General features: G+C 45.9%; 3 protein-coding genes, 1 long non-coding RNA gene and 1 pseudogene across 5 annotated transcripts; 1 reads left to right on the top strand and 4 right to left on the bottom strand.

The window, feature by feature from the left end:
- Nucleotides 1-9,230: 9,230 nt before the first annotated feature.
- Nucleotides 9,231-51,064, bottom strand: LOC149450935 (nicotinamide N-methyltransferase-like). Its single transcript, XM_089691260.1, has 4 exons — nt 50,925-51,064; nt 15,958-16,183; nt 14,011-14,218; nt 9,231-10,344 (listed from the first exon to the last, which is right to left on the bottom strand). The coding sequence occupies exons 2-4, from the start codon at nt 16,106-16,108 to the stop codon at nt 9,873-9,875; spliced, it is 831 nt and encodes a 276-aa protein (XP_089547386.1). The 5' UTR covers nt 16,109-16,183; nt 50,925-51,064; the 3' UTR covers nt 9,231-9,872.
- On the bottom strand, nt 46,102-54,868 carry LOC149450933 (nicotinamide N-methyltransferase-like; annotated as a pseudogene). The gene is made up of 3 exons (XR_016315183.1): nt 54,679-54,868; nt 50,925-51,131; nt 46,102-47,582 (listed from the first exon to the last, which is right to left on the bottom strand). The product of XR_016315183.1 is annotated as a nicotinamide N-methyltransferase-like (transcript).
- LOC149450934 (uncharacterized) lies at nt 52,300-54,543 on the top strand. Its single transcript, XR_016315184.1, has 2 exons — nt 52,300-52,467; nt 54,210-54,543. It is a non-coding gene; the product is annotated as an uncharacterized LOC149450934 (long non-coding RNA).
- A 3,924-nt stretch (nt 54,869-58,792) lies between the features above and the next one.
- LOC149450932 (nicotinamide N-methyltransferase-like) lies at nt 58,793-66,341 on the bottom strand. Its single transcript, XM_089691259.1, has 3 exons — nt 66,144-66,341; nt 63,421-63,628; nt 58,793-60,273 (listed from the first exon to the last, which is right to left on the bottom strand). Exons 1-3 carry the CDS (start codon nt 66,292-66,294, stop codon nt 59,853-59,855), a joined length of 780 nt encoding a protein of 259 aa, XP_089547385.1. The 5' UTR covers nt 66,295-66,341; the 3' UTR covers nt 58,793-59,852.
- Nucleotides 66,342-73,104: 6,763 nt separating this feature from the next.
- On the bottom strand, nt 73,105-83,453 carry LOC149450931 (nicotinamide N-methyltransferase-like). Its single transcript, XM_089691258.1, has 3 exons — nt 83,233-83,453; nt 78,320-78,527; nt 73,105-74,801 (listed from the first exon to the last, which is right to left on the bottom strand). Exons 1-3 carry the CDS (start codon nt 83,381-83,383, stop codon nt 74,360-74,362), a joined length of 801 nt encoding a protein of 266 aa, XP_089547384.1. The 5' UTR covers nt 83,384-83,453; the 3' UTR covers nt 73,105-74,359.
- Nucleotides 83,454-121,896: the final 38,443 nt, after the last annotated feature.

The raw sequence follows: 121,896 nt of genomic DNA, 5'->3' as shown, positions 1-121,896 counted from the left end.
GAGGAGATCAAGCCTGAGACCTGAAGGCATAGACACCATGGCAGCACAGCATAGACCACAGAGATCGCATCTGCACCGTTGCTGCAGGGAGCATCCTCTCACCCTCTACTTCTCACCTGTCACATACCTGATGGGTGACTGAAATGACGAGGTCGGCCTCACATGTGTCACTAGTCCTGACCCCGCTGGAGTAGGAACAGAGGGAGTCTAGGACCCAGGGGAACAAGAGTGCCAGTAGTTGTTTGCAGCTCTTGCTGATGAAAACCTTGGAAGGCTGATGATCCTCTGATCTTGGCACAGTAGTAGGCAGAGCAGGTTTTGCAGATTGCCAGGCGTGCACCAGAGCAAGGCAGGTAGTGAGAACAAGAGACAGGAGCAATGTCATAGAATAGCCAGGGTCATCAACACTCGGGCAGCACGGTACAGAATCAGAAGGAAAAGCCAAGGTCAGGAGCAGAGTCGAAGTCAGGAACCAGTTTCAGGAGAGCAATCAGAGTCAGGTGAGGAACAAACCGGGTCAGCAACAAAGGAATCATACAGGAACAAGCAGGACACGGGGGAGCTGAAAACCAGTCAGCACTGAACATGAGCAGAGACACTCCTGAAATAGGCCGTCTGGTGCCAATCTTCACCGTGCGTGTGCGCGATCGCACATTTCCAGGCACGATTCATCTTGCTGGAAATCCCTTACATTGCCCCCTCCTTAGGGGCAGCCTCCGGATGCCCACTAGGGCTCGTTTTTCAGGGTGACGACAGAGATAGGCTTGAACTATCCGTGGGGCATGGATATTAGTGGATGGTTCCCAGGAGTTATCCTCTGGTCCATAACCTTTCCATTTGATGAGGAACTGGGTCTGTCCGCCCCTCTTCCTACAATTCAAGATAGCCTCAACCTCATACTCTTCATTTCCCTCAACCAGCAGTGGAGCAGGCGCCTCCGAATTCTGGTTGGGAAACCCACTTGAGATATATGGTTTTAACAGGGAGCAATGGAATACCGGGTGAATCTTCATGTTAGCAGGTAGTTCCAATTCAAAGGCCACAGGGTTCACCTTTCTTTTGATAGTAAATGGTCCCAGGTATTGTGGACCAGCTTTCTTAACGGACAACTTAATTTTAGATTATGGATCTGGATAACCAGACTTTATCCCCTTGTTTCAGTTTCAAGTTGCCCCTTCTCTTTCTGTCAAAAAATGTTTTGTTACTTGCCTGAGCTTCAGAAATCGTCTTCTGTAATACTTCGCTGTTCCTCCTGAGGAACTGCATCATTTCTTGTACTGCCGGAACAGCGGCCTCCACTGGTATTTCCGGAAGAAAGGAGGTATGGTATCCGTAGTTAGAGTAAAAGGGAGATTGCTTGGTGGCGGAATGAAAGGAATTATTGTATGCAAATTCCGCTAATGGAAGGAACGATGCCCAGTCCTCCTGTGAATATGAGGAGAAGAATCAGAGGTATTGCTACAGAGTTTGGTTTGTCCTTTCCGTTTGTCCATTCATTTGTGGGTGATAAGCAGAGGAAAAGCGTAACTCGATCTCTAATGCCTCACACAGAGCTTTCCAAAATTTGGATGTAAATTGCACTCCTTGATCAGACACAATATTTAGCGGAACGCCATGTAGTCTTACGATCTCCTTGATGAAAGCGGAGGCAGTTTCCATGGCAGAAGGAGTCCCTTTCAAGGGAATGAAGTGAGCCATCTTGGACAGGCGATCAATTACTACAAAGATAGTGGTGAATCCCTCTGATGGGGGAAGTTCAACAATAAAGTCCATGGAGATCATACTCCAAGGTTTTTCCGGTACGGGCAAGGATTCCAACAGGCCCCAAGTCTTGGCTTTATCAGACTTGTTCCTCAGACAGACTGTGCAAGATTTCACATAGTCCTGGCAATCCTTTCTTGCGTTTGGCCACCAGAAAGAGCGAGAGACCAAATCTGAAGTCTTATGAATTTCAAAGTGACCTGCTAAGGGATGGTCGTGACATCTCTTGAGAATAAGAGTCCTGAGTTCTTCGGACACAAGGATTTGTTCCTTGTGGAAGTACAGACCATTCTTTAATTGCAGATGCATATTTATGGGAGGTGGATGATTATCCACGACTTCTCTTATTTGCGTTACAAGGTCTGTCTGGAGAAGTAAGAAATTCTTGGCTGGCAAAATCGTGTTGGGTTCAGACTGCACAATTAGGTTGGGAAACATATGGGAGAGTGCATCAGGTTTACCATTTTTTAATCCAGGACGGTATGTCAGATGGAAGACAAAGTGGGAGAAAAATAATGCCCATCTTGCTTGTCGTGGCCTTAGGCGTTTTGCCGTTTTCTGGTACTCTAGGTTTTTATGATCAGTGAAGATGAGAATAGGGTGGGATGCTCCCTCCAGTAAGTAGTGCCATTCTTCCAAAACTGCCTTGATGGCTAGTAACTCTCTGTCTCCCACATCATAATTTCTTTCAGAGACACTTAATTTCCTGGAGAAAAATGCAACGGGATGCAGAAGGGCTTTAAGTCCTTGTCTTTGTGACAATATGGCTCCTACCGCGTTCTCCGAAGCATCCACTTCAAGGACAAAGGCTAGAGAAGGGTCTGGATGCTTCAGGATAGGTGCGGAGGTGAACATGATTTTTAATTGCTCAAAGGCTGCTTGGGCCTCAGGAGTCCACTTGAAGGGAATATGTTGCCTCTCAAATTTGCATTTCTCGTCCTTTGCGTAGAGGCGATGCTGGCGTAATCTATCCAGAGTTTTCTTTACGTGATCCCGATGACTTTCTATAGAACTGGAGAAAACCAGGATGTCATCCAGATAAACGATGAGGAATAGATCCATATAGTCCTGAAATACATCATTTACTAGGTGTTGGAAGCTTGCTGGGGCATTACAGAGACCAAAAGGCATTACCAGATATTCAAAATGCCCAAATCGGGTTCAAAAGGCCATCTTCAATTTGTCCTCTTCAAAATTCTCACTAGGTTGTAAGCGCCCCTCAGATCCAATTTTGAGAAGAAACATACTCCTCGCAGCCTTTGAAATAATTCGGGGATTTGAGGAAGAGGATAACGATTCTTGGCCGTTATCTTGTTTAGGTCACGGTAGTCTACACAAGGTCTAAGAGTGTGATCCTTCTTCTCAACAAAGAAGATGCCGGCTCCTGCTGGTGATGTAGAAGGCCGAATATACCCTTTTTCCAAACTTTCGTCTATATACCCCCGGAGAACTTCTAATTCGACTTCGGATAAGGGATAAATTCGACCGAAAGGAATTTCGGCGCTGGGCTGGAGCTCAATTGGGCAGTCATAGGAGCGATGAGGAGAAAGGGTATTGGCACTCTTTTATTGAAAACGTCCAGATACTCGTGATACACCACAGGAACGAGTTTCATGGTCACGGGATCAGAGTGAATACTGAGAAGAGGAGTTGCTACACTTGTTTCTTTAGGAGTGCAGTGAGTCAGACAATATTCTGAAGGGAAGAAGATTTCTCCAGACAACCAATTGATGGTTGGGTTGTGCGCTCTTAGCCAAGGCATGCTGAGAATAACTGGAAACATCAGGGAGGTAATAATATCCAGATATAGAAATCTGTGGTCTCCTGAAGGAGAGTAGCAGAATATTGGCATGGTTTCTTGTGTTACAGGCCGGAACTGATACTAGACCCGTCTGCCAGATGAACTGCAAGTCTTTGTGCTTTGGTACGGAGTGGAATCTTATTCTGGGTAGCGAAGTGCACATCCATAAAACAACTGCAAGCGCCCGAGTCTATGATGGCCGGGACCGTGATTGTCCTTTCAGCCAGTTGTAGTTGCAGATGAAAGGATAGGTGCGTTCGGCTTGTCCCTTGGGGGTGCATCATGTGAAAACAGTTGGGAGAGGACTTATGAGGTTTTATCTGGCAGGTCGCCACAAAATGACTTGCATCACCACAGTAGAGGCAGAGGTTGGATTTCTGCCATCGAAGGTGTTCTGCGGAAAACTGTGGTCTCCAAAAGCTTCTCCTAGCTGGATTGGTGGGCGATTTTGATGGAACAACATTCGTGGAGGGCACGGAGGGCACAATTTCTGAGCATATCAGAATCTTCCCGTTAGTCCTCTCATCCTGTCTTTCCCAAATCCGACGGTAAATATGGATCATCAGGTCTATCAGACTCTCCAATCTGGTTGGTGCCCCCACTCAGGCCAGCTCATCCTTCAGGGTATCAGAAAGACCAAGACGAAACTGATAGCAGAGAGCAGACTCGTTCCACTGAGTATCAGAACTCCAGATGCAGAAATCAGTGACATATTCCTCCACAGGCCTCTGGCCTTGCTGTAGCTTACTGAGCATTGATTCGGCGGTTTGTCGCCGGAAAGGATCAGCATAGATTTGTGCCATTGCTGTAAAAAATGAGTCCACTGACGTTAGGGCCGGATCATGTTGTTCACAGAGGTGGTATGCCCAGGACTGAGGTTCATTCCTAAGAAGCGTGATGATAAATCCCACCTTAGTATTTGGTGAAGAGAAGGTCCTGGGGAGCAGGGAAAAATATAACTCACAGGAATTACGAAAAGTCCTGAACTTCCGGCGGTCTCCTGTAAAGAACTCAGGCGTAGGCACCCGGAGTTCCGGTAGGGCAGGGGTTTCAAATATCATATTTGAGTGGCTGCATCAAAGGCTGCCATTAGATTTGTGTCTGTGAGGACATAAGAGTCGGTTAGCAGTTTACTCTCCAGATGCTCAAAGTTTTTCTGCAGGTCTTGTCTCACGTTAAACAAGGTAGTTACTGATTGGCGAATGTCCCCCAGTTGCGAGGCCTCCCTTTCAGACTCCATCATTGGCTGACTGGTACTGTCACGTACCTGATGGGAGACTGAAATGACGAGGTCGGCCTCACTTATGTCACTAGTCCTGACCCTGCTGGAGTAGGAACAGAGGGAGTCTAGGACCCAGAGGAATGAGAGTGCCAGTAGCTGTTGTTTGCATCTCTTGCTGATGAAAACCTTGGAATGCTGATGATCCTCTGATCTTGGCACAGTAGTAGTAGGCAGAGCAGGTTTTGCAGATTGCCAGGCGTGCACCAGAGCAAGGCAGGTAGTGAGGACAAGAGACAGGAGCAATGTCATGGAATAGCCAGGGTCATCAACAGTTGGGCAGCACGATACAGAATCAGAAGGAAAAGCCAAAGTCAGGAGCAGAGCCAAAGTCGGGACCCAGTATCAGGAGAGCAATCAGAGTCAGGTGAGGAACAAGCCGGGTCAGCAACAAAGGAATCATAAAGGAACAAGCAGGACACGGGGGAGCTGTCCAGGGAGGACTCTGAGCCAACCTCGGTCATACCTCCAGATCAGATCCTGGCTGCCATTCGTACCAGCCTGACTTCTCCCCTTGGGGAGCAGATTTTGGCAGCTCAAACTGATGCTCCCTCTGAGAGACCGGCTGGTAGATGTTTCGTACCTGAGGGATTGTGCACCCGCTTGCTGCGTACCTACCATAATTCCAAGACTGCCAGTCATCCAGGGAGGTACCAGTTGTCCTCGGTCATTTCTCGTTTATTCTGGTGACCATCTCTCCGTTCCAACATCGCCTCATATGTAGCGGCATGTTCTGTCTGTGCCCAGAATAAATCTCCTCGGCATCTTCCATTGGGCCTTCTGCAACCCATTCCCAATGGGGAGCGTCCCTGGTCACACCTGGTCATGGATTTTATTGTAGACCTCCCTGCGTCTCAAGGCCATATGGTCATTCTTATGGTCATTGATCGTTTCTCCAAGATGTGCTATTGTGTTCCGTTCAAGAAATTGCTGACTGCACAAGAACTGGCTCCGGTTTTCGCCAGGGAGATCTTTCGCTTGCATGGGTTATCTAAGGTGATTGTCTCGGACCGTGGGAGCCAGTTTGTGTCCAGGTTCTGGCGCGCCTTCTGCTCCCAATTGGGTATCAAGCTCTCCTTCTCTTTGGCCTACCACCCGCAGTCCAATGGGGCTGCGGAATGTTCCAACCAGGCCCTGGAACAATTCCTTCGCTGCTATATCTCAGACCATCAAGACAATTGGGTCAATCTCCTGCCATGGGCAGAGTTTGCGAGGAACTCGGCTGTCAACTCCTCCTCCGGGATGTCTCCCTTCATGGCCAACTATGAGTTCCAACCCGCTGTATTGCCTGAGTTGTTCTCGCCACAGGACATTCCGGATGTGGATAACCATCTTGCTGCCCTGCGTTCCTCGTGGGGGCAGATCCAGAGGTCCTTGAGGGACTCAGCTCAGCGCCAGAAGCTCCAGGCGGATCGTAGACGGTTGCCCGCTCCTTTATACCACGTCGGAGATCGGGTGTGGTTGTCCACTTGTAACCTCAATCTTCGGGTGCCCGCACCGAAACTGGCTCCTGGTCCTTTCCGCATCCTTCGCAGGGTGAACCTGGTTGCCTATGCCCTTGCTCTTTCTCCTGGGATGCGTATCTCCAATGTCTTCCACGTATCCCTGTTGAAGCCTCTGGTCTGTAATCGCTTTACTGCCTCTCCGCCTCGGCCTCGTCCTATCCGGGTTGACGGTCATGAGGAGTATGAGGTGAGCCACATCCTGGACTCTCGGTTGGTCTGCGGTCGGGTGCAGTTCCTGGTCCATTGGCGTGGTTATAGTCCCAAGGAGTGTTCCTGGGTTCCTTCCACGGATGTTCATGCTCCTGCCCTCCTCCGTGCTTTTCACGCCCGCTTTCCCCAGAAGCCTAATGTTGAGCCGCGAAGGGGGAGGGGTCCTTGAGGAGGAGGTACTGTCAAGGTCCTACCTTTCCTCAGGGCTTGTGCTGCTCCATGTTCTGGCATCCATCTTAGGTGTCTGCAAAGCATTGTGGGATCCTTTATGCTTTCAGCCCTCTGCGGCACCTCCCCCAGGAGGTGGTGGCTTATCACATATAAGTCTGCTGTTTGTAGCTGTCCATTGCATTCGTGTCCTGTCTCTTGCACAGCAACAAGCTCCTGTTTAGCTACTCATTGCTTTCCTGGATAACGACTCGGCTTTGGCTAAGACTCCTCCTGGCTTCTGACCCCGGCTCTGACGACCATTCTTCCTGGCTCCTGATCCCGCCTCTGGTGATGATTCTTCCTGGCTCCTGATCCCGGCTCTGGCGACGATTCTTCCTGGCTCTTGATCCCAGCTTTGGCTACGATTTCCGCTGTTGGACTTGCATAGACTCTTGTCTTATATTTATATTCATAAACCTACCTTTAATTGCACCTCCTTGTGTGTCTGGCTCCTCGCTCCCTGACAGCAGCCTTCCGCTGTCCTTAGCCAATGGGAATACAATGTGCACTTTACCTTAGGGCACCTAGATGGTGGGGTTGGTAAAATGTTTCTTCAGAGCCAATTAACAGTCCCAAGGAAGAGTCCCATCTAAAGGGATGCCGGGGCTGCTCTCCACTTCAATGAGAGCAGAAACGGCAGAAGTGAAGATCACCAGAGGGGTATGGTAGTAGGTGGAGAAAACTAGTTTCCCAGGAATCAGCCTCTCATCTACAGCTTGGTGCTGGCTGGAGCTCCATGAAGACCAGAGGAAAGCAGACCTTGTATGTATGAGCCGCTGAGTTGCAGGAGACTACACTCCCTCCCCCTGCTGGTTGTCACTTGCTGATGCCTATCCACCACCTTGGGGTAAGTGTGAGCTGGCGGTCCTCTCTGATCTGTGTACATGTCTGAGTTCTGAGCCCAGTGCCATCTAACTGTAACTTTGGGTATTGGGAGTTACCACTGTGTAATAAAGTGTAATAATGAGGGTCACCCCAGTGTAAGCTCTGATTGTGTTCACACACCTATGTACTGTGTACCACATGATCATACGTGGGGGTCCCCTCTGATCTCTTTGTAGATAGAGTGGATTCACTACAAGTCATCCCTGATCAGGTTTGTATGCTTTCCTGTCCTTTGCTAAATCTGGGGTTCCTAATTTGTTATATGAGACTCCGTTCTCATAGATGTAGTCCTGCGTTGCACTTTTTGTTCTGCACTTTGCCAGAAGGGCAACCTGTGCATCTCAATAAGGAGCCCTATGCATGGCAGAAGCTCATGTACCCTTCATTGAGGGCTTGCACACACTATGAAGTGTGTCAAAGAGCATGTGCCTTTTTGGCCATTCTCACATGTTGCATTTTAGGGAAGCCCTTTACACCTGGTTCACATTTGAATGGACTCCCGTGCCCCGGGACACGAAAGGGAAGGTGTCCCTGCACTTCTTTGGAAACCACAGTCCGCACGGGAACCAAGTTTCCCAGTACAGTTGCGATTTTCAGAGTGGGCGGCGTGCCATTAGAATTAATGGCCCCCCGTCTGTGGGTTCCGTATTGCTCTGTGCGGGTGGTGCGGTTTCAGGTATTTTTGTGCGGGTCCCCTTCTTCTGCATTAGGCACTGCATGTTCTCCTCTTTTTTACTCTTTACACAAGATCGTTTCCTACAATTTTACCATTTTCCTCAGTTCTTCTCATAAGCTCTTACCTGATCACCTCCAGCTATTTCCTCCGCTAACAGAGTACTTTTCCTATTAGCAATTGTTCCCATCTAAGGATCAAAGGTGGATAAATGTCCCATGCCACAAGATTTCAAGTCCAAACTGTTTTATTTTAAAGCCAATGTGTTTTTCAGGGGGTCAGTCTATGCCCCCATTGCTGAAAAAGCCAAAACCTTTCTAGTTGACATAATCTGAAAAAAACTGATTGTAAACCAGTGCTGGGGCAAATTACTTCAGCTTCAAATTGTTTAAAGGACTTTCATCATTTCAACATAGTCAAGATGAGTCAATCACTACTTTCTTTACACCTCTCCTTCCCTCCATGGTACATATATTTGCAGCTTTGTACCCTTTAATGTGCCATTAAAGCTTCATTTTTAAAAAATGAAAATAACAGTGGACCCCAGAATAGGAGGATCGGGGCTGCTCTGTGCAGCGGTTTTGCACAAAGCAGCCCCAATCCTCCTATTCTGGGGTCCACTGCCGACACCCATGGCCCCTCCTATTTTTTAAAATTTTGTTAATTACCTAATTATTTAGGTATTTGGGCGAGGTAAAACTACAAAAATGACTTAGCAAAATGTACAAAAATAAAATGGTTATATATGAATAGTAAGAAGAAAATCAATTTTGAAAATAGAGAAGCCAAGAAGGGAAGAAGGGCATAATGAAAATGAATCAGGGTTACTGAGTGTTAATAAATTGTTAAATAATGGGTAAGTAAAGGTAAAGAAACACCACAAATAAAAGTTCTGGAATCAGAAAATTTAGATTTTTATTCTTTTATTAGCTTACAAATCAATCAAAGATACTAAGACATTATCTTTGACAGTCTGCATAGCTAAATGGCCACAGCTTGTTTATGTCAGTGTGAAATGTTTGGTGTTCAGGTTTAGGAAGCAGATTTGTGGTTGGCGATCTCTATGTGCAGAGAACTGTCCCAACATTTGAGGTATTTAACCAGTACATAGGTGACATTCTGAAATATGTTTCTAAGTTCTGTTTCCTACCTAAGGACCCATTAATGCAATCTTTTTATATGCCCTACAACTCAGGATCACAGCGTAATAAAAGCAGATGAAAACTAGTTGACGTAATAATCTATGAAGTTGTTGACATCAATGTGCTGCGTTAAAGAGAAGTGCATTTTGATTTTGACAAATTCTTTTGGTAGAAATGTGTATTACCTTATGGTCAATAGCAACACATGGAAACAGTGAAAAAGCACTGAAAACACAAAATGCATTTAAATTAGTGATTTTTTTGAAAAACAAAAGTCACATGGTACATTTCCCAGGAAGAAAATTCATGGAAAACTTACTCAAAACTCACACAACCTGCTGTTTGCCTTGCATTACATTTTAATGTTACACATTATAATTGTACTAAAACATCTTATGTTCTTTCATTAAAACAGCTGTGAACTTTCTAACACAATGGGGTGAATGGGGTTTAAAACTTCTGTTTTATAAGCTGTAAAGAACACAACTGAATCAAAATCAGCCAGATCAGTCTCAGCCTTCCTTTGGGAAACCTCCAAATGGGTGATAACAAATCCTTGGTCACTGAGCATACTTCTCAAGACGCTTTCATTACACTTTACCATATGGAACGTCTCACCCCCAACTATATAGAATGTGCCATTTAGAAATCCATAATAAATCAAATGCCCTCCAGGTTTTAGAAGCTTTGAGAATCTCCTGAAATTCCTTGCAAAATCTTCAAGGTCTTTGCTGATGGCTTCCAGAATACTAAAGAACACCAGGCAGTCACCTTGTGGTAGTCCAACTGGGTCTGTGAGATTTTCTTTGTTGAGATCGAATTTTACAACATGTGTAATTGCCGTCCTGAGTCCCATTTCCTTGTCCTCACATTGGTCACTGGAAGGAAAAGGCACATCCCTTGTCATGTAAAGCATTCAACTGATATTGTGTGATCATTGAGTATATTAAGTCTGAGATGGTGAATGCCGCTAACATTTCTGAGCTGTGGAAGAGCCTTCCAGGTATCAGTGGGAGAGGAGTGTCAACTCCATCCATTTACCATAGAGATGAAGTGCTTACAGTTATCCACTAACCACCAATGCTGAGTGGAAGACGGAAATATTCCAGCCAGCTATTAGTCACCAATGCTGGGAAGGGAGGGGATGCTTCTAGTTCCAGCCAGCCACTGACTGCTAATGCTGAAAGGGGTTTGCTCCAGCCAAACACAAACCACCAATGTTGGGGGGGGGGGGGGGTTATTATTCCAGCCAGCCACTAACCATCAATGGGGGAGGTGTTTTTAGAGCCAGTTCCTGACCTCCAATGTGTGTGTGTGTGTGTGTGTGTGTGTGAGGTGTGGGGGGGGGGTTATTGTTCCAACCAGACATTAGCCACCAAGGTTGGGGGGTATTTTTACAGCCAGCCACTGACCACCAATACCTCTAACCAGAATATTTTTGTTTTAACTGTTGCTTGTTGCTAAGTAGCCACTGACTATTTTATGAAGTTCTTCTTTAACCATTTGACTGCTGGAAGATTATATCGTCTTCATGACCAAGCCATTTTTTGCTATTCAGAACTGTACTACTTTAAATGACAATTGCGCAGTCATGCAATACTGTATACAAATGACATTTATATAATTTTTTTAACACAAATAGAGCTTTCTTTTGGAGGTATTTGATTACTATTGGGATTTATTATTTATTAATATATAATTGAAAAATGACCAAAGATTTTGAAAATATAAAATATTTTTTACATTTTGATATAAAACATATCCAATACAAAAAAATAACATTTCTCTATGAATTTAGGCCAAAATGTATTCTGCTACAAAATGTCTTTGGTAAAAAAAATCTGAATAAGTGTATATTAATTGGTTTGCGTTAAAGTTATAGTGTCTACAAATGACGGTATATATACTAGAGGTTTTATTTATTTATTTATTGTTATACTAGTAATGGTGGCAATCAACAACTTATAGTGGGGCTGTGATCGTGTGGTAGGCAATCTGACACTAGCTGACACTGAGTGGGAACTGACTAACTGCCACTGACATCACCAGTGACACTAATACAGTGATCAGTGCTAATAAATATGCACTGTCACTGTACTAATAACACTGGGTAGGAAAGGGTTAACATCTGGGCCAATCAAAGGGTTAACTGTGTGCCTAGCAAGTGTTCATGAGTTTACTGTGTCTCGATTTTACTAAGGGATGTGACAGTGTTTATTCCCTGGCATAAAACATCCCTGCTGTCAGTAGAGAGATCTGTGTTGTTTACCAACACAGATCTCTCTCCTGTCATCTGCTCCACCAATCGGTGGGTCCTGGCCAATGATCCATGGCTGGGACCCGCCTGTGCTGATCAGCATGTACTGGTCGGCCAGCAAACGTGCGTGCACCCCCTACACATAAATAAACAATTACATACTATATACTGTGTGTATGTATATATATATATATATATATATATATATATATATATATATATATATATACAGTGTGTGTGTATGCGTGTGTGATTTTGCACAGCCTGACCGCACTGTAGCAGTAAACAATGCACAGTCTGCAAGCGGTTTGGTAGACTAAAAAGAATATGTAATGGACGAGCTTCATTTAAAAAAAAATATTATACTGAGTATTGTATGTGTTAGACTCAGGTTTTATTTAGCCATGCCCTTTAATTCCTTGCTGCTAGTAATAGAGCAACTACACCCACAATTTGGCATGGTGCTCTGTGCCTACTGAATTGTGAAACAGAATGTTTTTTTTTTAATGTACATGTGTAGGTGGGTGGAGTGTGGCATGATTCTCCCTTATTCTGGACTCACGGGGGTCCAGGTGATGATCTTGTACAGGAGCCCATTGCATTCAGAAATCACCCCTACGCCCCCCTCTTCCCCTACACTTTTTTCTCCTCTCCTTTCAGTTCTCTTCTCCTCTCTTTCTCTCCTGTCCTCACCCATTCCACTCCACTTCTTTCCCATTTTCTCCCTTTCCCTCTCCTCTCCTCCACCTCTTTTGCTGGGTATCACATGCTGCATACCTAATAAGATCCCTCTATCATTATTACTGTAGGGAACTGTTATTTTATACACTAGTTGTGGTTTGTTTACATCCATATACAGCCACTACCATAGAGGTCCCATTACAGACAAGTCCCTAGGTGTGCTTCCTGCCCCTACAAGGAGGTCAAGAAACCCCAGGATGTTATATAGTTGTTTTCCAGGAAGTATCAGGCAGAGGGTACCAGCCTGCCATGTGCTGTGTATCTGGGGAGAACTGTATGGGGATTCTGTGAGTAATGATCCAGATTAACAAGGCTGCTATCTATGTAGTTGTTACTGAAGCAGATTAGGTCTGCCTCTGTTATATTTCAACTTCTGTATAGGAACCCTAATATCTCTGTAAGAGAGAGATTTGTGGTTCATTTTCATTTTTCTATTTACACACTGCAGAATCCTTATAGTTGTCTATATATATATATATATATATATATATATATATATATATATATATAGATCAGTGTTTTCACCTGCATAAGACTGTCAGGGGAACTTTCTGTTAATTGCAGTGTATCTTTGCAGCCTCTTTGCTTGAAGAGCCTTATTGGTCTGGATCTCTCTTTAGCTAGGATTAGCATAGGGAGCGTTGGATAGATTAGGCTAGAGGTAGGTTAGGCATCCGACGGCCACTTAGACAGATAGAGGCCCGGTTGCAGTGACAGCCCAGTTTAGGGATAGGGACTAAGAGTGAGGATAGATAGAGCATTTTATCCTTTTAGGTGATGCATCGCTGATCTTCAGACAAGCAGTGCAATCATCCGCATGTTACTTGGACGCCATCACAGCATCTAAAGTGGAAGCGTGCATCTTATTGACTCTCACCTCTCCAGGGGCCCCTGCAACCGGACTGCGCTATAACCCATGGTTGGAGGTATTCTGTATACTACATGCACATATACCCGGGTATAATTGCAACCTCCCAATTTATGCTAAATTGTAATTCCTGAATGTTATTCTTATGCATCCTGTTTTATGTGGCTGCTTTATATAAACTTTGCATTAATCTCATACAGGTGTGGTGACATGTTTTCAATATAAGCTGGGTGCATTAATACTGCTATGTATAGTTACTTTAAGTTGTCCACCTGTTACATTCCTAGAAAGGGGTGAGTCTCCTCAATTGCAGGATCCCTATTCTAGGTGGAGGCACTGCCATTTGTATTATCACAACCCCCTCTTCCATATAGCGAAGGCTCAGGATTGCCTACTCATATACCGGTTAGTGCCATAGCTTGTTTGGTGTGGGCCATTTCACATAACCCCCCCCCAAAACAGGGCTACATTACATTTGAGGTTAGTGAAGTATTAGAGCATTATGAACATCATTTTTTCCCTCATATTATCACCTGATTTACAAGTCTTCTAACAAGCTGAAACTACTAAAATAATACAAATGTTTTAAAAATAATGTCTGGTCCTCCTCGCAATACTTCTAGATCATCACACCATGCATTCAGCCTGACTCAGACAAAAAGCTGACAGATACTTCACCTCTTTCCTTCTGTTTCTGTAGTAAGTGTAAAGGTGTGCGACCAATCAAACGCTCCGGTTCGGCTGTTCATCCATTTTTTCACTTCTATAATACAGTGGTCAGAAGGTTTGAGAAGGATGATATCTCTGAAGTATTTTTGTGCTGAACAGAGATGGTGAATGATGGGACCAGTGGTGATGTCAATCAACACGTCTCCTTTAAAGTTACCTACAGAAAAAGATTAAAAAAAACTTCAGAGAGCTGTGGTATGGATGGTTTCTCTGAAGTGCATTTGAATTCAGAACAGCTAAAGTACAATTGTGTTCCACCTAAATATCAATATACTGTAGGACATTCAAGCAATGGGCGTAATGGGCATATATCGGTTCATTCAAAACTGATGTTTCAGTTATTGGTCGGTGCCGGAACGTTAAACCCCCTATGGGTTACTTCTATATCTCCCAGCATTTTATTAATGAGATCTCTAAAATCCTGGCTCTTCACACCCTATGTATATTCTTTTACTCCAACACTAAGGGCCAGTTCACAGTACAAAAATGCACTCCGCATGCATTCTGGATACGTTTTTGCTTACAGTTCCCACTACACACAGTTGCGGTGCAGTTTTGATACAGTTTGCCATGTTCCAGTATGGTTCTGTGCAGAAAAAATGCAGCATGTTCTACTTTTTTTTTCTGCACTGGAACTGACTGCACTAGTGTGAACCAGGGCCATTGGAATACATGGAAAACACTTAAAATGTGTAGTGCAGCGCTATATGAAAAATTAAATAAAAAGACAATACAGATGCTTAAAGCTAAAATATGCAGTAAAAATTGCTGGTAATGCATAGAAAATGATAAAATTATAATAAATATATTATTATATAGCTGGAACCCAAGGTGACCGTCCCAGGGCCCAGAGGAGAGATATCTTTAACAGACCCCCATCGCAGCTGACTATTAAATGGGACCTCTAGAAATGATATTCCATCGCCCTTATCCACAGAAGAGGTTATCCACTCCAGGCTGCATCCTTTCCAGGACAGAGGGGAGCTTGGGCTTTATTGATTTAAATGCACATTTATATTGCGCCTCCGGTGAGTGTGCAATTTTACAATTTTTCCTGCATGTTACCGGATGACAGGTGTTACTAGGATTAGAGAAGTCACCCGTTCGGAATATTGTTACCAACATCACTTTCTGCACCTATTTGGACATTGATATATCCGTTTATTTATATATAGTGCATGGTTGTTGGGACGTTTATCACCTACTCCACATTTGACACGGACATTATTCATATGTCATATATTTATTATAATTTTATCATTTTCTATGCTTTACCAGCAATTTTTAATGCGTATTTTAGCTTTAAGCATCTGTATTATATTTTTATTTCATTTTTCATATAGCGCTGCACTACACGTTTTATGTTCATTTTTAGAAGGTTATATGGTTTCCTTTTTAGTGTTCTAGCCGCTTTTCATCCTTAAGCGCTCGCTGAACCCCACCTTTTACACGGAAAACACTGTGCATGCATTTTAGATGCACAAAAAAGTGCACTGAACTGCATCTAGTCTGAACTAGCCCGAAGTTAAACTATCCACAGGTTTTCCTAAAGTGGTTATTGGTAGGTGCCGGAAACGTAAACCCCCTATGGGTTACTTCTATATCTCCAGCATTTTATTATTGAGATCTCTAAAATCCTGGCTGTTCACCCCCTATGCATATTATTTTACTCCAACACTAAGTTAAAGTATCTACAGGTTTTCCTAAAGTGGATCCGAAGCAACTGTATTTTGTCTTTAGCTGGTTTGTGTAAATATGTGATTCTTTCATCTTCTGTTTTCTGTCATTTCTTCACTTGCACAAGACCATTCTGCAAATCAATAGTCCATGCTTCATATCTCCCAATATATACTTCCTGCACAAAGAATATATTATTCAAAAAAGAGCTTTACCCACCTGTGCAAAATGCATTGTGAAATTTCCTTGCAGGATAACTTAAAGCCTCATGAGCAAAGGGTGCTTCTGGTTTACTGGAACAGTATGTGTCTAGCAGAGTCCTGGAGTGGAAGCCGTGTACATGGTAGAGTTTATGAGAGTTGGGTTCCATCTTGTATTATTGTTGTCTCCACTACAGCAATCTTCCAGTGTTTCTTCTATCTTCGGATGCATGGGATGAATTCAACTTTTTAAAAATGAATATGACTTGATTAGCATGTCACCCAATATTAGTACATTGTGACTCAAGTCAGCATGCTTTGATAGTAAAGATTCAGGTGACGGCGTTGTGATCAGCCAACAAAGTAAACAATTTAAAGTATATGTAAAGCCAAAGTTTTCTTTATTACTTTTGGGAGTACAAAAGGGTTGATCCTCTCTTAGAAATTACTGCATTACAAGCGTAGCCGGGACATGTGGTGGGCAGGAGGTGCAGCCATCCCTGGTGCATCAGCGATGGCCCCTCATTGCAGGCACGCTCCAGATCAGTAATGTTACTATGGACAGTGCCCATCCTGTTGGTCCAGACCTAACATAGTCGCCAGTAATGCACTTTAGTAGTATAGTTCCTGTATTCAGTAAATCAGACTTTATTGCTGACTACCTCTGCAATTTAGGTGACATTTCTACTGTTTATGCTGATCTGGACACCAAGGGGAGAGTTTCTAAACCTGGAGTACTCAAAATCTGGTGCAGCTGTGCATGGTAGCCAATCAGCTTCTAACGTTTGCGTGTTCAGTTAAGCTTCGACAATAAAACCTGGAAACTGAATGGTTCCTATGCAGAGATGCACCAAATTCTGAGTTATGTGAGAACTTTAGGTACGATTGAGATGCCATACTTCAAAGTTTTAGCTTTTCGTCCCTATCTTTGACAGCTCTTTGATTTGTAGGTACCATTGAATTTTAGGTTTCAGGGTAGTCTGGAGGTACCATTTAACAGAGGGCACCCATAACTATTCATTTATTACCGGCAGAGGGCATTTGTATTTATTATTTATTAATGTTTTAGATATTTCTGACTTCTTATATTTTATATTTTCTTATTTGTTTTTTTTATATTTTCTCATTTATATTTTTATTATTGATTGAAGAAAAGTGGGTTAATGTTTGAGCCTATTTTTGTGTGGACTGAGTTGTTTTATTTACCAGTATTTATGGCCGGCTGCTTGGTCTTCAACAAAATGTTGTACGAACAGGATATGTAGTAATTAATGAGAGAAATCTTGATCTATACAGGCCTCTTATACTCACCAGGATCCTATCCCTGACGAAGTTACGTGGTGTGTGACACAACGCGTTGAACAGAATCGTGGTAACGTAATTTCCAGTACGGCGATGCCATCCGCCATCTTTGTTTAACTTTGTGTATATGCCTGAATGGGCTGTTTAGCTCTTTGTTCCATGTGAGTGTATTTTTATATCTACCATTAAATAGTCATTACTTTCTACACTATGAAGAGCCCCTGTGTTTCTGTTTGAGTTTATCGCCCACCTGTGGCTTACCGAAGTGGGCCTCTACTATTGTGATATATTGGAAGTGAGAGAGGATTTCAATTGAGCGCAATTTGACCTGGTTTCTAGGTCAAAATTGTGAGGTAAGCGCGCACCCCTGGTGGAGGTGGACACAGCAGTGTATTAAGGGGACACCTTGAAGAGTTTTCATGTATTGTGGATTGATCATCATTTATTTGGGACTTTATGATTTATCACTGAGCACCTGCACTGTATATTTTGATCATGTGTATTTTTTCTTCTACTGTAATTTATGTTACACGTTCAATATAATTTGAATCACGGTTTATCCTATATATGGTGTTTAATTTTCGCTAAGGAGAACAGCCTGCCGTTTATTAATATACCCTCTTTGTATATGCACTTTTTGTATTATCACTATTTCTTTGGGAATTTATATTTGATATATTTCAAATCATGATTTATTTCATATATGGTGGAATAATTATTTTTTTACTAAAGAGAGCAGCTGGGTGTTTATTAATATATGCACCCTTGGATCATCACTATATTTATATATTTCTTTGTGTTTCACAATTTTTTTGTGTTTGAGGTATGTTTTACTATTGGTTTATTTAGTGACTATCACTCTGCTATTGTTGTATGCAGGGCTTATTATTATTTATTTGTGAATTTTGGGGGGAATTGTTAGTGCAGCACCTTTTTTTATATATTTTTTTTTATTGTCATAATTTGGTGTGGGAACACTTTTTGGTGTGTGCAGCTTACACAGTAGAATTGTAGAGTGATCCATTCATCCTGTTCGGCAGCGCATAAAATTTTTTTTCTTAGTTCCTTTTAATCTCAAAGTAGTGTTTTGCTTGTAGTTCTTATTCCTTCACATCTACTTCTTCAACTTCACTTTCTGGATCATGCAAGCATTTGGTGTTTTTGTGTACACGTGAGCCATCTGTGGCCAGATATTCAGTGGTATGGTCACACTACAGCCCACACCTGACCTCAATGGATTACTTGGTTGAAATCTGGTTGAGAACACCGACAGGGCCTGACAATGTTGTCTCTTGCTATTTCTGTGATTACTCTGAACATCTTTTGTTTTCAGCTCAGTTTGTCTTCTCGTCACTTCATCTGACTGAGTGCAGTTTTTTATGACCCCAGAATGGCGGTGTTGTCTGCTTTTATTAAGGGGCTTGCATGCGTTCAATGCAGAGCCTTCCAGTGTATTATGAGTATGCATAATAAGGGTTCCTTTTTCTTACGGCTTAGGAAGAGTTAGGAAATATATTAAGTATGAAAGCACATCTAAGGCAAACATTTTTCATCTTTTTACATAGAGTGTGGAAGGGTTTGGGGACCCTGGTTTTATTTGCTGTATCCAACGTGGGGAGATCCCCTTCATTTCCTATCTCACAGACACAGAAATAAGAGAAAATCTCAAAGTGAGGCGGAAACCCATTTATGTAATTTACCCCTTAGGCAGTGCACATTCTCCTCTTTTACCTTGTTACACCTTGCACAGAATTGTTTTTTGTACTATTTTCTATTTTTTTCCATCAGCAATCATTCCCACCTAGGGATCAAAGGGTAAATAAATGCCCCATGCCACAAGATTTCAAAAGCAAATGGTATATTCTAACTAGAGATGAGCGAAGAAATGAAAAATTCGATTCGACTGATTCGGCGAATTCGTGGACAATATTCGATTCGAGTCGAATAAATTCGCTGTGAATTTAACTTAAAAAAGGGTGTTTCTAGGCTTCAGAGAGACTTAATATTAGTGCAGAACACTGTACCTTTAATTTAAATGCCCTTGGAGTCTGCTGGGGAAGAGAAATAATACTGTCAGTCAGTATGACATGCAGATGAGTGCCGTCGATCTTAGAATCACCGCACACTTCACTCATTTGGGCAGTCACGGGGCCAAAACCAGAGTGTGGAGCCACAGTGTGGCGGTGGAGGCAGCAGCAATGGGAGGCCATACAGCACCCTATGACAAAAATGGAAACCACCAGCAGTGTGAGGAGACCTGAAAGTGGCACATGGCAGAGTGTGGCGATAGAGACAGCAGCAATGGGAGGCCGTACAGGGACCCATGACACACTCTGGACCTGGCAGCAGCATGAGGAGGCGGTACAGGGGCCCATGACAGATTACGGGCCTGGCAGCAGCATGAGGAGTCGGTACAGGGGCCCATGGCAGATTACGGGCCTGGCAGCAGCAATGGGAGGCCGTACAGGGACCCATGACACACTCTGGACCTGGCAGCAGCATGGGGAGGCGGTACAGGGGCCCATGACAGATTACGGGCCTGGCAGCAGCATGAGGAGTCGGTACGGGGGCCCATGACACACTCTGGACCTGGCAGCAGCATGAGGAGGCGGTACAGGGGCGCATGACAGATTACGAGCCTGGCAGCAGCAACTTGGACAGGAGGACGTTCAGCTTCTGCACCGTCGGGTGCGTGCTCGCAAACTGTTGTCTCTTGGAAACGGATTCCAAGAAAGACTGCTGACGGAATCCGTGAAGAGGAGTAGCAGGAGAAGGAGCATCTGAACGAGCGGAATATGCCAACAAGCGACAACAGTGGCCCATGACAGATTACGGGCCTGGCAGCAGCATGAGGAGTCGGTACGGGGGCCCATGGCAGATTACGGGCCTGGCAGCAGCTATGGGAGGCCCGTAATCTGCCAGCACCCTATGACAAAAAATGGAACCCACCAGCAGTGTGAGGAGACCTGAAAGTGGCACATGGCAGAGTGTGGCGATGGAGACAGCAGCAATGGGAGGCCGTACAGGGACCCATGAGAGACTCTGGACCTGGCAGCAGCATGAGGAGGCGGTATAGGGGCCCATGGCAGATTAGGGGCCTGGCAGCAGCTATGGGAGGCCCGTAATCTGCCAGCACCCTATGACAAAAAATGGAACACACCAGCAGTGTGAGGAGACCTGAAAGTGGCACATGGCAGAGTGTGGCGATGGAGGCAGCAGCAATGGGAGGCCGTACAGGGACCCATGAGAGACTCTGGACTTGGCAGCAGCATGAGGAGGCGGTATAGGGGCCCATGGCAGATTAGGGGCCTGGCAGCAGCTATGGGAGGCCCGTAATCTGCCAGCACCCTATGACAAAAAATGGAACACACCAGCAGTGTGAGGAGACCTGAAAGTGGCACATGTTTGGGGCATGATTCATGGCGGATTTAGTCAGTTGTGTCAGGAACTGGTGGTTTGAAATCCAGACTAATCCACGCCTGATTCATTTTCACAAACGTGAGTCTCTCCACACTTTGGGTGGACAGTCGTGTCCTCCGCGGAGTTGCAATACCTCCTGCCGCACTAAACACGCGCTCCGATGCCACGCTACTGGCCGGGCATGACAGCCTTTCAAGGGCAAATTCAGCTAGTTGGGGCCAAAGGTCAAGTTTCGTTGCCCAGTAGTCAAGGGGATTGTCTACCTCGGTTGGCAGGGTGCTGTCCAAGTAGGCCTAAGCCTGTTGTTTGAGGTCCTGCTCCAGGTCCACCTGATGCTGCTGCTGCTGCTGCGGCTGGTTAGTAGTTTCCTCACTGCGCTGGTGAAGAAAGCTACTCATCATCGACTGCAGACTGAGGCAGCCGCTGCTGGTGGAGCTGCCACTGCTCCTACCACCCCACCCCTCCCCTGCTGCCATGGCAGCGGAACACGAGCGCACAGGGCCCACAGTGTCTGAGGATGGACGTTGGCGCAGACAGGCAGAGACCAGCTGACTACATAGGTGTTTTTTATAGTACGTTATTTTGGCCTCCCTCTCAGCAGGTGTGAAAAAGGCCACCATTTTTGAACGGTAGCGAGGGTCCAACAAGGTGGACAGCCAAAAGTCATCCCTCTGTCTGATGGTTATTATTCGGCTGTCGCTACGCAAGCAACCGAGCATGCTATGGGCCATTTGTGCCAAGGAATGCGAGGGACTCCCTGCCTCCATCTCCACAGCATACTGCCACGGTGCGTCTAGGTCCTCTGTCTCCTCTTCCTCCTCCTCTACCAGATGCTCCTGCTCCTCCACTCCTGTCCGCTGAGTGGAAAAACCACCCATTTCACTCAATAATTCCTGAGCACCAATGTCCTCCTCTACCTCCTCCTCTTCTTCCAGTCCTGCCCCCACAGGGGCCATGTGGCGTTGAGATCTGTGCGCCACGTCTACCGCACCCTGACCAGCCATTGTTAACAGCATTTGTTCCAGGACGTGCAACAGAGGAATGACGTCGTTCATCCCATAGTCCTGCCGACTCACGAATAGCGTGGCCTCCTCAAAGGGCCTGAGCAAGCGCAGGTGTCACGCATGAGCTGCCAATGGCTGACATCTAAGTTACACAGGGAGTACCTTTATCTGCTTTTAACATCAGGAAATCTGTGATGGCCTTTTGCTGTTCGTAAAGGCGGTCTAACATATGTAGGGTTGAATTCCACCTTGTTGCAACGTCACAGCATGAGGAGTCGGTATAGGGGCCCATGGCAGATTAGGGGCCTGGCAGCAGTTATGGGAGGCCCATAATCTGCCAGCACCCTATGACAAAAAATGGAACACACCAGCAGTGTGAGGAGACCTGAAAGTGGCACATGGCAGAGTGTGGCGATGGAGACAGCAGCAATGGGAGGCCGTACAGGGACCCATGAGAGACTCTGGACCTGGCAGCAGCATGAGGAGGCGGTATATAGGGGCCTACGGCAGATTAGGGGCCTGGCAGCAGCTATAGGAGGCCCGTAATCTGCCAGCACCCTATGTCAAAAAATTCAACACACCAGCAGTGTGTGAGGAGACCTGAAAGTGGCACATGGCAGAGTGTGGCGATGGAGACAGCAGCAATGGGAGGCCGTACAGGGACCCATGACAGACTCTGGACTTGGCAGCAGCATGAGGAGGCGGTATATAGGGGCTTATGGCAGATTAGGGGCCTGGCAGCAGCTATAGGAGGCCCGTAATCTGCCAGCACCCTATGTCAAAAAATTCAACACACCAGCAGTGTGAGGAGACCTGAAAGTGGCACATGGCAGAGTGTGGCGATGGAGACAGCAGCAATGGGAGGCCGTACAGGGACCCATGACAGACTCTGAACTTGGCAGCAGCATGAGGAGGCGGTATATAGGGGCCCATGGCAGATTAGGGGCCTGGCAGCAGCTATAGGAGGCCCGTAATCTGCCAGCACCCTATGTCAAAAAATTCAACACACCAGCAGTGTGAGGAGACCTGAAAGTGGCACATGGCAGAGTGTGGCGATGGAGACAGCAGCAATGGGAGGCCGTACAGGGACCCATGACAGACTCTGGACTTGGCAGCAGCATGAGGAGGCGGTATATAGGGGCCCATGGCAGATTAGGGGCCTGGCAGCAGCTATGGGAGGCCCGTAATCTGCCAGCACCCTATGTCAAAAAATTCTACACACCAGCAGTGTGTGAGGAGACCTGAAAGTGGCACATGGCAGAGTGTGGCGATGGAGACAGCAGCAATGGGAGGCCGTACAGGGACCCATGACAGACTCTGGACTTGGCAGCAGCATGAGGAGGCGGTATATAGGGGCCCATGGCAGATTAGGGGCCTGGCAGCAGCTATGGGAGGCCCGTAATCTGCCAGCACCCTATGTCAAAAAATTCAACACACCAGCAGTGTGTGAGGAGACCTGAAAGTGGCACATGGCAGAGTGTGGCGATGGAGAAAGCAGCAATGGGAGGCCGTACAGGGACCCATGAGAGACTCTGGACCTGGCAGCAGCATGAGGAGGCGGTATATAGGGGCCTATGGCAGATTAGGGGCCTGGCAGCAGCTATGTGAGGCCCGTAATCTGCCTGCACCCTATGTCAAAAAATTAAACACACCAGCAGTGTGAAGAGACCTGAAAGTGGCACATGGCAGAGTGTGGCGATGGAGACAGCAGCAATGGGAGGCCGTACAGGGACCATGACAGACTCTGGACTTGGCAGCAGCATGAGGAGGCGGTATATAGGGGCCCATGGCAGATTAGGGGCCTGGCAGCAGCTATGTGAGGCCCGTAATCTGCCTGCACCCTATGTCAAAAAATTTAACACACCAGCAGTGTGAAGAGACCTGAAAGTGGCACATGGCAGCAGAGTGTGGCGATGGAGACAGCAGCAATGGGAGGCCGTACAGGGACCATGACAGACTCTGGACTTGGCAGCAGCATGAGGAGGCGGTATATAGGGGCCTATGGCAGATTAGGGGCCTGGCAGCAGCTATGTGAGGCCCGTAATCTGCCTGCACCCTATGTCAAAAAATTAAACACACCAGCAGTGTGAAGAGACCTGAAAGTGGCACATGGCATGAGAGACTCTGGACCTGGCAGCAGCAGGAGGAGGCGGTATAGGGGCCCATGGCTGATTAGGGGCCTGGCAGCAGCTATGTGAGGCCCGTTATCTTGCAGCACCCTATGTCAAAAAATTTAACACACCAGCAGTGTGAAGAGACCTGAAAGTGGCACATGGCAGCAGAGTGTGGCGATGGAGACAGCAGCAATGGGAGGCCGTACAGGGACCCATGAGAGACTCTGGACCTGGCAGCAGCAGGAGGAGGTGGTATATAGGGGCCCATGGCAGATTAGGGGCCTGGCAGCAGCTATGTGAGGCCCGTAATCTGCCTGCACCCTATGTCAAAAAATTTAACACACCAGCAGTGTGAAGAGACCTGAAAGTGGCACATGGCAGCAGAGTGTGGCGATGGAGACAGCAGCAATGGGAGGCCGTACAGGGACCATGACAGACTCTGGACTTGGCAGCAGCATGAGGAGGCGGTCTATAGGGGCCTATGGCAGATTAGGGGCCTGGCAGCAGCTATGTGAGGCCCGTAATCTGCCTGCACCCTATGTCAAAAAATTTAACACACCAGCAGTGTGAAGAGACCTGAAAGTGGCACATGGCAGCAGAGTGTGGCGATGGAGACAGCAGCAATGGGAGGCCGTACAGGGACCATGACAGACTCTGGACTTGGCAGCAGCATGAGGAGGCGGTATATAGGGGCCCATGGCAGATTAGGGGCCTGGCAGCAGCTATGTGAGGCCCGTAATCTGCCTGCACCCTATGTCAAAAAATTTAACACACCAGCAGTGTGAAGAGACCTGAAAGTGGCACATGGCAGCAGAGTGTGGCGATGGAGACAGCAGCAATGGGAGGCCGTACAGGGACCATGACAGACTCTGGACTTGGCAGCAGCATGAGGAGGCGGTATATAGGGGCCCATGGCAGATTAGGGGCCTGGCAGCAGCTATGTGAGGCCCGTAATCTGCCTGCACCCTATGTCAAAAAATTAAACACACCAGCAGTGTGAAGAGACCTGAAAGTGGCACATGGCATGAGAGACTCTGGACCTGGCAGCAGCAGGAGGAGGCGGTATAGGGGCCCATGGCTGATTAGGGGCCTGGCAGCAGCTATGTGAGGCCCGTTATCTTGCAGCACCCTATGTCAAAAAATTTAACACACCAGCAGTGTGAAGAGACCTGAAAGTGGCACATGGCAGCAGAGTGTGGCGATGGAGACAGCAGCAATGGGAGGCCGTACAGGGACCCATGAGAGACTCTGGACCTGGCAGCAGCAGGAGGAGGTGGTATATAGGGGCCCATGGCAGATTAGGGGCCTGGCAGCAGCTATGTGAGGCCCGTAATCTGCCTGCACCCTATGTCAAAAAATTTAACACACCAGCAGTGTGAAGAGACCTGAAAGTGGCACATGGCAGCAGAGTGTGGCGATGGAGACAGCAGCAATGGGAGGCCGTACAGGGACCATGACAGACTCTGGACTTGGCAGCAGCATGAGGAGGCGGTATATAGGGGCCCATGGCAGATTAGGGGCCTGGCAGCAGCTATGTGAGGCCCGTAATCTGCCTGCACCCTATGTCAAAAAATTTAACACACCAGCAGTGTGAAGAGACCTGAAAGTGGCACATGGCAGCAGAGTGTGGCGATGGAGACAGCAGCAATGGGAGGCCGTACAGGGACCATGACAGACTCTGGACTTGGCAGCAGCATGAGGAGGCGGTATATAGGGGCCCATGGCAGATTAGGGGCCTGGCAGCAGCTATGTGAGGCCCGTAATCTGCCTGCACCCTATGTCAAAAAATTAAACACACCAGCAGTGTGAAGAGACCTGAAAGTGGCACATGGCATGAGAGACTCTGGACCTGGCAGCAGCAGGAGGAGGCGGTATAGGGGCCCATGGCTGATTAGGGGCCTGGCAGCAGCTATGTGAGGCCCGTTATCTTGCAGCACCCTATGTCAAAAAATTTAACACACCAGCAGTGTGAAGAGACCTGAAAGTGGCACATGGCAGCAGAGTGTGGCGATGGAGACAGCAGCAATGGGAGGCCGTACAGGGACCCATGAGAGACTCTGGACCTGGCAGCAGCAGGAGGAGGTGGTATATAGGGGCCCATGGCAGATTAGGGGCCTGGCAGCAGCTATGTGAGGCCCGTAATCTGCCTGCACCCTATGTCAAAAAATTTAACACACCAGCAGTGTGAAGAGACCTGAAAGTGGCACATGGCAGCAGAGTGTGGCGATGGAGACAGCAGCAATGGGAGGCCGTACAGGGACCATGACAGACTCTGGACTTGGCAGCAGCATGAGGAGGCGGTATATAGGGGCCTATGGCAGATTAGGGGCCTGGCAGCAGCTATGTGAGGCCCGTAATCTGCCTGCACCCTATGTCAAAAAATTTAACACACCAGCAGTGTGAAGAGACCTGAAAGTGGCACATGGCAGCAGAGTGTGGCGATGGAGACAGCAGCAATGGGAGGCCGTACAGGGACCATGACAGACTCTGGACTTGGCAGCAGCATGAGGAGGCGGTATATAGGGGCCCATGGCAGATTAGGGGCCTGGCAGCAGCTATGTGAGGCCCGTAATCTGCCTGCACCCTATGTCAAAAAATTTAACACACCAGCAGTGTGAAGAGACCTGAAAGTGGCACATGGCAGCAGAGTGTGGCGATGGAGACAGCAGCAATGGGAGGCCGTACAGGGACCATGACAGACTCTGGACTTGGCAGCAGCATGAGGAGGCGGTATATAGGGGCCTATGGCAGATTAGGGGCCTGGCAGCAGCTATGTGAGGCCCGTAATCTGCCTGCACCCTATGTCAAAAAATTAAACACACCAGCAGTGTGAAGAGACCTGAAAGTGGCACATGGCATGAGAGACTCTGGACCTGGCAGCAGCAGGAGGAGGCGGTATAGGGGCCCATGGCTGATTAGGGGCCTGGCAGCAGCTATGTGAGGCCCGTTATCTTGCAGCACCCTATGTCAAAAAATTTAACACACCAGCAGTGTGAAGAGACCTGAAAGTGGCACATGGCAGCAGAGTGTGGCGATGGAGACAGCAGCAATGGGAGGCCGTACAGGGACCCATGAGAGACTCTGGACCTGGCAGCAGCAGGAGGAGGTGGTATATAGGGGCCCATGGCAGATTAGGGGCCTGGCAGCAGCTATGTGAGGCCCGTAATCTGCCTGCACCCTATGTCAAAAAATTTAACACACCAGCAGTGTGAAGAGACCTGAAAGTGGCACATGGCAGCAGAGTGTGGCGATGGAGACAGCAGCAATGGGAGGCCGTACAGGGACCATGACAGACTCTGGACTTGGCAGCAGCATGAGGAGGCGGTATATAGGGGCCTATGGCAGATTAGGGGCCTGGCAGCAGCTATGTGAGGCCCGTAATCTGCCTGCACCCTATGTCAAAAAATTAAACACACCAGCAGTGTGAAGAGACCTGAAAGTGGCACATGGCATGAGAGACTCTGGACCTGGCAGCAGCAGGAGGAGGCGGTATAGGGGCCCATGGCTGATTAGGGGCCTGGCAGCAGCTATGTGAGGCCCGTTATCTTGCAGCACCCTATGTCAAAAAATTTAACACACCAGCAGTGTGAAGAGACCTGAAAGTGGCACATGGCAGCAGAGTGTGGCGATGGAGACAGCAGCAATGGGAGGCCGTACAGGGACCCATGAGAGACTCTGGACCTGGCAGCAGCAGGAGGAGGTGGTATATAGGGGCCCATGGCAGATTAGGGGCCTGGCAGCAGCTATGTGAGGCCCGTAATCTGCCTGCACCCTATGTCAAAAAATTTAACACACCAGCAGTGTGAAGAGACCTGAAAGTGGCACATGGCAGCAGAGTGTGGCGATGGAGACAGCAGCAATGGGAGGCTGTACAGGGACCATGACAGACTCTGGACTTGGCAGCAGCATGAGGAGGCGGTCTATAGGGGCCTATGGCAGATTAGGGGCCTGGCAGCAGCTATGTGAGGCCCGTAATCTGCCTGCACCCTATGTCAAAAAATTTAACACACCAGCAGTGTGAAGAGACCTGAAAGTGGCACATGGCAGCAGAGTGTGGCGATGGAGACAGCAGCAATGGGAGGCCGTACAGGGACCATGACAGACTCTGGACTTGGCAGCAGCATGAGGAGGCGGTATATAGGGGCCCATGGCAGATTAGGGGCCTGGCAGCAGCTATGTGAGGCCCGTAATCTGCCTGCACCCTATGTCAAAAAATTTAACACACCAGCAGTGTGAAGAGACCTGAAAGTGGCACATGGCAGCAGAGTGTGGCGATGGAGACAGCAGCAATGGGAGGCCGTACAGGGACCATGACAGACTCTGGACTTGGCAGCAGCATGAGGAGGCGGTATATAGGGGCCCATGGCAGATTAGGGGCCTGGCAGCAGCTATGTGAGGCCCGTAATCTGCCTGCACCCTATGTCAAAAAATTAAACACACCAGCAGTGTGAAGAGACCTGAAAGTGGCACATGGCATGAGAGACTCTGGACCTGGCAGCAGCAGGAGGAGGCGGTATAGGGGCCCATGGCTGATTAGGGGCCTGGCAGCAGCTATGTGAGGCCCGTTATCTTGCAGCACCCTATGTCAAAAAATTTAACACACCAGCAGTGTGAAGAGACCTGAAAGTGGCACATGGCAGCAGAGTGTGGCGATGGAGACAGCAGCAATGGGAGGCCGTACAGGGACCCATGAGAGACTCTGGACCTGGCAGCAGCAGGAGGAGGTGGTATATAGGGGCCCATGGCAGATTAGGGGCCTGGCAGCAGCTATGTGAGGCCCGTAATCTGCCTGCACCCTATGTCAAAAAATTTAACACACCAGCAGTGTGAAGAGACCTGAAAGTGGCACATGGCAGCAGAGTGTGGCGATGGAGACAGCAGCAATGGGAGGCCGTACAGGGACCATGACAGACTCTGGACTTGGCAGCAGCATGAGGAGGCGGTCTATAGGGGCCTATGGCAGATTAGGGGCCTGGCAGCAGCTATGTGAGGCCCGTAATCTGCCTGCACCCTATGTCAAAAAATTTAACACACCAGCAGTGTGAAGAGACCTGAAAGTGGCACATGGCAGCAGAGTGTGGCGATGGAGACAGCAGCAATGGGAGGCCGTACAGGGACCATGACAGACTCTGGACTTGGCAGCAGCATGAGGAGGCGGTATATAGGGGCCCATGGCAGATTAGGGGCCTGGCAGCAGCTATGTGAGGCCCGTAATCTGCCTGCACCCTATGTCAAAAAATTTAACACACCAGCAGTGTGAAGAGACCTGAAAGTGGCACATGGCAGCAGAGTGTGGCGATGGAGACAGCAGCAATGGGAGGCCGTACAGGGACCATGACAGACTCTGGACTTGGCAGCAGCATGAGGAGGCGGTATATAGGGGCCCATGGCAGATTAGGGGCCTGGCAGCAGCTATGTGAGGCCCGTAATCTGCCTGCACCCTATGTCAAAAAATTAAACACACCAGCAGTGTGAAGAGACCTGAAAGTGGCACATGGCATGAGAGACTCTGGACCTGGCAGCAGCAGGAGGAGGCGGTATAGGGGCCCATGGCTGATTAGGGGCCTGGCAGCAGCTATGTGAGGCCCGTTATCTTGCAGCACCCTATGTCAAAAAATTTAACACACCAGCAGTGTGAAGAGACCTGAAAGTGGCACATGGCAGCAGAGTGTGGCGATGGAGACAGCAGCAATGGGAGGCCGTACAGGGACCCATGAGAGACTCTGGACCTGGCAGCAGCAGGAGGAGGTGGTATATAGGGGCCCATGGCAGATTAGGGGCCTGGCAGCAGCTATGTGAGGCCCGTAATCTGCCTGCACCCTATGTCAAAAAATTTAACACACCAGCAGTGTGAAGAGACCTGAAAGTGGCACATGGCAGCAGAGTGTGGCGATGGAGACAGCAGCAATGGGAGGCCGTACAGGGACCATGACAGACTCTGGACTTGGCAGCAGCATGAGGAGGCGGTATATAGGGGCCTATGGCAGATTAGGGGCCTGGCAGCAGCTATGTGAGGCCCGTAATCTGCCTGCACCCTATGTCAAAAAATTTAACACACCAGCAGTGTGAAGAGACCTGAAAGTGGCACATGGCAGCAGAGTGTGGCGATGGAGACAGCAGCAATGGGAGGCCGTACAGGGACCATGACAGACTCTGGACTTGGCAGCAGCATGAGGAGGCGGTATATAGGGGCCCATGGCAGATTAGGGGCCTGGCAGCAGCTATGTGAGGCCCGTAATCTGCCTGCACCCTATGTCAAAAAATTTAACACACCAGCAGTGTGAAGAGACCTGAAAGTGGCACATGGCAGCAGAGTGTGGCGATGGAGACAGCAGCAATGGGAGGCCGTACAGGGACCATGACAGACTCTGGACTTGGCAGCAGCATGAGGAGGCGGTATATAGGGGCCTATGGCAGATTAGGGGCCTGGCAGCAGCTATGTGAGGCCCGTAATCTGCCTGCACCCTATGTCAAAAAATTAAACACACCAGCAGTGTGAAGAGACCTGAAAGTGGCACATGGCATGAGAGACTCTGGACCTGGCAGCAGCAGGAGGAGGCGGTATAGGGGCCCATGGCTGATTAGGGGCCTGGCAGCAGCTATGTGAGGCCCGTTATCTTGCAGCACCCTATGTCAAAAAATTTAACACACCAGCAGTGTGAAGAGACCTGAAAGTGGCACATGGCAGCAGAGTGTGGCGATGGAGACAGCAGCAATGGGAGGCCGTACAGGGACCCATGAGAGACTCTGGACCTGGCAGCAGCAGGAGGAGGTGGTATATAGGGGCCCATGGCAGATTAGGGGCCTGGCAGCAGCTATGTGAGGCCCGTAATCTGCCTGCACCCTATGTCAAAAAATTTAACACACCAGCAGTGTGAAGAGACCTGAAAGTGGCACATGGCAGCAGAGTGTGGCGATGGAGACAGCAGCAATGGGAGGCCGTACAGGGACCATGACAGACTCTGGACTTGGCAGCAGCATGAGGAGGCGGTATATAGGGGCCTATGGCAGATTAGGGGCCTGGCAGCAGCTATGTGAGGCCCGTAATCTGCCTGCACCCTATGTCAAAAAATTAAACACACCAGCAGTGTGAAGAGACCTGAAAGTGGCACATGGCATGAGAGACTCTGGACCTGGCAGCAGCAGGAGGAGGCGGTATAGGGGCCCATGGCTGATTAGGGGCCTGGCAGCAGCTATGTGAGGCCCGTTATCTTGCAGCACCCTATGTCAAAAAATTTAACACACCAGCAGTGTGAAGAGACCTGAAAGTGGCACATGGCAGCAGAGTGTGGCGATGGAGACAGCAGCAATGGGAGGCCGTACAGGGACCCATGAGAGACTCTGGACCTGGCAGCAGCAGGAGGAGGTGGTATATAGGGGCCCATGGCAGATTAGGGGCCTGGCAGCAGCTATGTGAGGCCCGTAATCTGCCTGCACCCTATGTCAAAAAATTTAACACACCAGCAGTGTGAAGAGACCTGAAAGTGGCACATGGCAGCAGAGTGTGGCGATGGAGACAGCAGCAATGGGAGGCCGTACAGGGACCATGACAGACTCTGGACTTGGCAGCAGCATGAGGAGGCGGTCTATAGGGGCCTATGGCAGATTAGGGGCCTGGCAGCAGCTATGTGAGGCCCGTAATCTGCCTGCACCCTATGTCAAAAAATTTAACACACCAGCAGTGTGAAGAGACCTGAAAGTGGCACATGGCAGCAGAGTGTGGCGATGGAGACAGCAGCAATGGGAGGCCGTACAGGGACCATGACAGACTCTGGACTTGGCAGCAGCATGAGGAGGCGGTATATAGGGGCCCATGGCAGATTAGGGGCCTGGCAGCAGCTATGTGAGGCCCGTAATCTGCCTGCACCCTATGTCAAAAAATTTAACACACCAGCAGTGTGAAGAGACCTGAAAGTGGCACATGGCAGCAGAGTGTGGCGATGGAGACAGCAGCAATGGGAGGCCGTACAGGGACCATGACAGACTCTGGACTTGGCAGCAGCATGAGGAGGCGGTATATAGGGGCCCATGGCAGATTAGGGGCCTGGCAGCAGCTATGTGAGGCCCGTAATCTGCCTGCACCCTATGTCAAAAAATTAAACACACCAGCAGTGTGAAGAGACCTGAAAGTGGCACATGGCATGAGAGACTCTGGACCTGGCAGCAGCAGGAGGAGGCGGTATAGGGGCCCATGGCTGATTAGGGGCCTGGCAGCAGCTATGTGAGGCCCGTTATCTTGCAGCACCCTATGTCAAAAAATTTAACACACCAGCAGTGTGAAGAGACCTGAAAGTGGCACATGGCAGCAGAGTGTGGCGATGGAGACAGCAGCAATGGGAGGCCGTACAGGGACCCATGAGAGACTCTGGACCTGGCAGCAGCAGGAGGAGGTGGTATATAGGGGCCCATGGCAGATTAGGGGCCTGGCAGCAGCTATGTGAGGCCCGTAATCTGCCTGCACCCTATGTCAAAAAATTTAACACACCAGCAGTGTGAAGAGACCTGAAAGTGGCACATGGCAGCAGAGTGTGGCGATGGAGACAGCAGCAATGGGAGGCCGTACAGGGACCATGACAGACTCTGGACTTGGCAGCAGCATGAGGAGGCGGTATATAGGGGCCTATGGCAGATTAGGGGCCTGGCAGCAGCTATGTGAGGCCCGTAATCTGCCTGCACCCTATGTCAAAAAATTTAACACACCAGCAGTGTGAAGAGACCTGAAAGTGGCACATGGCAGCAGAGTGTGGCGATGGAGACAGCAGCAATGGGAGGCCGTACAGGGACCATGACAGACTCTGGACTTGGCAGCAGCATGAGGAGGCGGTATATAGGGGCCCATGGCAGATTAGGGGCCTGGCAGCAGCTATGTGAGGCCCGTAATCTGCCTGCACCCTATGTCAAAAAATTTAACACACCAGCAGTGTGAAGAGACCTGAAAGTGGCACATGGCAGCAGAGTGTGGCGATGGAGACAGCAGCAATGGGAGGCCGTACAGGGACCATGACAGACTCTGGACTTGGCAGCAGCATGAGGAGGCGGTATATAGGGGCCTATGGCAGATTAGGGGCCTGGCAGCAGCTATGTGAGGCCCGTAATCTGCCTGCACCCTATGTCAAAAAATTTAACACACCAGCAGTGTGAAGAGACCTGAAAGTGGCACATGGCAGCAGAGTGTGGCGATGGAGACAGCAGCAATGGGAGGCCGTACAGGGACCATGACAGACTCTGGACTTGGCAGCAGCATGAGGAGGCGGTATATAGGGGCCCATGGCAGATTAGGGGCCTGGCAGCAGCTATGTGAGGCCCGTAATCTGCCTGCACCCTATGTCAAAAAATTTAACACACCAGCAGTGTGAAGAGACCTGAAAGTGGCACATGGCAGCAGAGTGTGGCGATGGAGACAGCAGCAATGGGAGGCCGTACAGGGACCATGACAGACTCTGGACTTGGCAGCAGCATGAGGAGGCGGTATATAGGGGCCCATGGCAGATTAGGGGCCTGGCAGCAGCTATGTGAGGCCCGTAATCTGCCTGCACCCTATGTCAAAAAATTTAACACACCAGCAGTGTGAAGAGACCTGAAAGTGGCACATGGCAGCAGAGTGTGGCGATGGAGACAGCAGCAATGGGAGGCCGTACAGGGACCATGACAGACTCTGGACTTGGCAGCAGCATGAGGAGGCGGTATATAGGGGCCTATGGCAGATTAGGGGCCTGGCAGCAGCTATGTGAGGCCCGTAATCTGCCTGCACCCTATGTCAAAAAATTTAACACACCAGCAGTGTGAAGAGACCTGAAAGTGGCACATGGCAGCAGAGTGTGGCGATGGAGACAGCAGCAATGGGAGGCCGTACAGGGACCATGACAGACTCTGGACTTGGCAGCAGCATGAGGAGGCGGTATATAGGGGCCCATGGCAGATTAGGGGCCTGGCAGCAGCTATGTGAGGCCCGTAATCTGCCTGCACCCTATGTCAAAAAATTTAACACACCAGCAGTGTGAAGAGACCTGAAAGTGGCACATGGCAGCAGAGTGTGGCGATGGAGACAGCAGCAATGGGAGGCCGTACAGGGACCATGACAGACTCTGGACTTGGCAGCAGCATGAGGAGGCGGTATATAGGGGCCCATGGCAGATTAGGGGCCTGGCAGCAGCTATAGGAGGCCCGTAATCTGCCTGCACCCTATGTCAAAAAATTTAACACACCAGCAGTGTGAAGAGACCTGAAAGTGGCACATGGCAGCAGAGTGTGGCGATGGAGAAAGCAGCAATGGGAGGCCGTACAGGGACCCATGAGAGACTCTGGACCTGGCAGCAGCATGAGGAGGCGGTATATAGGGGCCTATGGCAGATTAGGGGCCTGGCAGCAGCTATGTGAGGCCCGTAATCTGCCTGCACCCTATGTCAAAAAATTTAACACACCAGCAGTGTGAAGAGACCTGAAAGTGGCACATGGCATGAGAGACTCTGGACCTGGCAGCAGCAGGAGGAGGCGGTATAGGGGCCCATGGCTGATTAGGGGCCTGGCAGCAGCTATGTGAGGCCCGTTATCTTGCAGCACCCTATGTCAAAAAATTTAACACACCAGCAGTGTGAAGAGACCTGAAAGTGGCACATGGCAGCAGAGTGTGGCGATGGAGACAGCAGCAATGGGAGGCCGTACAGGGACCCATGAGAGACTCTGGACCTGGCAGCAGCAGGAGGAGGTGGTATATAGGGGCCCATGGCAGATTAGGGGCCTGGCAGCAGCTATGTGAGGCCCGTAATCTGCCTGCACCCTATGTCAAAAAATTTAACACACCAGCAGTGTGAAGAGACCTGAAAGTGGCACATGGCAGCAGAGTGTGGCGATGGAGACAGCAGCAATGGGAGGCCGTACAGGGACCCATGAGAGACTCTGGACCTGGCAGCAGCAGGAGGAGGTGGTATATAGGGGCCTATGGCAGATTAGGGGCCTGGCAGCAGCTATAGGAGGCCCGTAATCTGCCAGCACCCTATGTCAAAAAATTCAACACACCAGCAGTGTGAGGAGACCTGAAAGTGGCACATGTTTGAGGCATGATTCATGGCGGATTTAGTCAGTTGTGTCAGGAACTGGTGGTTTGAAATCCAGACTAATCCACGCCTGATTCATTTTCACAAACGTGAGTCTCTCCACACTTTGGGTGGACAGTCGTGTCCTCCGCGGAGTTACAATACCTCCTGCCGCACTAAACACGCGCTCCGATGCCACGCTACTGGCCGGGCATGACAGCCTTTCAAGGGCAAATTCAGCTAGTTGGGGCCAAAGGTCAAGTTTCGTTGCCCAGTAGTCAAGGGGATTGTCTACCTCGGTTGGCAGGGTGCTGTCCAAGTAGGCCCAAGCCTGTTGTTTGAGCTCCTGCTCCAGGTCCACCTAATGCTGCTGCTGCTGCTGCGGCTGGTTAGTAGTTTCCTCACTGCGCTGGTGAAGAAAGCTACTCATCATCGACTGCAGACTGAGGCAGCCGCTGCTGGTGGAGCTGCCACTGCTCCTACCACCCCACCCCTCCCCTGCTGCCATGCCAGCGGAACGCGAGCGCACAGGGCCCACAGTGTCTGAGGATGGACGATGGCGCACAAAGGCAGAGACCAACTGACTACATAGGTGGTTTTTATAGTACGTAATTTTGGCCTCCCTCTCAGCAGGTGTGAAAAAGGCCACCATTTTGGACCGGTAGCGAGGGTCCAACAAGGTGGACAGCCAAAAGTCATCCCTCTGTCTGATGGTTATTATTCGGCTGTCGCTACGCAAGCAACCGAGCATGCTATGGGCCATTTGTGCCAAGGAATGCGAGGGACTCCCTGCCTCCATCTCCACAGCATACTGCCACGGTGCGTCTGGGTCCTCTGTCTCCTCCTCCTCCTCCTCTACCAGATGCTCCTGCTCCTCCACTCCTGTCCGCTGAGTGGAAAAACCACCCATTTCACTCAATAATTCCTGAGCACAAATGTCCTCCTCTACCTCCTCCTCTTCTTCCTGTCCTGCCCCCACAGGGGTCATGTGGCGTTGAGATCTGTGCGCCACGTCTACCGCACCCTGACCAGCCATTGTTAACAGCATTTGTTCCAGGACGTGCAACAGAGGAATGACGTCGTTCATCCCATAGTCCTGCCGACTCACGAATAGCGTGGCCTCCTCAAAGGGCCTGAGCAAGCGGCAGGTGTCACGCATGAGCTGCCAATGGCTGACATCTAAGTTACACAGGGGAGTACCTTTATCCGCTTGTAACATCAGGAAATCGGTGATGGCCTTTCGCTGCTCGTAAAGGCGGTCTAACATGTGTAGGGTTGAATTCCACCTTGTTGCAACGTCGCAGATCAGGCGATGCTGTGGAATTCCGTTCTGCCGCTGCAGCTCAATGAGGGTGTTCTTTGCGGTGTAGGAATGGCTGAAATGCATGCACAGTTTACGTGACATTTTAAGGATGTCTTGCAGTGGGATGGTGGATTTTAGGAACCGCTTGACAACCAGATTGAACACGTGAGCCATGCATGGCGCATGGCACAACCTTCCTTGACGCAGAGCAGACACCATGTTCTTTCCGTTGTCAGTCAACATGGTTCCGATTTTTAGTTTGCGCGGAGACAGCCATCTGTCGATTTCTCTGTTCATTACACTCAGCAGTTCCTCCCCTGTGTGACTACGTTCGCCAAGGCATACCAGGTGCAGCACAGCGTGACACCGTTGCGCCCTGCACATGTGATATGCCGGTCGGGTAATGGGACTTGGCACGGGGGTGGCGGCTGAGGACACGGCGGAAAAAGAGGTGGTAGAGGCGGACATGCTTGCTGGACCAAGGACGTGCAAACGTGGAGGCAAAAGCGTCGTGACCTGTCCAAGTTGCTGGTGCGGCTGTGCCGGCACCACGTTCACCCAGTGGGCCGTAAATGACATGTACTGTCCCTGACCGTAGTTACAGCTCCACACGTCGGCGCTGCCGTGCACTTTGGCAGAGACCGACATGCTCAAAGACTGGCCCACCATCTCTTCTACATGTGAATGCAGGGCTGGCACTGCCTTTTGGGCAAAGAAATGACGGCTTGGCACTCTCCACCGCGGCGCGGCACAAGCCATCATTTCTCGGAAAGGTGCTGAGTCCACCAGTTGGAAAGGGAGGGACTGCAGCACCAGCAACTTGGACAGGAGGACGTTCAGCTTTTGCACCGTCGGGTGCGTGCTCGCAAACTGTTGTCTCTTGGATACGGATTCCAAGAAAGACTGTTGACGGAATCCGAGAAGAGGAGTAGCAGGAGAAGGAGCATCTGAACGAGCGGAAGATGCCAATGAGCGACAACTCCCCTCAGCAGAGGTGTTGGAGCCTTGACTGGCTGATAGAGGGCGATTGACGACGTCGGGTGACGGAGCAAGTAACGGAGCGGGTGATGGAGCGGGGGCTGGGGCAGGCAGAACCGCCGTATGTTTATCACGGTTTTCCCAGGCCACCGAATGGTGACGCTGCATATGCTGACGCAACGCTGTAGTCCCAACATGGGCCCCCTGGCCACGCTTGCATTTCTGGCCACATAGTCGACATACGGCTACATTTACTTCCTCGGGCGGCTTGAGGAAAAATTGCCACACCACCGAGTAGGAAACTTTGCCCCCGCTACTCTTCACTGGCTGACTGCTACTTCCTCCGTGCGCACCGGCACCACTACTGGCCGTGGTGGTAGGCTGCAGTGGAGCTGGTGCTCTACTCCGTGGACGTTTGGCTCCACTGACACTGATGCGACCCTGCTGCTGTCTCCTGGGCAACCCACCGACTGTTTTGCTCGCTGCCAAGCTGCCACCCTCTTCTCCTGATGATGCGGAAGAAATTGCCTGATGACGACGAGGCTGCCAAGTGCGATCAACCTCCTCATCATCAAGTAGGGTCTCCGCCTCACTACTAGCCCCCTCGGCTGCGTCTGGGTCAGGAGACAGACCTGTCTCTAGACCGGCTACCGAGCCACTCTCCTCGCCAGTACTTGTTCGCTTGGCTGCTGAAAAGGCCGATGTCTCCCCCCGTTCCTGACCGCCCTCTGTTAGCTCTTCCTCACTGTACAGTGGGGCTGAGCCCACAGCATGCGATACTTCGCTTGGTGAGGGAACAGCAAAGGACAGGGGCAGGTAGAGGACACGTGATTTCAGTGGGCTTGGTCCCGGGCCATGCCAACTAACGGTTGTGTCTGACGTACCCACCGACCGTTGGCTGTAGGTGTCAGAGGTGACCTGGGAAGAGGAAGACGACCGAGCCAACCAATCAATGACGGCAGGGTTGTCGGTGGAGACACGACCGCTGGATGACACCGGGAGCACTGGCCTCTGGCTGCGAATACTGCTGCCTCGACCCCTTCCTCTGCTGCCACGTCTGCTCGCTCCTAAAACATTGCCTCCTCTGCCACTCCTCTGCATGTTGTCTGACATACTATTTAATTCAACGATTAGGTGTCCCTGAGTAACAATTCTCTGGCACTCAGTAACAATTCTGTCTGTCCCTGAGTATGAATTCTGTGGCCCTGAGTAACAATTCTGTGTCTGTGCGAGTAACAATTCTGTGTCTGTGCGAGTAACAATTCTGTGTCTGTGCAAGTAACAATTTTGTGTCTGTGCGAGTAACAATTCTCTGGCACTCAGTAACAATTCTGTCTGTCCCTGAGTAACAATTCTCTGGCACTCAGTAACAATTCTGTCTGTCCCTGAGTAACAATTCTCTGGCACTCAGTAACAATTCTGTCTGTCCCTGAGTAACAATTCTCTGGCACTCAGTAACAATTCTGTCTGTCCCTGAGTATGAATTCTGTGGCCCTGAGTAACAATTCTGTGTCTGCGCGAGTAACAATTCTGTGTCTGTGCAAGTAACAATTTTGTGTCTGTGCAAGTAACAATTTTGTGTCTGTGCGAGTAACAATTCTCTGGCACTCAGTAACAATTCTGTCTGTCCCTGAGTAACAATTCTCTGGCACTCAGTAACAATTCTGTCTGTCCCTGAGTAACAATTCTCTGGCACTCAGTAACAATTCTGTCTGTCCCTGAGTAACAATTCTCTGGCACTCAGTAACAATTGTGTGTCTGTGCAAGTAACAATTCTGTGTCTGTGCAAGTAACAATTTTGTGTCTGTGAGAGTAACAATTCTCTGGCACTCAGTAACAATTCTGTCTGTCCCTGAGTAACAATTCTCTGGCACTCAGTAACAATTCTGTCTGTCCCTGAGTATGAATTCTGTGGCCCTGAGTAACAATTCTGTCTCTGTGCGAGTAACAATTCTGTGTCTGTGCAAGTAACAATTTTGTGTCTGTGAGAGTAACAATTCTCTGGCACTCAGTAACAATTCTGTCTGTCCCTGAGTAACAATTCTCTGGCACTCAGTAACAATTCTGTCTTCCCTGAGTAACAATTCTCTGGCACTCAGTAACAATTCTGTCTGTCCCTGAGTATGAATTCTGTGGCCCTGAGTAACAATTCTGTCTCTGTGCGAGTAACAATTCTGTGTCTGTGCAAGTAACAATTTTGTGTCTGTGAGAGTAACAATTCTCTGGCACTCAGTAACAATTCTGTCTGTCCCTGAGTAACAATTCTCTGGCACTCAGTAACAATTCTGTCTGTCCCTGAGTATGAATTCTGTGGCCCTGAGTAACAATTGTGTGTCTGTGCAAGTAACAATTCTGTGTCTGTGCAAGTAACAATTTTGTGTCTGTGAGAGTAACAATTCTCTGGCACTCAGTAACAATTCTGTCTGTCCCTGAGTAACAATTCTCTGGCACTCAGTAACAATTCTGTCTGTCCCTGAGTAACAATTCTGTCTGTCCCTGAGTATGAATTCTGTGGCCCTGAGTAAGAATTCTCTGGCACTCAGTAACAATTCTGTCTGTCCCTGAGTATGAATTCTGTGGCCCTGAGTAACAATTGTGTGTCTGTGCAAGTAACAATTCTGTGTCTGTGCAAGTAACAATTTTGTGTCTGTGAGAGTAACAATTCTCTGGCACTCAGTAACAATTCTGTCTGTCCCTGAGTATGAATTCTGTGGCCCTGAGTAACAATTCTGTCTCTGTGCGAGTAACAATTCTGTGTCTGTGCAAGTAACAATTTTGTGTCTGTGAGAGTAACAATTCTCTGGCACTCAGTAACAATTCTGTCTGTCCCTGAGTAAGAATTCTCTGGCACTCAGTAACAATTCTGTCTGTCCCTGAGTAACAATTCTCTGGCACTCAGTAACAATTCTGTCTGTCCCTGAGTAACAATTCTGTCTGTCCCTGAGTATGAATTCTGTGGCCCTGAGTAAGAATTCTCTGGCACTCAGTAACAATTCTGTCTGTCCCTGAGTATGAATTCTGTGGCCCTGAGTAACAATTGTGTGTCTGTGCAAGTAACAATTCTGTGTCTGTGCAAGTAACAATTTTGTGTCTGTGAGAGTAACAATTCTCTGGCACTCAGTAACAATTCTGTCTGTCCCTGAGTAACAATTCTCTGGCACTCAGTAACAATTCTGTCTGTCCCTGAGTAACAATTCTCTGGCACTCAGTAACAATTCTGTCTGTCCCTGAGTAACAATTCTCTGGCACTCAGTAACAATTCTGTCTGTCCCTGAGTAACAATTCTGTCTGTCCCTGAGAATGAATTCTGTGGCCCTGAGTAAGAATTCTCTGGCACTCAGTAACAATTCTGTCTGTCCCTGAGTAACAATTCTCTGGCACTCAGTAACAATTCTGTCTGTCCCTGAGTATGAATTCTGTGGCCCTGAGTAACAATTGTGTGTCTGTGCAAGTAACAATTCTGTGTCTGTGCAAGTAACAATTTTGTGTCTGTGAGAGTAACAATTCTCTGGCACTCAGTAACAATTCTGTCTGTCCCTGAGTAACAATTCTCTGGCACTCAGTAACAATTCTGTCTGTCCCTGAGTAACAATTCTGTCTGTCCCTGAGTATGAATTCTGTGGCCCTGAGTAAGAATTCTCTGGCACTCAGTAACAATTCTGTCTGTCCCTGAGTATGAATTCTGTGGCCCTGAGTAACAATTGTGTGTCTGTGCAAGTAACAATTCTGTGTCTGTGCAAGTAACAATTTTGTGTCTGTGAGAGTAACAATTCTCTGGCACTCAGTAACAATTCTGTCTGTCCCTGAGTAACAATTCTCTGGCACTCAGTAACAATTCTGTCTGTCCCTGAGTATGAATTCTGTGGCCCTGAGTAACAATTCTGTCTCTGTGCGAGTAACAATTCTGTGTCTGTGCAAGTAACAATTTTGTGTCTGTGAGAGTAACAATTCTCTGGCACTCAGTAACAATTCTGTCTGTCCCTGAGTAAGAATTCTCTGGCACTCAGTAACAATTCTGTCTGTCCCTGAGTAACAATTCTCTGGCACTCAGTAACAATTCTGTCTGTCCCTGAGTAACAATTCTGTCTGTCCCTGAGTATGAATTCTGTGGCCCTGAGTAAGAATTCTCTGGCACTCAGTAACAATTCTGTCTGTCCCTGAGTATGAATTCAGTGGCCCTGAGTAACAATTGTGTGTCTGTGCAAGTAACAATTCTGTGTCTGTGCAAGTAACAATTTTGTGTCTGTGAGAGTAACAATTCTCTGGCACTCAGTAACAATTCTGTCTGTCCCTGAGTAACAATTCTCTGGCACTCAGTAACAATTCTGTCTGTCCCTGAGTAACAATTCTCTGGCACTCAGTAACAATTCTGTCTGTCCCTGAGTAACAATTCTCTGGCACTCAGTAACAATTCTGTCTGTCCCTGAGTAACAATTCTGTCTGTCCCTGAGAATGAATTCTGTGGCCCTGAGTAAGAATTCTCTGGCACTCAGTAACAATTCTGTCTGTCCCTGAGTAACAATTCTCTGGCACTCAGTAACAATTCTGTCTGTCCCTGAGTAAAAATTCTGTGGCCCTAATAACGTTTCTGTGGCCCTAAGTAACAATTCTCTGGCACTGAGTAACAATTCTGTCTGTCCCTGAGTATGAATTCTGTGGCCCTAACTAGCGTTTCTTTGTCCCTAAATAACGATTCTGTGGCCCTCATTAACAAGTCTGTGTCCCTGAGTAATGGTTCTCTGTCCCTAAGTAACTTCTCTCTGTCCCCAATTCTCGTTTCTGTGGCCCTAACTCTGTCCCTGTCCCTAGTACAGAGCGGTCTGCCTCTGTTCAATGACTGCAGGCAAATGAAGATTTCCAAAATGGCCGCTATATATACCTCGACCATTACACAGTGCTGGCTGGCTGGCTGCTGATTGGCTGATGCGATCACATGTCGTTGAGGAATGCATTATGGGGCAGCGCGCCTTGTCTGCGCGCCTTCCCCGACATCCCCGCTCCGTCGCCGCACATGTCAGCCGCCATTTTCGGAAAAATTTCGATTCGCGCGTCCGAATTAGGCTGTTTTTCGGATTCGGCACGAATCGAAATTTTTCCGATATTCGACTCGAATTCCACTTCGGATACTTCGATTCGCTCATCTCTAATTCTAACGTCAATGTATTTTTCGGGGACCTGTCTGTGCCTCCATCACTGTGGTGTAGGAGAATGTTCAGTATGTAGCACTACCCCTCTCAGGGGCCGTTGATTAATTTTTGGGTTCCCTCTTTTTCTTGACCCCGCTCTGGAACCCCAACCCCTGCTGACACCACTGAAACCTCAGACCAGAAGAATCCCCTGGCTGCAATCACAAAATAGATTCACACACACAGCAACAGGAAAATATGTGCATGAAATAACAGCTATTACTCTCAGTAGCTTCAGGCAAAGTTTATAACACGGCAAAATCACAATCAGTTCTTGATGTTCTGCAGTTCAGAATTTAAACAATAGCCCCAGTCCTGAGATGTTTCTTCTCAAGTGAGTCAAGAGAAAAAACTACCAAGCAGAGAGGTGAACTCACTTTGGGCTATTGGTGGGTGAGGGCTGAGTCTAATTCTGAGAGAAAGAAGAGCTCTTCAATTAAATCAGTCAATGTCCCTTTAACTGCAGTGTTTGATCTTCTGAGTGCTCGATGGGGCCCTAGTTGATGCACATAATGATTTGAATCTTCCTTGAAGCAAGGTAGAAGTTCCTTAATAGAGGGTGATTGAAGTCACACGAATTATACAATCATATGTTGACAGCTAGGTCATTGTAATTTTTAGATACTGTACATTAATTTTTAAGTAGTATATGTGTTTTTTTCTAAACTATTTTTTGTATGCTAATAAATATTATGTTCTGTTAAAAAATATACTTTTTTGATTTGTTATGATACATATGCCTTTAGAATCCCACCAAAAGGAAAAAATAGTCTTTTGTACTTAATAGAGGGTGAACACAAAGGAAGGGGAGCTGCCCCTTTAAGTGATATTGGATTTGTATGGTACCCCTTTGGCAGTCACAAGGTGAGATGAAATATTTGGCAGAAATTAAACAATGAGCAAAACACACTTCTGTAGAAATTGCTTCCTTGAGCCGCAGTAGCAACCGTGCCTTGGAAAATGGGCAGACTGTAATAGTAACAATAATACAGCTGGGCCGGTGGGGGGCAGATAGTGCTCTAGACCCTTGTAATTGGATATACTGGAACTGTAATAACTAACAGGCCGAACAACTTGGGCCTTAAAACATGTAACTTGAGAAACAATAGTAGTCAGACTGAGTAGAAAGTAACTAGATTTGGTAAAGTCATGTGCAACTTAGATGGCTTGATTGTGGAATTCTCTCACCCGATCCGTTATCTTGGTCAGGTGGTGGATGGTCTCTCTGTGGACGGGGGCCCATTTCCTAGTGGTTCCTTCTTCAGAGATAACTTTGGACAGCAGCACTCTGGCGCACCTGACCACAGGGCTTTCCGCCAGACTTGTCAGCGGTGTCAGAGATGTCAGCAGTCAACGATTTCTCCTCTCTCCTCCAATCTCTACAGTCTGGCCCAGCTTGGACCTCTGGCGTCCCGCACAGTCTTCCCCTTACACCTGCTCTCCAGCTCTCTCCTACCACTTCGTGTCCTCGATTTCCCAGGCTTCTGTATTTTTTTGCCTGCACCCATCCACCAGCTCCTCTGGGAGTCTGTATAACTGGGCTGCAGAACACTGCCATCTTGTGTCCATTTAACATCCTGCAAGCAGTATTACGGCAGGGTGTTACAAGTATGTAATGAAAAGCCACAAATTTGTCTAGTTGATGTAATCCAAAAAGTACTGATTGTAAATCACTTATGGGGCATATGACTTCCACTTCCAGTAGTTTGAAGACCTTCCATCTTTTCACCGTAGTCAAAATGAGCTGGCCACTTATTTTCTTACACCTTTCCTTCACTCTATGGTACCTGCTTTTGCAGCTCTGCACCCTTTAAATACCCAATCAGGGAAATATTTATGCATGAGTGACTAATACCTGCAGTACCAGCCCATCACTAATGAAATCGGCAGTATAATTATTGGACAAATTAGGTGAGAATGAGGAGAATTTCTTGGTAACCTAAATACAGCTGGAGTTATGCTGTGATTAAGTACAGTGGGGCAAAAAAGTATTTAGTCAGCCACCAATTGTGCAAGTTCTCCCACTTAAAAAGATGAGAGAGGCCTGTAATTGGCATCATAGGTAGACCTCAACTATGAGAGACAAAATGAGAAAAAAAATCCAGACAATCACATTGGCTGATTTGGAAAGAATTTATTTGCAAATTATGGTGGAAAATAAGTATTTGGTCAATATCAAAAGTTCATCTCAATACTTTGTTATATATCCTTTGTTGGCAATGACAGAGGTCAAACGTTTCCTGTAAGTCTTCACAAGGTTGGCATACACGGCTGCTGGTATGTTGGCCCATTCCTCCATGCAGATCCCCCTTTAGAGCAGTGATGTTTTGGGGCTGTCGCTGGGCAACACGGACTTTCAACTCCCTCCAAAGGTTTTCTATGTGGTTGAGATCTGGAGACTGGCTAGGCCACTCCAGGACCTTGAAATGCTTCTTACGAAGCCACTCCTTCGTTGCTCAAGCGGTATGTTTGGGATCATTGTCATGTTGGAAGACCCAGCCACGTTTCATCTTCAATGCCCTTGCTGATGGAAGGAGGTTTGCACTCAAAATCTCACGATACATGGCCCCATTCATTCTGTCCTGTACATGAATCAGTCGTCCTGGTCCCTTTGCGGAGAAACGGCCCCAAAGCATGATGTTGCCACCCCCATGCTTCACAGTAGGTGTGGTGTTCTTTGGATGCAACTCAGCATTCTCTCTCCTCCAAACACAACGAGTTGTGTTTCTACCAAACAGTTCTATTTTGGTTTCATCTGACAATATGAGATTCTTCCAATCCTCTTCTGGATCATCCAAATGCTCTCTAGCAAACTTCAGACGGGCCCGGACATGTACTGGCTTAAGCAGGGGGACACGTCTGGCACTGCAGGATCGGAGTCCCTGGCGGCGTAGTGTGTTACTGATGGTAGCCTTTGTTACGTTGGTCCCAGCTCTCTGCAGGCCATTCACTAGGTCCCCCCGTGTGGTCCTGGGATTTTTGCTCACCGTTCTTGTGATCATTTTGACCCCACGGGGTGAGATCTTGCGTGGAGCCCCAAATCAAGGGAGATTATCAGTGGTCTTGTATGTCTTCCATTTTCTAATTATTGCTCCCGCAGTTGATTTGTTCACACCAAGCTGCTTGCCTATTGCAGATTCAGTCTTCCCAGCCTGGTGCAGGTCTACAATTCTGTTTCTGGTGTCCTTCGACAGCTCTTTGGTCTTCACCATAGTGGAGTTTGGAGTGTGACTGTTTGAGGTTGTGGACAGGTGTCTTTTATACTGATAACAAGTTCAAACAGGTGCCATTGATACAGGTAATGAGTGCAGGACAGAGGAGCCTCTTAAAGAAGAAGGTGCAGGTCTGTGAGAGCCAGAAATCTTGCTTGTTTGTAGGTGACCAAATACTTATTCTCCACCATAATTTGCAAATAAATTCTTTCCAAATCAGCCAATGTGATTGTCTGGATTTTTTTTCTCATTTTGTCTTTCATAGTTGAGGTCTACCTATGATGCCAATTACAGGCCTCTCCCATCTTTTTAAGTGGGAGAACTTGCACAATTGGTGGCTGACTAAATACTTTTTTGCCCCACTGTATGCATTTCATTGCTGTAGTCTGGACACCTGACAAACTGAATTAATCTGAAATGTCTTGACCGTTGGTATACCAAAGCCTGCTATATCAATGTGCTTTTAAATGGAATTGAAGTTACCTTCCCTCAGCCAACAATGAATTCACCTTATGACTGAGGGGATATAAAACCAGTTTATAGCAAACAAGGTACATAGTATTGGGTCAAGGTCTAGTAGCACCACAAATAAAAGTTCTGGATTCAGAATATTTTGATTTGTATTATTTTATTAGCTCAAAAATCAAACATAGACACTAACATGTTTCTGATGTCATAGGGCTTCTTCAGGGCTTCTACATCTTTGGCAACCTACCTCACTAACAATGCTGGTTTCTGTCACCATGAAAAGTTAATTTTCATGTTTTGGAAGTAGGTTTGTGGTTGGTAATCTCTATGTCCAGAGAACTGCCACACTGTCTGCATTTGGGGACATGCACCCGCTCCCACGTAGATGTCAAATTGGGAGCTGTGGCAGCATCCATACAACCACTGCATCCTACCTGACACGAATCGGGATGCCTGCAAGTGGATGCTCAGAACACCTGCAGGCAAAACACAGCCCTCACACAGGTGTACGTTTAAGTATGCACGTGTGAATGAGGCCTTATATGCCCTACAATGCAGGATCACAGCATTCCAAAATCCAAGAGAAGTGATCCCTATATAACAATGAAGCAGACTCTGGAGCTCCAGAGCCCAACTCCAAGCTTCTGCCAACCCACTTCAAGTAGGAAAAGCTGACATGTTTCAGCCTAAACGGCCTTAGTCATAGCTTTCTGATGGATTCTGCCACAGTCCATCAAATACACTTTTAATGAACTATGGCAGAATCCAACAGATAGCTATGACTAAGGATAGGTTGACACCAAAAAAAGTGCATGAAAAGTCTAGTTGTGATTAAAGTCTACAAAGCTGTTCAAATGAATGTGTTGAGTTAGAGGGCAGTGCATTATGTTTTTAACGAATCTTGCTTTCTGCATCTTTTGTGAGTTTTTTTGGTAAAAATGCACATTACATTATAGTCAATGGCGACTCATGGAAAACGCACTGAACATTCACTAAAACACAATATTCATATTTAAAGTCACATGGTACATTTTCCAGGAAGAAAATGCATATAAAACGCACTCAGAGTGCATGTAGCCCACATTTTGCCTTGGATTACATTGTAACATTATACAATAAAATTGCACTAAACAATCATTATACTTTTTGATTAAAATACATGTGAACTTTTTAACACAATGGCATGAATGGGGCTTAAAATTCCTATTCTTTATAAGCTGTGCAGAACACAACTGAATCGAAATCCGCCAGATCAGTCTTAGCCTTTCTTTGGGAAACCTCCAAATGGGTGATAATGAACCCCTCATTACTGAGCATACTTCTCAAGTCACTTTCATTATACTTTAACATATGGAACCTCTCTCCCCCAACCGAATAGAATGTGCCATTTAAAGCTCCATAATACATCAAGTGCCCGCCAGATTTCAAAAGTTTTGAAAATCTCCTAAAGTTTCTCACAAAATCTTCAAGGTCTTTGCTGATGATTTCCAGAATACACCTCAACACCAGGCAGTCGGCTTGTGGTAGCACAACTGGGTCTGTGAGATTTTCCTTTCTAAGATCGAATTTTACAACATGTGTAATTGCCGCTCTGATTCCAATTGCCTTGTCTTCATGCTGGGTACTGAAAGAAGAAGCACATTTCATGTCACCTATGCAGCACCCTCCTAGTTAAACTAGGTGGAGCTAGATCCCTAATGGTTAGACAGGAGCTGGATAGCAGCTCAGGTGTAATGGCCAGAGGAGTCAAATTGGGGTCATGACTGAGAGACTCTGAAGGCCAGCCCCTCTGGAATTTCCCCCTGCTCTGGAGCTTTCAGAGGAGGGCCTTGGAGGCAGTGGGTGGATTTGAGGAGTGGTTGGATGCATCTTTGAGGGACCTCTGCCAATCCCCAACAGGAGGCTTGGCAAGGGGCTGGACTCTTTAAAAAGACATTAGCCTCTACTCAGTAGCAGGAGTTGGAGAGTGGTGGTGGGAGAGGAGTGAGAAGCAGGAGGATGTGAGGCTGGAGGAAGAAGGCTGCCCAGAGGTCTGCTGGGATGGGGCCTGCCTGGAAGCCTGGAGCTGGAAAGGAGGAAACCTCAGGACTCATTGGTCCCCTGAGAGAGGACCACCTGTGTGGCAAGGAAGGAGTCAGTTTATAGGCCTGTTAGCAGCAGCCATTCCACAAGCTGTCCGGGAGAGGATCTGAGTGAGTACACCTGCACCCCCTGGGTGGATAGGGGAAGGAGCACTCCGGTAGGAAACCAGATTAGCACTTTGCTATTTACTGTCCAGATCCTCTGCTCAGGCGGAGCACCTTCAGATAGCTGGGTGAAGAGGAGTTATCTAGAGTTTGGGTTGGTACCACTGAAACTGCTGGAAAGCACTCCAACAGAGACTGTATGTCAGAGAGAAGAAGCTGTGAATAGTTCATAACGTTGTCCTCAGATTTCAGTTCCCTTGGACATCATGTAAACCCCTTTACCCTATCCAAGTTTAATCCCCTCAATAAAACAACAAACCCAACGCTCAAGGCCTGATTTCTGTCTGTGGATGAAAGCTATGTGAAAATGCTAATTGACTGGCTGTGCAGGACTATAGGGGGACCCAAATTCATCAGCAATCCCTAAAGGGGAATTGCTACACCTACAACATTCAACTGATATTCTGTGAATATATTAGATATGAGCTCGTGAATACTGCTAATATTTCTGAGCTGTAGATGGCTATTTACAGTATAACTACTTAAGACAGGAGAAAGGAAGAATGGAATTATTTCCATAGTGAGCATTAGGATATTTTTTTTTATACAGAAACTATCCTTCTCCCCTCTATTTTTTTCACTCCCCTCCAAGGGTATAACCATAATAATAAGAGTTATAAATGGCTTTATATGTTACATGTTTTGAATTTTATTCATTGGGCAATGGGAAGCCAGTGGAGGGATTGGCAGAGAGGGGTGGCAGATATAGAATGGTTAGTAAGGTGGATGAGTCTGACAGCAGCATTCATGATAGAGTGAAGAGAGGATAGCCTGCGATGAAGTAGGCCAATGAGGAGGGAGTTACAATAGTCAAGGCAAGATATAACAAGAGAGTGAATAAGTTGCTTAGTGGTTTCAGAGGTTAAGAACGGGTGTATCTTGGAGATGTTGTGGAGGTGAAGTCTACAAGATTTGGACAGTAATTGGATTTGGGGTTGAAAGGACAGATGGGAGTCTAGGATTACACCGAGTACCCTGGCATGAGGGGAGGGACTGATGGTTGTACTATTGATCTTGATGGAGAAGTCAGGGGAGGGGGCGCGGGTTGGAGGGAATAGTAAGAGCTCACTTTTGGAAAGATTTACTTTGAGAAAGTGGAGTGACATCCATGCCGATATTTCACTTAGTAGGTAAGTAATGCGAGAGGAGACTGAAGGGGCCAACTTGATCCGCCTCTGACTCTGCTCGAACGCTGCCTGTACTGAACCCTGGCTTGTCTCTGGACTATGCTCAGCCTGCTCCTTCTGTATACCCATCTCGCTGTTAAAGATATTGGACTGTCTCCTGACTGCTCTCCTGCCTGCTGTCTGAACCTGATCTGCCCGCCAATTGCCAACCCAGACTATCTGACTACGTCTTGCTGCCATCCTGCTCCTGTGCCAATCCAGTCTGCATTATTCCCTGGCTCCAGCCCTTCAGCCTGTGGAATCCAGTCTGGTCATCTCTGCATTCCAGATGCACAGCAACACCTGCCAGTGAGAGACTTACCAGGGCTCCCGAGCCATAGCTGTAAGAAAGGCTTTCCCCGGCACTTCATGCTCCATCACCAGGTATGTTACACTTCCTCTCCTCCAATTCTCTCTCTTCTTCTATCTTGTCCTCTCCCATATCCTCAGCTATTTATCTTCTGTCTTGGCCTATTCTCTGTTTGCCTCTCTATCTGCTCTTTTCCAAGTCCCTTTTTTCTTGTTTTCTCCCCTCTCCTCCACCTCTTTTGCTAGAGATCACATGCTATGAGCCAAAAAGATTCTTCTGCATTATTATAATTTGATGTTAGTGAAGTGTTAAGGAATTCTTTTTTGTTTCTGTCAGGCGTACCAAGAACAAGCATCTAGAAGCAGGGATGACCAGATCTGTGTAGCTACACTATGGAAACTGAAACCAGACTATATATGATTTAAGTAATGTATATAGAAAAAGTGCAGCGCTAGAAGTATTCAGACAAATTCATGGTAGCAATGTTCATAAAAGGGTAATAAGTCCACAATATATGAGCTTAAGGTGATATATTGATCCCACGGTCGTGGTTCGAATAAAAATCGGTGAGGGGCAGGGTATGTATGAAATGCGCACTCACCGGAAGCGCAAAGAAAATGCGCAATGTATCAGCAAAATGGAGGTCTGCCAGGGGGTCCTTTTCAGGATGCAACTGTAATGTACATTGTCTAGGTAGATGTTTCTCAAAAAGCGGAGGTCCACTTTAAAGACACGGGTGCAGCCTCTTCAGTACCGTGGAAAAATCACCAGGGGGAGCTCTGGGGGATTAAATGCTCAAAGCAGCTGGTGATCAAATGTGGCCACCGGATCTCCGTGACCCGGTGGCATGACGTCAAAGCTTGCAGGCTCCTCCAAGACGTGTTTCGTACAATAGTACGTCTTCAGAAAGGGTGTACCACCGAGATCCGGTGGCCACATTTGATCACTGATCTACAAATCTTCTTCCAAGCTGAAACTGCTAACAAAAAAAAGTTTAAAAAATATTTTCTGGCCCCCATCCCAATACTACTGGATCATCACTTCAGGAATTCAGCCTAACCTATCCTCTCCCTCTCCTTACTCCTATCGTTTATGTTTGATGTTAGTGAAGTATTACGGCATTAGGAACATCCTTTTTTATTTCCTGCTAATATTTCCAACTGATTTAGAAATATTCTCAAAAGCCGAAGTCTGTCACAGAGAAAGAAAAACGTTTTAAAAATAAAAATTGGCAGATACTTCACCTCTTTCCTGACATTTCTGTAGCAAGTGTACAGGTGTGCGACCAATCAAACGCTCCGGTTCGGCAGTTCATCCATTTTTCACTTCTACAATACAGTGGTCAGTAGCCTTGAGAAGGATAATATCTTTGAAATGATTCTGCGCCGAATAGAGATGGTGAAAGATGGGACCAACGCTGATATCAATTAACACGTCTCCTTTATAGTCACCTGCAGCAAAAGATTCAAAACAACCTTCAAAGACAACTGTGGTATAGTCTCTATGCAATGTATTTGAATTCAGAGCAGCACAACCGCGCTCCACCTGATTATGCTAAATTGCCAGCAATAATGACACAGTATCTTGCCTACAGTAACTGTCAATTAAATATTGTTCACACAAATCCTATAACATCAAATATTCATCAACTATAACATGTTCTAAAAATTATGCTGCACTATCAATATAAACTAAGCAAGGAATTGGGATATAATTAAAGGGTCAGTTAATTCAAAACTGATATTTCAGTTGTTGATAGGTGCTGAGTTAAACCACCTACCTGCTTCTTCTCTCTATTCAGGATTCTATTAATGAGATCTCTATGCTGCGATTCCGGCTCTGCACCTCTTCTGTGCCCATTATTAGGGGCTCCCATTGTCCCTACAAGTAGGCCTGGGTCTGCACACCTGCTATGCTTATTTTGAGGGGTTACCATCACACTTGTGTTGCGTTCATTGATCCATTATGAGGGGCTTCCTTCATCTCTTACAATATAATTTGTTTTATATTATAGAGAATGTGATAGGAAGGGCTGGAACACACAGAGGTGAGTGAGGGCAGCTAAATCTTCCAGGAGCACATAGCCAGGCTGAGAATTATGGCAGAGATGTTTCATTGTTGGAGTATTCAACACATAGTATAAAAAACATGGGTCTAGTCAGACAACTGGACCCCCTATAGCTGAATTGGATGACCTTTTTGTGGGGAAATATGCGCTAGGGCTATTGATTCAGGTATACCATGTTGTATTCATTATGCTTGCATTGTGATAAGGGTTAGAGTGATGTTTTAAGTAGATGAAATTATGATGTCTTAAGTAAATCATATAAGAAATGTCAGCATTATTTTCAAGCTTATATGGAAAATTTTAATATGTGTGTGTATGTAACAGGTACAACCACAAATGTTACAGGAAGAACGCTAGACTGCAGGTGCCTGCAAAACATCTTAGAAAACATAGATAGATACTCAGATAAGAGATCTGGGGACACAGCCAAAAAAGGCAGGATGTACTGACTGAGGTTTAACAGTTTAATGACAGGTGAACTTTGTCTAGTATCTCGGTAAAGGTAAAAGGTACGCTTTGCTATTGTACGTAATAAACTTTGCAATCTTCCTGTATCCTACTTGTGTGTTGGTTACTTTGATTGCCCGATCGCGATCGAGCCCGTGCCACACCCAGACGCTGCACAGCACAAAGAAAATATAAGAAATAAGAATATAAGGATTCCAGGAAAGGGGGAATACCTTACAGCTGGTACCAGAAGTGGGGTCCCGATAATCCAGGTGAGTAATATCGTTTCAATATACCTTTGATATATTATGATATTGCTTTCTCTGGATACGGTGACGTCTCATGTGTAGTGACACTGAAAGTAGTTTAGTGTTTTGTAAAGGAGGGGTTCTGTTCTCGCTCCTAGACTAGAGTAGTTTAGAGTTTCATAAAGGTAGTTTAGTGTTTTATGAGTTTAGTGTTTTATGAAGGCGGGGTTCTGTTCTCGCGCCGAACACAGAGGTTTTGTTTTAACTGCGGGTAGGGTCAGACTCGTTCTCCGCAGGTTTATCAGATCTGTGACAGTTTAGACTGTACAGGAAACATTGAGGGGTTCTGTTCTCGCTCAATAAAGTAAAAGAAATAAAAGAGGCAGGGAAAATTAAAACGGAGCTAAATGTCTGAGGTGTGCCGGTGCTAATTGTATATAAAAGCAACGTTATATTGTGGATAATTTTTCGTTAAATGTTTGAAGTAAGAATTAGGCGTATTGCAAGAGTAACGCGTGACTAGTGTCCATATCCTTGTCTGCATCCTCATGTTTTTACTCATATTGTATATAGGATCTATATAATTACCCCGTGTTATTGAATAATGCAAATGAATTGTGATACTTGTTGATTTCATTGTCTATGTGTATATTGATGATCTGATCTATTGTATTCATTTTCTATCGAATTGTTTTTTAATTGATAAGTAGACATGGGAAATAAGTTGGGCAAGGATGAGTCTGAAGGTGAGCAGACTAAACCATGTCCTTACATGTATATTGCGGGCACCTGTGGGGAATATTATGTGGACACATTTTGGGAATTGGTGAGGAAAAGAGCAAGCCAACTTGAAATAAGTTGTTTGGTCCCGGGAGTGGGAGGAGGTAAAGAAAATTTGTGGGGTACATCCAAAACATAATTACCCCCCCGGTGTCTGGGATAAAATTATATGATAAAATGTTTTAAAAATGGGAGAAAGCACTGAAGGAAGATAGAACTAGATTTCCTCCGACTTCCCACATATATGTAAAAAAGACGTTACCTCCAGCCTATGACAATAGTGTCCTCATACCTGACCTACGACCCCCACCTACTCCGACTGCACCCCCGCCCTACGTATTATACTCAGCGGAGAAGGAGACAGACCATGAGAAGCCTAAAACAAATGATCCGTTGACTATTTATCCGGATCTGGGTTCACTGACAACTGCAGTGGTTATCGGGAGAGCAGTAGAGAAAGACGGACAGAGAAAGGAGGATGAGGAAGAGTATCAAAGGTGGAGAGAGAAGAAGGAGAGGGAACAAACAGAAGATAAAGAAAGGGAAGCTGAGTGTCAGAAAGCATTAGATGAATCTAGCAGAAAGGAGAAATTTTTGACTGATCAAGAGAAGGCAGATGAAACAGTAGAACAGATAGGGGTTAAACAGAAAACAAAAAAAGACCAAAAATCAAACATAACACTTCCACTGATTACAGTAGGGGACACAAAGGTACAGGTACCCTTACCAGTGGGATTGATTAAGGATCTTAAATTCTTGTGTCCTAACCCCAGATGACATACTCATTGCAAAATTGACCTTTGCAGTCCTGCCCATGTGCCCGGTTGCGTTGATGGGTGGAGAATGAATGTCTGAACTCATGATCAGCATAACATTTGACAATCAAGGAAGACTGACAGCTAAGTCTACACATATGAGTGTATTATCTCTGCTAATGTTTAAGCCTCATTATGCATGTTCTTGTACTCTTTTATTCTCTGTTTCAGTCATTTCTTCGTGGAAACAAATACAACACCTAATGCGCTCAGAGACCCAGATCAGAAATCGGAGAGTGGAACAATATATGAAAGTTCATCCAATAACCGATCAAAGGTTGTGCAGCTCTATCACAAGCTGGGGAAGCCCAATAAAACCTGTGCTCTGAGGAAGAAGGGATCCCCCTTTGAAACGCCTCAGCTTCATCCTGAGAGTCTCCCCTCTCGATGGGATTCACACGTGTCTCCTATTCCAGTGCTTTGATGTTAGATTTTATATGCCTTAATTATTGCTACATTTGTGAGTGTATATCTCAATTCAATAAATTCACCATTTTCTTACTGAGGTAATGCTCAAAGTTGGTGCGCTTTTGTTCTTCATTTCAGTAATTTCTTCACTGGAACAAGATCACTCTGTAAATCAATAGTTTATGCTTCATTTAACTTTAACAATGTATTATTCAAAAATAGCTTCACCTACCTGTGCAAAATGCAGTGTGAAATTTCTCCATAGGATACCTCAATGTCTCATGAGTAAAGGGCATTTCTGGTTTACTAGAGTAGTACGCATCTAGAAAATCCCCGGAGTGAAAGCCGTGTACATGGTAGAGTTTATGGGATCTGGGCTCCATTCTGTAATGTTGTTATCTCTACTACAGCGATCTTCCAGTGTGTTCCCTATCTTCGGATGCATGGGATAAATTAAACTTTGATTAATATTAATATGACTTCATTAGCAGGTCACCCAATATTAATACATTGTGACTCAAGTCATCATGCTTTGATAACAGAGATTCAGATGACTGCCTTGTGATCTGCCAACACATTAAACTATTTAAAATATATTTAAAGCCAATGCTTTTATTTTGTTTTTCGTTGTTTTTTTTTGTAGTTTTGGGAGTTGAAGAAGGTTGATCCTCTTTACAACAGCTGTCACCATAACATTAGACCCCCCACATATTAATGCAAGACATGTAGAGAATATAGTTTTTTTTTCTTTTCTGTAACCAAAATGTCTTGTGTGGTTTGCTTTGGATAGAATAAGGTTTAAAAATTCTGTGAATATTGCCATGTACATTATAATCTGACAGTAGGACCTCTGTACTATCTACTTCAATTTTACAAACAGCCATTTATAAATCATCAATTCATATCCACTCCGGTACAGTTAGCAGTAGTTGGTCATTTTCAGCCTTACTTGTTCTGAAGACATTTAAACGTCATCCATGAGTGTTGGGACCATACCCTGGCATTTATACAGAAATACAAGTTACTCTGTCACCTTAATCCAATCAGCATAGAATATGTCAAGGAAGATGCCAATTGTCCAAGAACATGACAGAAGTGAAAGTTACTGAAATGACCCTGTTCTAACTTACATTATTTAATAACTATGACCCTGGTTTTATTTGCTGTATCCAGCATGGGGAGATCCCCTTAATTTCCTATCTCACAGACACAGAAATAAGAGAAAATCTTATTTAATCTTAAAAACAGAATTGTTTTTTGTACTATTTTCTAATTTTTTCCATCAGCAATCATTCCCAGCTAGGGATCAAAGGGTAAATAAATGCCCCATGCAAAAGCAAATGGTATATTCTAACATCAATGTATTTTGCGGGGGCCTGTCTGTGCCCCCATCACTGGGGTGTAGGAGAATGTGCAGTATGTAGCACTACCCCTCTCAAAGGCCGTTGATTAATTTTTGGGTTCCCTGTTTTTCTTGACCCCGCTCTGGAAGCCCAACCCCTGCTGACACCACCTGAAACCTCAGACCAGAAGAATCCCCTGTGTTATGATCCGCCAGGTGGTGCCTCTGGCTGCCCACTTGACAGACCTACCCAAAGCGTGGAGTCTAAGTCCCGGTCTGTGCTTTCACCAGGGCCCCTGATGGTGGGGATGGACTTGTAACAGACCAGGACCAGGTCACGACCTCTGAGCAGGCCCACCAGTGGCAGAGGGAACCTCCGGGGATGTTTAGGTACCGGGAGAGCCAGATGTGAGGAGGCCGGCAGGACCTAGCAGGATGGATCACGAGCAGTGGTCCCGTGGGGTAAGCGAGGTACAGAATCAGCAGGCGGAGAGTAGTCAGGTCACACGCAGGGTCAGCAGGATAAGTCAGTCCGCAGATAGGTCAAACAAGCTGGGGGTCAGGAGAGGAGAAGGCAGAGTAGTCAGGGCAATCTGGGTCAAACACAGGAGAAGGCAGCGTAGTCAGGGCAATCCGGGTCAAACACAGGAGAAGGCAGCGTAGTCAGGGCAATCAGGGTCAATATCACAGGTTCAGGAATTCAGGATCACAGATAGACCTTGCGGCAATCTGTGACAGTGCAGGGCATCTTTAAATATCGCGCCCTGCACTGTCATTGGCCGTCCAGGATGCGCCCCTGGCTGTCATTGGCCACCCAGGGCACGCCCGCGGCTCCCACTGCGCATGCGCGAATTCCTGTCAGCCGCGGCCCGCCGGGACCTGGTGCTTGTATCCCGGCGCGGACTGCCGCTAGTGCGCGTGCGCCGGGGAAGGCGCCGCGGCGGTCCCTGACACCCTGGCTGCAATCACAAAATAGACTCACACACAGCAACAGGAAAATATGTGCATGAAATAACAGCTATTACTCTCAGTAGCTTCAGGTAAAGTTTATAACACAGCAAAATCACAATCAGTTCTGGATGTTCTGCAGTTCAGAATTTAAACAATAGCCCCAGTCCTGAGATGTTTCTTTTCAAGTGAGTCAAGAGAAAAAACTACCAAGCAGAGAGGTGAACTCACTTTGGGCTATTGGTAGCTGAGTCTAATTCTGAGAGAAAGAAGAGCTCTTCAATTAAATCAGTCAATGTCCCTTTAACTGCAGTGTTTGATCTTCTGAGTGCTCGATGGGGCCCTAGTTGGTGCACATTAGGATTTGAATCTTCCTTGAAGCAAGGTAGAAGTTCCTTAATAGAGGGTGATTGAAGGGTATATGAAGTCACACGAATTATACAATCATATGTTGACAGCTAGGTCATTGTAATTTTTAGATACTGTACATTAATTTGTAAGTAGTATATGTGTTTTTTTTAAAACTATTTTTTGTATGCTAATAAATATAATGTTCTGTTAAAAAATATACTTTTTTGATTTGTTACGATACATATGCCTTTAGAATCCCACCAAAAGGAAAAAATAGTCTTTTGTACTTAATAGAGGGTGAACACAAAGGAAGGGGAGCTGCCCCTTTAAGTGATATTGGATTTGTATGGTACCTCTTTGGCAGTCACAAAGTGAGATGAAATATTTGGCAGAAATTAAACAATGAGCAAAACACACTTCTGTAGAAATTGCTTCCTTGAGCCGCAGTAGCAACTGTTCCTTGGAAAATGGGCAGACTGTAATAGTAACAATAATACAGCTGGGCCGGTGGGGGGCAGATAGTGCTCTAGACCCTTGTGATTGGATATACTGGAACTGTAATAACTAATAGGCCGAACAACTTGGGCCTTAAAACATGTAACTTGAGAAACAATAGTAGTCAGACTGAGTAGAAAGTAACTAGATTTGGTAAAGTCATGTGCAACTTAGATGGCTTGATTGTGGAATTCTCTCACCCGATCCGTTGTCTTGGTCAGGTGGTGGATGGTCTCTCTGTGGACGGGGGCCCATTTCCTAGTGGTTCCTTCTTCAGAGATAACTTTGGACAGCAGCACTCTGGCGCACCTGACCACAGGGCTGTCCACCAGACTTGTCAGCAGTCAGCGATTTCTCCTCTCTCCTCCACTCTCTACAGTCTGGCCCAGCTTGGACCTCTGGCGTCCAGCACAGTCTTCCCCTTACACCTGCTCTCCAGCTCTCTCCGTCCACTTTGTGTCCTCGATTTCCCAGGCTTCTGTATTTTTTGCCTGCACCCATCCACCAGCTCCTCTGGGAGTCTGTATAACTGGGCTGCAGAACACTGCCATCTTGTGTCCATTTAACATCCTGCAAGCAGTATTACGGCAGGGTGTTACAAGTATGTAATGAAAAGCCACAAATTTGTCTAGTTGATGTAATCCAAAAAGTACTGATTGTAAATCACTTATGGGGCATATGACTTCCACTTCCAGTAGTTTGAAGACCTTCCATCTTTTCACCGTAGTCAAAATGAGCTGGCCACTTATTTTCTTACACCTTTCCTTCACTCTATGGTACCTGCTTTTGCAGCTCTGCACCCTTTAAATACCCAATCAGGGAAATCTTTATGCATGAGTGACTAATACCTGCAGTACTAGCCCATCACTAATGAAATCGGCAGTATAATTTTAGGACAAATTAGGTGAGAATGAGGAGAATTTCTTGGTAACCTAAATACAGCTGGAGTTATGCTGTGATTAAATATGCATTTCATTGCTGTAGTCTGGACACCTGACAAACTGAATTAATCTGAAATGTCTTGACCGTTGGTATACCAAAGCCTGCTATATCAATGTGCTTTTAAATGGAATTGAAGTTACCTTCCCTCAGCCAACAATGAATTCACCTTATGACTGAGGGGATATAAAACCAGTTTATAGCAAACAAGGTACATAGTATTGGGTCAAGGTCTAGTAGCACCACAAATAAAAGTTCTGGATTCAGAATATTTTGATTTGTATTATTTTATTAGCTCAAAAATCAAACATAGACACTAACATGTTTCTGACGTCATAGGGCTTCTTCAGGGCTTCTACATCTTTGGCAACCTACCTCACTAACAATGCTGGTTTCTGTCACCATAAAAAGTAAATTTTCATGTTTTGGAAGTAGGTTTGTGGTTGGTAATCTCTATGTCCAGAGAACTGCCACACTGTCTGCATTTGGGGACATGCACCAACTCCCACGTAGATGTCAAATTGGGAGCTGTGGCAGCATCCATACAACCACTGCATCCTACCTGACACAAATCGGGCTGCCTGCAAGTGGAAGCTCAGAACACCTGCAGGCAAAACACAGCCCTCACACAGGTGTACGTTTAGGTATGCACGTGTGAATGAGGCCTTATATGCCCTACAATGCAGGATCACAGCATTCCAAAATCCAAGAGAAGTGATCCCTATATAACAATGAAGCAGACTCTGGAGCTCCAGAGCCCAACTCCAAGCTTCTGCCAACCCACTTCAAGTAGGAAAAGCTGACATGTTTCAGCCTAAACGGCCTTAGTCATAGCTTTCTGATGGATTCTGCCACAGTCCATCAAATACACTTTTAATGAACTATGGCAGAATCCAACAGATAGCTATGACTAAGGATAGGTTCACACCAAAAATAGTGCATGAAAAGTCTACTTGTGATTAAAGTCTACAAAGCTGTTCAAATGAATGTGTTGAGTTAGAGGGCAGTGCATTATGTTTTTGACGAATCTTGCTTTCTGCATCTTTTGTGAGTTTTTTTGGTAAAAATGCACATTACATTATAGTCAATGGCGGCTCATGGAAAACGCACTGAACATTCACTAAAACACAATATTCATATTTAAAGTCACATGGTACATTTTCCAGGAAGAAAATGCATATAAAACGCACTCAGAGTGCATGTAGCCCACATTTTGCCTTGGATTACATTGTAACATTATACAATAAAATTGCACTAAACAATCATTCTACTTTTTGATTAAAATACATGTGAACTTTCTAACACAATGGCATGAATGGGGCTTAAAATTCCTATTCTTTATAAGCTGTGCAGAACACAACTGAATCGAAATCCACTAGATCAGTCTCAGCCTTTCTTTGGGAAACCTCCGAATGGGTGATAATGAACCCCTCATTACTGAGCATACTTCTCAAGTCACTTCCATTATACTTTAACATATGGAACCTCTCTCCCCCAACCGAATAGAATGTGCCATTTAAAGTTCCATAATACATCAAGTGCCCGCCAGATTTCAAGAGTTTTGAAAATCTCCTGAAGTTTCTCACAAAATCTTCAAGGTCTTTGCTGATGATTTCCAGAATACACCTCAACACCAGGCAGTCGGCTTGTGGTAGCACAACTGGGTCTGTGAGATTTTCCTTTCTAAGATCGAATTTTACAACATGTGTAATTGCTGCTCTGATTCCAATGGCCTTGTCTTCATGCTCGGTACTGAAAGGAGAAGCACATTTCATGTCACCTATGCAGCACACTCCTAGTTACACTAGGTGGAGCTAGATCCCTAATGGTTAGACAGGAGCTGGATAGCAGCTCAGGTGTAATGGCCAGAGGAGTCAAATTGGGGTCATGACTGAGAGACTCTGAAGGCCAGCCCCTCTGGAATTTCCCCCTGCTCTGGAGCTTTCAGAGGAGGGCCTTGGAGGCAGTGGGTGGATTTGAGGAGTGGTTGGATGCATCTTTGAGGGACCTCTGCCAATCCCCAACAGGAGGCTTGGCAAGGGGCTGGACTCCTTAAAAAGGCATTAGCCTCTACTCAGTAGCAGGAGTTGGAGAGTGGTGGTGGGAGAGGAGTGAGAAGCAGGAGGATGTGCGGCTGGAGGAAGAAGGCTGCCCGGAGGTCTGCTGGGATGGGGCCTGCCTGGAAGCCTGGAGCTGGAAAGGAGGAAACCTCAGGACTCATTGGTCCCCTGAGAGAGGACCAACTGTGTGGCAAGGAAGGAGTCAGTTGATAGGCCTGTTAGCAGCAGCCATTCCACAAGCTGTCCGGGAGAGGATCTGAGTGAGTACACCTGCACCCCCTGGGTGGATAGGGGAAGGAGCACTCCGGTAGGAAACCAGATTAGCACTTTGCTATTTACTGTCCAGATCCCCTGCTCAGGCGGAACACCTTCAGATGGCTGGGAGAAGAGGAGTTATCTAGAGTTTGGGTTGGTACCACTGAAACTGCTGGAAAGCACTCCAACAGAGACTGTATGTCAGAGAGAAGAAGCTGTGAATAGTTCATAACGTTGTCCTCAGATTTCAGTTCCCTTGGACATCATATAAACCCCTTTACCCTATCCAAGTTTATTCCCCTTAATAAAACAACAAACCCAACGCTCAAGGCCTGATTTCTGTCTGTGGATGAAAGCTATGTGAAAATGCTAATTGACTGGCTGTGCAGGACTATAGGGGGACCCAAATTCATCAGCAATCCCTAAAGGGGAATTGCTACACCTACAACATTCAACTGATATTCTGTGAATATATTAGATATGAGCTCGTGAATACTGCTAATATTTCTGAGCTGTAGATGGCTATTTGCAGTATAACTACTTAAGACAGGAGAAAGGAAGAATGGAATTATTTCCATAGGGAGCAATTGGATATTTTTTTTTATACAGAAACTATCCTTCTCCCCTCTATTTTTTTCACTCCCCTCCAAGGGTATAACCATAATAATAAGAGTTATAAATGGCTTTATATGTTTTGAATTTTATTCATTGGGCAATGGGAAGCCAGTGGAGGGATTGGCAGAGAGGGGTGGCAGATACAGAACAGTTAGTAAGGTGGATGAGTCTGGCAGCAGCATTAATGATAGACTGAAGGGGGGATAGCCTGCAATGAGGTAGGCCAATGAAGAGGGAGTTACAATAGTCAAGGCGAGAGATAACCAGGGAGTGAATAAGTTGCTTAGTGGTTTCAGAGGTTAGGAACGGGCGTATCTTGGAGATGTTGTGGAGGTGAAGTCTACAAGATTTGGACAGTGATTGGATTTGGGGTTGAAAGGACAGATGGGAGTCTAGGATTACACCTAGTACCCTGGCATGAGGGGAGGGACTGATGGTTGTACTATTGATCTTGATGGAGAAGTCAGGGGAGGGGGCGCGGGCTGGAGGGAATAGTAAGAGCTCACTTTTGGAAAGATTTACTTTGAGGAAGTGGAATGATATCCATGCCGATATGTCATTTAGTAGGTTAGTAATGTGAGAGGAGACTGAAGGGGCCAACTTGATCTGCCTCTGACTCTGCTGTAATGCTGCCTGTACTGAACCCTGGCTTGTCTCTGGACTATGCTCAGCCTGCTCCTTCTGTATACCCATCCCGCTGTTAAAGATATTGGACTGTCTCCTGACTGCTCTCCTGCCTGCTGTCTGAACCTGATCTGCCCGCCAATTGCCAACCCAGACTATCTGACTACGTCTTGCTGCCATCCTGCTCCTGTGCCAATCCAGTCTGCATTATTCCCTGGCTCCAGCCCTTCAGCCTGTGGAATCCAGTCTGGTCATCTCTGCATTCCAGATGCACAGCAACACCTGCCAGTGAGAGACTTACCAGGGCTCCCGAGCCATAGCTGTAAGAGAGGCTTTCCCCGGCACTTCATGCTCCATCACCAGGTATGTTACACTTCCTCTCCTCCAATTCTCTCTCTTCTTCTATCTTGTCCTCTCCCATATCCTCAGCTATTTATCTTCTGTCTTGGCCTATTCTCTGTTTGCTTCTCTATCTGCTCTTTTCCAAGTCCCTTTTATCTTGTTTTCTCCCCTCTCCACCACCTCTTTTGCTAGAGATCACATGCTATGAGCCAAAAAGATTCTTCTTGCATTATTATAATTTGATGTTAGTGAAGTGTTAAGGAATTCTTTTTTGTTTCTGTCAGGGGTACCAAGAACAAGCATCTAGAAGCAGGGATGACCAGATCTGTGTAGCTACACTATGGAAACTGAAACCAGACTATATATGATTTAAGTAAGTTTATCAATAGTGAAACAGGACTTGGATAAAGAACAAGGGGAGAAGATATGAGGGAGCGGGTACAAGGTACACATAAAAGGCAGCAGCAGAATCAGGCTTGAGAATAAACAACTAGCAGGGCAAAACACTGAAGCACAGGGTAATAGTAGAGGAGGGACTAAATACCTTCCCAGCAGCCAGCATTAAGCAGAGACTGGTTACTGGATTCTGCTGGCTGCTGGGAGATAACCGCTAGTGGACACCGGAACTACAACCTATTGCTCTGGGATCCACAGTGCCATCAGCAGTTGATCCAGGTCCAGACAATTTCCACTTGATATTACCAACTGATCTACAAATCTTCTTCCAAGCTGAAACTGCTAACAAAAAAAAGTTTTAAAAATATTTTCTGGCCCCAATCCCAATACTACTGGATCATCACTTCAGGAATTCAGCCTAACCTATCCTCTCCCTCTCCTTACTCCTATCGTTTATGTTTGATGTTAGTGAAGTATTCCGGCATTATGAACATCCTTTTTTATTTTCTGCTAATATTTCCAACTGATTTAGAAATATTCTCAAAAGCTGAAGACTCTTACAAAGAAAGAAAAAAGTTTTAAAAATAAAAATTGGCAGATACTTCACCTCTTTCCTGCCATTTCTGTAGCAAGTGTACAGGTGTGCGACCAATCAAATGCTCCGGTTCGGCTGTTCATCCATTTTTTCACTTCTACAATACAGTGGTCAGTAGCCTTGAGAAGGATAATATCTTTGAAATTATTCTGCGCCGAATAGAGATGGTGAAAGATGGGACCAATGCTGATGTCAATCAACACGTCTCCTTTATAGTCACCTGCAGCAAAAGATTCAAAACAACCTTCAAAGACAACTGTGGTATAGTCTCTATGCAATGTATTTGAATTCAGAGCTGCACAACCGAGCTCCACCTGATTATGCTAAATTGCCAGCAATAATGACACAGTATCTTGCCTACAGTAACTGTCCATTAACCTCTTGCCTACCAGGCACTTATACCCCCTTCTTTACCAGGCCAATTTTCAGCTTTCAGCGCTGCCACACTTTGATTGACAATTGCGCGGTCATGCAACATTGTACCCATATGAAATTTTGATCATTTTTTTCTCACAAATAGAGCTTTCTTTTGGTGGTATTTAATCGCCACTGGGCGCTTTACTTTTTGCGCTATAAATAAAAAAAGTGAAAAAAATGTGAAAAAAAAAAAAGTTTATTTGTTTCTTTTATAAAATTTTTCAAACAGGTATTTTTTCTCCTTCACTGATGTGCATTGATGAGGCAGCACTGATGGGCACTGATAGGCGGCACTGATGGGCACTGATAGGCAGCACTAAAGGGCACTGATAGGCAGTACTAATGAGGTGGCACGGATAGGCGGCACTGATAGACAGCACTAATTAGGGGTCACGGATAGGCGGCACTAATATGCAGCACTGATAGGCGGCACTGATAGGTGACACTGATGATGGGTACTGATAGACGGCACTGACTGGCATCACTGCTGGGCACTGACTGGCGGCACTGACTGGCACAACCCCTGAGCACTGACTGGCAGCACTGCTGGGCTGCACTGGTGGGTGGCACTGGTGGGTGGGCACAGGTAGGTGGCACTAATGGGCACATATGGGTGGGCACAGGTGGGTGGCACTGCTGGGCACATGTAGGTGGCACTTCTGGGCACAGGTAGGTGGCACTGCAGAGTGGCACAGGTGGGTGCACTGCTGGGCACAGGTGGGTGCACTGCTGGGCACGGGTGGGCGGAGCTAGTGGGCGCACTGCTGGGCGGAACTTGCGGGTGGCACTGCTGGGCACCGATCATCAGGGCACTGATCATCAGTGCCCTGATGATCGGTGCCGATCCCCGCTCTGACAACTGCCGGTTCTCGGCAGTACTTTCCTCACGATCTGACAGCGTGAGGAAAGTGCAGCCGACAACCGGCACTTGCATTTCCCTCTGATCAGCGTGTCATTGGACACCGCTGATCAGGTGGTAAAAGGCCGCTGTGATTGGCCTTTTACCACATCACGTGATCAGCTGTGTCCGTAGGACACAGCGATCACGGAGATCGCCGGGTGCGCGCCCCCTGGGGCGCACAGGAGAGCGCGTTCTGGGAGGACGTCATATGACGTCCACCCAGAACTGGCCGGCCGCAGTGAAGCCGTCATTCGGCTATCTGCGGTCGGCAGCTGGTTAAATATTGTTCACACAAATCCTATAACATCAAATATTCATCAACTATAACATGTTCTAAAAATTATGCTACACTATCAATATAAACTAAGCAAGGAATTGGGATATCATTAAAGGGTCAGTTAATTCAAAACTGATATTTCAGTTGTTGATAGTTGCTGAGTTAAACCACCTACCTGCTTCTTCTCTCTATTCAGGATTCTATTAATGAGATCTCTATGCTGTGATTCCGGCTCTGCACCTCTTCTGTGCCCATTATTAGGGGCTCCCATTGTCCCTACAAGTAGGCCTGGGTCTGCACACCTGCTATGCCTATTATGAGGGGTTACCATCACACTTGTGTTGCGTTCATGGATCCATTATGAGGGGCTACCTTCATCTCTTACAATATAATTTGTTTTATATTATAGAGAATGTGATAGGAAGGGCTGGAACACACAGAGGTGAGTGAGGGCAGCTAAATCTTCCAGGAGCACATAGCCAGGCTGAGAATTATGGCAGGGATGTTTCATTGTTGGAGTATTCAACACATAGTAAAAAAAACATGGGTCTAGTCAGACAACTGGACCCCCTATAGCTGAATTGGATGACCTTTTAACACATATGAGTGTATTATCTAATGTTTAAGCCTCATTATGTATGTTCTTTTACTCTTTTATTCTCTGTTTCAGTCATTTCTTCGTGGAAACAAATACAACGCCTCCTGCGCTCAGAGACCCAGATCAGAAATCGGAAAGTGGAACAATATATGAAAGTTCATCCAATAACCGATCAAAGGTTGTGCAGCTCTATCACAAGGTTGGGGAAGCCCAATAAAACCTGTGCTCTGAGGAAGAAGGGATCCCCCTTTGAAACGCATCAGCTTCATCCTGAGAGTCTCCCCTCTCGATGGGATTCACACGTGTCTCCTATTCCAGTGCTTTGATGTTAGATTTTATATGCCTTAATTATTGCTACATTTGTGAGTGTATATCTCAATTCAATAAATTCACCATTTTCTTACTGAGGTAATGCGCAAGGTTGGTGCGCTTTTGTTCTTCATTTCAGTAATTTCTTTACTGGAACAAGATCACTCTGTAAATCAATAGTTTATGCTTCATTTAACTTTAACAATGTATTATTCAAAAAAAGCTTCACCTACCTGTGCAAAATGCAGTGTGAAATTTCTCCATAGGATACCTCAATGTCTCATGAGTAAAGGGCATTTCTGGTTTACTAGAGTAGTACGCATCTAGAAAATCCCCGGAGTGAAAGCCGTGTACATGGTAGAGTTTATGGGATCTGGGCTCCATTCTGTAATGTTGTTATCTCTACTACAGCGATCTTCCAGTGTGCCCCTATCTTCGGATGCATGGGATAAATTAAACTTTGATTAATATTAATATGACTTCATTAGCAGGTCACCCAATATTAATACATTGTGACTCAAGTCATCATGCTTTGATAACAGAGATTCAGATGACTGCCTTGTGATCTGCCAACACATTAAACTATTTAAAATATATTTAAAGCCAATGCTTTTATTTTGTTTTTCGTTGGGTTTTTTTTGTAGTTTTGGGAGTTGAAGAGGGTTGATCCTCTTTACAACAGCTGTCACCATAACATTAGACCCCCCACATATTAATGCAAGACATGTAGAGAATATAGTTTTTTTTTTCTTTTCTGTAACCAAAATGTCTTGTGTGGTTTGCTTTGGATAGAATAAAGTTTAAAAATTCTGTGAATATTGCCATGTACATTATAATCTGACAGTAGGACCTCTGTACTATCTACTTCAATTTTACAAACAGCTATTCATAAATCATCAATTCATATCCACTCTGGTACAGTTAGCAGTAGTTGGTCATTTTCAGCCTTACTTGTTCTGAAGACATTTCAACATCATCCATGAGTGTTGGGACTATACCCTGGCATTTATACAGAAGTACAGGTTACCCTGTCACCTTAATCCAGTCAGCTAGAATATGTCAAGGAAGATGCCAATTGTCCAAGAACATGACAGAAGTGAAAATGACTGAAATGACCCTGTTCTAACTTACATTATTTTATAACTATGGTGTGACTGTGTTTAGGGGAAGTGTACATAGTTTGAGTGAATGAGTGAATTTATGTCAATTCTTCAGGGTAGAAATAATAAAACAGCATTGTAAGTGGATGACAGATGGTGTTAACTACATGCCGCCCAGCCACTGTACATATACGGCGGCAGGGCGGCACTCGCAGGCAAAACCACGTTTTAAGACGCTTGTTTTGTAAACAAATAGGGGGTGCGCACGAGGCGCGCCGCCGCCCTATCTGTCCCGCGGATCACCGCCACAGATGTCAGTCGCTGGGTCACAGCCGCTCGTTAGCGGCTATGTTCTGGCGATTGGCGGCAAACAGTGACAGACAGCACAGCTGCAGTAGCTGTGCTGTCTGTCACTTCCCTGTCAGCTCGAGGATGAGCTGATCGAGAAAGAACAGTTTCTCTTTCTCGATCAGCCTTGTCCCGTCCAGCACACACCCCCGTCCCCTAGTAAAACACTCCCCTCACTCCTATAACCCTTCCCTGCAAAATAAAGTTAACCCCTTCTTCCCCATTGCCATTAGTACAGTGTCAGTTTTTTTTTTTTGCACTGATCACTGTATTAGTGTTTTTGGGGATGTCAGTGACCCCAAGTCAGTACCCCCCAATGTCAGAATGTCTGCCACAGTCCCGCAGTCCCACCATAAGTCGCTGGTCGCTACCATAAGTCCCTGATTGCCGCCATAATTCGCTGATCACCGGCCGCCATTATTAGTATAAAAAAAACCTAAAAATCCCAGTATCTTTCCCGCCATTTGTAAACGCTATAACTTTCACGTAGACCAATTAATTTACACGTATTGGGTTTTTTTTTTTAGCAAAGACATGTCGCAGAATGCATTTTGGCAGAAATTTATGACTAAATTTGATTTTTGCATTTTTTTTTACTGGACATGTTTTATAGCAAAAAGTCCAAAATATTGTTTTTTTTCCCTCAAAATTGACAGCCTTTTTTTTTATAGCGCAAAAAATAAAAACCGCACAGGCGATCAAATACCACCAAAGGAAAGCTCTATTTGTGGGGGAAAAAAGGATGTAAATTTCATTTATGTACCGTATTGCATGACCGCGCAATTATCCGTTAAACTAGCGCAGCGCTGTATAGCAGAAAAATGGCGTAAGTTGCAGTATTTATACCATAGTTTGTAAACACTATAACTTCACACAAAGCAATCAATATACACTCATTGGGATTTTTTTTACCAAAAACATGTAGCAGAATACATTTTGGCCTAAATTTATAACCAACTTTGAGTTTACTATATATTTTTTATAGCTGAAAGTAAAAAATATTGTTTTTCTTCAAAATTTTTGGCCTTTTTATGTTTATAGCGTGAAAAATAAAAAGCGCACAGATGATCAAATACCACCGAAAGAAAGCTCTATTTGTGTGAAAAAAAGGACGTAAATTTAGTTTGGGTGCAGCATTGCATGACCGCGCAATTATCAGTTGAATTAGTGCAGCGCCGAGTAGCAAAAAGAGGCCTGGTCATTAAGGGGGGTAAATCCTCTGCAGCTCAAGTGGTTAAAGGCTACCACTTCACTTTTCAGGATGGTTGTTTCAGTCTGACGTAGATTGGTCTCCTTCACATCTACCCAGGTAGGCCACCTAGTAACATAGTTATTAGTAAATCTAAAGGAGATTATACAATTTATTGTGTTTTGTATGGTCAGTTTAACATGTTTATTCCTATTTGGGTCACTGTTGTGGAAATTTCCCTTGACTTCCTGTCCAGCTGAGCACTACAACTGAGGCATCAGGTGAGAGGAAATCTCCCTACCAGCGACACCATTTAAAACTGGACAAAAAAGTTAGCTTTTCCCAACACAACTTTCACAGTGTGGGGGGAAGGAAAGAAGAGAGCTAAGCACCTGCTTGTTTTTATCAATTATATATCGAGAGGTAAATGGATAATTCAAAAAGTAAACCAGAAAACCCACTATTGTTCAAGAACAAACTAAAGACACCTTTACAGATAGATTCTAAACCCTACTGTACTTATTATACTGATTTGGTCACAAAAGGCAATGCTGTAAAGACAGCAAAAAGGTTACTTTCTTTCAATTAGCCATTAATCAGTAATTGGATTGGTGAAAACAATTTGACAGATTTGGCTCCTATTGACTTCAATGGGGTTCGGGTTTGGCATCTGAACTTCTTTGAAGTTTACCAAATCCTGCTCCAACTGAACCCAGGGCAATGGCTCATTACTAGTAGAGACTTTTTGATTGCAAAGTGATCATCATCCAAATGGAAGATATTTTTATTTCATGTTTTCACACTTTTTACATGAGAGCAAAGGTCTGCTTGAAGTCCCAGGCTGACCATTGATGGTGTAGCATAGACCATGGACTGGTCTTGCTGCTTGTCCTATGTTCTATTCCCCAATAGGCACACAGCAATTCACAGTCACTCAAGTCAGGATACAAGCTGTACTTGTCTTTTTGCAGTTTATTTTTGATGATTAAAACTTGGATGGGGTGAGGGTGAGCCTTGGGATACTCCAAAAAAATAAAACTTCTAACAAATCTGTAATGGAGGACTCTAAATCTGATCTGCTTCTTCAGGGTGAGAACCACCCTCTTGAATATGAAGGGTAACTAGATTCCAAACAGGAATTGCAGGAACTCAACATGAGTATATTCTGCTGTAAGCTTTTCCAAATAGGGCAAAGAAAAGTCTCTGGAATCCATATGGCAGGTACTCACTGTGCCCTGTACACTTTGCTGCCACCTGCTGTACCCGCCAACTTCTGTACTTGCTGCCTGTGTCCTGGATCCTCAGATGAGATTTCTGTATGCTTTCAGGAGGCTAGGCCAGTGGTCTCTGTGCCCAAACAGGAGCTGGAACCCAAAAGGATTTTTTTGGTGGTGGAGGTAAGTGTCCCAGGGATTCCTCAGCCCTCAGGCTGGGTCTTATTCCCCTAGAACAGTGGTCGGCAAGCCGCAGCTCGCGAGCCACATGCGGCTCTTTACTCACTTTAATGTGGCTCTTCTGTGTGCCGGGCGCCCGCTCCCCTCCCTCCTCTCGGGCGGCCGCCCCAAAAGTCAGGACTCTGCAGCTAGCCCAGCAATGGGCAAACTACGGCCCAGCGGACCTTTTAATCCGGCCCGCAGAGCGTGGCAAACATTGGCTGTCAGGATGTAGGCGGGGCAGCATGACGAACTCCTCTCCTCTCACAGTCCGCCCTGAAGACCGGAACGGCGCGGGAACACGGTGAGAGGAACGCGCGGAGCAAAGGTAAGTGAATTGACACAATATGGGGAATTAATTACTATGGGGGATGAATTACTATATGGGGGATGAATTACTATGGGGGATGAATTACTATATGGGGGATGAATTACTATGGGGGATGAATTACTATATGGGGGATGAATTACTATGGGGGATGAATTACTATGGGGGATGTATTACTATATGGGGGATGAATTACTATATGGGGGATGTATTTTCAGTTTTAAAAATGTGGCTCTCAAAATAAATTTCAATCGTGGTTTTGGCGAGATTTGTCTCAGTTGAAAAAAAAGGTTGCCCACCACTGACCTAGAAATAAGAGGAAGCTGTTCCATGCCCCAGCCTATTTATATCCCTCTCACCCTCCTGCTGGTCACTCACTCTCCTGTCTAGAGAGGCATGAATATGCAGGCCAGGGTCAGAGCGGTTCTACCCACTATATCCCAGATGTGGGCATTTCTGGTTTACTGGAATTCCGAGAGTGGTAGAGTTTTTGAAAGCCGAGTTCCATCCTGTAATATTGTTATCTCCACTACAGATATCTTCCAGTGTGTCTGCTATTTTCTGATGTGTGGGATAAATTAAACTTTTTAACCACTTGTCTACCGGGCACTTATACCCCCTTCCTGCCCAGGTCAATTTTCAGCTTTCAGCTCTGTTGCATTTTGAATGACAATTGCGCGGTCATGCAACACTGTACCCATATGAAATTTTTATCATTTTTTCACACAAATAGAGCTTTCTTTTAGTGGTATTTACTCGCCGCTGGGTGTTTTATTTTTTGCGTTATAAACAAAAAAAGAGCAAAAAATTTGGGAAAAAAAAGTTTTTCTTTGTTTCAATTATAAAATTTAGCAAACAGGTAATTTTTTTTTCCTTTACTGATGTGCGTTGATGAGGCTGCACTGATAGGCAGTACTGATGGGCACTGATAGGTGGCACAGATAGGCAGCACTGATGGGCACTGATAGGTGGCACTGATTAGCTGGCACTAATGAGGCAGCACTGATGATGCTGCACTGATATGCAACAATGATGGGCGCTGATAGACGGCACTGACTGATGGCACTGACTGCCAGCACTGCTGGGTACTGATGGGTGGCACTGATGGGCAGCACTACTAGGCACTGAGCACAGGTTGGTGGCACTGATGGGCACTTGTGGGCGGCACTGATCATCAGTGTCCTGATGATCAGTACTGATCTGTCCTCTGACAATTGCCGGTTATCAGCAGTACTTTCCACATGCTGTGACAGTGTGAGGAAAGTGCAGCCGATAACTGGCAACTGCATTTACCGCTGATCTGCTGTGTCATTGGACAAAGATGATCACATGGTAAAAGGCAGCTGTGATTGGCCTTTTACCACATCACGTGATCAGCTGTGTCCGTAGAACATAGCAATCATGGAGATCACCGGGGGCGCGTGGGAGGGCGTGTCCTGGGAGGATGTCATATGACGCCCTCCCAGGACTGGACAACTGCGCTGTAGCCGTCATTCGGCTATAGCACGGTTAGCAAGTGGTTAAATATTATGACTTCATTAGAATGTCAACAAATATTAGTATATTGTGTTCTAACAAGTCATCATGTTTTTATAGTTGAGATTCAGGTGACTGGCTTGTGGTCAGCCAACAAAATAAACAATTTAAAGTATGTCTAAAGCCAAAGTTTTTTCTTTTGGGAGTCGAAGAGGGTTGATCCTCTTAGGCAGTTGTCACCAAAAACAAATCAAAAAGGTGCAGCGCTCAAACATCAAACCTGAAATAATAAAGTGTACTAAATATTATAATCAAGTGAATAGTCCGTTAAAAAAAAAAGGCCAAATAGTGTACTGCAGTGAGCAGAAGGAAGACCATCCACTGTGTAGAAGGTAAAAGGTGCTACTTCCACCAGGGGCAGACCGATCATTTGGGCACTAGGGCACTGCCCGAGGGCCCAGGGTCAGTAGGGGGCCCATGAGATGCCCCTAGTACCTTTCATAGGCTTTTTTGAGTGTGGTATTGCCCAGGGGCCCCATGAGTTGTCAGTCCGCCCCTGTCTTCCGCCCTTTATGCACTCACCAGATGACTGGTAAATATCATCACATAATATAAGTGATCCACCAATGTTCTCCAAAAACGTCCAGACAGCCAATGGTGTAAATGTAGTAATTATCAAAATGTCAATGATCAACTGTGCAAGAGATGAAGAAAGTGTTGTTTATCCTCCACCTTTTATGCACTCACCAGATAGCTAATGAGTATCAGCATGTAATATCAGTAATAGTAAAATTTCTGAGCAATCCATGAAAATCCACACAATCTTCACCAAAGTGAACTCCAATCCGGGGAGGGAACTGTGTAGAAAAAGCTCACCACACGGAGCTCAGTAATACTCTATATAAGAAGTGCTACTCCCGTAGGAGACGCAGGAATACTGTCCAGGTTTTCCCACAAGCTTTGCCCCGCACCCAGGTATAAAAGTTAATTCACATGTTTCTTCAGTGACCAGTCTAGGGGTGTTGCCTTTGTGGTTTTTTTGAGAACTTAGATAGGGTTGAAGAAGAACAAGAACTATGTACATGAAACATTTTTTTTAATTGTATTGGATATTTATGTGAGGTGAAACTACAAAAATGAATAAGCAAAATGGCCAAAAATAGAACAGGTATACATGAGCAGTAAAAAGAAAATCAGTCATAAATATAAAAAAGTGAAGTAGGTAAGGGCGGGGTTAATGAAAATGAATTGAGTGTTCCTTTTCATTAAAAAGAATGGGTAAGTCAAGGTCCAGTAGCACCACAAATAAAGGTTCTGAAATCAGAATATTTTAATTTTTATTTTTTTATTAGCTGAAAAATCAATCATAAAAGCAAACATGTTTCAGACATTTTCTTTACAGCAGCCTGCCTAGCTAACAAAGGCCACAGCTTGTTTATGTCGGCATGAAAATTCAGTTATGTTTTGGAAGCAAATATGTAGTTGGTGATCTCTATGTCCAGAGGATTGCATCAACGCTTTGATCAGTAAATAGGTGACACAGTGAAATATGTTTTTGAGTTCCGGTTGATAGCTAAGGGTTCATGGGTATGGACACACCGGCACCACACAGATGTCAAATTAGGAGCAGTGGCTGTGTCTGTGCAGTTATTGCCTCCCAATAGACATGAACAGGACTGCCTGCATGTGGATGCATGGAACACCTGTGCATCCCATGCAAGAAAAACATGGCCCTCACACTGGTGAGTAATTAAGAATGCCCATGTGAACAAGGCTTTACATGCTCTACAATGCAGGATCACAGCATGCTAGATTCTGCCATAATCCATTAAATGCACAATTGACTATGGCAGAGTCCAGCCGGTAGCTATAGCGAAGACAATTTAGGCTGAAACATATCAGCTATTCCTGCAGGCCTGTTTTTACCCTTATTTAATCAATACAATTTATGACCTCTATTATTTTGGAACTTTCTGTGATGCTGACTGCCTATTATTAATATCCTACAGTATGCTAGAAGCACATGAAAGCTCTATGTAGCACCCTCTAGTGAGCTACTAGTGTAGTGTATTATAGGTAAATTTATTGTGTATGAGTCATGGTAACTGTGTGTGTCTATGATTGAGGTTGGGTTACTGCAGGTCTAGCTGTATGGTTTAACAGGTTGGGATTCTATCACATCCACCTGGCTCTGGAGGACCATAGAACTTTCCAGAAGCCATTAGGAGAAAGGGGGGGAGACCTAATCTGCATGTTTATGGGAGTCTAACCAATCCCAGGTTTGAAGGCCCTGGTAGAATGCTGAGACCTACCCATGAATATGGAATAGCCTGGCTGGCAGTCAGTAGGGTGGAAGATGGAGTGCTGAGGAGACTGTTGGTGGCCTTGGAGAGGTCCCCTAGGTCTAGGGGGGGCTGGGCTCAGGAGGGTCCATTCAACAATACGGCATGAACAGGATCAAGACCTGGGAGAAGTGGGATTTTAACTTTATGCATTAATATTGCACTAAAAACGCAATATGCTCTTTGATTAAAATGCATGTGCATGTTCTAAAAAGTAATGGTGTGAGTGGGGCCTATTTTTTTTGTTCTTTATAAGCTGTGCAGAACACAACTGAATCGAAATCCATCAGGTCACTCTCAGCCTTCCTTTGGGAAACCTCCAAATGGGTGATAACAAACCCCTCATTACTGAGCATACTTCTCAAGTCGCTTTCATTATACTTTACCATATGGAACCTCTCTCCCCCAACCATATAGTATGTGTTATTTAAAACTCCATAATACATCAATTTCCCGCCAGGTTTTAGAAGCTTTGAGAATTTCCTGAAGTTTCGCACATAATCTTCAAGGTCTTTGCTGATGGTTTCCAGAATACACCAGAACACAAGGCAGTCGGCTTGTGGTAGGACAATTGGGTCTATGAGATTTTCCTTACTGAGATCGAACTTTACAACATGTGAAATTGCCGCCCTAAGTCCAGTGTCCTTGTCCATGTCCTTGTCCTCACATTGGTCGCTGGAAAAAAAAAACACATCCCATGTCACCTACAAAATTCAACTGATATTCTCTGAAGCATTGGGTATATAAGGCTTCTAGTTGTAGCTATTTGTAGTATAAATACTTAAAGTGGAGTTTTACCCATAACATAATGTGTGTAACAAGACCAGGGGCAGACTGACCATTTGGAAACTCGGGCACTGCCCGAGGGCCCGGGGTCAGTAGGGGGCCCCATGAGATGCCCCAGGTACCTTTTTCATATACTTTTTTGAGTTTGGGAAAGGACACAGTTCCCCATGATCCCCTATTGCCTGGGGGCCCCATGAGTTGTCAGTCCGCCCCTGAACAAGATCCATTGTAACTGAAATGTGCAGGATTTATAATGAATGGTCATACTGTAGTTAACATTCTTGAAGTTCCCTTTTTCTACCACAGGCTGGAGCTCTGTGGACTCATTCTCAGGTAGAGCACTGAACCCTGGGAAATATAGTTCCAGCCACATGGGATGCCACTACTAATACAGGCACAGGAGACTACAAAACTCAATATGCTTGAAACCGGGGGAGGAGAGGGGGGCAGTGGGGAGTTAGCTGCCAGTGTGTAAGGAGGAGGATTGTTGCAGTTGAGTGAGAGAGAGAGCTGTGGAGATTGTTTAGAGACTGTGCTGCTTTGGAGCGGGGAGCGGTTAGTACCAGAGTGCAGAGAGATTGGTTGCACACCTTTGGACTGGACAGAGTCACAGTGTTGCTGCCTGCCGTGGCCTAGTGCTTGTACTGTCAGAGGATCTGGAGCAGGGGCGGACTGACAACTCATGGGGCCCCCGGGCAATAAGAGATATTGGGGCCCCCTGTGTCTCCACCTACACTCAAGCCAAAGCCACACCCGCACAACACCCCACCTACATATTGCAGCTCAGCTGCATAGAAAGAGCATTAAAAATAATTAAAAAAATAATAAAACAAAATCATGGTGTCCCTCCTCCATTCATACCAAGCCCTTTGGGTCTGGTATGGGTTTTGAGGGGAACCCCAACGCCAAAATTAAAAAAACAAAACAAAAAAAAGACCCTTATCCGAGCATGCAACCCAGCAGGTCAGGAAAGAGGGGGAGCGAGCACCCTCTCTCCTGTACCATACCAGGCCACATGCCCTCAACATGGGGGGGTGCTTTGGGGGGTCCCCCCACAAAGCACCTTGTCCCCATGGGGAAAAGGGCTTCTTCCCCACAACCCTGGCCTGTGATTGTGTGGGTCTGCAAACAGGCGGACATCGTGATTGACATTGGATCTACTTCGGGAGACATTCTTTAATTTTTCTTCGTTTAAGAAAGGACTTGTCAAAGACTGTATCCTGTCTTTTTTCACACTACAGGTTTTTTTTTGTGAGTGGGTAGCGGTACCATGTACCGCATACTCATTCACATGGGGCGAGGGGCCTGGATGTGGGGGCCCCCTTGTTAAAGGGGGCTTCCAGATTCCGATAAGCCCCCTGCGCTTGCTTGTCTCCCCCTTTCCTGACCTGCCGGGCTGCATGTTTGGATAAGGGTCTGGTATGGATTTTTTTTAATTTTGGTGTGGGAGTTCCCCTCAAAATCCATACCAGACCTGAATATCCGGCAATTCTTTCTTTTACATTCAGCTTTCAGTGGGGAACCTTGGGCAGAGGGGTGGCGGTGGACGTGGTATACTTGGGCAGAGGGGTGGTGGTGGACGTGGTATACTTGGACAGAGGGGTGGCAGTGGATGTGGTATATTTGGACAGAGGGGTGGCAGTGGACGTGGTATACTTGGGCAGAGGGGTGGCGGTGGACTTGGTATACAGTACTTGGACAGAGGGGTGGAGGTGGACATAGCATACTTGGATTTTGCAAGAGCGTCTGACACAGTTCCCCACACACGGCTAATGTGTAAGGTAAAGTCTATGGGCTTGGAAAAATCAGTATGTAAATGGATAGAAAACTGGCTAAAAGACAGAATTCAGAGAGTAGTGGTTAATGCTTCATACTCTGAATGGTCTGGGGTTGTCAGTGGTGTACCCCAAGGTTCAGTGTTGAGACCCTTACTTTTTAATATATTCATAAACGATATAGGATCTGGGATTTAAAAAAACATTTCAGTCTTTGCAGATGACACCAAGCTGTGCCGTGGAATAACGTCCTTACAGGATGTCTTCAATTTACAAGCCGACCTCAATGCTCTGTTTAATTGGGCAACTATGAGACAAATGAGGTTTAATGTTGATAAATGTAAGGTTCTGCACTTGGGTGCTAAGAATATGCATGCATCATACATACTGGGGGGGGTACAACTGGGGGAATCAATGGTGGAGAAGGATCTGGGAGTTCTGGTAGATCACAAGCTTAATAATGGCATGCAATGCCAAGCTGCAGTTTCTAAAGCGAGCAAAATCCTCTCTTGTATTAAAAGAGGTATTTACTCCAGAGAGAGAGAGAGAGAGAGATAGAGAGAGATAGCATTCTACCCCGGTGCAGATCATTAGTAAGACCTCATCTGGAATATGCAGTTCAGTTTTAGGCACCAATTCACAAAAAGAACATTGGGGAATTGGAGAAAGTACAGAGAAGGGCAACTAAACTGATAAGAGACATGGAGGAGCTCAGCTATGAGGAAAGATTAGAGGAACTGAATTTATTCTTGAGAAGAGGAGATTGAGGGGGGGTATGATCACCATGTATAAATATTTATAGAGTTATTCACCCTGAGGTCATCACGTCTGGAGGAAAAGCGATTTAATCTCCAAATACGGCAAGGTTTCTTCACAGTGAAAGCTGTGAAAATGTGGAATAGACTCCCTCAAGAGTTAGTTCTGGCCAGCTCAGTGGATTGCTTCAAAAAAGTCCTGGATTATTTCCTAGATACACAGAATATAACTGGATACTAACATTTATAGGTAAAGTTGATCCAGGGAATATCTGATTGCCTCTTGAGGGGTCAGGAAGGAATTTTTTCCCCTGCAGGAGCATGGTTTGCTGTTTTGTTTTGCCTTCCTCTGGATTAACTATGGGTGTAGGATTATAACTTTTTTTTTTCTTTTGGTTGAACTGGATGGACTTTGGTCTTTCAGCCAAACTAACTTTGTAACTATGTAACCCTGTTATTGGCAGCCCTGCACCCACTATTCTTCATGGAGCTCTGTGCCCCCCACTTTTTAAACAGAATTATTTCTTTCATGTACATGTGTAGGTGGTTGGAGTCTCCTTTGTTGCAGGCTCATGGGGGACCAACTGGTTTTCATGCCCATGGGCCCATTGCATTCAAAAACACCCCTACTCCCCTTTCTTCCCCTATACACCAGCATCTCCTAGATTGTAAGCTCGAAAGAGCAGGGCCCTCGATCCTCATGTTTTGCATTGTATTGGTATTGTTCTGTCACATGTTCTGTCCCCCTTTGTAATGTACAGCACTTAGCGAACCATTGGCGCTTTATAAATACTGTATAATAATAATATAATAATTACTGGATCATCACACCAGGCATTCAGCCTGACTGACAAAATAAAATTGGCAGATACTTCACCTCTTTTCTGCTGTTTCTGTAGCAAGTGGACAGGTATGTGACCAATTAAACGCTCCGGTTCGGCTGCCCTTCCATTTTTTCACTTCTACAATACAGTGGTCAGTAGGCTTGAGAAGGATGATATCTCTGAAATATTTCTGTGCTGAATAGAGATGGTGAATGACGGGTCCAAGGCCGATGTCAAACAACAAATCTCCTTTAAATTCACCTGCAGCAAAAGATTCAAAACAATGTTCAAGGAGAGCTGTAGTATGATGTCTATGCAACGTATTATCATTCAGAACAGTTATAGGGTAAATCCACTTTCTTAAAAGTAGCAAATGAAAAAAAATAATATAAAGTATACAATCGCTACACAAGTCATATTGTAGTTGGATGTTATTAAAATGTACCTTTCCTTTTATATCTGCAGCACTGTAATTTTCTGTAAAACGCAATGCAGTATGGCAACCTGGAGGCATTCTGTACACAGTTGGTGTACAGAATGCCCTCCAAGTATGCCATTTCCTGCTTGTGTGATTGGCTCACTGATATTCCCAGAAGTCTGAATTAAGATACAAATCAGATTTTGGACATCCCCTGCAATAAAAATGTCATTTGTGGTGAGATATTCCCAAAGGGAGATCATGTCTGAAGAGATGCAGACCCTCCCACTTTCCTCATTAGAGTGCAGCAGCTGATTGAGAATGATAAAATCACCCCATTCTCCTTTACTTTGCACATGGACACAGACAAACAAATAGCTGTCTGTACAGAACAAAACGTAGGAATCTGCAACAAAGTTTGTTAAAATCCTTGCAATGAAAATTGATCACCCAGAGGGGAATGTTTTTTCTTCTCAACATAAATGGAGTTACTCTTTAATGCACTGTGTTGTCCCTGAATATGATAAATTGCCAGCAAGAATGACATTATCCTGCCTACAGTAATTGTACATTAGATATTGTTCACAACAATCGTATAGCCTCAAATACTGTATGTACCAACTATAACATGTTCTGAAAAAATGCAGCACTAACAATATAAGCCATGCAAAGAATAAGCACATATTTAAAGAGCCCCTTCATTCAAAACTGAAATTTCAGTTATTTGTAGGTGCTGGAGAGTTACCAGTTTCGTTTCACTTTTTTTTGTTTAATAAGTTATCCTCTTCCCCGCCGCCCTATAGCAGAAATACCACTACAGGGCAGCAGGGATGCGCAAAAACACACATATATATATGTGATTTGCAGTTCCAGGTAGGGGGCGCGCATGCCGCCCTACCCACACCACCATTGGTGGCTACAGATGTCGATCACCAGGTCCCGTCCGGAGATTCCCAGCTGGCACCCGGCGATTGCCAAGTAATACTGTTTACACACAGGTCTCTCTCCTGCCAGCAGTAACATGCTGCTGTGTATTTCTGTGTATTTCAGCAGCATGTTTCCCTAGTAAAACACACACAGCACATGATGTAAAACCGCACACAGTTAACCCTTTGATCGTCCCAGATATTAACCCCTTCCTGCCCAGTGTCATTAGTACAGTGTCAGTGCTTTTTATTAGCACTGATCACAGTATTAGTGTCATTGGTCTAAATTTATGATGAAATTAGATTTTTTTTACTGGATATGTTTTATATCAAAAAGTCAAAAATATAGTTTTTTTTCAAAATTATCAGTCTTTTTTTGTTTATAGCACAAAAAATAAAAAATGCACAGGTAATCAAATACCACTGAAAGAAAGCTCTATTACTGGGGAAAAAAGAACATAAATTTCATTTATGTACAGTGTTGCATGATCATGCAATTGTCAGTTAAACGCAGCTCCGTACTGCAAAAAATTGCCTGGTCAGGAAGGGGGGGTAAACCCTCTGGAGGGCAAGTGGTTAAAGGTAGAATAGGTACAAAACAATATGACTTGTAGACAAGTAGGCATAAAAAATATAGCAAAAGTAATGCTATCAGTGCGGACACAGGAAAGAAGCAAGCAAAATCCTGAAGGGATATCCAATGCGATGTCACATACAACTTAATTAGGCTACAGTTGCAAGAAAAAGTATGTGAACCCCTTGGGATTATGTGGAGTTTTGCATGAATTGGGCATAAAATGTGCTCTGAACATCATCTAAGTCACAACAATAGAAGAACACAGTCTGCTGAACATAATACTACACAAACATTAGATGTTGCCATGGTTTAATTGCACATAACATGTAAACATTCACAGTGCAGGGAGGAAAAAGTATGTGAACCTTTGGACTTAATAACTGGTTGACCCTCCTTTGGCAACAATAACCTCAACCAAACGTTTCCTGTAGTTGCAGATCAGACCTGCACAACGGTCTGGAGTAATTTTGGACCACTCCTCTTCACAAAACTGTTTCAGTGTAGCAATATTCTTGGGATGTCTGGTGTGAATCGCTCTCTTAAGGTCATGCCACAGCATTTCAATTGGGCTAAGGTCAGGACTCTGACTGGGCCACTCCAGAAGGCGTATTCTGTGCTGTTGCAGCCATTGTTTTGTTGAACTACTTGTATGCTTTGGGTCATTGTCCTGTTGCATCACCCATCCTCTGCGGAGCTTCAGTTGGCGGACAGATGGTCGTACGTTTTCCTGTAAAATGTCTTGATAAACTCTGGAATTCATTTTCCCATCAATGACAACAATCCGTCCAGGCCCTGAGGCAGCAAAGCAGCCCCAAACTATGATACTCCCTCCGCCATGTTTTACAGTGGGGGTGAGGTTTTGATGTTGGTGTGCTGTGCCTTTTTTTCTCCACACATAGTGTTGTGTGTTCTTCCCAAACAACTCAATCTTGGTTTCATCTGTCCATAGTATATTTTGCCAGTAGTGCTGTGGAACATCCAGGTGCTCTTTTGCAAACTTCAAACGTGCTGCAATATTCTTTTTGGACAGCAATGGTTTCCTCCGTGGTGTCCTCCCATGTACTCCATTCTTGTTTAATGTTTTCCTTATTGTAGATGTGTCAACAAAAATGTTAGCATGTGCTAGAGATTTCTGTAGGTCTTTAGCTGACACTCTGGGATTCTTCTTTACCTCATGCAGCATTCTGCGCTGTGCTCTTGCAGTCATTTTTACAGGACGACCTAGGGAGAGTAGCAACAGTGCTAAACTTTCTCCATTTGTAGACAGTCTGTCTTACCATGGACACATGAACATCAAGGCTTTTGGAGATACTTTTGTAACCCTTTCCAGCTTCATGCAAGTCAACAATTCTTGATCGTAGGTCTTCTGAGAGCTCTTTTCTGCAAGGCATGGTTCACATCAGACATTGCTTCTTGAAACCAGTAAACCCAAAACAGGTGTTTGTTTTTTAAGGGCAGGAGAGCTGTCAGCAACACATCCAATATCATCACACTGATTGGAGTCAAGGTTGGCTCACTCCTGGCTCCAATTAGCTCTGGGAGAAGTGATTAAGCTAGGGCCTCACATACTTTTTCCTCCCTGCACTGTGAATGTTTACATGTTATGTGCAATTAAACCATGGCAACATCTAATGTTTGTGTAGTATTATGCTCAGCAGACTGTGTTCTTCTATTGTTGTGACTTAGATGACGTTCAGAGCACATTTTATGCCCAATTCATGCAAAACCCCACGTAACCCCAAGAGGTTCACATACTTTTTCTTGCAACTGTATGTGGTAGTCCATAATAAATCAATAGAGGGGGCAGGGAAGATAAAAGAGAGGGAAGGGGGAGAGTAAAATAGAGCAAGGAAAGGTATTGGTCTTGGCAAAGATATGCAAAAATATAATTAAAGACGCGAAGAGCATCATGAAATCCGAAATGGAAGATAAACGTCATCCTCAATTGTGTTTGGATATCATCTCCATGTTGGCAGAGGAACCATCAGGCCCATATTTTGTGGGATTGGGCAGCTTTATCATGAATGTCATTCGTGAGGTCTTCCATGTGATAAATATAATCAAGGACTTGGAACCATTGTTTCACAGTAGGAATGGTCAGTTGTTTCCAATAAAGCAGAAAAAAGGGACTTGGCTGCATTTAAAAGATTGACGACTTTAAGGAGTGGTAGAACGTCTGTATCAGACTGTTCATTCACCTGTACAGTGAAAGAGTACAACCCATGGATCATTGGAAACTGCAGACCCCTGAATAACTTCTATCCAGTGTAAAATTTCGGACCAAAATGGCCTTATGCATGGGAATTCCCACCAAATGTGTGCATGCATAGTTCTTCTATCTCTTCAGGATGCTATTAATGAGATCTCTATGCTGAGGTCCTGGGCTTTGCACCCCTTCTGTACCCATTATTAGGGGCTCCCATGGTCCCTGCAAGTAGTCCTGAGTCTGCACACCTGCAATACCTATTATGACGGGTTTACTACCATCCCTACATTGAGGTTATGGGTGCGCACACCTGCTGTGCATATGCTGAGGGGCTCCCATCATCCCTTAAAGTATTATTTGTTTTATATTATGGAGAATGTAATAGATAGAGCTGAAGCACAGAGGTGGGTGGAAGCATCTAAAAGTCCCAGGAACACATAACCAGGCTGGAAATAATTACAGGGCAGATTGTTGGTGTTTTCAACACATAGCAATGCAGGGGCTGAGTTAGACAACCATCATCCCCCTATAGCTGGATTCATTGGCCTTTTACACATTTGGGAGTAGGATGTTGTGCTAATGTTCTTCTTGGCCTTCTTACACATATTCATATTCTCCAACAGAACGTTAAAATATCCATAGGTTTTCCTAAAGAGTGGATCTGCAGAAATTCTGCTTTATCTCTACTTGATTTTTCTAAATAAGATTCTTTCAGCTTCTGTTTCAGTAATTTCTTCACTTGTACAAAACCATTCTGCAAATCAATAGTCCATGTTTTATTTCTCCCAAAATGTACTTACTGCAAAAATAATCTATTATTCAAAAAGAGCTTTACCTACCTGTGGAAAATGCATTGTGAAACTTCTTTGCAGGATAACTCAAAGCCTCATGAGCAAAGGGCATTTCTGGTTTACTGGAATAGTATGTGTCTAGGTATTTCTGGGAATGGAAGCCGTGTACATGGTAGAGTTTATGAGAGCCGGGTTCCATCCTGTAATGATGTTATCTCCGCTACAGCAATCTTCCAGTGTGTCTCCTGTCTTCTGATGCATGGGATAAATTGCAATTTTTAAATATTAATATGACCTAATTAAAATGTCACCCAATATTAGTACATTGTGACTCAAGTCATCATGTTCTGACAGCAGACATTCAGGTGACTGCCTTGTGCTCAAACAAATAAATCATTTAAAATATACTGTATTTAAAGCCTTTTTTTTTTTGGAAAGACTAGGGAGTGGTTAGTCCTCTCTTCGACAGCTGTCACCATAACAAATGTCCCCAAGAATTTCTGGATTACAAATTTAGAAAGATGCTCTTTTTTCTGCATCCAAAATGCCTTGTGTGTTTTGCTTTGGATAGAGTAAGAACTAGAAATGTTATAGATATAGCACCTTCCTAGGTAGTGTAGTGCTACCCCAGAGGAGCCGCTGATTAAGTCCCCTGATCCTGGCCTCGACCTTCTCAAAGACATTGGCCCCTTTGACACACCAGGCTGAGTACACAAACACACAGTATCGCGGAGAAATCACTGACAGTAACACTAGTACCCAATAATAATGCTGTTTTAAAGAACGCCACCATCAAACCAACTGGCAAAATATATCTATAAATACCACTTCCTTACATAATTTCAAATCCAACAAGTAACAAATTCAAAAATAAACTAAAGCAAAATCTTAAATCCCCATAGCACAAATAACACCTTCACCCTTGAAGATGTGCAACAGTGATATAAAAATGTGCCAAAATTATATAAGAAATATTTTTCAAACTAGTGTTTATACTTTTCACCCCATAAATCCATACATATATTTGCTACAAGTTTCATAATATATAAAAAAAAGTTATATGGTGCCTACTATATGGAGACATGGAGCATCCTGCCCAAATAGTGCTTTGAATGCAGTGTAATCTGGGGAAGCACTACAGGAGGGTCACCATCCATCTGACATTATATAATACTGAAAGCAGGTTTATTGAGGAGTGTTGGTAAGGGTATGCATTCCTTACTATAATAGAAGTGTCACGGTGTGGATTTGTTTTGGAGCACTGAAAAGTGATTCACAATACACAGTGTTTTGCACTATTTTGAATTTACGTTTGTTCACTTGATTCACTTTTTACACTAATTACCAAAAGGAAAAATTATATTCCTATTTGGATATTCACTAGAGTGTTGTCATGAATATTTCTGATGTATTAAAAAGATAATACACTATGTGATATTTCCTTTCTTTGAGGTTGTATCATCGTGAGAAAGGATTGGAAAGATTGGAAGGACTTTCATTTTTATTTTTATTTTCATAATTTTTGGACTTATATTTTATTTTTATTTCTTTTTGGACTTTTTTTTATATATTATGAACACTTGTAGCAAATATATGTACGGATTTATGGGGTGGATTGTATAAACACTAGTTTGAAAAATATTTCTTATATAATTTTGGCACATTTTTATATCACAACTGGCAAAATAAACTTAATATATTCTCATTAAATAAATCTGGTAAAGGCAGGCAGAGATACGGGGTGCAATGAATAATACTAGTAATAATACACTTAGCATACGGGATAATTAGCAATAAGGACAATTTATAAGGCGATACTTGCCATCCAAATCAGCATAAACCGTAGCAACACCACATGAGATGAAGCTCTGACCGGTAAAGATGTGAACTATAAACGCCCAGAGATAAACTGCCAGAGTGCACTAATGGTGGCTATCAGGGCCATTGCTAGAAATCATGGTGCCCCACACACCCTACTTGACCGGACTCCCTTCGACCCCCTGGCCCCAGCCTTGACCACACCCCTGGTCCCTCCCCTGTCTCAAAACAAAATGCAGTTTTGTTTTCATGTGCATCCAGTAGAAGGGGAGCAGTTACAATTACAATTGTAAATGAGGCTACAGGGCTTTTTTTCCTCAGAAAATAGGTGCAGAAACTATCACACCCCCATCGCACCACTCGCCATCAACATCATCATCACCCCCCAGTGTGCTACACACAGAATGCAGAGTTCAGGAGTGCGCAACATACAGAATGCAGGATTCAGCAGTGTATTACCCAAAAAAGTTCAGACTTCAGCGGTGCTTTATGTACAGAGTGCAGAGTTGAGAAGTGTGTTACAGTTGGAGTGCAAGTTTTAGCAGTGTGCTGATAACAGAGTGCAGAATTCAGTGGTGTGCTATGAACAGATTGCAGGATTGAGGAGTGCGCAGTGTACAGAGTGCAGGGTTCAGGATTGTGCTAGGTTCAGAGTGTGCAGTAAACAGGAGCCAAGGTCCAGGAGTGCGCTACGTACAGCGTGCAGCATTAAGGAGTGTGTTATGTACAGCGTTCAGGAGTGCACTGCATACAGAGTGCAGGTGTGCATATCTCACATGCCAGTGTACAATTCTCCCCCCCCCCTCCCTCAATGCAAAGTTCTCTCTTCCCTGTCAGTATACCGTGCTCCTCTCCTCCACAGAGAACAATGTACTGTCACTTACAGGAGGAGGTCACGCTGCCAGTACTTCTGATGAAGCTGTGGGGGCGGGGCTACAGCTGCGTTTCGGCTCAGTCCCACCCCGCCCCCGCCTCATTCCATCCCGTCTCCTCCTCTGTTTAATGTTTCGGGAAAGCAGGGAGGGTTTCACTGTCACTTATAAAATACTAAAGCCGCGCTTGTGTGTTTGTAAGTGACTGCAGCCATTTGTCTAGAAGCACTCCAGCGGCTGCATGGCATTTCTCAGGATTGTTCTCCTGACTGTGAACCATGCCTGTGTAATGAGTTTTGAGATGGCCTTTTGTAGACTCCATTAGAGGCCTCGCCTGACAGGGTGACCAATGCATGAACACAGCTGGGAGACAGGGATTCATGGCATTGTCACCCTATTATTGTGATGGATATGGTAAAATGCCTATTTGGTTTCTTGTTGAATATATACATATTTCTATACATTTTATACATATCTACTTTTATAATTTTATATTTTTATATTTCTAAATGCTTTAATGCTTTGTATAAATATATATATGTGTTGTGTGTATTTATGTTGTCTGCTGGTCTTTGTAGTACTCCTTTCTGAAGAAATGTCTGCTCACCAACCCCCTCCCATCGTGCCAACTTGAGAACAAAGACATATTTTTCTTTCTATAGATAAGACTTAGAAGAAGATCATGCCTATACTCTGATGAAGATTGTTTTCGTGTGGAAATGACCAAAGACTAATATAATGCTTATGCAGCGCTCACATGACTCTTGCATCATTTTGCATATATAAGCTCACTTTCTCCTTATAATAAACTAGAAGTGTTCATAGACTGAACTTATGTGTCAGCGTGAGTCTCTTCCAGTGTGCGCACATTCCAGAACTAGCTAGAATGATTAATTTGGACAGGAGCAGATAATCACCGGACTCTTAGTCCTCATCTAAATCATTATGATAGAATCACCATGCATTATTTTAATAATAGCACTACAGATTTAAAAATATAAAGAAAATATTTAGCATGGTAAAACTGTTACAATATTTTAGTGATCAGGTTTACACACACTTTAAAATTCTGCTCCACTTTAGTGCTCAGGTCTTGTTGATCAAACTTCAAAGGTAATATTCAGAGCCTGGGTGGCCTATGACAGCCAGGTGCCTTCAGGGCTGCTTTTCTGATGGTGACAACCAGGGGCAGACTGACAACTCATGGGGCCCCGGGCAATAGGGGATCATGGGGCCCCTGTGTCCTTGCCCACACTCAAAGCACACCCAAAACAGCCTATAGAAAAAAAAAAAGTACCAGGGGCATTTCATGGGGCCCCCTACTGACCCTGGGCCCTCAGGCAGTGCCCAAGTGCTCGAATGGTCAGTCCACCCCTGGTGACAACAGTGGACCATATCTGAAATCCACCTGATAGGGGGACACGCAGGAGCACAGCTGGGAGACAGGGACAGAGCATTGTCACCCTATAACAGACAATCCTTGCATACCTTCATGACGGAATCACCATTCATTATTTTAATAATGGATACGTACAGTGCTCAGCATAAATGAGTACATACCTTTAATTTTAATCAATATCTCAATGAACACAAGAACAATTTCCAAAATTTTAACAAAACTGAGTTTTATAGAACATTTGTTTAGCTCATTACATGAAAGTAAGGTTAATAATAGAACTTGGATTACAAAATCTTCAGTTTTACTCAAATTAGTTGATGCAAAAATGAATACACCCCACAACAAAAACTTCTTCATCTAGTGTTTTGTATGACCTCCATGATTTGTAAAGATGGCACCAAGTCTTCTAGGCACGGAATGAACAAGTTGGCGACATATTGCAACATCTACTTTATCTTTTTCCATTCTTCAAGAACGATCTCTTAGACACGGGATGCTGGATGGAGAGTGATACTCAACTTGTCTCTTCAGAATTCCCCATAGGTGTTGGATTGGGTTCAGATCAGGAGACATACTTGGCCACTAAATCACTTTCACCCTGTTCTTCAGAAATGCAACAGTGGCCTTAGATGTGTATTTTGGATTGTCATTAGAGATGAGCGAAGTATTCAAAAATTCTATTCGACTGATTCGGCGAATTCGTGGAAAAATTTCGATTCGAGTCGAATATATTCGCTGTGAATTTAACTTAAAAAAGGGTGTTTCTAGGCTTCAGAGAGACTTAATATTAGTGCTGAACACTGTACCTTTAATTTAAATGCCCTTGGAGTCTGCTGGGGAAGAGAAATAATACTGTCAGTCAGTATGACATGCAGATGAGTGCCGTCGATCTTAGAATCACCGCACACTTCACTCATTTGGGCAGTCACGGGGCCAAAACCAGAGTGTGGAGCCACAGTGTGGCGGTGGAGGCAGCAGCAATGGGAGGCCATACAGCACCCTATGACAAAAATGGAAACCACCAGCAGTGTGAGGAGACCTGAAAGTGGCACATGGCAGAGTGTGGCGATAGAGACAGCAGCAATGGGAGGCCGTACAGGGACCCATGACACACTCTGGACCTGGCAGCAGCATGAGGAGGCGGTACAGGGGCCCATGGCAGATTACGGGCCTGGCAGCAGCATGAGGAGTCGGTACGGGGGCCCATGGCAGATTACGGGCCTGGCAGCAGCAATGGGAGGCCGTACAGGGACCCATGACACACTCTGGACTTGGCAGCAGCATGGGGAGCCGGTACAGGGGCCCATGACAGATTACGGGCCTGGCAGCAGCATGAGGAGTCGGTACGGGGGCCCATGACACACTCTGGACCTGGCAGCAGCATGAGGAGGCGGTACAGGGGCGCATGACAGATTACGAGCCTGGCAGCAGCAACTTGGACAGGAGGACGTTCAGCTTCTGCACCGTCTGGTGCGTGCTCGCAAACTGTTGTCTCTTAGAAACGGATTCCAAGAAAGACTGCTGACGGAATCCGTGAAGAGGAGTAGCAGGAGAAGGAGCATCTGAACGAGCGGAATATGCCAACAAGCGACAACAGGGGCCCATGACAGATTACGGGCCTGGCAGCAGCATGAGGAGTCGGTACGGGGGCCCATGGCAGATTAGGGGCCTGGCAGCAGCTATGGGAGGCCCGTAATCTGCCAGCACCCTATGACAAAAAATGGAACCCACCAGCAGTGTGAGGAGACCTGAAAGTGGCACATGGCAGAGTGTGGCGATGGAGACAGCAGCAATGGGAGGCCGTACAGGGACCCATGAGAGACTCTGGACCTGGCAGCAGCATGAGGAGGCGGTATAGGGGCCCATGGCAGATTAGGGGCCTGGCAGCAGCTATGGGAGGCCCGTAATCTGCCAGCACCCTATGACAAAAAATGGAATACACCAGCAGTGTGAGGAGACCTGAAAGTGGCACATGGCAGAGTGTGGCGATGGAGACAGCAGCAATGGGAGGACGTACAGGGACCCATGAGAGACTCTGGACTTGGCAGCAGCATGAGGAGGCGGTATAGGGGCCCATGGCAGATTAGGGGCCTGGCAGCAGCTATGGGAGGCCCGTAATCTGCCAGCACCCTATGACAAAAAATGTAACACACCAGCAGTGTGAGGAGACCTGAAAGTGGCACATGTTTGGGGCATGATTCATGGCGGATTTAGTCAGTTGTGTCAGGAACTGGTGGTTTGAAATCCAGACTAATCCACGCCTGATTCATTTTCACAAACGTGAGTCTCTCCACACTTTGGGTGGACAGTCGTGTCCTCCGCGGAGTTGCAATACCTCCTGCCGCACTAAACACGCGCTCCGATGCCACGCTACTGGCCGGGCATGACAGCCTTTCAAGGGCAAATTCAGCTAGTTTGGGCCAAAGGTCAAGTTTCGTTGCCCAGTAGTCAAGGGGATTGTCTACCTCGGTTGGCAGGGTGCTGTCCAAGTAGGCCTAAGCCTGTTGTTTGAGGTCCTGCTCCAGGTCCACCTGATGCTGCTGCTGCTGCTGCTGCTGCGGCTGGTTAGTAGTTTCCTCACTGCGCTGGTGAAGAAAGCTACTCATCATCGACTGCAGACGGAGGCAGCCGCTGCTGGTGGAGCTGCCACTGCTCCTACCACCCCACCCCTCCCCTGCTGCCATGGCAGCGGAACGCGAGCGCACAGGGCCCACAGTGTCTGAGGATGGACGTTGGCGCAGACAGGCAGAGACCAGCTGACTACATAGGTGGTTTTTATAGTACGTTATTTTGGCCTCCCTCTCAGCAGGTGTGAAAAAGGCCACCATTTTTGAACGGTAGCGAGGGTCCAACAAGGTGGACAGCCAAAAGTCATCCCTCTGTCTGATGGTTATTATTCGGCTGTCGCTACGCAAGCAACCGAGCATGCTATGGGCCATTTGTGCCAAGGAATGCGAGGGACTCCCTGCCTCCATCTCCACAGCATACTGCCACGGTGCGTCTGGGTCCTCTGTCTCCTCCTCCTCATCCTCCTCTACCAGATGCTCCTGCTCCTCCACTCCTGTCCGCTGAGTGGAAAAACCACCCATTTCACTCAATAATTCCTGAGCACCAATGTCCTCCTCTACCTCCTCCTCTTCTTCCTGTCCTGCCCCCACAGGGGTCATGTGGCGTTGAGATCTGTGCGCCACGTCTACCGCACCCTGACCAGCCATTGTTAACAGCATTTGTTCCAGGACGTGCAACAGAGGAATGACGTCGTTCATCCCATAGTCCTGCCGACTCACGAATAGCGTGGCCTCCTCAAAGGGCCTGAGCAAGCGCAGGTGTCACGCATGAGCTGCCAATGGCTGACATCTAAGTTACACAGGGAGTACCTTTATCCGCTTTTAACATCAGGAAATCTGTGATGGCCTTTCGCTGTTCGTAAAGGCGGTCTAACATATGTAGGGTTGAATTCCACCTTGTTGCAACGTCACAGCATGAGGAGTCGGTACGGGGGCCCATGGCAGATTACGTGCCTGGCAGCAGCAATGGGAGGCCCGTAATCTGCCAGCACCCTATGACAAAAAATGGAACCCACCAGCAGTGTGAGGAGACCTGAAAGTGGCACATGGCAGAGTGTGGCGATGGAGACAACAGCAATGGGAGGCCGTACAGGGACCCATGAGAGACTCTGGACCTGGCAGCAGCATGAGGAGGCGGTATATAGGGGCCTATGGCAGATTAGGGGCCTGGCAGCAGCTATAGGAGGCCCATAATCTGCCAGCACCCTATGTCAAAAAATTCAACACACCAGCAGTGTGAGGAGACCTGAAAGTGGCACATGGCATGAGACACTGTGGACCTGGCAGCAGCATGAGGAGGTGGTATATAGGGGCCCATGGCAGATTAGGGGCCTGGCAGCAGCTATGGGAGGCCCGTAATCTGCCAGCACCCTATGTCAAAAAATTCTACACACCAGCAGTGTGTGAGGAGACCTGAAAGTGGCACATGGCAGAGTGTGGCGATGGAGACAGCAGCAATGGGAGGCCGTACAGGGACCCATGAGAGACTCTGGACCTGGCAGCAGCATGAGGAGGCGGTATATAGGGGCCTATGGCAGATTAGGGGCCTGGCAGCAGCTATGGGAGGCCCGTAATCTGCCAGCACCCTATGTCAAAAAATTCTACACACCAGCAGTGTGCGAGGAGACCTGAAAGTGGCACATGGCAGAGTGTGGCGATAGAGACAGCAGCAATGGGAGGCCGTACAGGGACCCATGAGAGACCCTGGACTTGGCAGCAGCATGAGGAGGCGGTATAGGGGCCCATGGCAGATTAGGGGCCTGGCAGCAGCAATGGGAGGCCCGTAATCTGCCAGCACCCTATGTCAAAAAATTCTACACACCAGCAGTGTGTGAGGAGACCTGAAAGTGGCACATGGCAGAGTGTGGCGATGGAGACAGCAGCAATGGGAGGCCGTACAGGGACCCATGAGAGACTCTGTACCTGGCAGCAGCATGAGGAGGCGGTATATAGGGGCCTATGGCAGATTAGGGGCCTGGCAGCAGCTATAGGAGGCCCGTAATCTGCCAGCACCCTATGTCAAAAAATTCTACACACCAGCAGTGTGAGGAGACCTGAAAGTGGCACATGGCAGAGTGTGGCGATGGAGACAGCAGCAATGGGAGGCCGTACAGGGACCCATGAGAGACTCTGGACCTGGCAGCAGCATGAGGAGGCGGTATATAGGGGCCTATGGCAGATTAGGGGCCTGGCAGCAGCTATAGGAGGCCCATAATCTGCCAGCACCCTATGTCAAAAAATTCAACACACCAGCAGTGTGAGGAGACCTGAAAGTGGCACATGGCATGAGACACTGTGGACCTGGCAGCAGCATGAGGAGGCGGTATATAGGGGCCCATGGCAGATTAGGGGCCTATGGCAGCAGCTATGGGAGGCCCGTAATCTGCCAGCACCCTATGTCAAAAAATTCTACACACCAGCAGTGTGTGAGGAGACCTGAAAGTGGCACATGGCAGAGTGTGGCGATGGAGACAGCAGCAATGGGAGGCCGTACAGGGACCCATGAGAGACTCTGGACCTGGCAGCAGCATGAGGAGGCGGTATATAGGGGCCTATGGCAGATTAGGGGCCTGGCAGCAGCTATAGGAGGCCCGTAATCTGCCAGCACCCTATGTCAAAAAATTCTACACACCAGCAGTGTGAGGAGACCTGAAAGTGGCACATGGCAGAGTGTGGCGATGGAGACAGCAGCAATGGGAGGCCGTACAGGGAACCATGAGAGACTCTGGACCTGGCAGCAGCATGAGGAGGCGGTATATAGGGGCCTATGGCAGATTAGGGGCCTGGCAGCAGCTATAGGAGGCCCATAATCTGCCAGCACCCTATGTCAAAAAATTCTACACACCAGCAGTGTGAGGAGACCTGAAAGTGGCACATGGCATGAGACACTGTGGACCTGGCAGCAGCATGAGGAGGCGGTATATAGGGGCCCATGGCAGATTAGGGGCCTGGCAGCAGCTATGGGAGGCCCGTAATCTGCCAGCACCCTATGTCAAAAAATTCTACACACCAGCAGTGTGTGAGGAGACCTGAAAGTGGCACATGGCAGAGTGTGGCGATGGAGACAGCAGCAATGGGAGGCCGTACAGGGACCCATGAGAGACTCTGGACCTGGCAGCAGCATGAGGAGGCGGTATATAGGGGCCTATGGCAGATTAGGGGCCTGGCAGCAGCTATAGGAGGCCCGTAATCTGCCAGCACCCTATGTCAAAAAATTCTACACACCAGCAGTGTGCGAGGAGACCTGAAAGTGGCACATGGCAGAGTGTGGCGATGGAGACAGCAGCAATGGGAGGCCGTACAGGGAACCATGAGAGACTCTGGACCTGGCAGCAGCATGAGGAGGCGGTATATAGGGGCCTATGGCAGATTAGGGGCCTGGCAGCAGCTATAGGAGGCCCATAATCTGCCAGCACCCTATGTCAAAAAATTCTACACACCAGCAGTGTGAGGAGACCTGAAAGTGGCACATGGCATGAGACACTGTGGACCTGGCAGCAGCATGAGGAGGCGGTATATAGGGGCCCATGGCAGATTAGGGGCCTGGCAGCAGCTATGGGAGGCCCGTAATCTGCCAGCACCCTATGTCAAAAAATTCTACACACCAGCAGTGTGTGAGGAGACCTGAAAGTGGCACATGGCAGAGTGTGGCGATGGAGACAGCAGCAATGGGAGGCCGTACAGGGACCCATGAGAGACTCTGGACCTGGCAGCAGCATGAGGAGGCGGTATATAGGGGCCTATGGCAGATTAGGGGCCTGGCAGCAGCTATAGGAGGCCCGTAATCTGCCAGCACCCTATGTCAAAAAATTCTACACACCAGCAGTGTGAGGAGACCTGAAAGTGGCACATGGCAGAGTGTGGCGATGGAGACAGCAGCAATGGGAGGCCGTACAGGGACCCATGAGAGACTCTGGACCTGGCAGCAGCATGAGGAGGCGGTATATAGGGGCCTATGGCAGATTAGGGGCCTGGCAGCAGCTATAGGAGGCCCGTAATCTGCCAGCACCCTATGTCAAAAAATTCTACACACCAGCAGTGTGAGGAGACCTGAAAGTGGCACATGGCAGAGTGTGGCGATGGAGACAGCAGCAATAGGAGGCCGTACAGGGACCCATGAGAGACTCTGGACTTGGCAGCAGCATGAGGAGGCGGTATAGGGGCCCATGGCAGATTAGGGGCCTGGCAGCAGCAATGGGAGGCCCGTAATCTGCCAGCACCCTATGTCAAAAAATTCTACACACCAGCAGTGTGTGAGGAGACCTGAAAGTGGCACATGGCAGAGTGTGGCGATGGAGACAGCAGCAATGGGAGGCCGTACAGGGACCCATGAGAGACCCTGGACTTGGCAGCAGCATGAGGAGGCGGTATAGGGGCCCATGGCAGATTAGGGGCCTGGCAGCAGCAATGGGAGGCCCGTAATCTGCCAGCACCCTATGTCAAAAAATTCTACACACCAGCAGTGTGTGAGGAGACCTGAAAGTGGCACATGGCAGAGTGTGGCGATGGAGACAGCAGCAATGGGAGGCCGTACAGGGACCCATGAGAGACTCTGGACCTGGCAGCAGCATGAGGAGGCGGTATATAGGGGCCTATGGCAGATTAGGGGCCTGGCAGCAGCTATGGGAGGCCCGTAATCTGCCAGCACCCTATGTCAAAAAATTCTACACACCAGCAGTGTGTGAGGAGACCTCAAAGTGGCACATGTTTGAGGCATGATTCATGGCGGATTTAGTCAGTTGTGTCAGGAACTGGTGGTTTGAAATCCAGACTAATCCACGCCTGATTCATTTTCACAAACGTGAGTCTCTCCACACTTTGGGTGGACAGTCGTGTCCTCCGCGGAGTTACAATACCTCCTGCCGCACTAAACACGCGCTCCGATGCCACGCTACTGGCCGGGCATGACAGCCTTTCAAGGGCAAATTCAGCTAGTTGGGGCCAAAGGTCAAGTTTCGTTGACCAGTAGTCAAGGGGATTGTCTACCTCGGTTGGCAGGGTGCTGTCCAAGTAGGCCCAAGCCTGTTGTTTGAGCTCCTGCTCCAGGTCCACCTGATGCTGCTGCTGCTGCTGCTGCGGCTGGTTAGTAGTTTCCTCACTGCGCTGGTGAAGAAAGCTACTCATCATCGACTGCAGACTGAGGCAGCCGCTGCTGGTGGAGCTGCCACTGCTCCTACCACCCCACCCCTCCCCTGCTGCCATGGCAGCGGAACGCGAGCGCACAGGGCCCACAGTGTCTGACGATGGACGTTGGCGCACAAAGGCAGAGACCAACTGACTACATAGGTGGTTTTTATAGTACGTTATTTTGGCCTCCCTCTCAGCAGGTGTGAAAAAGGCCACCATTTTTGAACGGTAGCGAGGGTCCAACAAGGTGGACAGCCAAAAGTCATCCCTCTGTCTGATGGTTATTATTCGGCTGTCGCTACGCAAGCAACCGAGCATGCTATGGGCCATTTGTGCCAAGGAATGCGAGGGACTCCCTGCCTCCATCTCCACAGCATACTGCCACGGTGCGTCTGGGTCCTCTGTCTCCTCCTCCTCCTCCTCTACCAGATGCTCCTGCTCCTCCACTCCTGTCCGCTGAGTGGAAAAACCACCCATTTCACTCAATAATTCCTGAGCACAAATGTCCTCCTCTACCTCCTCCTCTTCTTCCTGTCCTGCCCCCACAGGGGTCATGTGGCGTTGAGATCTGTGCGCCACGTCTACCGCACCCTGACCAGCCATTGTTAACAGCATTTGTTCCAGGACGTGCAACAGAGGAATGACGTCGTTCATCCCATAGTCCTGCCGACTCACGAATAGCGTGGCCTCCTCAAAGGGCCTGAGCAAGCGGCAGGTGTCACGCATGAGCTGCCAATGGCTGACATCGAAGTTACACAGGGGAGTACCTTTATCCGCTTGTAACATCAGGAAATCGGTGATGGCCTTTCGCTGCTCGTAAAGGCGGTCTAACATGTGTAGGGTTGAATTCCACCTTGTTGCAACGTCGCAGATCAGGCGATGATGTGGAATTCCGTTCTGCCGCTGCAGCTCAAGGAGGGTGTGCTTTGCGGTGTAGGAATGGCTGAAATGCATGCAAAGTTTACGTGACATTTTAAGGATGTCTTGCAGTGGGATGGTGGATTTTAGGAACCGCTTGACAACCAGATTGAACACGTGAGCCATGCATGGCGCATGGCACAACCTTCCTTGACGCAGAGCAGACACCATGTTCTTTCCGTTGTCGGTCAACATGGTTCCGATTTTCAGTTTGCGCGGAGACAGCCATCTGTCGATTTCTCTGTTCATTACACTCAGAAGTTCCTCCCCTGTGTGCCTACGTTCGCCAAGGCATACCAGGTGCAGAACAGCGTGCCACCGTTGCGCCCTGCACATGTGATATGCCGGTCGGGTAATGGGACTTGGCACGGGGGTGGCGGCTGAGGACACGGCGGAAGAAGAGGTGGTAGAGGCGGACATCTTTGCCGGACCAAGGACGTGCAAACGTGGAGGCAAAAGCGGCGTGACCTGTCCAAGTTGCTGGTGCGGCTGTGACGGCACCACGTTCACCCAGTGGGCCGTAAATGACATGTACTGTCCCTGACCGTAGTTACAGCTCCACACGTCGGCGCTGCCGTGCACTTTGGCAGAGACCGACATGCTCAAAGACTGGCCCACCATGTCTTCTACATGTGAATGCAGGGCTGGCACTGCCTTTTTGGTGAAGAAATGACGGCTTGGCACTCTCCACCGCGGCGCGGCACAAGCCATCATTTCTCTGAAAGGTGCTGAGTCCACCACTTGGAAAGGGAGGGACTGCAGCACCAGCAACTTGGACAGGAGGACGTTCAGCTTTTGCACCGTCGGGTGCGTGCTCGCAAACTGTTGTCTCTTGGAAACGGATTCCAAGAAAGACTGCTGACGGAATCCGTGAAGAGGAGTAGCAGGAGAAGGAGCATCTGAACGAGCAGAAGATGCCAACGAGCGACAACTCCCCTCAGCAGAGGTGTTGGAGCCTTGACTGGCTGATGGAGGGCGATTGACGTCGGGTGACGGAGCAAGTAACGGAGCGGGTGATGGAGCGGGGGCTGGGGCGGGCAGAACCGCCGTATCTTTATCACGGTTTTCCCAGGCCACCAAATGGCGACGCTGCATATGCTGCCGCAACGCTGTAGTCTCAACATGGGCCCCCTGGCCACGCTTGACTTTCTGGCCACATAGTCGACATACGGCTACGTTTACTTCCTCGGGCGGCTTGACGAAAAATTGCCACACCGCCGAGTAGGAAACTTTGCCCCCGATACTCCTCACTGGCTGACTGCTGCTTCCTCCGTGCACACCGGCACCACTACTGGCCGTGGTGGTAGGCTGCAGTGGAGCTGGTGCTCTACTCCGTGGCCGTTTGGCTCCACTGACACTGCTTCCACTGACACTGCTGCGACCCTGCTGCTGTCTCCTGGGCAACCCACCGACTGTTTCGCTCACTGCCAAGCTGCCACCCTCTTCTCCTGATGATGCGGAAGAAATTGCCTGATGACGACGAGGCTGCCAAGTGCGATCAACCTCCTCATCATCAAGTAGGGTCTCCGCCTCACTACTAGCCCCCTCGGCTGCGTCTGGGTCAGGAGACAGACCTGTCTCTAGACCGGCTACTGGGCCACTCTCCTCGCCACTACTTCTTCGCCTGGCTGCTGAAAAGGCGGATGTCTCCCCCCGTTCCTGACCGCCCTCTGTTAGCTCTTCCTCACTGTACAGTGGGGCTGAGCCCACAGCATGCGATACTTCGCTTGGTGAGGGAACACCAAAGGACAGGGGCAGGTAGAGGACACGTGATTTCAGTGGGCTTGGTCCCGGGCCATGCCAACTAACGGTTGTGTCTGACGTACCCACCGACCGTTGGCTGTAGGTGTCAGAGGTGACCTGGGAAGAGGAAGACGACCGAGCCAACCAATCGATGACGGCAGGGTTGTCGGTGGAGACACGACCGCTGGATGACACCGGGAGCACTGGCCTCTGGCTGCGAATAGTGCTGCCTCGACCCCTTCCTCTGCTGCCACGTCTGCTCGCTCCTAAAACATTGCCTCCTCTGCCACTCCTCTGCATGTTGTCTGACATACTCTTTAATTAAACGATTCTGTGTCCCTCAGTAACAATTCTGTGTCTGTGCGAGTAACAATTCTGTGTCTGTGCGAGTAACAATTCTGTGGCCCTAAGTAACAGTTCTGTGGCCCTCAGTAACAATTCTGTGTCCCTGATTAACGTTTCTGTGGCCCCAAGTAACAGTTCTGTGGCCCTCAGTAACAATTCTGTGTCTGTGCGAGTAACAATTCTGTGTCTGTGCGAGTAACAATTCTGTGGCCCTAAGTAACAGTTCTGTGGCCCTCAGTAACAATTCTGTGGCCCTAAATAACAATTCTCTGGCACTCAGTAACAATTCTGTCTGTCCCTGAGTATGAATTCTGTGGCCCTAACTAGCGTTTCTTTGTCCCTAAGTAACGATTCTGTGGCCCTAATTAACAATTCTGTGTCCCTGAGTAATAGTTCTCTGTCCCTAAGTATCGTTTCTCTGTCCCCAATTATCGTTTCTGTGGCCCTAACTCTGTCCCTGTCCCTAATACAGAGCGGTCTGCCTCTGTTCAATGACTGCAGGCAAATGAAGAATTCCAAAATGGCCGCTATTTATAGCTCGACCATTACACAGTGCTAGCTGGCTGGCTGCTGATTGGCTGATGCGATCACATGTCGTTGAGGAATGCATTATGGGTCAGCGCGCCTTGTCTGCGCGCCTTCCCAGACATCCCCGCTCCGTCGCCGCACATGTCAGCCGCCATTTTCGGAAAAATTTCGATTCGCGCGTCCGAATTAGGCTATTTTTCGGATTCGGCGCAAATCGAAATTTTTCCGATATTCGACTCGAATTCCACTTCGGCTACTTCGATTCGCTCATCTCTAATTGTCATGTTGGAAAAGTGCATAACAACCAAGGGCACAGAGTGATGGTAGCATTTTCTCTTTCAATATAAAGCAGTACATCTATGAAGTCATGATACCATCAATGGAATGCAGCTCCCTGACACCAGCAGCACTCATGCAGCCTCACAGAAGGACACAGCCACCACCTTGCTTCACAGTAGGCACCATGCATTTTTCTTTGTACTCCTCACCTTTGAGACGCCATAGAGTTTTGAAGCCATGCATTCCAAAAACATTTATCTTGGTGTCATCACTCCAGAATACAGAATCCCAGTAATCTTTCAGCATGAGCCCTGGAAAATTCTAGGTGGGCTTTTTGAGCATGGGCTTTAGTAGAGGCTTCCTTCATGGATGACACCCATGCATGCCAGTCCTCTGCAGTGTACTCCATATTGTGTCACAGGAAACAATCACCCCATTTTGGCTTTCTACTTCTTTAGCTAACTGCAGTGGACTTGCATGGCGATTGTCTTCAAACCTTTTCATCAGAAGATGCTCCTGTCGAGGTGTGACCTTCAGAATGGACACCTCTGTGCGATGGTTGCAATTCCATCTTTGTACCACTTTAGCTATAGTATTTTGACTGATAAATAAAGCTTTAGCTAATCTTCTTATAGACTTTACCTTTCTTGTGTTAAGAAATTGTTTTTCTTTCTCAGGCCTTGTGACATTTCTCTTCCATGTAGTGCCATTGCTGACAGCACGAAATTGGAAGGGTTTTCTTTAAGTAACACCCTTTTATAATCAACTGTCTGCTGGGCACCTGTAGACTCACCTGCAGTTGAATTCTTGTTAATTAGGATTTTGTTGTCTAAAGTTTGGCTTTGCTTCTAATGCAGGCCATAGATGGGGAGAAAACCGGCCAATTTTTCTTAAAAAAAAAATGAAAAATCGGTCGTTCAATCAGCCGACGTTACCAAGAACGGCAAAAAAAAAAAAAAAAGGCTGATTTTTATCCGGTCTACAGCTGGCCAAAAGTGTCTCTGCAGAGAGCTCTGCTATTTCTTTGACAGTTCTTTGACATTTATAGCAGCTGCAACATTGTATCTATTTGTATCCATTTCGGATACAGATGTTTTTATTCGGAAACAAATAGATTCATTGTTGCAGCCGCTATAAATGTCAAAGAACTGTCAAAGAAATAGCGGAGCTCTCTGCAGGGACACTTTTTGCCAGACTGAAATTCTTCTTCATCCTCTTCTTCCTCTTCCTCTTCTTCTTCTTTTTCATCCTCCTCTTCTTCTTCATCCTCTTCTTCTTCTTCATCCTCTTCTTCCTCATCCTCTTCTTCATCCTCTTTTTCATCCTCTTCTTTATCTTCCTTTTTGTCTTCCTCTTGTAGGTCACTGCTCAGATTTTTTACCGATAAAAAAAATCTTCCAAAATACCGAAAAACGGCCGACCTATTAACCCACTAACGATCCGAAAATCGGCCGATTTTATTTTCGGCCTAAAAAGTGGCCGATTTTCGACCCATCTATGGCCTGCATAAGACTTTCATTGAAGTGTATTTATTTTTGCAACATGGTCTTGAATGAATTTGGTAGGAAAAAATATTTTTTTGTGTGCAAAAATTAACAAATCTTGCTTACAATCAATGGCCTGCATTTGTCGGAGTATTTTGTAGTATAGTGTCCCATAGAAAATGTTTGATTGTGAAAGTAAAGTAAAGGTTTTCTGACATCTGTTGGGATGTACTCATTTATGCAGAACACTGTATTTAAAAAGAAATACTCAAATATGTTACAGCTTATACAACATGTTATTGATAAGGTTTAAAATGCTGGTCATGTACTTATTGAAGGGGAAGTCTTTCTTGGGACAGGGTGTGGTAGGGTGACAATGTCAGCAATCAGGAGTGGGGAAAGAGAATTGTCAAATTATAACAGGAAGGGCTTGCACAAAGACCTTTATGGCAGGATCATCATGGATTATTTTAATGATACAGACTTGAAAATATGTAAAAAACTGTAGCACCCTCCTAGCTAGGCTGTTAGGCAAATTTAACGTTTTGGCTCCCGCTGTAGTCACAGAAGCAGTACTTGTTTAGTATAGTCTCTCCAGGGTTTCACAGGCTGGGATTTTGATTACTTCCCCTTGCCTTTAGAAGAGGTTTCTGGAGCTGAGGTCAGGAGGATTCAAATCCCCAGCCTGAATATTTAGGACCTAGCCAATCCCTGGTGAGGTGTGCTCAGATGGTGACCCAGTCACTGTAAATAGTTCTTGTTTTGTTTCCCCTGTGGGGATGTATCTGCATGCTCAAGGGAAAAAGGACTGCTTGTTTCTGAACCCCTGCCCCCGTTATTGGCCTGCACGCTGGACTGCTCTGCTGGAGGTTGCATCTCTGGACTGATCACTGCCAGGATCTGTGAGTAAAGCCAAACCCCTGTCCTGTAGTAACTTGTGGTCCCCAGCTGCAAGAACCGAGATTACTTCAGCCTATTTCTGCTACGGGTGCCCAGCAATTCTCCAGGTCCTCAGCTGGAAGTGAATGACTGTATTGCTGCTGACTAGCGATAGGGAATATTCCTGTGCCATTTTTTGCATCGAGCGTGTTGGAATATCCCAGACCCCATTGTCCTCCCAACTTACCAGTTACAATAAACTTCAAAAAGACACCTCTGGACTGTTTACTGAGTGGATGAAATGATGCTGTGTTCCTGGCTGCCCTGCATTAGAGAATGAACCTGTGTACATCTACAGTAGCTCCTACGGTATAGCACTACACAACATTTGAAATTACAGCATGTTTAAGTGTACATGAGATTTTAGTGATTTTGTTTACATGCAAGTAGCACTTAACCCCATAAGGGCCGCTGATTTGTGTTCCTGGGTTTTTTCCTCTCTGTATAGCAGCCAGGCATGCAGCAACTTCCACAGTTCTGGTTCAAGAAATAGTCTAGGGGTTGCCTTTTTAGAAGTTTATTGCAGTTCAAGTTGGATAGGGATTAGGGATCTCTGCGATACTCAAGACCACTTAGCAAGGATTTGAGGACACTATCTCCCTCAGCAGCAGCTTCTTAACCCAGTCCCTCCAAAGTTTTAGGACATGAAGTGGGCAACACTGGTACAACATCTGCAATGTCCCAAGCCAGGCAAGCCTTGAACTGAGTGTGGCAGGGGTTAAAACAGCACAGTGATAGAGATCCTCTTTCCCTAGGCCTGTACTCACCATGTACTTGGATGTCTCCCTCCTACTCAAGCAGGCAGATTACTTGGAAGCACTTTCAGATAACATCCTCAGTGGCACTCATCTTTAGATCCCGAGAGACTTGTAGAAGGATAAGCCTCCCAGCTAAGCAGGGCTGGGACCTTGATAAGTTAGACAGGACCCCAAACAAGATGACCAGGAAGGGTGGCAGTCCTCCTGGCTGGGGATTTCTCCTCCTGGAAAAGAACCCTTCTCCCTAAGACTCTAATAATTTTATTAGACATGTATAAGCCAGAAATTTTCATTTAGTTTCAGATGCTTTTGTTATTTGAAGAATTTAATTTCGTCATGTTCGTCATGTTGACCCAATTTGTTTTCAGAATGTGTTTCGTATCTTTGGCATTTGTTTCGTATATTCCTTGGTCCGAGTGGATTTGAACAATTTTGTAGTTTTTCCGGAATATTGTTATATATTTGCTTAGACACATAGAAAAAAAACCCTTATGGGACTTTATTGCAGCAAACTGGAACATTACAATTACACATATACACCCAAAAAAACTTTTTTGCAAAAATATCAACTTTATTACATAGACATGTTTATAAGAGATACATATTTGTTAAAAAAGGCATTGACTCCGAAAAATATTACAAAAAAGCTTTCTTCACAAAGTGAAAAGACACCCATGAAAGGGAGAGAGATACCCCGACGCATTTCAATCATTTCACATTTTTGATCTTCAGGGGCATAGATACAGAAGAAATGGACACAGAGATAAATCATAATATGTATATATCGACAATTAGTCAATGGTATCTATATCATTACCATGATAGTACATACAAAAAGTAAATATTAGTCAGAGCAATTGTAAGATAATAGCGTCCAGGATGAACGCGCATGAACCGGAGCCCTGTCAAGGATCTGGGTGTGACCAGAGGTGTGTGGACTGACAAAGGGAAGTAACAGTCTTCAGGAATGATATAATAACAATATACTTATTAGCCAACCAAATATACAACGCTCAGTAAACAAACCAACCTTCCACTAATCTTAGTATGTGCAGGAACACAGGCGTAGTCAGGGCTGGAGAGGTGGAATGGTCAGGCCGGCCATATGGTTCTGTTAACGACCGTCTGGTGGTACCTCTAGCAGTCCTCGGGACAGGATTCCCCAGAGCGCGGAGTCTAAGTCCCAGTCTGCTTATTCACCAGGGCCCCTGATGGTGGGGATGGACTTGGAGCAGACAGGAACCAGGTCGCGGCCCCTGAGTACACCTGCTCGTGGTAGAGGGATCTGCCAGAGGTATATGCAGGTAGGAAGCCTGATGTGAAGAGGCAGAAGGTGTAAGCAGGGATGACTGGATCCATGCAGGATGGATGGATGGCAGAGTAGTTAGCGTGGTCAGACAGGCTGGGTCGGTAACAGCAGGTCAGCGTGGTACTAAGCAGCAGGCAGAAGAGTAGTCAGGTCACTCACTGGGGTCGGTAACAGGAGTACAGATCAGATTAGGGATGTCCAGGAGAGTAGTCAAACGAGCCAGGGATCAAGCAGGAGAAGTCAGCAGAGGTCAGGATCAGGCAGGGTCGGCAACAAATCAGATCGGCAGAGGAACAGGACACAGGATACAAGGTACAGGGGCTCATGGGAAACATACACCAAGGCACTGATCACAGGCTTGGTCCTGCTTAAATACACCTCCTGCAATCAGCTTCAGGTGATGGCCTGATTGCAGGAGTGAGATTCTGGCTGCTTAGAGCACCCGCTGGCCAGCCTTGGTACTGCAGCCCACAAGGCAGGTGAGTCCCACCACCATTGGCAAGTCCATTCCTGACAAGCCCCAACGGTGTGGACACTCAAAAAGAACAAGAGAGGTCAGATGTCAATCTCATGGAACCAGCAGAAACCAGGAAACACCAGATCACCCTCTACACCTTCTAAGAACATCACAAAAAAAACTAAATTAATTATACAAGGTTTATCTCATGGACTCTAATGTACAGTTTAGGGTTCTTAACATAATTAAAACCCTGCTACGCTCATTAATGCTGCTTGATACGTGGAGAACGTTACACCTGCTACTCTGCCCCACATAATAAATACTCGCGTATAGATTATGTCTTTTTGTCACAGCGCGATCTACTGGACTTACAGGCAGCCAGTATCCTGTCTACTTCAGATCATGCCCCTATTTCTATAAGTTTGGTTCCAGTGACACCTCAGTCTGGGAAAACCTTTATTTGGCTCTTGAACCCTACTTTACTGATGGACTTAGAGACCTAGCAGCATATACTGGGGGAGCTCTCTGACTTTCTCTGTGAACTCCATGGTGGATGTTGCACCCCTGACGATCTGGGAAGCACATAAATGCACGCTGAGGGGTGAATTTATCAAATTGGGAGCCAGGCGTAAGAGAGAAAGAGAAAGACAGATTGTAGATATATCCAAAAAAAATTGCATCTCTTGAAGCACAACACAAATACTCATTGGCAACCCAGGTGGCAACGGAACTTAAAGACTCGCATAAACGTCTATGACAACTTTTATATGTGACTGCAAAACATATCTTGTTTTCATGAAAAGGCATTTATTATGAATATGGAGACAAGAGTGGCAAATTTCTTGCAAGGGCTTTGAAAGACATTCAGTTGGCTTAAAATATTCATGGCATTAGAAAAACAGGACAAACTGGAACATACCACAGAACGTATTGCTAACCACTTCCAAGCATTCTATTCACAATTATATAACCTTCCGGCACAACACAAACCTTCTGGCTTACAGGGCTCTAGGGAACATATTCAAGGAATATTTACTTAATAGTAAGATGCCTTCTCTGACTGCTGAGGAGATTGAAGATTTGGAGCAACCTGTATCTGAGAAAGAATTACTGCTGGCTATTACAGCACTGAAGTTGGGCAAAAGTTTTGGTCCTGATGGATTCACAGCACAATATTATAAAAGTTTTCAGCAAATTCTGAAGGAGCCTCTTCTATGGGCCTTCAACTCCCTCAGAGAATCCCAGGATATTCCCAACTCATTGTCCTCAGCACACGTTACAGTAATCCTGAAAACAGACAAGGATGCGACTGATTGCACGAGCTATAGACCAATCTCACTTCTGAATATAGACTTAAAATTGTTAACAAAAATCTTCGACCTTTCTTGTCTAAACTAATAGGCCCAAAGCAGGTAGATTTTATGCCTGGCAGGGAAGCAAGAGACAATGTAATCAAAGCTGTAAATATGGTGTACAGAATGGGTTTGTATACAGTCAAGGGTCTTCTCCTGTCTACTGACGTAGAGAAGGCATTCGACAGAGTGGCCTGGGACTATATGTTCACTACGTGTAGACATGTCGGTCTGGACTCTAACATGATCTCCTGGATTTCTTCTCTATAGCGCAATCCGTCCGCTCAAATTAAGGTTAATGGCTCGCTATCGGGATCAGTAGTAATTTCTAATGGTACTAGACAAGGCTGCCCTTTATTGCCTTTGCTTTTTATTTTAACGTTGGAACCCTTTATACGCACAGTGAAGCTCAATCCTTCTATTTGTGGCCGTGTAAATCAGAACAGAGAGTTCAAAGTAGCAGCATACGTTGATGATCTTTTCTTTCTAACTAGACCCCATACGTTCATTCCTGATCTGCTAGCCACTTTTCATGATTTTGGGTATATTTCCAATTTAAAAATAAAATTACCACAAATCTGAGGCTTTAAATATCTCACTCCTATCTCAAAAACTAACTGACATTCAACTCATCTGCCCTTTTAAATGGGTAGTTAAGGCTTTAAAATATCTCGGAGTGTGGATTACTAATCAAGCCAGTAAATAGTTTGAATGCAATTTTCCGCCCCTGTTAGCTTCTGTGGAACAAGACCTTGAACGATGGACAGTTCAAATTTTTTCCTGGTTTGGGAGAGCCTCCATCATAAAAAGGAACATCCTACCACGCATATTATATACGATGAATGCTCTCCCCATCCTGGTACCTTCCAGTTATATTAAAACTCTTCAGGGTCTTCAAACTAAATTTGTATTGGCCTACAAGAAACCACATATTGCCTTTCATCTGATGACTAAATCAAAATCTTCTGGAGGTATGGGACTTCCAAATTTTAAGCAGTATTACCAAGCAGCTCACATGGCCAGAATAATTGACTGGCATTGCTACTCGGATTTGAAAGATTTGATAACTGTAGAACGCTCTTTTTCCTCCACTCTACTGAAATTTGCCCCATGGATTCCATTGGCAAAATGTCCTAGGCCGCTCCTTTCCCACCCACTCAGAGGAGCTACATTACAAACCTTTCACTACGTTAGCTCTCACACTGATCTCTCCTCATCACCTAGCCCTCTCACCCTTCTAATTAGCAACCCAGATTTTATACCGGGGCAGAAACATACATTTTTATCACCTGCGATGCTAGATATACCTCTTCTAGCCACCCACTGCTTCCAAAAAGGTATACTTAAATCCAGGGCCTCAGTGATGGTGGACTTGCTGATGGACGTGTTTCCATTATGGTCTTACCTAAAGATTTGTAGTTATCTCAAATCATATAGACAGAAATATCACTTTAATAGGCCTTTGACGCCATTCGAATCTGTTTGAAAGGCAAGGATGTAAGTAATACTATCTCTCTCTCTTACTCCTGATTACAACAGGGCCATGATCTGACCTCACATAGATTTAAGACACAATGGATGACAGCTTTGCACACTGATATCTCAGACCAACAATGTCTTAGAGCTTGCATACTAGCACATAAATGTTCCCTGAGTTCTGGAATTCAGGAGACTTCGTATAAGATACTGACCCAATGGTATTTGACTCCTGATAAGCTAAGTCACCTTTTCCCCTCCATTTCTCCTACTTTTTGGAGGTGCAAGCAAGCACGTGTGACAATGTTCCATATATGGTGGGAATGCCCGGCCATTGCACAATACTGGTCTAAGGTTAAGAATATGATAGTTCAAATTACTGATACCCAAATAGATCCTACTCCTGAATGTTGTCTTCTACATTTTAACTGCTGTCCTTTGAAAAAGTATAAACACTCCCTTGTGAAACACATGCTGAATTCTGCGAAAGCATTGATACCTCTGCACTGGAAATCCTGTTCCGTACCTTTGATTAGAGACTGTATTTTAAAGATAGATGAAATTTATGAGATGGAACGATCTATTACTATGGTACATGACCTTACCTCCAGATTTCACGAGACACGGACACAGTGGTCCATATTTCAATTATCTGTAGATTATTTGGCTATTTTGCAGAGATGATTATGATATCATCGAATTGTAACCTTGTAACCACACGAGGCCGTACTGGATGACCAGTTGCTCCTTGTTATGTCCCCCTACCTGTTTGGCTTTTCTTAATTTTGCCTCCCCCTCACCCCCTTTCTTTTTTTTTTCTCTCTTCTCACTCTATTCTTTTTTCTTACTCTATTCTCTATGGTGCTCTATCACAATTGTAATCTCGCTTATTTACTACGTTGTCATACTGAGCAACTTATTAAGTGTTCTTGCATGGCAAGACCACTTACTGTTATCTCACATATACAGTCAGGTCCATAAATATTGGGACATCGACACAATTCTAACATTTTTGGCTCTATACACAACCATAATGGATTTGAAATGAAACGAACAAGATGTGCTTTAACTGCAGACTGTCAGCTTTAATTTGAGGGTATTTACATCCAAATCAGGTGAACGGTGTAGAAATTACAACAGTTTGCATATGTGCCTCCTACTTGTTAAAGGACCAAAAGTAATGGGACAGAATAATAATCATAAATCAAACTTTCACTTTTTAATACTTGGTTGCAAATCCTTTGCAGTGAATTACAGCCTGAAGTCTGGAACGCATAGACATCACCAGACGCTGGGTTTCATCCCTGGTGATGCTCTGCCAGGCCTTTACTGCAACTGTCTTCAGTTCCTGCTTGTTCTTGGGGCATTTTCCCTTCAGTTTTGTCTTCAGCAAGTGAAATGCATGCTCAATCAGATTCAGGTCAGGTGATTGACTTGGCCATTGCATAACATTCCACTTCTTTCCCTTAAAAAAGTCTTTGGTTGCTTTTGCAGTATGCTTTGGGTCATTGTCCATCTGCACTGTGAAGCAGCGTCCAATTAGTTCTGAATCATTTGGCTGAATATGAGCAGATAATATTGACCGGAACACTTCAGAATTCATCCGGCTGCTTTTGTCAGCAGTCACATCATCAATAAATACAAGAGAACCAGTTCCATTGGCAGCCATACATGCCCACGCCATGACACTACCACCACCATGCTTCACTGATGAGGTGGTATGCTTAGGATCATGAGCAGTTCCTTTCCTTCTCCATACTCTTCTCTTCCCATCACTCTGGTACAAGTTGATCTTGGTCTCATCTGTCCATAGGATGTTGTTCCAGAACTGTGAAGGCTTTTTTAGATGTCGTTTGGCAAACTCTAATCTGGCCTTCCTGTTTTTGAGGCTCACCAATGGTTTCCATCTTGTGGTGAACCCTCTGTATTCACTCTGGTGAAGTCTTCTCTTGATTGTTGACTTTGACACACATACACCTACCTCCTGGAGAGTGTTCTTGATCTGGCCAACTGTTGTGAAGGGTGTTTTCTTCACCAGTGAAAGAATTCTGCGGTCATCCACCACAGTTGTTTTCTGTGGTCTTCCGGGTCTTTTGGTGTTGCTGAGCTCACCGGTGCGTTCCTTCTTTTTAAGAATGTTCCAAACAGTTGTTTTGGCCACGCCTAATTTTTTTGCTATCTCTCTGATGGGTTTGTTTTGTTTTTTCAGCCTAATGATGGCTTGCTTCACTGACAGTGACAGCTCTTTGGATCTCATCTTGAGAGTTGACAGCAACAGATTCCAAATGCAAATAGCACACTTGAAATGAACTCTGGACCTTTTATCTGCTCATTGTAATTGGGATAATGAGGAAATAACACACACCTGGCCATGGAAAGGCTGAGAAGCCAATTGTCCCATTACTTTTGGTCCCTTAACAAGTGGGAGGCACATATGCAAACTGTTGTAATTCCTACACCGTTCACTTGATTTGGACGTAAATACCCTCAAATTAAAGCTGACAGTCTGCAGTTAAAGCACATCTTGTTTGTTTTATTTCAAATCCATTGTGGTGGTGTATAGAGCCAAAAATGTTAGAATTGTGTCGATGTCCCAATATTTATGGACCTGACTGTATATTATTATTATAGTCAAATTTACCACCCTAACTCCTCCCACAGTTTTTACACTACATAGACAGTAATATACCGAAACGTGCAGATCGTTCCCGATTGGTGTGCTATTACTTTGTGGAATGTTTTGCCAAACGGTTCATGAAATATCGGCGTTTTTGTGGTGAAATTGGTCCCATAGGAATGAATGGAGGAATGTTCAATACTAGAGTGGGAGCTGGCAAAAGCTAGAGTGTGAGCTGAAAAATCAGGACATGATTTCTAAACTGCCATCACTCCCTCATTTTGAAGCACACCTACACAAATATTATATCAAAACGTTCAGCTATCCCTGATGCCACTAAAAATGTCCATGGCTAAGCTATAGTCCTGATAGTTTTCACAATATGACCATTTGTTTGCAACTCACGCCGCCCATTGACATTCATTGAAACTCCACTCTAGACACCTCAAATTTGAAGGGCACTTTCTAAACTGCGACTGTGCCTTCATTTTTAATATTTCAGAGACATACATCAAAATGTAGGTCTGGGTCTTGTGATTCTCACAATATAAAGCTCTTCGCTGTAGGATTTATAGTTTTAAAACTACAACCATTTGAAGATGGCGACCGCCAGTGAAATGAGCAAGTTGGAGCAGTTTGTTTTTAACCGCTCTTCTCTGCCCTTGCTGTAGAGTGAGTTGCCATAGGAACCCAGGTGTGTGAGCAGGCAGCAGAGTGACAAAAGCTACTCCGCCCAGTTACTCCGCACACTCCAGTTGCAGACTACTGGTAGAGGCAAGAACACTTCACACAATTTCCCCAGAAATTGTAGCTTTTCTAGTTTGTATTGTTTTTTTACTATTTGACTTTTCATACCTATGAGTGTAACGTTCCTTGCCATTAATAGGCAACTATCCATAGGCATAGTTGGTTTTCTGCGGTGCCACATGGCTTGATTCTCTCACTTGAATTCATGATATACCAGTTTTGCTATGATATTGTATACGGGTTGTACAAGTCTCTTTAATTTCTAATATTTGCATTACTCAAATAGATAGATTTACTGCACTGTTAGCTCGGATCTCTGATGACTCACCTATGGTTTGCTTTGTATGCAATAGTTATCTGACTAATGCCGTATTGTATTTTGTTTGTTTTTCTCATTAAACATCTCTATGGAAAAAAACCCAAAATGAATCACAAGTCTACTATTTATGCACTCCTCACCAGGATTGGCTGGAGCTGCATGAACATTCAGGCTGCTTATCTGATTCTTCTGCCTCTATGTTCTGGAAAGTTGGACAAAATAGGGGGAACCAGTTAGACTTGCAGCCTACAGTAAGCGCACACAGGTCTACTGAATACAGGAGAGCCACGGGACTACATTTTCCTAACCAAATCTTAGCCGCTTATCTAGGAGGGTGCTACAGCCACTTAAAATGAATCATGCTCAGTGTTAGAAAAAAAGTGGCTGGTCCCAGAGGGTATATACCTCATGATACCTCCCAACTTTCTGAGATAAGAAAATGACACCTTTCTGTATAAAATATGTAGAAAAAAACCCAATTAAGCCATGCCCCCAGTTATGGACCCTCCAAAGAAATATGTAAAAAATATTTAAAACCTCAAGCCCTTTTTCCCCATTCTTTCTTGTTTAATAGATTTTCAAATATGAAATGCAATAATTTGGAGGTTGGGTGACATTTTAGCATAGTCACCGGTGCAAACCATGCCCTGAGCTGAATCGCACAAGAATCGCACAAGAATCGCTGTGTGTTCCTGTGCGTTTCATCTGCAGCTCTGAGCAGTGCAATTTCAAGCCCATTCATTTGAAATCACACCAAAAGTAGTGCATGCACTTCTTTTTGCAGTGCACGGCCGCCGCATTGCATGGTACTTTCTACCATGCGATTTGGTGCAGGCCACTGCGGCAAATGCAATGGGTTTGCAACTTTTTGGCATTTGGGGTGTCGTTAACTTTTAATTGACCCCAGGAGCAGATCGCAAGGGCATTGTGATCAGAATGCAGTATGGGAAGCCACATGGGATCGTGGCACTCCCGCACCGCATTCTTGTATGAACGAGCTCTTAGGTAGTTAAACAGTAAATATTTATAGAATTCAATACTTTAGACCAAAATGAAGGACAACCTGGAACGGTGATCTCACATATAATTTAAAGTGGAACTGCGCGGCATCTGAGCATCATAAACCAAAAATGCTATTTAAATCATTGTTAATATTCAAAGCAAACTCCCCCATCCACCTATGTCTCCATGCTTTAATTTGCCGAGAAATAATTTCTGTTGTCAGGCTTACCCCCAACTCAGGTGGTCAGACACTATAGCTGGTTTCTGTGTTCTTCACCTATAACAGCCCCCATTCCCATAAGGCAGTGTTTCTCAACTCCAGTCCTCATGGACCCCCAACAGGTCATGTTTTCAGGATTTCCCTCAGATGAAACAGCTGTGGTAATTACTAAGGCAGTGAAATTGATCAAATCACCTGTGCAAAATAATGGAAATCCTGAAAACATGACCTGTTGGGGGTCCATGAGGACTGGAGTTGAGAAACACTGCCATAAGGCAAGATGACCTAATGGTACTTGGTTTCTCACAGGTCTTATACACAATGCTAGGGAGCCTGGCAACCACACCAGGGCAGGCGTGAACTGAGCAAAGCAAGCAGGTACTTGCGGTTGGCAAATAGACAGAATGGTTCAATGACAGTCCAGGTAAAAAGGTCAAATCCATAGTCAAAAGGGAGGCTGAGTTCAGAAGAGTCAGGGTCAAATCCATAGTCAAAAGGCAGGCTGAGTTCAGAAGAGTCAGGTTCAAATCCATAGTCAAAAGGCAGGCTGAGTTCAGAAGAGTCAGGGTCAAATCCATAGTCAAAAGGCAGGCTGAGTTCAGAAGAGTCAGGGTCAAATCCATAGTCAAAAGGCAGGCTGAGTTCAGAGAGTAGTCAATATCTGATCCAAGGTCGCCAATGAGGGAATCCAAAATGGCAGACAAACAAGCCGATTAGAGCAAGTGCAATATCACAGGCATGGGACTGCAGGCTGGGCGGGTTTATATCAGGTTTGGTCTCCATCCACAGACTGGCCGCATCAATCACCTAGCAGGTGGACAAACAGTCAAGGAGAACGTATCACAGCCAAAACCAGGATTCTAAAATGAGACCAGCAGCAGGCATAGAAGGAGCGTTTCCACGCTTTTGACATCTGGCAGTGGCCATCTTGAGTGAAGGCAGATGATTCATGTAGCATTTTCTTCCTAGAATCTATCTGTCCTTAGCTCAGGCATTCAGGCATTGGCTGAGCTGAGGTGGGTATAGGACTATAACTTTTTTTTTGTGGTTGAACTAGATGGACTTTTGTCTTTTTTTCAGCCAGACTAACTATGTAACTATGAGAACCCTCCCTCCTCTCCTGAAGACTGCTGGGATATGTGACATCATTTGCCTAGGCCTAAAAACCAGGAGGTAACTGAAGAAATGTAAAAAAAAAAAGTTTAAAACAAGTAAATATGATATATTTCCCTATACATTTACTAGTGCTAGTGGCATGAGGATTAAAAATAGTCCATGTTGATTGAGAGAGTGAAGTTCCGCTTTATGGCATCAGATCTGCAATAATTTGCAGCAGTCTCTGGTTTTCAGTTAACAAGCGTTCATTCTGCTCTCTAAGTTCTGTGGACTCCAGAAAGAGATGAGCAACATCCTCATGCAGTTGGGCAATTTCGCCCTCTAGATGATGGTACGATATGCATTTTAGAATATACTGAAATGCAAGGATTAAAAATCCCGTAACTGCTAGTATCATACAAATATTTTGGTGGTGACAATCCTGCTGCTTCGGCTCTGAGTAAGCACATTCTAAAATTTTTTTCATGGCCTCCATCCTGAAGAAGATAAAGAGTAAAAGTGTAATATTCAATAGAGGAGATGGGACTTTATTTTACGCTACGCTAAAGGTTCAGATTTTTTTTAAAAACAAATGTGATACATACCTGCTCTGTGCAATGGTTTTGCACAGCGCAACCCTGATCCCCCTCTTCTCGGGATTCCCCCTGGTGCTTTTGTCTCTTCCCCCTTGCTGTGAGCCCCCAGAGCAAGCTGCTTGTTCAGGGGGCACTTGTGCGTGCCCACTCCCGAGCCACCTTTGTGTGCCTATAAGACACAAAGAGGGCGGTCTGTCCCTACCCTTCCCTCCCTCCTTACTGGCTGTGATTTATAGCAGTGATAGGCAATGGCTCCCGCTGCTGTGTGTCAGCTAATGAGAAAGGAGAAACCTGGAGAGCCACTGCTCTTGGGTACAGTACTGGATCAAGACTAGGCTCAGGTAAATATTAGGGGGGCTAAAGGGAGAGCTGCATACTTAAGGTTTCTTACTTTTGTGCATAAAAATGCAAGAAGGTAAACAACCTTTTAGCCTTTAGAATCACTTTAAACAAATTTTTCGAGCATAATTCACAGTGGAACTCCAAATAGTAATAATTACATAAGAACTACCTTGTCATTTAATTCTTTTGAATTTTGTAACTTTGTGATTTAAAAGCCCAGATTTGACCTCTCTGGTATCCCTATGGTGTCATTACAGGGTCCCAGATACTCTTAGCAGTGCCAGCTGGGATGAGAGCGGATCTGCAGAGCGCCCCTGCATGGACAGTGACATGAGAGCAGAGAAATCCCAGTAGCATACCTTCCAAATTTCCAAGATGAAACTGAGAATCTTTTTCCAAAGCAAAAGTAATGTAATGGGCACACCCCCAGCTACGTGGACCATGAAAAATTAACAGTAAAAAAATAGTGGCTGGAAACAACTACTTTTCCCACCACATCTTTTCCTTTACACTGAGTTTTTAAAATTACTAATGCCATCAATTAGAAGTTCTGCATAAGGAAAGCTGGCACTCCAATGCAATGGGTATAATCAAATGTTCTTTTTTAAAGTTCGTATGATATAGTCATGTAGTAAGCCAACGTGTTTCAGCCATCAGGTCTTAATCATGGCTAAATATGGAATATAACTCTTATAAAAAAGAAAATGTATAAAAGCAAGAGCAAACAGACATCAGAATGCTTGCTTTTCTACATTTTTATTTTATAGGTATGCATGTTTTATACTGCATCATTTATTCCTCCCTCCTGGAGTCATGTGATCTTGGGAGGCAGGATTGACAATTATGTTTGTACTATTTATAAAAGATATATTCACTTGCTTGTAAGCCATGATTAAGGCCTAATGGCCGAAACGCGTTGGAATTTTATGTGACTGGATCATGTGAACTGTAATAAGGAGCATTTGATTATAGCCATTGCACTGGAGCGCCAGCTTTCCTTATGCATTGCTTGAAGATTGGAGGTTGACAGAAACCTTCCTAGCTGGAGGCCCTTGGTTTAGTGTTGCAGAATGCAGATCTACTGTTTGGGGGGGGGGTCTGCATGCACATCAGTCCAAAAAGAGGGACAACGTAGGAGATAAAGTTGCCAGACAGATGTGGTTCTAAAAGAGGGACAGTCTCTCCAAATGAAGGACAGTTGGGAGCTATGCCACCGATGGCTTAATTCAGAAAATGCTTGTAGCTGGTGATGTGTGGTTTTAAAGTGGTTGTAAAGGCTGAAGGTTTTTTACTTTCATGTATTCTATGCATGCAGGTAAAAAAACCTTCTGTGTGCAGAGCAGTGCCCCCAGCCCCCCTCAATACTTACCTGAGCCTTATCCAGCCTGATCCAGCGATGTGTATGACAGCCTCAGCTGTCCCGGGTCTCTGCCTCCTCATTGGCTGGGACAACAAGTGGACACCAATGGCTCCCACTGCTGTCATCACAGCCAGTCAGCCAATGAGGAGAGAGGGGGCAGGGCCAAGCCACAGACACACAGAGCAGTGGCTCAGAAAAATTACTACTCAGGTGCCTCCATAGCATGCTGCTTGCTATGAGGGCACCCGACAGAAAGAAAGACCCAGGAGAGCCGGCAGAGGACCCGAGAAGAGGAGGATCCAGGCTGCGCTGTGCAAAACCACTACACCCAGCAGGTAAGTATAACATGTTTGTTATTTTACAAAAAAAAGAACCTTTAGTATCACTCTAATAATTCTTTCTCAGAACAAGCATGTAGAAAGTGAAAAGTCAGAAGAAAGTAAAAGAAAAAAAGCTCCTTATTTATCTATTCAAGGCCAGTGATTAATAGTATTGAATCCAAAGATTCAGCATGGCAGATGGCAGTCAGGCAACAAGTATTTGCATATAGATAAGAGAAAGGAGATCATGTTTTCAAAGATTAACCTTAGCTTCCCATTGACAGCACACTGACAATCATCCCTTAGATTACTTTGCTCCTTATGTCTCAGTACTTACTAGTCACACCTTCTGCGTGTATTTGTGTGAGTGCGTCCCCTAATATCAGTCAGTCTTCTTGTCTTAGAGTTTTTAAGAACGACTGTTGGGCTATGTTGTGACTTTCTGTAGTGACAATGTGTAATGTGGATACTATCCAAGTGTCAAAGTGTTCCTCCTTCTGTGATGTCATTAAACCAGGAAAAACAAAGACATCTTCATTGTTTGGACATTACCTGGATTAACTACTTTCTGCCCAAGCCACGTATGACACTTCTCATATACATGTAAAAATCTGCTTTTGTTTCCTAAAAAATACTTAGAACCCCCAAACATTGTATATTTTCTGAAAGCAAGTACCCTGGAGAATAAAATGTGATTGTACAAAGTGAGAGCCTGTCAGCAAGTCCTGGCCAGTGATTCAACAACACAGAGCTTTGCAGGGATAAGAAATTTACAGATCTGTTATTAAAAGCAGCACACATTACACATTGTTAGGCATATATTTAACCCCTTGATCGCCCTAAATGTTAACCCCTTTCCAGCCAGTGTCATCAGTACAGTGACAGTTTATAGAATTATCACTGATCACTGTATTAATGTCACTGGTGATGTCAGTGGCGCTTAGTCAGTTCCCTTCCAGCGTCAGCTAGTGTCAGATTGCCAGCTGCACTATTGCAGTCCCATTATAAGTCACTGATTGCCGCCATTAGTTTTTAAAAAAAAACACTATATTGCTAAAAGTATTGGGCCAGCCCTCCAAATCATTGGATTTGGGTGTTCCAATCACCTCCATGGCCCCAGGTGTATAAAATCAAGCCCCTAGGCATCCAGACTGCTTCTACAAACATTTGTGAAAGAATGGGTCGCTCTCAGGAGCTCAGTGAATTCAAGCGTGGGACCGTGATAGGTTGCCACCTGTGCAAGTGCATCCGTGAAATTTCCTTTGCTACTAAATATTCCATTAGTCAACTGTTAGTGGTATTGTAACAAAATAGAAGCAAGTGGGAACAACAGCAACTGACAACAGGCCACATAAAATGACAGAGTGGGGTCAGCGCATGCTGAAGCGCACAGTGCACAGAAGTCGCCAACTGTCTGCAGAGTCAATAGCTAAAGACCTCCAAACTTCATGTGGCCTTCAGATTAGTAGAACAACAGTGCATACAGAGCTTCATAGAAGCTAACCGCCAAAACCAATGGCCACTATACAGTACTCCTCGACCTCACTGCGGCTTTTGACATGCTTGATCACCCCCTCCTCCTCAAAAAACTACACTCTCTTGGCCTCAAAGACTCCGCTCTCTCCTGGCTCTCCTCCTATCTATCACAGCGCTCCTTCAGTGTTACCTATAACGCTACCACCTCCTCTTCACTCCCTCTCTCTGCTGGGGTTCCTCAAGGTTCTGTCCTCGGGCCCCTTCTCTTCTCCATCTACACCTCCTCCCTTGGACAGTTGATAAATACCCACGGCTTCAATTACCATCTCTATGCTGACGACACACAAATCTATCTCTCTACCCCTCACTTCACCCCCTCAGTCTCCGCCTGTATCACAAGCCTACTCAGCGACATATCGGATTGGATGTCACTCCACTTCCTCAAACTAAATCTTTCCAAAACTGAGCTCCTAGTTTTCCCCCCAGCCCGCCCCCCCCCTGACTTCTCCATCAAAACCAACAACACTATTATCAGTCTCACCCCTCAAGCCAGAGTACTAGGTGTCATCCTAGACTCCAATCTATCCTTTCAGCCCCAGGTCCAATCACTGACAAACTCATATAGACTTCATCTCCAAAATACGTCCGTTCCTAACCTCGGAAACCACTAAGCAACTCATTCACTCCCTTATTATATCACGCCTCGACTACTGTAACTCCCTCCTCATTGCCCTACCTCTCCGCCGGCTATCCCCACTTCAGTCTATCATGAATGCTGCGGCCAGACTCATCCACCTTACTAACTGCTCCGTATCTGCCACCCCTCTCTGCCAATCCCTCCACTGGCTTCCAGTTGCCCAACGGACAAAATTCAAAATACTAACACTGACGTACAAAGCTGTTCATAATACTGCCCCAACTTACATCACCGAACTTGTCTCCAAATATCACCCAAACCGTACTCTCTGCTCCTCACAAGACCTCCTACTCTCCAGCTCCCTTGTCTCCTCCTCCCATGCTCATCTCCAGGACTTCTCCAGGGCTTCCCCCATCCTCTGGAACTCCCTACCCCAATCCATCAGACTATCGCCAACCCTGCTCACCTTTAGGCGCACTCTGAAAACCTATCTCTTCAGGGAAGCCTACCCCTCCCTCAGCTAATACAGAACTCCTCTACTCTTCCAACCACTCCATTCCCCACAGTTATTACCTCTTGTACCACTATCCCCTCCCTCCTAGATTGTAAGCTCCAACGAGTAGGGCCCTCAAACCCCTCTTGTATTGAATTGTATTGTTACTGTACTGTCTCTTGTACTGTCTCCCACCATACTGTAAAGCGCTGAGCAAACTGTCGGCGCTATATAAAACCTGTATAATAATAATAATATTAATAATAATAATAATGGGTTTCCATGGCCAAGCAGCTGCATCCAAGCTTTACATCACCAAGTGCAATGCAAAGTGTCGGATGCAGTGGTGTGAAGCACGCTGCCACTGGACTCTAGAGCAGTGGAGACCTTCCAAATCCCAGTGGCATACCTTCCAAATTTCCAAGATGAAACTGAGAATCTTTTTCCAAAGCAATGTAATGGGCACACCCCCAGCTATGTGGACCATGAAGAATTAACAGTAAAAAAATAGTTGCTGGAAACAACTACTTTTCCCACCACATCTTTTCCTTTACACTGACTTTTTAAAATTACTAATGCCATCAATTAGAAGTAATGCATAAGGAAAGCTGGCACTCCAATGCAACAGGTATAATCAAATGTTCTTGTTTAAAGTTCGTATGATACAGTCATGTAGTAAGCCAACGCGTTTCAGCCATCAGGCCTTAATCATGGCTATATATGGAATATAACTCTTAAAAAAAGAAAATGTATAAAAGCAAGAGCAAACAGACATCAGAATGCTTGCTTTTCTACATTTTCATTTTATAGGTATGCATGTTTTATACTGCATAATTTATTCCTCCCTCCTGGAGTCATGTGATATTGGGAGGCAGGATTGACAATTAGTTTGTACTATTTATAAAAGATATATTCACTTGCTTGTAAGCCATGATTAAGGCCTAATGGCCGAAACGCGTTGGAATTTTATGTGACTGGATCATGTGAACTGTAATAAGGAGCATTTGATTATAGCCATTGCACTGGAGCGCCAGCTTTCCTTATGCATTGCTTGAAGATTGGAGGTTAACAGAGACCTTCCTAGCTGGAAGCCCTTGCCTGCAAGCTGTAGATGATCAAAGGGGTAGTAGCTCTGTTTCATCTGTCTTATCAATTAGAATTTGGATGAATGAATGTTGTTTGGATGAATGAATGAATGTCTGGATGAATGTTTAGTGTTGCAGATCTACTTTTTCGGAGGGGTCTGCACAGCAGTCCAAAAAGGGGGACAACGTAGGAGATAAAAGGGGCCAGACAGATGTGGTTCTAAAAGAGGGACAGTCTCTCCAAATGAAGGACAGTTGGGAGCTATGCCACCGATGGCTTAATTCAGAAAATGCTTGTAGCTGGTGATGTGTGGTTTTAAAGTGGTTGTAAAGGCTGAAGGTTTTTTACTTTCATGTATTCTATGCATGCAGGTAAAAAAACCTTCTGTGTGCAGCAGTGCCCCAGCCCCTCTCAATACTTACCTGAACCTTATCCAGCCTGATCCAGAGATGTGTATGACAGCCTCAGCTGTCCCGGGTCTCTGCCTCCTCATTGGCTGAGTAAATCAAAAACGAATTCTCCTGCGCTCTGGGACTCAGACAGGTGGCGAACAGATGGAACCAGGCCTGGAGGGATCGTCCACCAATGCATAAAGGGCTGTGCGGCTCCAAAACAAGGCTGGGGAAGCCCAATCAACACTGCATGCGCATGTTGGTCCACGCATGCGCAGTCACGAGCATTCCATACTAGCGTGCGTTCCACACACAGGGTAAACCTGCAGCTATAGAGGGAAGCATAAGATCTCCCTCTGCTGCTGACTATACATTACTACGGATCCAAGAGTACTGATCCAATCCTCTCCATCATCCGATCACGAAGCACATGCAACTGCCTGGTAGCACACAACACACAGCTTCGGGTTGAAGGTTTGTGTGTGGGTTTATATGTCTACATATATATACATGTGTTTGTGTCACTATGGACACTTAACCATTAAGACATCCATTGACTAACAATTTATGTCTATTGTTACATTAATTGCTATATACTCATCCAGCTTCATGACAAGTCCTCTGGATGAATTGTCCATTTGATACATCGCTCACTAATGAATCATGGAATAAGACTAACTATTTACAATATATTATGTTTCATCATGTATTATCTATTATCATCATTTCCAATGGTGTCATCGCCTAGTTGATATATTATATGCACACTAAGTGGAGTATGCAAAATGTGGTTTTTTATATATTTTATATCTTATATTTTATGTTTGTCTATATCATTTCTCTCTGATGGCATTACAAATAGTGATTGTCTGTTGACGATATCTTGGCCCCTCCTACTAACCTGAGACTGCCCAACCCAGTGGGGAGGGCCTAGGTTCAGTCCAGGAGTATATATAGGAGAGAGCACTCACAGTTCAGTTAGCTCTGAGGAAGAAGGGACCCCCTTCGAAACGCGTCAGGGGTACTGAACACCCACTCCCCTGATGGGACTCATGTTATCTTCAAGTCCCTGTGAGGACTTACATGCCTGATTTTATTCGCTGTTTGTGAGTATATTTTTTACAATTAATAAATTTTGGTTACTGAGGTAATGCGCAAGGTTGGTGCGCTTCTCGTTTTCATTTCATTCCTCATTGGCTGAGACAACAAGTGGACACCAATGGCTCCCACTGCTGTCATCACAGCCAGTCAGCCAATGAGGAGAGAGGGGGCAGGGCCAAGCCACAGACACACAGAGCAGTGGCTCAGAAAAATTACTACTCAGGTGCCTCCATAGCAAGCTGCTTACTATGAGGGCACCCCACAGAAAGAAAGACCCAGGAGAGCCGGCAGAGGACCCGAGAAGAGGAGGATCCAGGCTGCGCTGTGCAAAACCACTACACCCAGCAGGTAAGTATAACATGTTTGTTATTTTACAAAAAAAAAGAACCTTTAGTATCACTCTAATAATTCTTTCTCAGAACAAGCATGTAGAAAGTGAAAAGTCAGAAGAAAGTAAAAGAAAAAAAGCTCCTTATTTATCTATTCAAGGCCAGTGATTAATAGTATTGAATCCAAAGCTTCAGCATTGGAGATGGCAGTCAGGCAACAAGTATTTGCATATAGATAAGAGAAAGGAGATCATGTTTTCAAAGATTAACCTTACCTTCCCATTGACAGCACACTGACAATCATCTCTTAGATTACTTTGCTCCTTATGTCTCAGTACTTACTAGTCACACCTTCTGCGTGTATTTGTGTGAGTGCGTCCCCTAATATCAGTCAGTCTTCTTGTCTTAGAGTTTTTAAGAACGACTGTTGGGCTGTGTCGTGACTTTCCGTAGTGACAATGTGTAATGTGGATACTATCCAAGTGTCAAAGTGTTCCTCCTTCTGTGATGTCATTAAACCAGGAAAAACAAAGACATCTTCATTGTTTGGACATTACCTGGATTAACTACTTTCTTCCCAAGCCACTTAAGACGCTTCTCATATACATGTAAAAATCTGCTTTTTTCCCCTAAAAAATATTTAGAACCCCCAAACATTGTATATTTTCTGAAAGCAAAGACCCTAGAGAATAAAATGTGATTGTACAAAGTGAGAGCCTGTCAGCAAGTCCTGGCCAGTGATTCAACAACACAGAGCTTTGCAGGGATAAGAAATTTACAGATCTGTTATTAAAAGCAGCACACATTACACATTGTTAGGCATATATTTAACCCCTTGATCGCCCTAGCGTGGTACCTTGATAGGTTGCCACCTGTGCAAGTTTATCCGTGAAATTTCCTGGCTACTAAATATTCCATTCGTCAACTGTCCAAACTTCGTGTGGCCTTCAGATTAGTAGAACAACAGTGCATACAGAGCTTCATGGAATGGGTTTCCATGGCCGAGCAGCTGCATCCAAGCTTTACATCACCAAGTGCAATGCAAAGGGTCAGATGCAGTGGTGTAAAGCACGCCACCACTGGACTCTAGAGCAGTGGAGACATGTTCTCTGGAGTGACCAATCACTCTTCTCTGTCTGGCAATCCGATGGATGTGTCCAGGTTTGGCAGTTGCCAGGAGAATGATACTTGCCTGACTGCATTGTG

Source organism: Staurois parvus, unplaced genomic scaffold, assembly GCF_062004578.1.
Source record: "Staurois parvus isolate SC_StPar_1 unplaced genomic scaffold, SC_StPar_1.0 ptg000558l, whole genome shotgun sequence".
Lineage (NCBI taxonomy): Eukaryota > Metazoa > Chordata > Amphibia > Anura > Ranidae > Staurois > Staurois parvus.
The sequence above is the reverse complement of the archived record's forward strand: the minus strand, read 5'-3'. Positions and strand labels throughout refer to the sequence as shown.

Bases quoted from the DNA above. Each gene is read 5' to 3' on its own strand.
- LOC149450932 (XM_089691259.1), bottom strand. From the start codon at position 66,294: ATGGAGCCCAGATCCCATAAACTCTACCATGTACACGGCTTTCACTCC. The intron at 63,629-66,143 runs GTAGGTGAAGCT...CTTTTGCTGCAG, and splicing joins TCACACTGCATTTTGCACAG to GTGACTATAAAGGAGACGTG. The intron at 60,274-63,420 runs GTGAAGTATCTG...TTCTCCTTTCAG, and splicing joins ACAGAAATGGCAGGAAAGAG to TACCGAGCATGAAGACAAGG.
- LOC149450935 (XM_089691260.1), bottom strand. From the start codon at position 16,108: ATGGAACCCAACTCTCATAAACTCTACCATGTACACGGCTTCCACTCC. The intron at 14,219-15,957 runs GTGGGTAAAGCT...CTTTTTCTGTAG, and splicing joins TCACAATGCATTTTGCACAG to GTAACTTTAAAGGAGACGTG. The intron at 10,345-14,010 runs GTGAAGTATCTG...TTTTCCTTCCAG, and splicing joins ACAGAAACAGAAGGAAAGAG to TGACCAATGTGAGGACAAGG.
- LOC149450931 (XM_089691258.1), bottom strand. From the start codon at position 83,383: ATGGAACCCGGCTCTCATAAACTCTACCATGTACACGGCTTCCATTCC. The intron at 78,528-83,232 runs GTAGGTAAAGCT...CTTTTGCTGCAG, and splicing joins TCACAATGCATTTTCCACAG to GTGAATTTAAAGGAGATTTG. The intron at 74,802-78,319 runs GTGAAGTATCTG...TTTTTTTTCCAG, and splicing joins ACAGAAACAGCAGAAAAGAG to CGACCAATGTGAGGACAAGG.